The sequence below is a fragment of the Lynx rufus genome, unplaced genomic scaffold, assembly GCF_022079265.1.
Source record: "Lynx rufus isolate CCGP_SWC_20201006 ecotype Redwood Valley unplaced genomic scaffold, mLynRuf1.p SCAF_31, whole genome shotgun sequence".
In the NCBI taxonomy this organism is placed as follows: domain Eukaryota; kingdom Metazoa; phylum Chordata; class Mammalia; order Carnivora; family Felidae; genus Lynx; species Lynx rufus.
Window position 1 is genome coordinate 3,445,955 of NW_025814847.1, and position 134,387 is coordinate 3,580,341.

Sequence of the window (134,387 nt, forward strand, 5' to 3'; positions counted from 1 at the left end):
TAAAACATTTAAAAACTGGCCCAAGACTATCTGCAGAAAACTGAGGTGGGAGGTAAGAGCCTTACAGACAACAGGCCTAAATCCATCCACTTCCAGAATACACCAGGACCCTCCCTAAGGGCCACATCCTGCCTCCCAGCCCAGAGCCCCCGCATCTCGGTCACGACGCAGCCCCCCGTGTCAGGGTCCCAGGGGTGCGGCAGGCCAGGAGGCCGGGCTGCGTGTGCAGGCAGCACATCGGGTACAGAAGACAAAGCTTTGGACTCGGGATCTCAGACTTTGGGGCCTGTCGACCCAGGTGATCACCTCAGATACCCCGGCGAGTGGCCTCGGCCCAGGTCCCGCGGCCTCCGCAGTGGAGTGCCGGTGGGTTGATGCTCCTTCCTGAAGACGGCTGGAGGCACCGCCACGGGCAGCTGTAGCCCCAGTGTCCCCGTGGGATGCAGGAGCCCTGTCTGGCTCCAGCCCCAAGTAGGTCAGATTTCAGATAAGTGGGTGGTTTTCCTGTAAGTGACGAAACCCTCCGCCGTACTTAATGAGAAACAGACTCCTCAACTTACCCAACACGCAAGACCGCGAGCTCGGGGAGACCCTCCCTCCCGCCTCTTCCTTCTCACGCCCGGGTCCCCACGCCGCCACACGCTCCAAATGACCCCTTGGCCGTAACCTTCACCTTCCCATCTGTCACCAGGACTGTCAAACGCGAGCTTCTCCAACGGCCCGGCACCAGGGCCGCTCCCTTCAGGGCTCTTCTCGACGCCCTGGTATCGGGAAGCCGCTGCAGTCAAGCGCGGCCGGAGCCCCGGCACCCCCAGCACCCCGCTCCGGTAGTGGCCGCAGGACGCACGGTCCCGGGACAGGCGTGGGCCTCCCGCCCCTGCCTGAACCCTGCCCCGCAGAGGAGGAATCAGGCCACCGGTCTTGCTGCACGTGGCATCCCAGTGCAGAACCGCCAACCCAAGTCCGTGACCCTGCCGCCTCCCTCCCCCAACCACTCCTCCCTCTCTAGCAAAAAGCTAGGGGTCCAGAAGTCCCCAAGGAGACCTGCCTGGCCCCCAAGCTCCACACAAATCTTCCAAGCCGTTCATGGCCAATGGCAACTGGTTGTCAACGTGAGTCCTTTCCAGGGACATTCACCACTTCACCTCCTGCTGGACCGAAACGGATGTGAAGCGACTCTTTCACGTCACAGAAAGGACCTCCTCGACCTCCTCTAGTCTCCAGAGACACCGGAGATCAGCGATACTTTCCAGATCTGGGACCAGAGGCCCCCGCCCCATACGAAGTCGTAGGCACGCCTCCAGGGTCTTCGATGGTCACGAGCCCAGTTTAGATGGTGGGCCCAGGGGAGAAAAGCAAGGCAATCATGAGGCAGGTTGTGAGGGTCGGGACAGGGGGTGCATTACACTAGGTACAGTCAGACCGAGGAACAGGAAAATGCAGGAGAAAGATCCAGAATGGAAAAAGGAGAGCACACGAAAAAGTAGGAGAGGGGTTAGGGCGAGCAGTGTCCGTCAGACTGAATGTTTTATTTCAACAGACATCCCTGGTTTAAAATTAAAAAAAGAAAAAAAAAAAAAAAAGATGGAGGGAGGGGTTCACCATTTCATCACACCCACGAGGGAGCAAAACTCCCATCCAAGGACTCGGAGCCCCGTCTGAAGCATCGCCGCTCGAGTCTTTGCTCCAAGACAGAGAGGAGCTGAGTTCTCTAACTTCTGTTAAGAAAAATCTATCAAACGTGTTCATCCTCGCGGAGGCGAGGGCTGGGTCCCCAGGGAAGGAGGCCCTGGACTTGGAGGCAGCGGGGGTCCCGGAGGTGAGGCCGTGGCGCCGGGCTGCAGGAGGTCCCGGGGGCAGTCGGGTCCGGAGCCCTAGAACCCGTACTTGGCTTGGGTCTGCCGGCGGCTCAGCTTGTTCTCGGACCAGGCGTTCTTCAGCTCCAGCTCCCGCTCCTTGGCCTGCGGTGAGAGACAGGGGCGGGGGCGTCAGCCTGGGGTGACAGACTTCTCCCCTGGCCTCTGTGAGCTTCCGGCACCAGCCCCTTTCCCCCCTGGAACACGTACGGGAAGTAGCAAATCCCCTGCCAGACTGTTTCCTCTGACTCAGGTCGAAGGGGAGACCCCGAGAAAGCAAAGAGCTAACGGGGTTTAAGCAGAGCAAAGACTCAAGGGTCCCTGGCCCCGGGCGCCCGGCTGGCTCAGTCGGCGGACAGTGCAACTCGACCTCGGGGTCCTAAGTGTGAGCTCCACGTGCGGTGTGGACATGACTTAAAAAATCTTTACACGGGCCCCTGGGTGGCTCAGTTGCTTAAGCGTCCGACTCTTGATTTCGGCTCAGGTCATGATCTCACGCTTCATGAGTTAGAGCCCCTCGTCAGGCTCTGGGCTGACTGTGGAGCCTACCTGGGATTCTCCCTTTCCCTGCCTCTCTCCCTCCCTCTCTCGCCGCCCCTCCCCTGCTCGTGCATGCTCTCTCTCTGTCTCTCAAATAAATAAACATTCAAAAAGTAATAATAAATACATAAAATCTTTACAAAAACAGAACAGAAGCATCCTGGTCCTACACCTGCTGGAATTAAAACCGAATCTCTCCAGTGGAAACCTGACAGAGGTGAGCTGGAATTTGCATCTGAAAGGAGGACATCAGATGTCTTGGATGCCCGACCAGCCAAGCAGGAGAGGACAGTGTCAAAGATGTGGACAGGGCCACACGGGACACCAAGCGACAGCTGTGTCTCGAGATGGAGTGTCGCTGCTGTGCTGCACACGGTGGATGTGGAACCCTAGAAATTCACACCCCTTTCACGCACAAACTGAAGCTGTGAAATACAGACTGGAAGGCACCAGAATTGTGACTTTCCTCTGCTGACCTCAACGCCACACTTGGGGACCCTACGGGCACCACCTGAGAAGGGGGGCTCGCCAACCCCACCCCGCCAGAGTTAGCTGGTATCTGCCCACCTCCCCTTGGTTAAGGGGCGGAGGTGAAGAGTTAGGGTTTAGGGACACCTGGGTGCCTCAGCAGGTGAGCACTGGACTCTTGATCTCGGCTCAGGTCACGATCTCACCCTTCATGAGTTCAAGCCCCGCCCCTTCCGACTCTGCGCTGACACTGCAGAGCCTGCTTGGGATTCTCTCTGCCCCTCCCCCACTCGCGCTCTCTCTCAAAATAAACATTTAAAAAAAAAAAAAGGGTATGGGCTTAAAAGAAAACCCTACCCTCGAATCCTTTCCCTACAAATAACAAGTCAGGATAAGGACACAGGGGAGTCCCTGAAAAGGAAGTGAACCATTGACAAGAACAGCAAAAGCACATTTCCCCCTGAAATCACCAGGCAGCAATGTGTCCCCAGGGAAAGGGCCAGAACAGCACGTTCCCATCTGGGTCTCAGACAGCATTCGGCGCAGGAGGTCTCCAAAAGATGTCTGCTTAATGATTAAATAAGTGAGAGTTGCTGGGTCCTATCAGGTAAGTGACATTCTAATTCCAGAAGACATGTTTGGATTAGCTGCGATTTTTAATTATTTGTGTTGTTTCCTGCCACAGAAGTGGAGACTACACAACCAACATCCTTATCAGGTGGATGTTCTGTTAAAAGCTGGCAAACCCATTTTTTTCTTTAGATTCTTAAATCCCTAGATAGATAAACGCGCCATTTATTTCTGATAAACTTGCCATGTAATAGAACCGTAGGAGAAACCACTTTGCTGCCCTCCGCGTGCATGTCTGGGTATCTGAATCTCCACCTAGTTTACTAGCAAGCCCCTGGCACTTGAGGCTGAAGGGAAGTGGCAAGTGACAGGCGCCAGGCGCCAGGCAGGGTGGGGTGGTAGGTGATTCTGAAGGACACATCCCCCCCTAGCGGCCACATGGAGAACGGACCCGGGGAAGCTGGTGCCTGGCACCCGGGCTTCCAGCCCACGGGGCGGTGAAGGGGCCTCAGACCCGCAGTCAAGGGGTCTCCGCCGGCTGTCCCTGGGGTCTCCGGGGACCCTCTCACCTGATGGATCAGGTACGTGATCTGGTGCTTCCGCCGCTGCTGGCCCGTTGGCTGCTCCCCTTTCTTCTGCAAGGGAAGAAAACACGCTCGTTAAGCCACAGGAAGAAAAGGAGAAGTATCACACGTGCCCAGATGGTGCAAGGCTGGGGCTTAGAAACCAAGTACTTGGCCTAAAACCTGGGGGAGAAAAGTCAGCTTGGGGCTGTTTTTATGTCTGTACGCTCACAAAACGGTTTTTATTCAAACCATTATGCCAAAAACCCAGGCTGAGAAGCTCTGCCTGAAATAGCCTGCTAATATCTCTGCTGGACTGGAGATGCTTTGAGGTCAGGATTGCGTCTTCTGTTTCTTTGGTAACCCCACCCCCCCCCCACCCCACCCCACCCCCAGCAACAGGCACAGGGCTCTGCCCACAGTGGGCACTTGAAGCTGGCTGTATCACGTGTAGTGACTCTACGACAGCTTCTGTTCCGGGGCCTGGGTGACCGCCCTCCCTCTCGGAATCCTGCCCGTCTCCGCCTCAGCCCTCCCTGTCCCTGTCCCTTTCCCTTTCTCCCCGGCGGGCCAGCCACCCAGCCTGCTCCTACCTACAGCTTCCCCAGCTCTCCCATCCCCAGCCTCTAGCTGAAAGCCCGCCCCCGCCCCCCCTCCCCGGCGTGTGCCTCCCCAGAGACCCTGGAATCAGAATTTTCACCACCACCCACCTCTCCCCGGTCTTCCAGCCTCCACCCGTAACTACACCCAAGCCCTAACCAAGCTCTGAAGCAAAAGCTTTCCTGTCAAAGTCTACACTGGTCTGGGCTTTTTCATCCTACGGTTTTCCTGCCCCCCCAGTGCTGCCTCAGACCAGAAGCATCCTATCAGCCCCACCCAGCCGCCAACACTCCTCTCTGGAGGGTCCTCGGCAACCCCCCATCACTCATCGACTTTCTCCCGGCTGTGCCGTAAAGCCCTCGAGGACACGAACCGCAGGTTTCTCTTCTTTTTAAACAGTCGAGCTGTAACACCATGAGGCGGTGCAAAGAAAGTAAGGACCCAAGCGGCAGCAAACCCCCAATTCCTGGCTGCTGTGGGACACCGTTTAACGTCACCATCAAAGCCGACAAGCACGACGCACTCGCTGGCCACGGTGGACGCCACCCACGGCGGCTGTCGCACGGAACAGTGATGCTTCCGACCCGGTTAGGAGAGCACGCTCCCCCCAGTGGTTTTTCCAGGAAACACGGATGGCTCTGTGCTGATCTAACCACAGCCCTCTGCTCTGTCCTGTACGACCGCCAGCATTCGGTGAAAACAAACGGCCAGGGCTCAGATGGCCATCTGTGGCCACAGAACAGAGCGGAGAGAGTGGGAGGGAGAAGGGGAGAAGATGCCCGACCTTGGCCTTGCTGGTGCTGGGCTTGAATCCAGGGCTTCCCCACATTCCGCCCCCCGTGGCAGGCTCATAAATGTCCATGTTTGCTGTGCTCAGCTACTAGGTGGAGAGGGGTCCCTCACGCTGACTGAAGAAAACTAGCACAGGAAGGCAGGCGTGTGGTGTGGGAAGCATGGGGAATAAACACCCGAAAAGCCCCCAGCTGGCGACAATAAGTAACAGCAAAAAAGGAGAGGGGAGGGGGTGCATACTCAGAACCGAAGCCCCCAGGACTCTGCTGCTCCGTCCACACCTCAAAGATGTGCTGAGCCAGGCCCCAGCCTGGCAGGGTGGAGGCGGGAAGTGACAGAGGGAGAGGGCAGGGCAGCTGCGGGTTCTGTCCCGCCGGGGAGACAGCCACAACACATCAAAGCTCTTCCCGAGTCGCCCAGTCTCAGTGACAAGACTCCACCCCCCAGACAGAAAGCAAAGTGCCGCAAAGTTCTGGAAAGTTCTGGAAGGCGGAGGCTGCATCCGTGAGGCTCGGCGCAGGCTCCAGTCCCACGGGTGGCAGGCATCTGTGAAAGGTGCTGGGGGGTAACCATCGGGTGTGGGGTCGGGACAGGAGCAGGCCCAGGTTCTGCTCTGGGCACCCCCCACCCCCAAGTTAGCCATGCAACAGACCCTTCCCACTTACTTTGCTGAATGACTTCATGGTTTTCTCTTCTGTCAACGACTTGGTCATCCACTGCTGAGCCCCACTGAGCTGGTCGTCACCTTTGATCTCCACAAAGTTGACCTCCTCCCTCCCTCGGTTCCTCTTGCCCTGTAGCCGCTTAAACTGGAAAAGGAGACAGAGAGCAGCAGTGGGGGATCTGGGTGAGAGATCGGGGACTCACTAGAAACCCAGAATTTATGGAATCATCTTACGACCACCCCCCGCCCCCCGCGCTACCCACGGCGGCTGTCACACGGTGCAATGATGCTTCCCGACCCAGTTAGGAGAACACAATTAAGTGTCCTTAACTCCCCCCTGTGCGATACCCCCTTTCACCCCCCACCTATCAAACTTGTCCGATGCCCAATGAAAGGCTGCCGCCCAGACATTCTCCTGCCCTCAGGGAAAGGGAGGCCAAGGCGGTACCCCCAAACATGAGCGAGTACGGGGGTGGGGGATCACTGCTGGGAACATGTGCTCAAACTATGCGTAAGTTCAATGTACCGAAAAGGACCGCATACAATTTTCAGATTAAAAATTCAGAGTAGGGGCGCCTGGGTGGTTCGGTCGGTCAAGCGTCCGACTTCAGCTCAGGTCACGATCTCACAAGTTCGTGGGTTTGAGCCCCACGCCGGGCTCTGTGCTGACGGCTCGGAGCCTAGAGCCTGCTTTGGATTCTGTGTCTCCTCCCTCTGTCCCTCCCCTCTTGCACTCACCTTTCTCTCTCTCTCGCTCTCGCTCTCACTCTCAAAAATAAACAAACATTAAAGAAAAAAGAATTCAGGGTAAAAAAAAAAAAAAATCTAGGATTCTTCCTCTAAAAATTGGTTTTTACACATGCGTTCCTTCTCATTGGTTTGGCATCACAAAATCAGCAGACTCCACACCAGAGTGGACCTCAGAGGCGGAGCTGGGAGAGAGGGAGCCTGGCAAGGTTTCTAGGAGGCTGCCGCTCCCTCTTGCCCTCCTCACCAAAAGGGCAGGTCACACCAACGTCGCCCGGACTCGTGTGTGGGAGAGGGGGCTCTAATTGAAACACCCAGAGACCTGAGTGCAGGCCAGACCCAGCTCTCAGCATCACTGGTGAGGTCTCCTCCGAGGGACTCTACCTGCAGGAAAGAACTCTCGCCCCCGGCTGAGCTCTCTGCTGCCTCCCAGGCTGAGGACAAAAAGGGCCCAACTATGGACCGTGTCAAGGATACACCCGCAGGGGACACAGTGACAGCAGGAAGAAGCATGCGGAGGGATGGACACCTCTCTGTGAAGAGGCGAGAGGGGGTTATTTTTCCTAAGAGCCTGAATGCAAAAAGAGCACACCCCCACTTCCCCAGCCCCCTCCTGACAGGCTGAGGCCTCCCTACGGAGAGAACAAGATTTCCCGTCCGGAACACAGCCTGACAGGACCCGGGGTTTTCTCTCTCCTTGTGCTGAGGTGAGGGAGCCCGGCGGCAGGGGGTCCAGGCGTGTGAACACAGGAGTCATTACTGTGGCTGCTGTCCTCTCCCCAAATCCATCGTCCCCTTCACCTTTAACGTGAAGGAGCCCAACATTCTGGAATATTACCACCCAACTGGATAAAAGACTATCCCACCCCTGGGCTACCCCCGAAGCCACATGTGGTCACGTGACCAGACTCTAGTCAGCGAGACAGAAATGGAAGCGCTGGTAGGAACTCTGGGGAGATCTTGGGGAGGTCTCCCCAAAGGAGAAGAAGATACTCTTCCTCGGTCTCTCCACCTGCCGCAGAACAGCGGCCGCAATGCAGGCGACAGAGCGGCAGCCTCGGCCGCCACCACCGACCAGAGGCACAAAGGCCACAACGTAGGGACAGCAGAGGAATCATCACAAGGCGCCCGGGTCCCCAACAACTATGCAGGGCTGCCTCCGGCCTTCCTTGAGGAAGAAAAAAGTTAACTTCTCCGATGTAAGCCACTGCACTTTGGAGTTTCTGCCACAGCGAATCCTAACTGAATATAGTTAAAAAAAAGCAAAAACAAACAAAAAAACCCCACACCCAGTGCAGAGCCCAATGCAGGGCCTGAACTCTCGACCCTGAGATCAAGACCTGAGCAAAATTCCACCACAGGGGTGCCTGGGTGGCTCAGTCAGTTGGGCGTCCGGCTTTGGTTCACGTCATGATGTCGCGGTCTGTTGAGTTCGAGCCCGCGTCAGGCTCTGTGCGGACACCTCGGAGCCTGGAACCTGCTTCGGATTCTGTGTCTCCCTCTCTCTCTGCCCCTCCCCCGCTCATACTCTGTCTCTTCCTGTCTCTCAAAAATTAATAAGCGTTAAAGACCTGAGCTGAGACCAAGAGTCAGATGATCAAACAACTGAGCTATCCAGGCCCCCCTCCCCAAAAGGTTTCTTTACTTTTGGATTTGAAACCTGGCGTCCATGGGTCAAAGACGGTCACCCGTGCTTTATTAACTTACTGCTTCGTCATCGATGAAGGAGGCGTCTGGGGCAATTTCCTGGGGGGGGACCAGGGCCGGGTCCTGTGCAGGATAGTAGCCACCACTGTAATAATCCTGCAATCAAGAGAGGGAAAAAACACACCAACTGAGGGGCACAGCGGACAGGGGACAAGGTCTGGAGCAGAGCAAACCGTCACCAAGTGGCAGCGGAGGCACCCGCACCACCAGCCCCTCAAGCGGCCCAGGTAGAGGCGTGCGTCCCGAGGACCCATCCGTAACTCAGAAGACCCTCTGCAGCTTCTCCGATCGGCACCGCCCAGGTGGCTACAGCTCAGGGAAGGGGGACAAGAAACAGGCATTCTCTCCTGCTTCGGTTGCTCCCCTCTCCCTCGGTTGCTCCCCAGGGAGAATCCCAACCCTCACGCCACAGTGCCCTCAGCGCCACACCTCCTGCCCGTGAGATGGAGACACGCTCAGCTGTGAGCAGGCGAGACGTGTGAGGGCACACCGTTCCCGCTCCTTGTCTTAATTTTGGGCCTGTGGACCCAGGGACGCTGCCTGCAACGGGGAGGGAGGGTGCAGATCTCTGATATGAAATAAATCGCCACACGCCTGAAACTAACATAACATCCATCGCGTCAACTATAGTTCTTTTCTTCTTTTCTTTTTTTTTAGGGAGTGCGGGAGAGGCAAAGGGAGAGGGAGAGACGGTCTTAAGCAGGCTGCACACGCAGCACAGGGCCCGACGAAGGGCTCCATCTCACATCCGTGAGATGATGCCCCGAGCAGAAATCAAGAGACGCTCAACCGGCCTCTGAGCCACCCAGGCGCCCCTCAACTATGCTTCAATAAAAACCTAACATAAAATAAATGGCTTTCAGACTGGTACGGAATTTACAAAGCCGGGAACAAGCCAAGGTGTGTGTTCCCAGGCACTCGGCTCAGGAATCTGATGACCGCCCTGGAGCTGAGCTGTCGGAGGCTGCTGCGGTCCCGGAGGAAGAGGGGTGCAGGCAGGACGAGCCCCCAGGAGGCCAGCCAGGCGGCCCTCGGGCTGAGAAGCGGCTTCCTCCCGGCCCACGCTTTCTCCCAATTCTTCCACTTTTGCCCAAAACTCCAAAAAATGCCCCTTTAAGAACATTCATTTTATAGTGAACTAAATGGAAAGGTTTAACACTGACCGAATAAAACACGTAAGAATCCCGGGTGATCAGAGCACGATTTTCTATGAAAGCATTCACAGTAAGATACGTGGAATCGCAGGGTCCCGAGTGCACGTTACACGTTTCACGTGCACGGACTCCCTCGGTGCAGTTTATAAACGAATACAGAACGCCTGGTTGTTGTTCCTTTAAATGGCTTTGGTTGTTGTTGTGTTTTGTTTTGTTTGGCTAAACAGGTCAGAACACTGGCAAGTCCCTGAGCCCCTGGAGCCCTCTCCACCCAGGACTGTGATGCCGGGAAAGTCTTTCCTAAACCCGCTCACCTGGCCTCCCATATCCTCTGACGCCACTCACAACAGAGCTAAGCAGCTCTTCCAAATGGCACTGGGATAAAAAGTCATCCCAACTCTTTCCTGGGCATCTGCTCTGGCCCGGGCACCATGCCACGCTGATGGGCTTGTCCCAGCATCACTACGAGGCCACTGCTGTTACCCACACCCCCCCGTACAGCTGAGGAATCTGCCCAGACTCACACGGCTTGGGATTCCAAGCCCAACCCCCCCTCAGACCCCACTGTCTGTCACAGCACAAATTACGGTCCCCTGGCTCCCTGGGACAGGGGCTCCCATCCTTTCACCTTCCCGTGGCTCCTGCCTTCCCCCCTCTTCCCTTCTGTGTTCAACTCTCCAGATCCCCTTCCCCCTCAGCCCCTCCTCTCCTTCCTTCCTGCTCTCAGTGCACCCCTCCAGTTCACTCAGCCTCACAATCCACACCAGGGGGTCTTGGATCTCCCACCTTCTCCCTACACCTCTCGCCAGCTCCTACGGGGCTGGTTTCCAGAACAAACGTATCAGTTATGTACTTCTCCCTGTCAGACTTCAAGACGGGCCCTTTTTCAGAACAAAGGTGGTATGCTTTGAGGCCGGAGATATACAGGAAAATCAAGGCGCCGGAAGACATTAATTCAGCCCAAGCGAAACCACAGAGGCCGTAGGACCGGCTCAGAGCTCTCCATGACCTCCACGCTCCAACGCGCCCTGGCCCGCCCTCCGGACCACCTACCCACCTGATAATAAGCACCAGCGGCATTGGCATCGCCATATGTGGAAAACTGGTTGTAGCCGTAGTCATCCCCAGGCTTAGGCATCCAAGGGGCCCCACTTGAGCCCGCTGCCATCTTGAATTCGAGGGGGGCATTGGCTGCGTCGTCCTGGAAGGCCGGCTCCGGTTCCGTGCCTGGAGGCAGCTCTTCAGGGACGGCAGGGAGGGGGTAAGGGTATGGCTCAACTCCAGGCGGCTCAGCCTTGTCAGGGAGGGAGAAAAAGTTCTCGGGGGCTACTTCCTCATCACTGTCGTCCTCCTCCTGCGTGATCTGCTTCGTCACCTGTAGGGCAGCACTCTTGGCGGCAGCCTTGATGGCAGAGGGTGACGGAGTGGTGGTCGTGGTGCCCACGACAGAGGCGAGGGAAGAGGGCTTGGTCTTAGAAGCCTGTCTGGAGGGCTTAGCGTCAGAGGAGCCATCCGCGGGCTTCCGGGAGGAGGCGTGGGGCAGGGGCAGCCTGCCAGTCTCTTTCACAGGCAGGTTTTTAGGCTGGGGAAGCAAGGCAGACAGGCCAGCGCCCTCGCCGGATCCCTGGTGAGCACAGGTTCGGGGAAGGAGGGAAAAAACGTGCCAAGTGAGACCTGGTGATACGCGTCATCAACACCAAGAACAAGAAGCACAGATAGGCGCTCCGGCCTAAGATCTCACCGGCCCCTGCTTCCTTCTCAACTCTGCCCGCTGCCTCGCTGGGGGATCCCATCTGCCTCCTACCTCAGGCCCCCCTGTTGGCTGCTTCTCCCAGGGAAGACATCACCCCTGTTCCCCTCGGCTCCACACCAACCCAGCTCCGCTGCCCTGTGCCCCAGAACCTTCCCTGAGTCTGTGTGGCTTTTGGTGACTATGATGCTTTTAATCCCGCATCATCCCTTCCTCCCAGAAAGCCCAGGGCTCTCTCCAGCTGACCGCTCTACCTCTCTCCAGGGCTTGAAGGTTCTTCTTAACATAGGAACTCCCTGCTTCCCTGGGATTGCTACTCAAAGTCAAGAACAGGGCTCTGTCCAAAAGACCTTCACTCCTGTTGCCCAAAGTCCTTCCTCTGCCCAAGGAAAGCCCTATACGTGTGGCACATTCAGCTTATGCCAGAGTCGAGCATTTAACTTCTCAATCTGTAAGCTAAATGACTCAGCCCATCCCGAGTTCCTACTGCACGGAAAAATCTCTCCGATTCTGCTTTCTGTATGCCACGGGGCTAGCCTGGCCCAACTGGAGGGCCGAGGGAGGCGTCAGTCTGAAAAAGGAGAATGGAACGAGGCCACCATGCCCCTATCCTGGAGGACCAGTATACTTCAGCCCCTCGGCCAAGCAACGCCCAGAGCAAGTGAAGAAAGGCTGGTGAGTCAGGCAGGCAGAACAGTTCATCTGGCCAGTGGGCTCCTCCCCTGCTGTGTGTCCACAGCTCTGGAACATTCCAGCCAGGCGGACCGCAGAGACTCAAGCACGTAGGGAGCGGGCCCAGGTGCTATGTGGTTCACATGCTCAGGCTACCTTGAAGCGTCTGACTTCTCAGATGGCATCTGGGGTCACAGCCACACCCCTGTGCAGCACTGGGTCCCCACTCCGCCCGACAGCTGAGCCAGTGTCCCCCCAGCCCCTCCGCCAGCTGGGAGGCTGCTCTGTGCTCCGGAGGCCCTCTGAGCCAGTGCCCCCATGACTCAGGCTGCCCTTACCCACCCCCTCCAGGAAGCCACCCTGGGTAACGGAGAACCGGCCTCCAGCAGCCTCAGCTGCCAGTTTTGTCCGCGACTCCTCTTCCGTCACCCCCCACACACAAGTCCAGGACGTCACTCTCCCCTCCATGTGACTGTACCCGGAGAGCTCCCAGCAGTGGAGGTGACAGCAGAGTCAGGGGAAGGGGCAGCTCAGGCGTCACACGCCTGAGTCACAACATAGTCTGACAAAGGCAGGACCGCTTTTGCTTTTGTTTTCCCTGAGACATACGATCCACAAGATCAGAGAGCACGTAAGTCCCTGAGCACGGAGTGGAGCAGGAAGAAACTCCCGGGGGCCGGAATAAAGGCACCGGGACAGGAGAAAACAGGGCAAACGGCCGAGAGATCAGCTCCCGGCCGAGAGATCAGCTCCCGGCATCGTCTGGCTGAGGACTTTCGGTCTCAGGTCTGGAGCAGGAGCCAAGCTCAGCAGGGAAGGGCTGGGACTGGACGGTCAGACCCAGAGTCTGACCCCCGCCCTGCCCCACCCATCGCTGCCCGCGGGCAAGCTCCTTCAGCCCGTGGTTTCCACCAGCAGAATACGGGGGTGATGATGACACCACGACTGCGGCGCTACCTTGAGAATGAAATCAACTAAAGGCTGGTACAGCACTGAGAGCTGTGCCTGGCACGGCTGAAGTACTTACTTTCCAGGTTAAAGATGAGGCGGGAGGATAACTGCACAACACGCACGTTCCTAACATCGTTCTGCCCGCTCCGTTCACCCTTCCTAAACAATCCTTTCGGCGGAAATGCATCGCACCCACTGGTTTCCGCCTCCCTGCCACTGGCTGCCCCCAGCAGGGGTGACCCCACCAGGCCAGCACCGAGCAACGGCGAGGGGAGGGCACACGGCACGAGGGCCGGCGGCTCCGAGAACAACCAAACCACACGGAGGGAGCTGGTCCTCAGATGCTTGCATCTGCCCTACGTGTGATGTGGAAACACTTCCCGGGCGTCGTGACTCTCTTTCGGGAGGCAATACGGGAAGAGAAATGGCTTCTGCCAGGTCACAAAGCTTACCTGAAGGACAGTTTTCTTCTTGGAGGGCTCATCTTCCTCGGAATCTGACTAAGAAAAAAAGAAACGGAATAAGGCCTTCCTGCGTGAGGGCGGTGGAGGAAACACCCGCATCCAGCAAGGTCCGGACAAGGGCGGCCCACAGGTCTGTGCGGTTGCAGGGTTGCAGGGGAAGCGCCCGAGAGCTCCCTCCCTGCTCTCCAACCGCCTCAGGGCGAAGGGGTGTGTGGTGACTTCCCCAGGGCGCTTGTTCTGCCCCGGGTCCTGCAGCCCAGGCTCCTTGGCGTCGATTTCTATTCCTTTAAAGTAAAAGCATTTCCTCCCATTTAGACCTGGTGGAAAGAAAAGGCTACACCCATTTTTCTCCTAATAAATATGTCTGCTGGAAGACGGATGGATGTGGCCCACCATCTCCCCCAGTCTCAGCTGCCCTTCTGAAACCGCTCACGCAGATAACATAACCACACGGCCGGGCAACTCCGGCGGGAGTTAAGTGGGGTGTTAACTACTCTCTGTGCAGCGTTAAAGGTCAAAGCCATTGGAGAAATCCATTCCCTCTGCAAGTATGATCTACCGTCTGCCAGACAGAGTTGCTCGCGTCCAGGAAGAAGGTGAGCAAATGGGGACGGCGAGCGCTGGGGGCAACACAGGAGGCCATTTGTGTCACCCTCTGACTCACCGGGGCTGTCCCTAACACAAGCTCTCACACTGGAAGCTACCTGACCTTGTAGCTCAGTACCAGATCCTGAACATCGCCAAGGATCAAAAAGGTGCAAGCCTACTAACCCTAGGGGGCGCCTGCGGGCTCAGGCGATGGAGAGACCGACCTCGGCTCAGGTCATGATCTGGCTCAGGTCATGATCTGGCGGTTCAGGAGGTGAAGCGCCCAGGGGGGCTCTGGGCTGACAGCTGGGAGCCCGGAGCCTGCTTCGGATTCTGTGTCTCCCTCTCTCTCTGCCCCTCCCCACTCGCACTCTGTCTCTCTCTTTCTCTCCAAAGTAAATAAAAGCATTAAGAATAATTACAAATAAATACATAGGTAAGCAAGTAAGTAAGTAAGTAAATCCCGGGACGCCTGGGTGGCTCAGTCAGTTGAGTGTCTGACTCTTGATTTAGGGTCAGGTCACGATCCCGGGGTCATGGGATGCGCGACGAGTGTGGAGCCTCCTTGAGATTCTCTCCCCACCCCACCCCCCACTTGCACACTCTCTCCGTCTCTGTAAAATAAAAAATAATAACGCTAAAGCATTTTTTAAAATTAAGAATAAATAACAAGTGAATTCTCAAGCCAAGAACCTTAAAAGCTTCCATTTGTTCCCAGGGCCTGCTTTGGGCGTCTGCGCATAAAGGGGATCAGGCAGGTCTCCGACGCGTCCGTGTGCAAGACGCTGCAAGAACTCAAACGCTCTGCTGGAATCTCTCGGCCGACCCTCACGGCCCACAAGTCCCTCCCCCGGCTCATCGGCTACAAGGACCTCACAGCGACCGAGAATCTACTCTGTGCAATCCACAGTGCATATATCGACGGATGTCCCGACGGCCGCCCCAGGCTGGGTGACGGGAAGACGATGCTCATCCGCTCTGCCCACGGGCACGGGGCAGGGCCTGGAGCAGGTAGAGCCCTGTCCCCTGTTCCCCAGACCAGTCCCCCCGGTGTGCCTCAAAGATTCTGTGTGTGTGCTGTGCCACGGAAGAAGTCCCCGTCCTCAAGGAACTCACAATCCAGTAAGAGTGACAAGCGGCACGTAACAAGGCAGGACAACACAAAGGGCGTCAAGTGTGGTTCAAACACCCCCTCCACGAATCTGCTGGTCCTACGTTTGTCTCTCCTCCACGTGGGGCCTCACCTTACCGCCCAGTCCCGGCACCTGTATCAGTATGTTACAAAACCCGTAAGGGGAGTCTGTCTGGGGCGCAGGGGGACAGGGGAAGAGGTGGCAGAGGGCAGGACAGTCATCTTAGGTGGCAATCAGCTCACGACGCTCCACTCGTCCTTCCAGTAACACTTCCCGGCAGGCCCTGTCATCTCAGTTTCGAGGGGGAGGGAAGGCAGCCCCGGAGAGGTCAAGTACCAGCTGGATCACAGCGGAACCAAGGGCCGGAACCATTCAGCTCGCGCGTCTCCGCAGAGACACCGTGCCGAGTTGTCCCCTGCTGGCCTGGGCCCGAGATCCGCCCTGACCAGGCCCCTCGAGACCCCACTCGACGCAGACAGGCGCACACGGCACCAAATCAGAACTACAAGTGTGAGTCTCGGCTGTGCCATTTATTTGCGGCCCCCAAGCCTGTGGAAAATAGCACGCGCACACATCACAACGATGCGCTAAAGACCGCACGAGCGTCTAGCCATGGAAACGTACATAAATGAAAGTTCTTGGCAGAGTTCGAGGATTCTCATTCTCTCCGGCCTGCCAAGACATCAAACTCAACCAAAAAAAAAAAAAAAAAAAAAAGCAAATAAACAAAGCATTAAGCCCCAAACACCTAAACATCTTGACCCGTTCTCTCTGTTCCAAACTCCCATTGCCTCAGAGACCCCTGACCATCCCCTGGCCTCGTAACCACAGAGACAGGGCGCGTGGGGAACCACCTCACTACCGGGCACAGACAGTTTTCGTGACGTCTGGAGGCCCAATTAAACTTTAACATCTTAGGCAATTAGGTTCAAGTGCAACAATGTGCAAATAAACAGGTTTTGTCCAAGTCTCAGATGATTACGTTTATAAAACTGTACAAACATATTATTTTTTTTTAATTTTTAATGTTTATTTTTGAGACAGAGACAGAGCATGAATGGGGGAGGGTCAGAGAGAGGGAGACACAGAATCTGAAACAGGCTCCAGGCTCTGAGCTGTCAGCACAGAGCCCGACGTGGGGCTCGAACTCACGGACTGCGAGATCATGACCTGAGCCGAAGTCGGCCACCTAACCGACTGAGCCACCCAGGCGCCCCAATTATTATTTTTTTTTAACATTTAGTTTTGAAAAAGAAAGACAGAAAGACAGTGTGAATGGGAGAGGGCCAGAGAGGGAGACCCAGAATCCCAAGCACGCTTTGTGCTGACGCGGGGCTCAAACTCAAAAACCGTGAGATCATCACCTGAGCCGAGGTCAAGAGTCGGATACGCTTAACCAACTGAGCCACCCAGGCGGCCCCATAACATGTGCCACTTTAACCGCTGTGTGCACTCGGTAGTGTTAAGTGCGTTCAGTGTTGTACAACCATCACCACTATTTCTGGAACTTTCCATCATCCCAAACAGAGAGTCTGTACCTGGTAAACAATACCTCTCCTTGCCTGCTCGCTGCACTCCAGCCCCAGGGACCCTCCACTCTCCTGTCCCCTGGGCTCTGCACACTGTGGGCATTTCATGTGGCTGGGATCACACGGCACGTCCCCCGCTGTGGCTGGCTTGTTCCTCTTAGCGAAATGCCTTCCAAGGCCATCCACGCTGCACACGTGTCAGAGTTTCCTTCCTTTTTAAGGCTTAATGACACGTGTGGCATGGACATGTCGTGCTGCTGTCCACTTGTGGACACCTGGGCTGCGGGCGCCTTCCGGCCGTGGAGAAGAGCGTTGCCGCGGACATGGGCGTGCGTGTGGGAGTCCTGCTCTCGGCTCTTTTCACTGAGGAATGAAACTGCCGGATCACAGGGGCGCCGGGCCGGCTCAGTCGGGGGAGCCATGCGACTCGATCTCGGGGTCATGAGTTCAAGCCCCATGTTGGGTGCAGAGCTTACTTAAGAAAAAACTTAAAAAATAAAATTGAAAAAAAAAAGAGGGGCACCTGGGTGGCTCAGTCGGTTGAGCGGCCGACTTCAGCTCAGGTCATGATCTCGCGGTCCGTGAGTTCGAGCCCCACGTCGGGCTCTGTGCTGACAGCTCGGAGCCTGGAGCCTGTTTCCGATTCTGTGTCTCCCTCTCTCTGACCCTCCCCGTCTCATGCTCCGTCTCTCTTAATAACAAATAAATGTTTAAAAAAAAAGAAAGAAACTGCTAGACTGCGGAGTAATTCCAAGTGACTTTCTGAGGAACTGCCACACTTTTCCACAGGAGTAGATCAAACGAAGGCCATAGAGTCAGCTCCTAGAGAGCAGCAATCAGCCAGTGGTGACCTGGGCAGGGCTGTGCCATCAGACCCAGAGAGGGCGACGTTCCAGGCCACGGAGCCTCGGGCTGGACCAGGGCAGGCCCTCCTGGGTCTCAGAGGCGCAAACTGCTTGCGCCTCTGAAGGAGAAAGGAATGGACGTCTTGGCCTCACAAGAGCCTGAGCCTCCACGGCCACCACTGTCCTCTCCGCTCCAGCTGCCAAGAGTGACAAGACGCACGCACGGAGACTGCAGAGCAAAACGGAAACAGACATTTTCCATTAAGCCAGCCCAGTGGGATCTGCTCATCTATCAGAGCGGTTCTCTTATCTTCCCAGGCTCGGGCTCTGGCACACGCCCGCTCCAAAAGGCCATCTCGAGCTGCCAGGGCCAGGAGCCAGGGAGGAAAGAAGGGCCCAGGCCCCGACCCCCCAGGCTCCAAACCCGAATCACCACCACACTCCTCGCGGCTTTATCCCAATTAGCCTGACTCATCAGCCGGTTTCCGTCTTTGGTCTCCTGATCTTCTGCGGACAGGTGCCCTCCAGTTAGAGCAATGTTCCCTTTCGCCTGCCTCTCCCCTACAGCACCCTCACCGCACTGCCTCTCCCCTGCCGCATCCTCACCGCGCTGCCTCTCCCCTGCCGTACCCTCACCACGCTGCCTCTCCCCTACAGCACCCTCACCGCGTTGCCTCTCCCCTGCCGCATCCTCACCATGCTGCCTCTCCCCTGCCGTACCCTCACCACGCTGCCTCTCCCCTGCAGCACCCTCACCGCGTTGCCTCCCCGCTACAGCACCCTCACCACGCTGCCTCCCCCCTACAGCACCCTCACTGTGTTGCCTCTCCCCTGCCACATCCTCACCGCGCTGCCTCTCCCCTGCAGCACCCTCACCGCGTTGCCTCCCCGCTACAGCACCCTCACCACGCTGCCTCTCCCTACAGCACCCTCACTGCACTGCCTCTCCCCTGCCGCATCCTCACCATGCTGCCTCTCCCCTGCCACATCCTCACTGCACTGCCTCCCTCTGACACACCCTCACCGCACTGCCTCTCCCCTACAGCACCCTCACCGTGTTGCCTCTCCCCTGCCACATCCTCACCGCGCTGCCTCTCCCCTGCCGTACCCTCACCATGCTGCCTCCCCCCTACAGCACCCTCACTGTGTTGCCTCTCCCCTGCCACATCCTCACCGCGCTGCCTCTCCCCTGCAGCACCCTCACCGCGTTGCCTCCCCGCTACAGCACCCTCACCACGCTGCCTCTCCCCTACAGCACCCTCACCGCGCTGCCTCTCCCCTGCAGCACCCTCACCACGCTGCCTCTCCCCTACAGCACCCTCACCGTGTTGCCTCTCCCCTGCCACATCCTCACCGTGCTGCCTCTCCCCTGCCACATCCTCACTGTGCGGTCTCTCCCCTGCCACATCCTCACCGCGCTGCCTCTCCCCTGCAGCACCCTCACCGTGTTGCCTCCCCGCTACAGCACCCTCACCACGCTGCCTCTCCCCTACAGCACCCTCACCGCACTGCCTCTCCCCTGCCGCATCCTCACCACGCTGCCTCTCCCCTACAGCACCCTCACCGTGTTGCCTCTCCCCTGCCACATCCTCACCGCGCTGCCTCTCCCCTGCCACATCCTCACTATGCGGTCTCTCCCCTGCCGTACCCTCACCGTGCTGCCTCTCCCCTGCAGCACCCTCACCGTGTTGCCTCCCCACTACAGCACCCTCACCACGCTGCCTCTCCCTACAGCACCCTCACTGCACTGCCTCTCCCCTGCCGCATCCTCACCATGCTGCCTCTCCCCTGCCACATCCTCACTGCACTGCCTCCCTCTGCCACAGCCTCACCGCACTGCCTCTCCCCTACAGCACCCTCACCGTGTTGCCTCTCCCCTGCCACATCCTCACCGCGCTGCCTCTCCCCTGCCGTACCCTCACCATGCTGCCTCCCCCCTACAGCACCCTCACTGTGTTGCCTCTCCCCTGCCACATCCTCACCGCGCTGCCTCTCCCCTGCCACATCCTCACTGTGCGGTCTCTCCCCTGCCGTACCCTCACCGCGCTGCCTCTCCCCTGCAGCACCCTCACCGCGTTGCCTCCCCGCTACAGCACCCTCACCACACTGCCTCTCCCCTACAGCACCCTCACCACGCTGCCTCTCCTCTACAGCACCCTCACCGTGTTGCCTCTCCCCTGCCACATCCTCACCGCGCTGCCTCTCCCCTGCCACATCCTCACTGTGCGGTCTCTCCCCTGCCGTACCCTCACCGCGCTGCCTCTCCCCTGCAGCACCCTCACCGCGTTGCCTCCCCGCTACAGCACCCTCACCACACTGCCTCTCCCCTACAGCACCCTCACTGCGTTGCCTCTCCCCTGCCACATCTTGCCGCACTGCTTCTCCCCTACACCACCCTCACCACGCTGCCTCTCCCCTACAGCACCCTCAACTGCGCTGCCTCTCCCCTGCCGCATCCTCACCGTGCTGCCTCTCCCCCGCAGCACCCTCACCACGTTGCCTCCCCCCTGTAGCACCTTCATCGCATTGCCTCTCCCCTACAGCACCCTCACCACACTGCCTCTCCCCTGCCACACCCTCACCGTGCTGCTTCTCCCCTACAGCACCCTCACCGTGTTGCCTCTCCCCTGCCGTACCCTCACTGCGCTGCCTCTCCCCTACAGCACCCTCACTGAGTTGCCTCTCCCCTGCCACATCCTCACCGCGCTGCCTCTCCCCTGCCTCACTCTCACCACGCTGCCTCTCCCCTGCCACATCCTCACCACACTGCCTCTCCCCTGCCTCACCCTCACCGTGCTGCCTCTCCCCTGCCACATCCTCACTGTGCGGTCTCTCCCCTGCCGTACCCTCACCGCGCTGCCTCTCCCCTGCAGCAAGCACCCTCATCGTGTTGCCTCTCCCCACCGCACCCTCACCTGCTGCCTGTACAGCTGTGCTTGTCCATGGCTCTTCTCTCTCCCCAACAGGCACTGCTTCAGAACAAAACACCCCTGGACTCAACCCTGCCACTCCCAAACTGTGACTTGAGACAGATCACCTCTGTTCTCTAAACTCCTGTTTCCTCACCTGTAGACCAGGGCTGCAACCGCCCAGGCAGTGTCAGCCACTCAGCGGGTGTCCCAGAAGGGTCTGTGCCCCTTCCCGCTCCACCTCTACCGAGGGCTGAAACTCGGCTAAACCTGCTGCCGTCAACTCTTTACTTGGTTAACAGAAATGACCAAAATTAGTGAAGTCTGCCTCTCACACCCTCCAATTTTCCACTCTCTGGGTAAACGATCTGGAAGTATAAGTAATCCTAACCCAGATAAGCCTCAAATTTGCTTGCTCTAAAATGCATGTTATAGGACACAAAACTTTTTCTTTTATTTTTTTTTTAATTTTTTAAATGTTTATTTATTTTTGAGACTGAGAGAGAAAGAGACAGAGTGCAAGCAGGGGAGGGGCAGAGAGAGGGAGACACGGAATCCCAAGCAGGCTCCGGGCTCCGAGCTGTCAGCACTGAGCCCGTTGTGGGGCTCGAACTCATGAACCTTGAGATCACAACCCAAGACGAAGTCAGACGCGTAGACTGAGCCACCCAGGTGCCCCAAGGACAGAAAACTCTTACAGCAGACTCACTTTGCTAATTTTGACATTTTGTATCCTAATTTTAGAAGTCTGAGTCCATGAAATCAACAATCGTCCAGCCCAATGCAGTGGGGGGGGGGGGGGTTAGCTCGGGTGGAGTAAGGAGAGAAGAAGGGAAAAGGAAATGACCATCTGTTCGGTGGGTCGTTCCCAGTCCCTCCTGTAAACCGAAGGCTGACTGAATGTGACCTCGCGTGGCACCTGGACAAACTTGGGCACTGCCCCGCCCCGACTGCAGCTGACTGATGAGCCGACCCACATCAGACCGACCGTATTCTCTCTCCTGGAACACCAGGACCGGGACTAAGAACGCGGCTCCATCTGGACTGATCACTAAAGAGAAATAAACACGAGAAGGGGTGGGGGTGGGGCGGCCATCTTTCATGGGCCGCAAAGGTCAAGCAGCAGAGGAAACTGATCTGCAGCCAAAGAAGCATGAATCAAACTCGCAAAGATCTCCAACGTCTGACTGCAGGCCCTTTCCCGGGCACCTCGGGACACTCATTATTCAACCTGGCTTCAGGTGGTTTCTGATCCTTGCAACCAACTAAATCCAGCTAATAATCCCCAACCTGCTCTGTATTCCCTAAATAAATGGCACCACTACCCTCCGGCTGCCTGAGCTAAAAGGCAGGGGTCAACCTCGAATCCCGGCCCTCATCTAGGCCGTCCCATCGACCGCCCAGACGGCCCAGACGCTCTACCCCGTCCACAGGCCTGCCGCCTGCAGCTCTCCCCAGGCCCGCGCCCGGGTGCCCAGGCCACCACCCCCTGCCACGCCGTGCCTGCCGGTCTTGCTCCCCCAGGTCTTAGCCGCTGTGCAACCAGAGAATTCTTGCTCGGCCTGTTAAGGGCGCCTCACTACCCCAGGGTCACTTACGAAGGCCTTTCCGTGGTGCCCAGAGGCCACATCCCCTGGCCTCAGCACCCCCACGTCCCCGCATCCAGCTCCGGAGCTTAACTCACTCCAGGTGCCCCGGAAGCATGGTCTCTCTCGCCGCTAAGCTCCCTGCCACATCCTGCCCCTCCGCCTGACGTGCTCCTCCCCGCGGCACCCGCTTTCTCCGGCTCCCTCTACTCACGTATCTCATCTCTGTGCAGACATCTCCTCCCTCTGGCAGCCTCCCCAGCCTCTAGACCGGATTGGCACCCACTAGGTACGTTCCCACGGCACCAGCTCTACCGTGGCTCTTCTCCGACTTGACCTGAAATCTATCTCCTCGTCCGCCTCCTCCAGAAGCTCCTTGTGGGCAGAGCCTATCACGTTCACCGTACTCCGAGCTGCTGGCACAGAGAAGCAGGCTAGGATCGAACAATCGAACGAACCAACGAACAAACGAGAGTTCAGAGTTCACTGCTGCTACTTCAACTCCAAACCCTAAAGGGAAGTCACTTAAGAAAATGTTTGTTTATTTCTCCAAACGTGCCCTGTGAGCCTACTAAGTGCAAGACACACAGCTTAGAACCGGAGGAGCACGACCCTAAAGCCAGCAGCCGCCCTCAGCTGACCATCCTGTGCTCTTGGGGACCTTTCCGCAGGAACCATGCGCTCAGAGACCGCCAGCACCAGCTCAAGATGAAGGAAGGTAGGAAACTGAAGGGGGAGGAAGCTTTGGCTTCATTTGAATGATCGAGTGAGAGTCTGGAGTCTCGAGTCTCCTTCACCTTGGGGCATTCGGGAACTTTGGGAACTTCGAGAATCACACTGACAAAGGAGGGACGGGGCGGGGAGTCCTCAGGGGTTTCCCCCACCTCAGCCAGACCGAATGGAAGACTCTACAACCTTTAGCGTTAACTTGCTCTGATGCTGCCTCCCCAGACCTGCAAATGAACTCCCCGCTGTCACAGTGGAGGGAGGCAGGCTGCCTCAAAGTGCCTCCTCCCCCCCAGACATCAGAGGTAAACTAGGCGGAGAACACGGCGAAGCGGAGAAGAGAGAGTGCGGAAGAAATGAACCCGTTCTCTTCGGTCTTGTTCAGGGACTTCCCTGCGCGCGAGGCAAAACCAAGACCAAAGTTTCACTGGAGACAGAAGGCTGTTTGGGATCCTGGACTTGGAAACAACAGACTCGGGGCAAAGAAAGGGTGAGGTAACGTGGAAGAAAGTTTGGAACGAGACGTGAGGGAGATCCTGGAGCCTCCTTTTCGTGAACAGTCCACATTCATTCACGTGTATTCACTCAGGGAACATCCAGGCAGCAGTCCGCACACCCCGAGCACTGTTTCGACCGCGAGGGATACGGCACGAATCAACAGGGCCTGCCTTCGGGGGGCTTGTACGGCTGCCGGAGAAAAAGGAAGGGAAACGGTGAGGGATGAGAGGCTGCAGTTCATGCAGGTGGACCACAAAACCCTCCTGAGAAGCCAGCTTCCAAAGGAGCCGATGGGAGAACAAAAGGCCATCTGGGGTTAGAAGGCGAGGGGCCAGCAAGTGCAAGGAACGGGGGACGGCCCCCAGCCAGAGCTGGAAGCCTGCAGGGCAGGAAGAGCAAAAATAAGCCTCTCCCAGAGGGCTACCAAAGGTGAGCGCAAGACTGACCGGTTCGCTCTTCAGGAGCCAGAGAGGAAAGACCTTGGCATTAACCGTAAGCCCCTGCCCGCCCGCAGGCTCCATGTCTCCTTTATTCCCAAAGCACTCGCTCCAGAACAGGCCTTCTATTTTCTGTTCCAACGTGGCGGCTTCTTCTAGAAATAGAACCCAAGCCTCCTATCTCCCCTAGGCTTAGCGGTACCTAAACGGGGAAACTGAGGCACCGGCCTGGAAGTGACAGACCCAGCTCTTCACCTCCACTCTGTCCTTTTCCAGGTAAGATCTTACCTGCCGGACACCTGTTCCCTCCCAGAGCTCTGCGGCAGTTGAAAGGGGAAGAAGGGGAAGGACAAACCCTCCCCTTCTTCCCTAACTCCCCTCAAGAGCAGAACTCGGGATGCCTATTCTTTTCGTCCAGACCCTAATGGTTTTAGGTGCAAGGGGGAAAAGTTGGTCCCGAATGTGCAGGCAAGGGCTCAGCTCAGGAATCCTGCCTCCTGTCACTTCTTCAGGTGGCAGGTCGTAAGCCGTTCTCCGGATAAGACAAGTACCGCGCGGCCTGGGCTGAAGACGCAACAGGGGAGCAGAAGCAGGCGCGCGGGGGCCCGGGACCGCCAGTGCCGGGGGACGGGACGTGGCCCTTCCGCAGGCGGGTCCGGCCCCGCGAAACCCGCGTGGACAAACAGCGAAGTTGACAAACTCAGCTCAGTGAATCGCAGCGTGGCAGGAACGCAGCGGTCCGCGGCCAACGGAGGCACGCACAGGAGGCAGCCCCGGAACCTCCCAGGTCCCTGGTCCGGCGGGGCCCAAACCCGAGCCGAGGGGCAGTGCGGGGGCGCCCTCCCCGGATACTCACATCCCCCTTACGCAGCTCCGGCGCCGCGATCTTCACGGGCTCTGTCCGCTTCTTTGGCTTGGGAAGGCCCAGGGGGGGCCCGGCACCGCCCACGGAGGGCGGCAGGCCGAGGCCGGGGCCCCGGGGCGAGGGCAGCCCCAATCCCAGCCCCTCCCCAACTCCCGCCGCCTCGGCCGGGCTCACGCCTGGGGGTGGGGGGAAGCCCCCCAGGCCGAAGGGCAAAGGCGGAGGCGGCTGGAGCCGGGGGTCTCCGGCGGGAGGGGGCAGCAGCAGCGGCGGGGGGAAAGCTGGGGCCAGCATCTGGGGGGGCGGAGGCAGCAGGGCCGGGCCCTTGGGTGCGGGGAGAGAAGCGAACAGGCCCCCTAAAGCGGGCCCAGATGGAGGGGCCGCCGCCTCCTCCTCCTCCGGCTCCGGCTCAGCCTCATCCGGCTCACTCTCATCGCTGCTGGCGTAAGCAACCAGCGACATGGCGCCTCCCGCCTTTGGGGCGCCCTTGCCGGCAGACGAGGCCTACTTGAGACCGGGGATGTCCGGGGGCCTAGTGGGCCCCGCCACTGGGCGGGGCGGGGCACCGAAAAGCCCGCCTTCTCCGTACTCTGGGGCTAGGCCCGGCAGGAGCCCATGGCCACGGTAGATTTCCACCGAGCAAGGCTTCCCTCTTCACTTAAGCTCCCAGTCCCGGGCAACTACACACAGCTAATGGCCGCCGAGTCACTCCGCCTCCTCCTCGCCTCACCAATATAGAAACTACAACTCCCAGAGGACACTTTGGCCACAACTCCATTCTCCGCCACTGGAAGCCCAGCGCGGGGCACGGCGGGAGTTCGAGTCCGAGGAAGGATTAAGGGTCGCGCAGAGAGCCAAGAGGGAAACCCGCCTCTGACGCGAGGACTCCTGGGATGAGTAGTTTCTTCGGTCCTCTGACAATTCCTCAGGGGACCACAAGCCCCATCGGTCACCGCGGTAGGCAGCAGACAGTGGGAGAGCATTTCGGTACTTGAAGTTCCCTAGGGTAGACGCGTGGGCGCTAAGACTGCTGGGAGATGTAGTGCTCTTAGGAACCGCAAGCGACGTCGGGAACGAGAGGGAGTCCGCGAGAGTGGTGAATGGGGAAAAGAGCTTAAAGGAAAAGTGAACTCTAAATGAACTGATGCAGCCCCCGAGTGGCCTGAAGCCAGGAATTGGCCTAAAACACCCCAAAAAGAGGCGGGGCCCGAGAGACCTGTGCAAAATTGGGAGATGAGTGAGAAAGAAGTGAGACTTAGGGCCTAATAATAAACGTCTGAGAGCTGAAATGAACGTGCCCCGCGTGGGGAGGTGACTCCCTCGCCCTGACCAAGGTGCACGCCCAGGAGTGACCCTTCGCTGTCCAGCCTGGGGTCTCCCCGCGACAGCCGGCGGAGAGACAGATGCGCAGGGTCTGGCAGCAGCACCGCGTGCCTCCCGAGTGCCCTTGGGAGACCCGAGGCATCACCCGAGCGCATCCCCGTCCGCCCGGGCCTCCCGCCTGTCCACCTGCGTGTGTCCTGGGCACCCGTCCCGCTCCGTGCCCGCCGTTTGTTGTCGTGCCTTCGTGTGTGACCTTCTTATCCACCCACGTGTGTGTGTCCTCCAAAGGCTCGCGCCCGCCTGCCTGCGATTCCACACCTGTCCACCTGTGACTCTGTTTCCTTTCTTCTTTATCCATCTTTGCCTCTTCCTGTCCGCCTGTGACTGGATGTCGTCTATTGTCATCTCTGTGTGTGTCTTTCCCATGCCGATCCACTTCTGTGGGCGCCCCCTCCCCACTCTGGGAGAGCAGAAGATTCTACTGAGCTCAGCCCCTGAAAACTGTTGAAGTTTGGGGAGGAGGCCAAAAAGGAAGATGGAAAGGATGATGGGGGGCCGGGGGTGATGGCCACAAGGAAGAGCGACAGTGACAGGCCCAAGCTTGAATCTTCCATCGCTCAAGCCTACATGACCCCTCCCTGCCAGCTTACTCCATGTCTGCAATCTCTCCCCGCCTTCAGAGCCAGACCAATATGCCACTTCCACCAACCCTCCTTTCATCTGTTTGCTCCCCACTCTGCATGCACAGAACATTCTTTCTACACGCCAGTTCTTACTGGGCCTAAGATCCCTGGGGGAGCTTCTTAAAAACACAGATCTTGGAGCGCCTGGGTGGCTCAGTCCAGTTGAGCGTCCAACTTCGGTTCAGGTCATGATCTTGAGGTTGGTGAGTTCAAGCCCCGCATGGGGCTCCGTGCTGACAGCTCAGAGCCTGGAGCCTGCTTCGGATTCTGTGTCTCCCTCTCTCTCTGCCCCTCCCCCATTCACACTCTGTCTCTGTCTCTCAAAAATGAATAAATGTTAAAAAAAAAAAATTTAAACAAGCTCTATGCCCAATGTGCGGCTCAAATCACGACCTCAAGATTGGGGGTCACATGCTCTACCAACTGAGCCAGCCAGGTGCCCCTGAAGGAATATTTACAGCAAACTTCGCAGACCTGAAGGAAAAGGGTTTTCCGATTGAAAGGTCTACCAGCTGCTCAGCATAATGGATAACAAGGGCCCGGCACCATTGGGGAATTTCAGAACACCGGAGACAAAGAGAAGATCCTGCGAGCTCCCTCTGGAAGACTGCGAACTTCCTAACAGTCGCTCTGGAAACTACCTGACAGCGGAACCAGTCAGAAGGAAAAATGTTTCCAGCCTGGAATTCGACTGGGAGACCATCAATCGAGTGGGCAGGCAGAATAAAGACACTTTCAGGCCGGTGGGTTCTCAAAATAACTTCTGTTACAAACACCTTTTCTCAGGAAGTTACTAGAGGATGTTTCCATCCCAAAACTGGGGGGTGGGGGCGGATTATTCTTGAAAGAGAAACACCCATGATGTAGAAAACACACAGAAGTGGGCAGGGCCCCCAGGGTGCTGGGGGACGGAAGTGCCAGGAGGGCAGCTGGGCCCCAGGTAGGTGAAGGCCGCCTGTCAGTCTGGTTCGGGACAGATGGCTTCAGGGACCACGCCAGCAAGAATTTGAAATCGATGGTGTATCTGATGTGTCCAAATATTTTGAGAAGAGATTGAGTGGAAAAGGAGAGATTTTGTGGCTGATTTGGTGAGAACCTAGAAATACAAACAAACAAACAAAAACAAAAATAGGTGCCCCGGGGGCTCAGGTCATGATCCCACTGTTTGTGAGTTCGAGACCCACATCAGGCTATGTGCTGACAGCTCAGAGCCTGGAGCCTGCTTCAGATTCTGTGTCTCCTTCTCTCTCTGTCCCCTCCCCCGCTCACTCTCTGTCTCTCTGTCTCTCAAAAATAAACTTAAAAAAAAAAATTAAGGAACAAAAATAGTTGACAACTTAGAGAAAACAATGTTATACGTAAAAGGAAAATAATATGGCGCAGATGTAACTGACATGTGAACCTGAGTGTTCATACGACAGACATGATCACGGGACTGTACTGGGATGATGGGAACTTGGGGGACAGGAAACGTCTATGTGGCTGAGACGGAGAGAGGAAAGAGCAAGATATATTCCAGAGGGTTCTGTCAATAGATAACGCCCACAAGAGAAAAATCAAGATATAGCCATCACAGCGTGTTGCTCAGAAATATGGGAATAAATCGCCAAACGTTAGTCAAAACGGCTTGAATGTTGAACGTTGTTGTCTCGTGCTGGACCCGGCAGCACACATCCTGAATGTTGTTGTCGCTGGAGAGGGAAGAGAGGAAAGTGGGGGCTGGGACCACTGTTTTTGATTAAAACTTAGAGACCTCTGTTTCTTTTAAACCACAGGCATCTGTGACTTTAAAACAGCAGCAACAAATCTCCGCACAGAAGTGGAGACCCCCTAACCTCCGGCTCCTGATTTGCTTTCACGGTTGGTCCACACATGACCCTCTCTGGTCTCTCTTGAAAACTGTGTATGGATGTAACCAACACCCCGTCCCTCCCAGCCGATGACTCCCACTGATCTGCGCTTCCCCGCGCTCCCCTTCCCGCTCAGGGTCCCCTCCTCCCCCAACGCTAGGTATCCACTCTCCCGAAAACTTTTCCATGTATATCCAGTTTTTTTTTTCGCATCCATATGTACAACTGAAAATACACTGGTCATTTTTAGCTGTGTCTAACTTTACCAAAAGGGTATCAAGCTGTAATGACTTTTCCTTTCCCACGCAATGTCATATGCCTTAGATGTATCCACATTGAACACGTCTGTTATTTTTTGTTTTGGTACTACTTTGTACGAACACACAACTTATCTATCCATTCTGCTAGTGAGCATCTGAATTGCGCCTCGGTGTTTGCTGTTATGAGCAAGGTGACGATGGTCTTTCTCCACGTCTCCTGGTGCGCGCGCACAATGGTTTCTCTCGTGTACACCCCTGGGAGTGGAGATCATAGCGTATGTGAATGTCAGACCTTACAACGTGCCATCAGACTGATTTCCAACATGTAAGTGACTGTCCACCTCCTGCTGGGTGAGCATACGTGGCTTCTTACTGGGGTCTTGATGGGAATTTACCAATCACCACTGATAATAAAGTAACATTAGTAATGACTAATGACATTAGTAACTGGTGTCCTCTCACATGTGTTGACCATATATTTTTTTTAAGTGTATTTCTTTATTTTGACAGACAGAGAGAGGCAGAGAGGGAAGGAGAGAGGGAATCCCAAGCAGGCTCCGCCCTGTCAGCACAGAGCCCAATGCGGGGCTCGGTCCCACTCACTGTGAGTTGAGGACCTGAGCCGAGATCGAGAGTCGGATGCTTAACCGACTGAACCCCCCCCCCACCCAGGCGCCCCTGTAATTTTGTTCTTACGTGAAATTGTTATTTGTGAATTTTGCCCATTTTTCAGTTGCGTTGTTCCTCTTTACTGATTTGTACGTGTTCTTTGTATAGTCTTGACATAATCTTAGGTTGGTTTGCATGAATACTTTGAAAAAACAAAGAAACGCACCGAAAAATAAAGGAGGGAGGGTGAATTTGGAGAAAACTGGAAGCTTCCATACTGGACCACGAAGTCAGGTGCGTGAGGGTGACGACGGCACCCAGGGCCGCCCCAGCCGCCTGTCTTACTCATTTCCAGACCCGCCCTTTCCCCCCAAAACTCACCTGCTGTCGGGCACAACACCTAACAATGCCCGAGGAACTGCGTGGGGCAAAGGAATGAATGAAGCCCCAGGCCATAGGCAGCGTGGTGGCAGAAACGGCCTTTCAGTACCCGATTGCCATCTGTCCCCGTAGAAGCCACCACCGCCTCCTCCAGTAGGGCCAATCCTGCTGTCCGGTGGAGGGAGGCTCTCTCTCCCCTGAGAGGGAGGGACCAGGAGCGAGCCCGCCAGGGCTCAATCTTACCAGGGCAGGAAGGGGCCCTGACCCCTCCTTAGCAAGCACCTCCCAGGCTCCTCCCCTCCCCACGCGTCTGTCCCTGGGGTCCCAGAGGCCACACTCCAGGTGAGAGAGGGCTGCGGCGTGCGGCCACACGTGATTGGGGCCCTGACACTTCTGTGGCCCTGACCCTGGCCCCAGACCTCGTTCCTTTACGCCGCAGGGACTTAGGGGAAAGCAGACACACCGGGGGTTTGTGGCTGCACAGAACGGCGGGCGGCCCATCCAACCTGGGCACTTCTGGCGGTAAGCAGCGAGGTTACTTCCAGAACCACTTGTGGGCAAACACCACAGTGGTGAACCACCGTGCGCCCTCTTCCAGTTTGCAAATTACAGAGCAACCTGGAGATCCTTCGCCCAGAGCGGATGGCGTGCACACAGGCTTCTTCGCTACAGCATCGTTGGTTGGTGTTACCACAAGAGAGGAAGGAACCTGAACGTCCACCAACGGGGGACTGGCTAAGTCATCGCGACAGGAGGAATCGTGAACTGTCACGCAGCCGTCACAATGAATGGGACAGACCTTTGTGGCCGACGTGGAAGGGGTCCCACCGTAAACTGCTTAAGTAAAAGCGCAGAACGGTGCATATGGGATGCTGAGATCTGTGTGCAGGAATCCGCTTTGTGTTGGCTTCAAAGTTACATAGGAAACGACTGGAAGAACACATACAAAATTGGTCATATTTTCGTCTCTAAGAAGAAAACTGGGGCAGCTAGGAGATAGAGATACCGTGGAGACCGCTTTCTTCAAAGGCACCTTCTTTACCTCCTGAGTCTCGTATCGTAAACGTGTATTAATTACTTATCCAAAAAACGAAACTGAGTTTTGACAACGGCGATGCGGGCCTCATGGCGCTCTCGAGGGGCTCTGCCCGCTCCTGTCCTGGCAGATGTCACGTCTCTCCCGAGAGCTGAGGAGCTGTTGTCACCACAGTGCTCGGGAGACAAGCCTGGGAGCCTCCTTGGCCTTCCCTTATCGGGCACACGCTCAGCAGCGGCCAAGCTGCACCCTCTCCCCTGACCTGGCAGTCCCAGGCCTTTTTAGAAGCTTCTAGAAGTTCAGCTATGCTCATGTTTCTCTCCTGCCCAAACCCTTTAATGGCTCCCACCGTCAACCAATTAAATCTAAATTCTGGGGACTCGGGCCCAGGCATTAGCTGTTTTTTTGTTGTCGTTTTTTAAGCACGTTCTATGCCCAACGTGAGGCTTGAACGCACGGTCTGAGATCAGGAGTCACACACTCTACCGGCTGAGACAGCGAGGCACCCCTGCACTGGTACCTTTTTTTTAATTCTTCAAGTGACTAATGTACAGCCCAAGTGGAAAGTCACTGCCTTGGAGCAGTGCCGTCCAAGCAAATGGTCTGTGATAACAGAAAAGTTCCATGTCTGTGCTGTCTGATAGGTGGCCACGAGCCATGTGAGGCTACCAAGCGTTTGAAACGTGGTTTGAATGGCAGAGGAACTGAGTATTTAATTGTGTTTAATATTAAACAATTTAAGTTTCAAGAGTCCAACAGATTGGACAGCACAGTCCTAGAGAACGAATCCAGTGAGTTTCACTTTTTGTAGAACAGAGCCCTCTTTTATTTTTTTAAAATTTTTAAAATTGTTATTTATTTTTGAGACAGAGACGGTGCGAGTGGGGGAGGAACAGAGAGAGAGGGAGACACATTCCAAAGCAGGCTCCAGGCTCCGAGCTGTCAGCACAGAGCCCGATGTGGGGCTCGAACTCCCGAACCGCGAGACCATGACCTGAGCCGAAGTCGGACGCTCAACCAGGTGAGCCACCCAGCCTCCCCAACAGAGCCCTCTTTTTAAAAAATATTTTTTTAGGGGCACCTGGGTAGCTCAGTCGGTTGAGCATCCGACTTCGGCTCAGGTCATGATGTCGTGAGTTCAAGCCCCACTTCGGGCTCGCTGCTGTCAGCCTGCCAGCACAGAGCCCGGTTTGGGTCCTCTGACCTCCCTCCCCCGCTTGCACTCTCTCCAAAATAAATCAATATTAAAAAAAAAATTATTATGAAGGATATTATACCTATAGAAGAGTTAGAACATATGCATTTTTTAAGAAAAATATCTAATATTGTACTAGCAGCTGAGGGCTAACGCATAGCAGCCAACCATGCACCAGGCACCGTTCTAAGCATTTCCACAGAGCACACACATGAACTGATTCTAGTCAGCCCTTTCCCAGATGAGAGAGTTGAGGCACAGGAAGGCTGGGTAACCGGTGAGTGAGTGAGCGGTGGGGCTGGGACTGGAGCCCAGCCAAGCGGCCCCCACGGCGGCAGGTGCCAGCTTTTTTTTTTTTTTAATTTTTTTTCAACGTTTTTATTTATTTTTGGGACAGAGAGAGACAGAGCATGAACGGGGGAGGGGCAGAGAGAGAGGGAGACACAGAATCGGAAACAGGCTCCAGGCTCTGAGCCATCAGCCCAGAGCCTGACGCGGGGCTCGAACTCCTGGACCGTGAGATCGTGACCTGGCTGAAGTCGGACGCTCAACCGACTGCGCCACCCAGGCGCCCCAACAGGTGCCAGCTTTAACAGGCACATGCTGTTGCCTGAGCAGCCGGGGGCAGGGGAGCCCATCTTCTCAAAGTGCATAGCACTGAGAATCTAATAGAACAATAAATACCGTGATAAGACATTTATCAGGCACTTACTATGTTCCAGGCTCTGCGCAAACACTTTAAATACGTTCCTTCATTCATCTCTCATCACAACCCCTCTTTACAGACACGCAAACTGAGACTTGGCGGTTAGGTAGCTCTCCTAGAGTGGCGGTGCTGGAGAGGGTGCTGGGACCAGGTCACTTGGCCACTCAGACTCTTGGTAACATGCAGAAATGCACGTTTCCGCCTTTACGTTGGCTGGCATGTGTTGGGGGGCAGTGCAGACACGGTTTTGGAAACCACTGGTCCAGGGGTGCCTGGGGGGCTCAGTTGGGTAAGCATCCGACTCTTGATTTTGGCTCAGGTCATGATCTCAACATTGTGAGACCAGCCCAGCATGGAGCCCGCTTAAAATTCTCTCTCTCTCCCTCTGCTCTTCTCCCCGGCTGGTGTTCTTTCTCTCAAAAAAAAAACAAAAAAACAAACAAACAACCCAAAAAACAAAAACAAAAACAAAAACAGCCACCCTGGTCTGAACTAGCCATCTTCCTTCCCTTCCTCCACTTCACAGAGCATATAACTGGTGGTAGGGGGTGGGGAGGGGGTCATACAGAGCCAGCACAGGAGCGGAACCTCTAACTTAGGCGGTCAAAGGAAGGCAACTAAACTTTCCTTTGAACCAATTAAGCATCTGAGGTTTTCACAGAGGCAAATCTTTTCACTTCAGGACACCCCATAAGGTAGCTATTTGTATCACATTAAAAACAAAATTTAATGTTTATTTACTTTTGAGAGAGAGACAGAGACAGAGTGTGAGAAGGGGAGGGGCAGAGAGAGAGAGAGGGAGACCCAGAATCGCAAGCAGGCTCCAGGCTCTGAGGTGTCAGCACAGAGAGCCCGACGCGGGGCTCGAACCCATGAACTGTGAGATCATGACCTGAACCGAAATGGGACACTTAACCAATGGAGCCACCCAAGGGCCCCTATTTGTATCAGGTTGTTACAGTGGAAGGGAATTTTGTTTAGAAATTCTGTCTAAGCCATTTGCCAAAAGCGGGATTCAAACCAGTTACCCCAACAGGCAAACCCAGGTCGTTTCTACTAGACCTCACTGCCCACTCCCCTAGCACCCAGCACAGAGCATCCTGCACACCTCCCTCCCTGGGTCCCTCCCTCCCTGGGGACACTAAGTATCCCACCACTCCCCTGACCTAGCAAGGTCCAGAGACTTGGCCTCGGAACCCTAGAGCTAGCTCTGCACCCCCAGGCTTCTCTGCTGTGGGGCCCCAAGTCCCCTGACTTCTGTCCTGACCTCCCTCTCACACAAAAGTGGAACCAGGCACCAGCCTCCACAGAAGGATTCCACTGAGACATTTGTGAATCGGTTCCAAGCGGGGCTGGGCACCTAGGGGCCTGTGACCTGTGCATTTTAGCTCCTACCCCTCAAATGGTGATGCAAACTAGAAGCATCAGCACCTTGGGGGTCGTGAGAAATGCAGCCACCCCAAGCCTACCGAGTTAGAATCCTCTCTTGGAGAGGATTCCCAAAAGATTCGTTTGCACACTGAAGTCTGCAGAGCAGGAGTTAGACCTGACTCCCCGGGGAAGCCGGCTTATGCCTGGCCACCTGTGTAACTGACCCTCTGCAGCTCTGGGCTCATTGTTAGGGCCAGCTGTGAGGTGGTTGAGGATGTTATTGTAAGGAGAACTTGGATATTACATTGCAAGCAAGGCCTGGGAGCTTATGGCAACAAAGGGAACCTGGTTGCTTCCTTTCAACCTTGATCTGCACGGTGGTCTCAATGCCGGGGCCCAAGAGATCTGCTGGAGAATTCTGAAGTCTGGCAGCCACCTCCCAACAGGCTATTAAGATGCAACAAAGTGGGGAAATGGATAGAGCTCTTGGTTTTAACGAACTGGGCTACGCGACATCGTTAAACAGTTTGAAACATGCTTGTTGCCCTCAAACTCTGCACATTTATAACAACTGGCCTGGACGCTTCAAGGAAGCGTGTTGTGACACAGGGCTTTCCGAAACATCTTCGAAAACTTGTGACAAGACTCTGGGCTAACAACAGTAAGAACAAACAAAAGCATTAGCCTGACAGAATGCGGACTATCACACTAACATTTCAAACTGGAATGCTTTGCAAAGTAAACACCAACTGGAGTCTGGCTGCTTGCTCTGTTGCAACAAGTTTGGATTTGCTTTTGAAACAAATCGACAAGTCCGCGCGGAGGCTGGGGCCACGCATCGCAACAAGAGTGGCCCTCTGGGCCAGCAGCGCCTGGGACAGGGCCGGGGGGACTCCTATCCCAAGGGGGAATTATGCCGGGAGGCCGCACTGTTATAAAGGCAAAACTTGTAACACGCATTGCCGTAAGGATGTCGTGTGTAGGGACAGCGGGCTGATAGGAAGGGCGCTGTAACAGCCGCGGGCCTCCGCTAATAAGTAGCCACCCCATGCCTCAGACGGTGTCAGGGCAGAATGTTATCCCACCTCGCAGGTGAGGAAACTGACTGAGGAAAGTGCAAGGAAGGGATCCGGGTTCTCAGGAGGAAGGCACGTGGACGTGGGCCTTCTGGGCTTCTTTGCAGGGAGATCTTGCATATGCTTTGAGGTCGGATCGGGAAACTTGTGCGAAGAAAAGCACGCTTATGTTACCTATTCAAATCCAGAATATCTAGTTGCAAGATGTTAAGGATCTGGAAGTGCGGGAAGAGATCCAGGTTGTCTTATCTGAGACCACACAGGTGTCTGGATTTGAGCGAATCCCAGATCGACGGTGACAGCAGACCAAAGAAGTAATGACAGGAGTCCCGTTTGGCTTAACGGGGAGAGACCCGAGTTCAAGGGTTGGTTCTACCACTTGTGACCACAGAACCTAGGTTACGATGTCGTCTCTGGAATCCGGCAAAATCACTCTTGGGAGACCCAGATCCGAGTCATCAACTTTGGGAAGCCTTCAAAGAGTCTTCCCCAGTACCCGCCCCCCACCCCCCGCCGCCCCCCGCAAGAAGCAGTGCCCTCTGCTCCCCAAGCTTCACGGCTTGGTTTACTGATGGTCTGGGGTTTACTGGCATTGTACGGTCTCTTCCCCGCGAGAACAGGGCTCGTCTCTGCGGGCTGAGCTGGCGGCGGAGCCCAGATCGCTTTTGCCAGGAAGCAGCACCCAGAACGTGGCCGCTTTGTACCCCAAGCCCTCGGACACCTCCCGGCTTCCAAACTGGAGCCTCGCCCCTCAGCCGAGGCCGCTGCGGGGCGCACAGCCCGCCGTTCGGACCCCCGGCGATCCGCACGTCGGCGGCCGGCGCGCACTGCGGGCGCAGGGCAGGGACCCACACGGGCCCCCCGCGGCCGCGTCGGGCCCCGCGAGCCAGCGCCCCCGGGCCAGGGGAGGGGCGCCAGGCCGCTCCGTCCAGCCGGGCGCCAACTCCTCCCGGCCGGCTTGCGGGCGGGCGCCCCCCGACAGCTGCACACAAAGCCCGCTCGGCGAGCTCGGCGCTCGGCTCCTCAGGCCTGTGCCGCCGCGCGCCGCCGGGCGGCCCCGGGTTGGGCGTCGGGCCGCGGCAGGCCCGGGGCGCCGAGCGCCGCGCGCATCGAACCGGCGCGGGAGGGGGAGGGGAGCGGGGGAGGAGGGGGAGGGGGCCGGCGGGGGAGGAGGAAGAGGCCTCGCGCCGAGGAGGGAGCAATTGAATTTCAAACACAAACAACCGCACGAGCGCGCAGCACCGCGCCGCCGCATCCGCGCCCGCCCCGTCCGAGCGGCGCGGGCGCACAGCCGTGGCCGCGCCGGAGCTGGGGCCGGGGGCCGCCATCGAGGCGGGGGCCGCTCGAGGGCCGGAGCGCAGCGGCGCCGCCACCGCCGCGCGCGCAAACTTGGGCTCACGCTCGCCGGCGCGGCGCGGAGCCCGGGGCGCCCGGAGCCCCGCCATGTCGCGCTCCAACCGGCAGAAGGAGTACAAGTGCGGGGACCTGGTGTTCGCCAAGATGAAGGGCTACCCGCACTGGCCGGCCCGGGTGAGCAGCGCGGCCCGCCGCCCCGGCCCCGGGCTGGGTTGCGTAACACTCGGGAGGACGCGGGCGCCGCGCGCGGAGGGGCGCGGGCGGGGGGCGGCCGAGTCCCCGGCTCGCTGCGAGCGCCTCCTCGCCCCCCGCCGGTTACATAATGGTGGGGGCGGGGGCCCCGGCGAGCGCGGCGTCCGCGCGGCCCCCCCCCTCCCCCCGAGCGCGGCGGCGCGGGGCGCGCGGCCTGGGCTGGGGCCGTCGGGAACCCCTCCCGGGCGCCCCGGGACCCGCTTAGAGACCCCCGCTGCCCTCCCCGATCGCTGCCCCCGCTCAGACCCTGCTAGGAGCGAGAAGGTAGCGGGAGGGTCCCAGCCCGGGGAGGGATCTGCGGAGGCGGAGTTCGCTTCTGGAAAACTTTGGTTTGGGGCGGCCGCGAGAGGTCTGAAGTTGGGAGGGTCGAGGAATGTTTGGGGGCGGCGTGAGAGGGGATCTACTTGGCTCGGAAATTAGTTGCCAGAACCCTTCGCTGCTCAGCCCCACAAAAATAGCCCTCCATATGCTGCCAGCTCAAATTGGGGGCTGAGGGTGGCAGGGCCCCTGGGAGGCCGGCAGGTCCAGTCCAGGCTGCCCGTTCCTGGAGGTGGGGGGGCCCCAGCTGCTTCTCCCCTTAGATAGGAGCCTCCCGCCGCAACGGCCCAGTGTGCCATGTGGTTGACTGAGCCCGCCAACTTGAGGGCCTGCCCCCCCCCCCCAGCACCTGGCCAGGTGGGAGGGTGGGGCCCAGAAGCCCAACCTGCTGTGTTCCTCAGGTTTCCCCTAAGGACTGGGACAGCCCAAGGAGGGAAGGAGGGAGGGGAGGTTGCTGGAGGAGTTTGGGGGTGTTACAGGGGGCAGCGCCTCTGGCAACTTCCAAGTTGGTCTGGAGAGGCCTTTGCAGTTGGGTGCAGTCGTGACCCTGTGCCCTGGAGGTAGGACTCTGGGCAGTGAAATAGGGCCGAGGGCAGTGGGAGGAGGGAGCTTTCTAAGCCAGGGGGCCAAGTGCGGAACTGCTTCCAGGCTTTAGGTTACGGTTCTCCATGTGAGTCTGTGTCTTTATCTGGCCCGACCCTGCTTGGAGCCTGGGAAGTTGCCCCAGGCTGTGCCGGGACCTGTTCAGAGGGCCAGGCCAACTTTGGGGCCACTCAGAAAATCCAGGAGTCCCTTCCTCCCCCTGTACCCTCTTCGAGGAGTATGCTTAACCCCATATGCTTTGAGCTCCCTGTTCCCTGAAACTTCTAGATGTCCGGACACTGGAATGGAAACGAGGGGCTCTCTCAGCTTCCAGGGCCTTCTAAGTGCCTGGGCTGGGGGTTAGGGGGGTTGTGAGGAAGCAGCCGCAGACAGCCTTGCGTGTGTGTTGGGGTATGCGGCCTGTGAACACTTGTGTACTTTACTCTGTACCTTTGATCCGTCCGGCTTCTTGGCCCAGATGCCAAGGCCCTGTTGGGCAGGGCAAGAACTGAACCCAGGTCTCTGCTGCGGCTCCTACCTCCTGGGGGGGGGGGGGTGTGGGACAAAGTCTGGAGGCTGGGCCAGGCCCCAGGGAAGCCGTGCAGCTGGAATGTGGGTTGCAGGGAACTCCTTCTGGATCAGGAAAGAAAACAGTGAGGGGGACACAGAGGGGCCCACATTGGCCCCTATGAGGTAGACCTTCCAGGTTTCTGGTGGCCTTTAGGGTGAGGCCGCCCTTGGGACTGGGGATGCCATTTAGTCTTGTCTTCATCCTTCCTCGGCCTCCAGGACAGAAGGGCGGGACCAGGGGGCAGTGCCTTCCTGTTGAGGCCTGGACCTTTCAGATAGAGCGAGGCTTGGGGAGGGGAGGTCAGACTGGATCTCCAAGAGATAGGGAGGGTGCCACCCTCTGCCTGTGCTCCAGCTTTCGATTGTGACATCTGGGGATCGGTGCACCCAAGGCTCTTATCTCCCACATAGATCCTTCTGGCACGCCAAAAGAGCTGACAAATCTGGGTCTCCTCTCCACGTGTGGATGCGGTCTTAGCCCCTAGAGGGGCAGAGTGAAGGGGCCTGGCCTTTCCTGAGACCAAAGAGGAGTAAGGGGGCCTCGTGGATGGCCAGGTGGAGGCCGCTGAGTGGGTTTTCCTTCCTCAGCCCCTGCTTCTGGGGAGGACGGCTGACTGGGTGGGACTGGAGAGCCCAGCCAGCCGGAGGGGCCACGTGGTAGGCAAGACCTGTCCCGATTGCAGTGCCACACAACATCTTAACCTTCTCCTTCCCCTCTTCCTTCGGCTTGACTTCTTGGGGGGAATCTCCAAGCACTTAACAACTAACCTTCAAGACTCTGGGATTCCCCCCCACCCCCCCCCCCAGGTTCCTTCCTCCTCTCTCTGCTTCCTGTTTCACAATCCCAGAAAACCTGAGCAGCCACAGGGCCTCACCCAGCTTTCCTCCCTCCCCCACGTCCAGGCACCACCTTCTCTTTTCTGCCTCTTGGGCTTGCCACACTTTCCCGGCCCCAACTGTCTCCTGCCCCAGATTTTCCGGTTCCTGGGTCAGGCCGGGCTGGGCTCTGGGTGTGGTGGTCAGAACCCTGGCTGGCAGTCAGTGTGGCCTTAGCCTTCCCTGCTGTCTTCCTACGTGTGGACAGGCGGTCCCCGACTTGGCTCTGGTCCGAGACTGGGGAGAGGTGTTCAGTCTCCTCCCCCATTCCTCACCTGGGGTCCCTCATCAGGCTTCAGCGGGTGGCCATGAGCCCTGGGGGCGGGGGGGGGGGGCAGCTTTTCCTGCCCTCGGGTCTGTCTGATGGAGCCAGGCACATACAGAGGGTTGGGCCTGGAGTGGATGGGCCCCCGCCTGGGAGAATTAACCTGCCTGGATTTCTGGAATGGCTGAGAAGTAGCAGACCCCCCTCCCCCGTTGACCAGTAGAGGGGGTGCGGCAGGGTCCCTAGCACTGGTCCGGCCCCACCCTGCCCCGCTTACCCTTGACTCACTTGTTGTGAGTCACGGTGTGGATATAAAGGCACCGCCTGGGAGACATATGTCTGTATTGGGGGTACAGGCCTCCCTTGAGACCTCACGTCCTCCATACGCAGTAAAGAACTGCCCTTCACTTTGAAACGCGAGAAACGAGGTTTCCTTTGTAGCTTGAAGGATGGAAGGGACTTTTCCCCTTTTTGAGGTGAGGGGTTGAGGATTCCACTGAGTGAAAACAGCCCACTTGTCCTGGCGCTTCCCCCACAGGTACCACCGTCAAGGTGAGGCCGGGAGCAGGGTGACCCTTTTGGGGTCGAAGGCCCCTGGCTTCCCTCTGAACTCCATACCCACCCTTTATTTGGCTAGAAGTCAGCAGGGCGGGTGTATCTGGCGTGTGGTTCTATTTTTAATTCTCATCCATTCTTTTGTTTCTCCTCCGCCCCTGAGGCTGGGCAGCTGGTGGCCTCCTGGGTCCCCTGTCACACCGCTCAGCTGCCTGGGAGTTCACTTTACATGGGAAAGCCCTGTGGGGCAGCGCTTTGAGGGCTGTGCTCCTGGAGAGAGCTTCCTGTCCCCTCCTGTCTGACCCTTCCTTCACCCCACCCCCTCTCCTGAGCCTCAGTTTCTTCCCTTTCACCCTTCTTGCGCCTTGAGGCCCTGGCTCAGGTGTGAGCCCCGAGCACGAGGTTCCCTGTTGCACCCCCAGGAAGGCCCTCTCGCCCCCCACCCCTGCCCTGGGTCCTGGGGTCGAGATGGGTGGAGAAGAGGCCTAGGGGAGGGTTCGTGCTATTGTGCACGTCTCCTGGGACCTCTAAGCCCTGGAGTCTCTCTCTCTCTCTTTTTTTTTTTTTTTTTTTTTTTTGCCTCGCCCCCCTCTGAGAGGAGGGTGGGGAGCCAGCTGGTCACAAGACCCAGGTGTCCTGGCCGAAGACTGGCTCCTCCTCCTCCCGCACCCCAGGCCTGGCTTCCCGAGAAGGGCCTGGGCCCTCCAGCGCTAGCTGCGGTTTCCAGCAGGCTGGGGACCCAGGTGCCAGACTCCAGGCTCAGGGGTGGGGGTGGGGGGTGGGGTGTGTTCGTGTCCCCTCCTCCCCAATCCAGAGTAGGGGGAGGGGTGGTCACATTCCTGGTTGCTGAGTGGCCCCGGGGGCGGGGTGGGTTGTCATGGCGATGGGGATCCTGTTTGTGGGGGGGGAACTGCGTGCCTTTCCACCCCCTGCTATCACACCCCAACCTCCTGGTCATGGGGAGGGCCCAGTTGGTGCTGGGCTTTCCTGAGGGGAGGGGCTGGACTTCTGTCCCCAGAGGCCACAGGGCGAGGGGGGAGGTGCCCAGGAACCTGAAGACTCCGTGCCTGGAGCCCGGTGCCCCTCCGTTCCCTGCCCGGGGCTCCGCCCCCTCCTGGGTGTGTCTCCGCGCCTTCTCGGCACCCCGCCTCCCTGTGTCCCCAGGCCCCCAGGTCAGACACTGTGTCCCAGTCCTGGTGGTGTTAATCGATGCCTCAGGCTGTCTGTCTCTGTCCTAAATGCGCGTGGGGCCCCAGTCAACATGGCCACCTGGCCCGTGTCCGGCGGGAAGCCAGGCAGCCGAGGCGGCTGCTGCAAGTGTTGCTGGGAGTTGTAGTCCCCCCACCCCCAGCTCGCTTGGCCTGGGCTCTCCTGGCCTGATCTGGGGAGGCTGTTGGGGCCACTGCCTGTGCGTTTCCTCTGACCCCAGATCTCTGCACCTTTCCCTCCTCGTGCCCCCAGGACGTGGCAGGAGACCAACTCTGGGACCCTCACTAACTTATGTCCTTTGGGGGGGGGGAACCTCAATTTCCTCATCTGTCAAATGAGAGTGTCTGACTATATCAAGAGGCTTTCCAAAGTGTTCCCCAGAAGCTTTTGGGGTTGCTCCCTGGGGGGCGGGGTTGTTGAATAGGCAGCCCCTTGGTCTTGCGCCTCCACGGTAACCAGAGCAGCGGCCTTTATCTGTCTCGTGGATTCATTCAGCAGATCTTCCTGTGAGCCTGCTGTTTGCTGGGCACCTGCTGTCCGGTCTCGGGGCAGGTGCAGGCCAGAGAGTCCACATGGGCGTTGCTCAGATGTTGATGTGGGTGACCATGGCACCGGCCCCCTGAAGGAGAGGTGCTGAGGCTTCTGTGGGGAGCCAGCGGGGCCAGGAGGGGTGGGGGCGCCCTCCGGAGGAAGCCATGCGGGGCTGCGGTTGGAGGGCTCGCCAAGAGTTAGTGAGTGTGGGAGAGCAGAGACCGGGGTGGCCACAGCAGAGAGGGGGAGGGCAGCCAGTGGCCAAGGAGGAGAGCCAGTGCACGTGGGGCAAACCGCATTTAATCCCTGTGGCTTGAGTTCTGTGCCTCTCTCCGTTTACAGATGAGGAAACTGAGGTAGAAGGCAGTTCAGTAAGTTGCCCAAGGCCAGACAGATATCGGTGGCAGCCCTGGGAGTATGGCCTCCTCAGGAAGAGGTGTACGGGGGGCTCTGATCACGAGCGGACTTGGGAAGGTCTCAGCAGGGGCGAAGTGCTGCGCTTGGAAGGCCGCTCTGGCTGCCCTGGGGCCGGTGCGTTGTAGGCAGGCTGCAGTCCCGTGAGGGTGGAGGCCGAGAGCCCGGGGGAAGAGGTGACCACCGGCGCTGGCCGGGACGTGGGCTTGTGGGCAGGTGGAACCGTGCCGTCGGGCTTGAGGAGAGGGGGCCAACTCCAGGTTTCTGCTGGGCCTGCCACCTGGTGGGTGAACAAAGTGCCACCTCTAAAAAGGGTTCAGAAGCCACCTCGGTGACGTGTTGGGCCCCTCTCCGTCGGCTTTTACACAGATATGTCCTGGAGGCCAACCTCGGCCCCAAGTTGTGACCTTAGGACTCCGCTCACACTCAACTTTCCTCATCTTGCTCCCAGATTGACGAGATGCCCGAGGCCGCCGTGAAGTCGACAGCCAACAAGTACCAAGTCTTTTTTTTCGGGACCCATGAGACGTGAGTGAGGGGCCAGAGGTGGGGAGGGCCACGGGCAGAGCGCCGTGGGCCACAGGTGGTGTCGGCGCCCCTTCCCCGCGGCTCAGGCAGGGAGGGCTCCAGAGCACAGTCTCCCCTCTCTCCCCAGGGCATTCCTGGGTCCCAAAGACCTCTTCCCTTACGAAGAGTCCAAGGAGAAGTTTGGCAAGCCCAACAAGAGGAAAGGGTTCAGCGAGGGGCTGTGGGAGATCGAGAACAACCCTACTGTCAAGGCCTCGGGCTACCAGGTGAGCAGCCAGCGGCCCCAAAGACCCCCTGGAAAGCAGGTGTGGCCGCCGGCTCATTTGGAACCCGGGCCCACGCGGGATGCTTGGCTTTCAGGACCGAGAAACCAGGCCTTTCGGGGGGGCAGGAGCTCCTGGGGTGGGGGTGGGGGGCCCTGCAGGAGGGGCTGGGGTTGGGGGAGGCGTGTGGTATCATTGTGCTATTTAGACAGTGGCCTGGGGGGCAAGGACAGGACAGAGGCGGTAAGTGGGGACAGCCCTTTAAGGGACCCGGTGTGAGCGTAGGACTTGGCCTTAACTCTTTCCACGAAGGCTTCCAGGAGGAGGTGCTCGTGAGCCGGGCAGGATGAGGCGGGAGGGTGGGGGGCGGGGGTCGGCGGGGAAAGGGTCCCAGCTCCCTTTGGGAGAAGTTGACCCGAGGTTTTGCCTCCTGCTCCAGCCCTCCCCCCTCCTGCACAGAGCCCTGCCTGCCCGGCCAGTGGGTTTAGCCCGGGGCTAATCCGACAGAGGTGGGTCTCAAATCACTCGTGAGACTGGGCACCTGGGGGGGGGGGCGGGGGCGAGGCGGGAGAAGGAAGGAGTGAGTGGCCGAGGGCGGGTCTGGGGAGGGGCCCCCACAGGCCACGCAGGTGCCACTCAGCCTCTGCTGTCTCTGCGCGCAGTCTGCCCCCAAGAAGAGCTCTGTGGATGAGCCCGAGCCCGAGCCCGAAGCCACGGAGGGTGATGGCGACAAGAAGGGGAGTGCAGAGGGTAGCAGCGACGAGGAAGGGAAGCTGGTCATCGATGAGCCGGCCAAGGAGAAGAACGAGAAGGGGGCGCTGAAGAGGAGAGCGGGGGACCTGCTGGAGGTAACTGATGCCCGCCTGGCCAGCTGCTACTCCAGAGACCCTGCAGTCTGGGGTGGACCAGCCCGTAGTCTGGGGGTCCCTTGCCAAGAAGCTGGGGCACAGGAGACCCTTCAGCGGCAGAGGCCTGAGGAAGGGGGTTGTGGGTATGTCAAGGAAAGAGCCTCTGTGGAAGAGGGGCACGGGTGGGTGGCTGGCACCCCCACTCCTTGGCCTCAGCCCGCCTCGTCTCTGCCAACCCTACCTAGGACTCCCCAAAACGTCCCAAGGAGACAGAAGACCCCGAAGGGGAGGAGAAGGAAGTAGCCCCCTTGGAGGCTGAGAGGCCCCTCCCTGTGGAGGTGGAGAAGAACCGTACCCCCTCTGAGCCCGGCTCTGGCCGGGGGCTTCCTCAGGAGGAAGATGAGGAGTTAGAGGAGGAAGAGGCTGCCAAGGAAGATTCTGAGGCCCCAGGCATCAGAGATCGTGAGAGGTGAGGGAGCCCCCTGCTCTGAGGCAGCTGGGCTTGGGGGTTGACCAGCCACCTGTGGAGGAGGAGGGGGGTCCTGCCACGGAGGCAGGGTGGGCTCTCCCAGGACGTGGTCACTGGCTGGGGTGTGGCCAGCCCAAGGCCACACCCATAACCCTTCTCCCCTCCAACCCTCCCCCCCGCAGCCTGTAGCCACCAATGTTTCAAGAGGAGCCCCTGCCCCGTTCCTGCTGCTGTCTGGGTGCTACTGGGGAAACTGGCCATGGCCTGCAAACTGGGAACCCCACCCCGCCCCGCCCTCCTCTGCCACTTAACTCTCCCCACTCCAAGCCCAGCCCCTGGAGATTGACCTGGATGGGGCAGGCCACCTGGCCCTTGCCTCCAGATCCCCACACCCCTGTGATCTGAGTCAGGGCCATGTGTTCTGCTTCGTGGGCTGCAATGAGGCCATTGTGTCCCTCCCTGCCTGGAGCCGTTTCCCAGGGTATCTGTTGGGGCCTGGACTGGTGGTTTCCACCTCCTGACACCTTCCTGCCCCACCCCCCCCCCCACCCCAGCATTCTGGACCTCTGGATTAGCTGGCATCGGGGGTAGGACTGGAAGGGATGGAGAATAAAACGGCAGGATAGGCTTCTGGGCCTGAGAGGGGCGATCTTCAAGTAGGGGTGGGGGGTCGGCAGGAAGATGGCATCTTCGTGCGCTCCTGTCCCCTCCTCCCGTACCTGTTCTCTCAGCCCCCTAGATTCAGGGGAAGTGGGACAGCTTGTAGGGGAGGGGCTCCCTTCCATAAACCCTTGATGATGGGCAACATCCAACCTTCCTTTTGCTGACCCCAGGAGTTCTGGGAGTCACAGATGATCGTCAGAAGATTTGGGGGCTTCCAAGTTGTTGGGCCGAGGACCTGAGGTCCAGAGGGTTGGCTTCACCCAGCTAGGGTGGGAGCATTGAGGAGCGTCTGTCCCCCTCTGATCTCTGGCCAGAGATAGGATGCCCTGGGGAGACCCCTTAGCTGCCCTTTTCCCTCTCCCCACAGTGCTCAAGGCCATCCTACAGTCACATATGTCACCCAGACATAAAGGAAAAGACACATTTTTTAGGAGATGTTTTTAATAAAAGAAAATTACAAAAAAAAATTTTAAAGACCCCTATCCCTTTGTGTGCCACCCCCACCCCCGGCTCCTTCCCCTCTCTTGCCCCCACTTATGAGGTGCACTGGGAGGCTTCCCTTCTATTTGGGGTTTGATGACTTTTCTTTTTGTAGCTGGGGCTTTGGTGTTCCTTCTGGTGTCCGTTCCCATCACGTCCCTCACCTGGTCTCCTCAGCGTTGTCACCAGATCTGAAACCCACTGGGAGGACAGGGGAATAAGTGCCCTTGCCCAGCCTCTGTAGCGGCCTCTATGCCTCTCTCCCGTCTCCTGTCTCCCCCCACCCCCCACCCCCCCTTGGGCTCTGATGAAAAATTGCTGACTGTAGCTTTGGGACTTTAGCTCTGAAAACCGTAGACGATTTCAGTTCTAGGAAAATAAAACCCGTTGATTACTACATAGGATTTTGACTGATTCTTTGGGTGGGCGGCCGGGGGTGGGGGAGGGGGGGGGTTGGCCATTTCCAGGCCCCCTTCCCAGACGGAGGAAGTGGTGCCAGCCTCCTTTCTCAGGTTGAGAGACAGGAGGGCAAACACCCAGGAATGCGCTGCTCCCAGCAGCCGCCGCTGAACCACCGTCTGCCCTGCTCCCACCTGGGAAGCCTTAAAGGCCTGCACGAGAAGTGCAGTGTGCGTGCTGACCATCCGGCCGCAGCCCCTGGCCGCCACGGAGGGGGGAGGGGCCGCTGTGTTGCTGAGCTTAGGAGCTGGGGATGCCCGCCGCCCTCCGCTGGTGGGGAAGGGCCCGGAGGCTGGTAGCGTGGAACGGCCCGCTACCCCGAGTTGCGCGCAGCGGCTGGACCAGGTCATCGCAGGTGCCTCCCACAGCTGACATTTTGTGACTAGCCCATCGACCGGCAGTGGAAGGGCCCACGTGTCATTCCTTTCTGCAGAAAACCCAGGACAGTTTCTTAGTGTGCCCCGGTCCCCTGCTGCAGACGGGCGCGCGGGCAGAGGACTGGCCGCAGCCCAGCCTAGAAAGGGAAGCCCTCTGCTTTGAACAGGAAGCCACAATCCCCTAGAAAATGGAGCCCTCCTCTCTGAGAACTACGGTTCCCAGCGGCCTCCACGCAGAGCGTGCGCAAAGACGCGCCGAGCGCCGCACCTATCCTGCCCTGCCTTCAACTCCCGACGTGCTTCTTGGTGTTCCTTGCTTTCCTACCCGACCAAATTTCCTGTTTCCAGCTCGCTCCGTAGCGGTGGACTACAACTTCCGGCTTTCAGAGCGAGGTTGGTTTGAGCGTCCGCTCTGCATTCAGACTACATTTCCCAGAAAGCCGAGGGACGAGGGCGAAGGGCGCATGTGCGGACGCCGCTGGGGGGCGGGGCACGGCAGCGTGGGGCGAGGCGCGAAGCGGAGGTGAGCGTTGAGTGCTCGGTGGTGGTGGCCGCCCTGGACTCGCCCGGGATTGCTCTGCTCCGGAGGCTTGGAGCGGGTGGGTGGTGAAGACTGTTGGAACCGGGGCCCGGGCCACGCCGCGGAAGCTACTCCCCCCGGGGACAGTCCCTGCAGGGTGTGCGGGAGAGGAGGGCAGGGCCTAGGGGCTGGCTTCTGGGGGGGTCTCCTCCCGGAGCTGCAGACCTAGAGTGGCCGACGCCTGGCCTTTTGCAGCGACCCCGCTGGCGTCCTGGGGCCGAACGCTGGCCCTGCTCCTGTGCAGCTGCGAACTAGAGCAGGCCCTGTAGCCCGCAGCGCCCGGTTTCCTCGTCTGGGGAACGAATCTTGGGGTACCCGCACCTGTCAGCTTCCCTCCCAGGGCGGCGGGAAGATCAGACGCTAGTAATCCGTGAGGCTCCTCGCACTAAGGCTGTCACCTAGCTGTGCTCCTAAGTATTTGCTGAATCCGCACGGGAACATTGAGGCCAACGCTAATTGAAGATAACATAGGCACTTTCTTTTTCACATTGAGAAGTATAAAGAAGAAAACTCCGAAGGTTCAGATAAACCAGTCCCCACCCCCCCAGCCCCCCCCCCCATCCCCGCCAGGGCGCATAGTGGGAAAATGTAAACAAAGGTCGTGGGGAAGGAGCAAGATGGACAGTAACTGCTCCCCCAGATAGTGCCCTTGCTCCAGCCAAGTACTTTGGCTGTTTCCTGTTGCCTTCGCATAAGTATTTAAGCCTGTGCCACAATATGTATTTTTTAATTTGCCCAAAAGTCATAATACGATTCGCGTTATCCTGTACTTTGTTTTGTTAAAATAGTAAACGTAGTTTGAATGGCTCCAACAACCCTGTAAAGTTTTCAGGATGACGACACAAGCTTGTAAGCTAGGTTGCCTTGGATCATAGAGTAAGGTGGTGGAACAGGGACTAGAACCCACAGCTCTTTATGCCATTAGAGTGCACTTTATTTGTACTTTTTTTTTTTTTTTTGAGCGGCAGGCAAAAGGTTTTATTAGAGTATAAGATTAGAAAGTAAGAATAGTAGGAAAGCTCTCTTTACAGAGAGGGAGCATTCGAAGGTGAATCCCCCACTTTATTTGTACTTTGAAGTTAGACTCTGTTCTTGGTTCTAAAATAGAATTAAAGATGCCCTCCTTAATCCTTTTCTGTAGCGCATGATGCAGGAAAACAGCATGGCACCTGGCAGGTAGTAAGTGCTCAGTAAATTGAAGCGCTCATGGGGCGCCTGGGTGACTCAGTCCGTTGAGCATCTGACTCTTGATTTCAGCTCAGGTCACGATCTCAGAGTCCTTGGATTGAGCCCCCGCATCGGGCTCTGTGCTGAGTGTGGGGCCTGCTGGGGATTCTCTCTCCCTCGGCCCCCCTCCCCTGCTTGCTCTCTCTTAAAAAAATAAATAAAAATGGGAGCACTTAACTATTTTTGCTCTCCATTCTCTCACCACCCCAACTGATTTAGTCCATCATCCAAAATTGGGAGGCTTAGAAAATATACTTATTTGGGAAATGTAGGACTTGGTAATCCTAAAGTCTGCTTCTGGGGCCTTTTCCTTTGGAAAAGAAGCTGCCTTAGGGAGGAGGAGTGGTTATTTCCTGACTGAGTTCAGGAATTGTGAGTGGCATAGGGACATTTTAGTACTGTTTTTTTAATCTCTGCTGTTTTTCCTTGTAAATGCCTTGGCCTTGTGCCTCTTTTTTGTCCCATTTACCTGTGTTTTTCCTATCCCACTGTTCCCGCATCGACCTAGTAACTGTTTATTAAGTATCTACTATGCGCCAAGCCCTGTTTGGGTCTACTCGATTCAGGGGTGACTAGATCGCGTGGTCCCTGGCCTCTTTCTGGACTTTGAAGTCGGACGTTGTGGGCTTGAATGTCAGTTCTCTCACGTAGAAGCTTTATAACCGCAGGCAAGTCACTGAGCCTGTTTCCTCATCCGTGAAGTGAAGATAGCATCTTGTGAGGACTCCGTGAGATGAGATCCCTTGAGCAAGGGACTAAGTGTTTAAAACAATGTTCTTTGCCCACTGTTTCTTTCTGTCTCCTTCAGAGCTGACGAGGAAGGCTTCTGGATCCTCCCTGGCCAGGGGATTTCTCACGGCCTCCAGCCATGCGTCTCTCTGCCCTGCTGGCCTTGGCATCCAAGGTCACTCTGCCCCGCGACTACCGCTATGGGATGAGCCGCCCAGGCTCTCTTGCAGACAAGAGGAAGAACCCTCCGGGGACCAGGCGGCGCCGGGTGGCCGTGGAGCCCGTCTCGGATGAAGAATGGCATCTGTTCTGCGGGGACAGGGTGAGCTTTGGATGAGGTGGAGTGGTGGGGGGGCTGGGTGAGGGCCCCCCTCCCTGACCCTCCCGTCTTCCTGCAGGTGGAGGTCCTAGAAGGCAAGGATGCTGGGAAGCAAGGCAAAGTGGTCCAAGTCATCCGGCAGCGCAACTGGGTGGTCCTGGAGGGACTGAACACGGTGAGTGAAGATGGGGCGCTCCGGGGTGCTCAGGAAGCCTGTCCCCTCTGTCACCGCATTCGGAGCAGCCTAGGGAGGCAGGAGACGAGCTGCAGGGACAGTGAGACAGCTGACGTTGTTTTCCAGCTTGGGCTGAACGCCCCGAGCCGCGGTGGGCGAGCCCCCTTTCACACCCCCGGTTCTCATATCCCCCCCTCTTTTGGACAGCACTACCGTTATGTGGGCAAGACCGTGGATTCCCGGGGAACCATGATCCCCAGTGAAGCACCCCTGCTCCACCGCCAGGTCAAACTCGTGGATCCCGTGGACAGGCAAGCACGTGGGGCTCTGGTCAGAGGGCTGCCCGCCCTGCGAGTGTGCATCAGTGTCGATCCCGTTTCTACAAAAGGAATGGTGGGTTGGAGGTTCTGGAGATGGAAAGGGGCCATCCCTCTCGTGGACGTGACCCCTGTGGGTCACCCCCAGTACAGACATAGCAGCAGCAAGATGGTGACCTTCATGTTTTCAGCCGTTGACTTTTTGGGGCGGCACGTAGCCGGAAGACGTGGTTCCCAGGCTGGGTTCATCTCTTCTGTCCACTAGGAAACCCACTGACGTGGAGTGGAGATTCACGGAGGCAGGAGAGCGGGTACGTGTCTCCACAAGATCAGGAAGAATTATCCCCAAACCTGAGTTTCCCAGAGCTGATGGCATCGTCCCTGAAACCTGGACTGGTGAGGCTGGGTGAGGGGCAGGAAGACGGGGACAGGGGGTGGTGGGAGGAGAGGGAGGGAGGGGATTTCCCACCCATCTTCTTTCCTCTGGCTCAATAGATGGCCCCAAAGACACATCAGTGGAAGATGCCCTAGAAAGAACCTACGTGCCCCGTTTAAAGACACTGGAGGAGGAGGTGATGGAGGCGATGGGGATCCAGGAGACGCGGAGACACAAGAAAGTCTATTGGTACTGATCCTGGGAATCAGCTGGAGATCAGCTTCTCCCCTCCTTGTCTTGGCCTCCAAGGTCCAGGCCACCTCTCCTTCAGACACCAGGAGAGAGCCAGGAGTTCCCCCACACGCGTCTGCTAGATCGGCACCTTAACCCAGCACACCGGTTTCTGGGACTGAAGGAAGGGGCGTCTGTCCTTACGTTGTGACAGCCTGGGTGGAAGTTAGGCAGCCTCCACAGGGACAGGGCCTGCGGGTTCTGGGAGACCCGTGAGTAACGAGACGCTACCCGTCAGGGAGGCTGGCGGGAGCGGGGGTGGAAAAATAGAAATGGCAGAGAAATAAAGATTTCATTTATTTAATAAATTAAAAATAAACCTTTACATAGTATGACGTTAACATGGGGAGGGAGAGGCCAGGGTTGCAGGAAGCTAGGAGGCTGGTCCTCTGGGTGAATTCCAGATGGAGTTCATCAGCTGTCTTCAGTTTCCAGAAGGGAGAAGGCCTCACCCAGGGGACTCTTGGTGGCCACCAGAACTAGGTTCCTGGGCGACAGTTCAGGACTAAAGATGGGCAGGAGCTCAGCATAGAAGCCTGGAAGAAAGGCAGGGCTACTCAGGGAGGAATCACGAACTCAGCTGTTCCCTGCCAGGCCTGTGGGCACAGCCCCTTTCCCTGTGCGGGGGGGCCTGAGGTGTCCAAGAGACCCAATTCTCTACCAGGAATATGGGTACCCCAGACACCGACCCCACCCCCCACCCCTGGGGTTGTTCTTGCTTAAAACGCAAGATGGGATATGAGCCCGACTTAGCAGGAACGTGCGTGGACAAATCTCCCACCCCACTGGTACCCGAAGCAGCTAGTCTGAGTCCCGCCGTGGGGCTGGGGGGCTGGGGGGCTGGGGCCGGAAGGAGGAGCCTCAGAGCTCCGGCCCCCCCGCCCCCCAGCCCCCGGTCCTTGCTGTGGGCCACCCTCACCCTGCTCCTGAAGGCAGAGCAGCCGGTCCAGCAGAATCAGTGTCTCCACCAGCGGGGCCAGGAGCAGGGCCAGGCTGAAGAAGGCCACCACTCGGTTCTCCTGGGCCTGGTGGGCCCGAAGGGCAGCCAGGTTCAGTGGCAGCTGGGGATCCAGCCCCACCCGCCGCAGCCCCCGCTGCACGTATCTGTGGGGTCAGCCACAGACATGCTCAGTTTGGCTTCGGGAGCCTCCCCTCCCACCCAGACTGGACGCTCCCGATCTGATGGCAGCTTTGCTGGGTTTGCCACCCTGGTATGCATTTTCCTAAGTTTCCCTGGCCGGGAACTGTCTGTCCAGCAGCAGATTGGTCCCCAAGTTTATCACCTATACAATGATCTGACCATAGTTTTAGCACTTAAAGACCTGGACGGTCCCCTGACAAAAGAGTGACAACTCGGTTCTAAAAGAATTCTGAGAAGCTGTCCGGTCAGACTTCAAAATCAACTCCCTGGGCACATTTAGATCTTTTGTTTGTGGTTTGGTTTTTTTTGAGGGGAGGGGCAGAGGGAGATAGAACCTCAAGCAGGCTTCTGCCCCACGACAGAGATCATGATGCGCGTGAGCGGAAATCAAGAGCCGGATGCCTAAACTAACTGAGCCCCCCCGACGCCCCATAGATCTTTCGTTCACACTAACAAGTGAGGATGGGAGGGAAATCAGACCTTCAGTCCGTGATGCCCGTCCCCCCCCCCCGCCCCCCCCCCCAGCCTCACTCTTCGATCTTGAGCTCGTGGACCCTGGGGATCCCCTGCACGCCTGGCCGTCGAAGCTCGGGCCGGGCGCCCCGGATGACCGTCTCCAGTGCCGCCCGATAGCAGTGGGTGCGGAGCCCGGGGCCCGCTCTCTGTAGCCGCTCGGCGTAGTCCTCCAGGGCGTGGCAGGCCCCCTCCCGCAGCCTGTAGGGCAGCTCGGAGCCACGAAGCCCCGCCACCCACTGACTCAGTGGGTAGCCGCCAGGCTCACTCAACTTCATGTAGCAGCAGCCCACCGAGGCCAGGGCCACCACCTCGGGGCAGGAGAAGTGCCTCAGCAAGGCGACGCTCAGGTCCCCGCAGGCGTGGAGGCCCGTCAGCAGCAGGCGGGCCCCGCACGGAGGCAAGGGCTCCAGGGGAAGCAGGAGCTCCTTGCACAGGGCCGTGGGCTCTACCCACCTAACCACGTGGTGTGGGGAGTGGCGAGGGCCGGCCCGGGTCACCTGTGGAGGCAGGACGGAACAGAGGCAGGTGGGAAGTCTGCTGTCCCTGTGCCCCCTCCGGCCACAGGAAGGGAGTGTCCCCTGCGCTCCTTCCCAAAGAGGGAGAGAACCGGGGGACGGAGGAGCTGGGTGAACTCGGGCCCGTCACCATCAACTGCAGACCTCCTCGTCTGTGAGTCCCGGTTCCCCTCTGTCACGAGCCTAATGAACACCTGACCGGCCGCTCCACAGGTGGCTGGGAGAAGCACACGTCAGGGTGGAAAGCACTTTGTAACCAGAAAGTGCTTTTACGGTATGAGGAGGTTTGGGTGACGGGGGGCCCTCAAAGGGGTAGCAGAATTGGGGATCACGCCGTCAATCCCGGAAACAGAAAGGAGTCGGCCTTGGTGCCCAACGCCTGCCAAGCGGGCCTCGTCCCGCAGCCCCGGCTGCACGAAAAGCTGGCCGACCTGTGGGCTCCTCTTCTCCTCTTTCTCCAGGGCCTGCAGGAGCTCCCGGTCCAGGCGCTGGGCTCTCTCCACCAGCCTCCGATCGCCTTCGATGCTCTTCACTGTCAGCCCCAGCCCCAGGGACATGAATCGGGAGAGATGGCCCTGGAGTCACGAGAGGGAGGGTGGAGACGGTCCCGTCCAGCGGCCTCTCTGCTGTCAGCCTCCCTAGCAGTGACCTGGACGCCTGGGTCCCGGGCCCGCAGGAGGCTCAAGTCCTGCCCTGCCTAGTTCCACCACTGCCCAGCACCTGCTTCCCTGGGCCTGCAGCCTGACGACCTGCCTCCAGCTCTCTGTCCCCACGACTCAAACAACAAAACGCCCAGACCTGAAACCCAGAATGTTAAGGGTCTGACTCACCTGGCCTGAGCCTATATCCACGACCTGGGTGCAGCCCGTGAGGTCACTCAGTTTCTTCACCAACTACAAGAGGAGGGAACAAAGCTCTCCTGGCCACTGGGTGTTGGCTCCCAGGGCAAACACCCCCAACGGGGGCGGAGGCGCCGCAGAGGGCACAGGAAGAGGGCAGGGGTGCCACGAACACGAGATAGAGAAACCGAAAGGGAGGTGCTGACCCCAGGCTCAGCCTCCTCTCCTTGCTCCTCTCAGCGTGAACAAGGAGGAGAGCGCTGCTATGAAGCCCTGAGCAGACTGCGGAGGTGGAAAATAGAAAGACCTTGGTTCAGACACAGCCACCAACCTACCCGTCGAGGGGGCGGACGCACAAAATACCCAGCATCCAGGCCATGCCTGCCAAGGATGGTCCTGCGGGCCGTGCAAAGTGCCCACATCCTGGCAACCCACGGCCTTAAGGGGTCCTCCCGCCCCCCCCCCCCCCCATCTCACCTCTCCCAGCCTCCGGATCTCATGCTGCTTCTTGGGCCTGACGTGCTTCCGGAACGGGGCTGTCAGGCGGGAGCTCTGGCTGGGGTTCTCCAGGAACTCTGAGGGGGTCTGAAACCCAGGTGTCCGGGTAAAGGCCAGGGCATAGGCTGTGGACTTCAGGGCCAGCAGGGTGAGTGGCCACACCGACCTGTACCTGCGATAGGCCAGCCCGGGCCCCCGGTGAATAGCTCCATTGCATCCTGACAGTGACACCCTGGGTCCCCCGGCACGGGGCCCCTCTTGCCCATACCTGACCACTTCCCCTTCCCCAGGCATCCCCAGCAGCTGTGCGGCCAGCTGTGGCGGGTTCAGTCCATCCAGCGCTTCCTGCCACGAGCAAGGGAGTGTGCCCCACAGGTTGTCTGTAAAGAACTCCTGCGGGAGAAGGGAGAAGGGAGAAGGGGAGCGGTCAATAGGCCGCTGCCCTTCCCGCCCTTCCCCGTCCTCCACGAAGGGCCACTGGCTGCGGCCAGCAGGCGCCTCCTACTCCTCCGAGTCACCTCTCCTCTGAAGCCTGCTCCTGCCTCCCCCTTCCTCGGAGCCCAGATGGCATCCGGGACACCTCTCTTGTAGCAGCGTCCCTACTCACGGATGTGTCCGCTTTCTCTACTCAACTGTGCTTAAGGGCAAGGACGGTGTCTTCACTTCGGCATCTGCGACACCACAGTGACTGACCTGTGTGGTATTAGTACATCACCGCTTGATAATCTACCATCGTTACCCGGGCACCTGGGTGGCTCAGCCAGTTAAGCGTCTGACTCTTGATTCTGGCTCAGGTCATGGGAGCTCTGGGCTGACAGCGTGCAGCCTGCTTGGGAGCCTCTCTCTCTGTCCCTCCCCTGCTTGTGCTCTCTCTCAGAAAAACAACTTAAAAAAAAAAAAAAAAATCGGCGCCTGGGTGGCGCAGTCGGTTAAGCGTCCGACTTCAGCCAGGTCACGATCTCGCGGTCCGTGAGTTCGAGCCCCGCGTCGGGCTCTGGGCTGATGGCTCGGAGCCTGGAGCCTGTTTCCGATTCTGTGTCTCCCTCTCTCTCTGCCCCTCCCCCGTTCATGCTCTGTTTCTCTCTGTCCCAAAAATAAATAAACGTTGAAAAAAAATTAAAAAAAAAAAATCTACCACGGGGCACCTGGGTGGCTCAGCGGTTAAGCATCTGACTTCGGCTCAGATGATCTCATGGTTGGTGATTTCAAGCCCCGTGTCGGGCTCTCTGCTTCAGATCCTCTGTCCCTCTCTCTCTCTGCCCCTACCCCGCTCCTGTTTTCTCCCCTTCTCTCTCTCTCTCAAAAATAAACACATTAAAAAAGTAATCTACCATTATATGCATCACACACTTTATATGCCAGATGTTATCCCAGGGTGTTTTTATTTGTTCATTTGTTCAACACAAATTCTGGAGCTTTGGTTATGCACCAAGCTCTAGTCTAGGCTCAGAGGACACAACAATGAACCAGACAAGATTCTTGCTCTCGCAGAGTTTACATAAAAAAAATAATTTCAGGTAACGTCAAGTGCCACAGAGACGATCAAACACTCATGAAAACGGTAACACAATGGAGCTTGAGAGAGTATGGACGGAACACTGGTCTGGGGAGCTTGCGAAATGGGTGAGGAGGGTTAAAAAATACAAACTTCCAGTTGTAAAAATAAATAAATCATGGAGACGTAATGTACATCAAAGTGACCACAGCTAACGATGATGGACTGCATATTTGCAAGTTGATGAGAGCAGACCTTAGAAGTTCTCCTCACAATAAAGGTAACTTGAGAGGTGAAGGGTGTTTCACTACACTTACCATGGTGATCATTTTGCAACACAAATATCAAATCACTGTGTTATACCCCCAATACAAAGTTACATATCAATGATACCTCGATAAAAAAAAAACTCAGGTCATAGCAAACACTCATAAGATATTTTAATATACCAGGCACTGTCCCAAGCATTTTCCATGTATTAATGCATTTAATCTTCAAACAACCCTATGAGATAAGTACTATTTTTACTTGGCATTTTCCAGAGAAGGAAACTGACACACAGCTGTTAAGTAACTTGCCCAAGTCACAAAGCTAGTAAGCAGCAGAGCTGGAATCTGAAACCAACTGGACTCCAGTTCTTGCCCTTAATCACTGTTTTCTTTCGCCTTCCTGTGGAGGAAAAGCATTCCAGGCTGACCAGTAAGTGCAAAGGCCCAGAGGCCTGCCATATTTACAGAGCAGAAATCAGGCCACTATAGGTGTAGTAGAGTCAATGTGGGAGAGGATGAACGTGCTAGCCTTCAAAAGGCAGCAGGGGACAGATCATGTAGCACTTTTTCGATAATGGTAAGGAGTTAAGATTTCATCAAAGCACCTAGGAAGCAAGGCAGTGTCTCGATCAGATTTACGTGTTTTTCAAGTAAACTTGACACCAACATGAGGCTCAAACTTACTACTCCAAGGTCAAGAGTGTAGCAAACTCTACGGACTGAGCCAGCCAGGTGCCCTGATCAAACTTACATTTTTAAAAAATTTATTTTGAGAGAGATTGTATGTGCATACCTGGGTCGGGGTGGGGAGGGACAGAGAGGGACGGAGAGAGATTCCAAAGCAGGCTCAGCGCTGTCAGCACAGAGCCTGACTCGGGACCCCCTCCCACCAACTATGAGATCATGAGTTAGCCACTCAACTGACTGAGCCACCCAGGCGCCCGGGATTCCCAGTTTACGAGGATCAAGCTGCTTTATGAAGAAGTGGTTATGGAGAGTAAGTGAACACAGAGATCAGTTAGGAAGGAGTCCAGGAGAGAGATGATGGTGGCTTGGCCCAGCGTGGTAGCAATGGAGGTGGAAACAAAGGGTGAATTTAGTATCTGTTCTGGAGGTAGAGGCAACAGGACGCTTTGAAGAACTGGACTGTTGATCAATGAAAGCAAGAGTTGAATCAATAATGGCTTCTGGGCTTGGGGGGGCTGAACGATTCAGTGGATGCTGTTGCCACTTACACATCATCTCACTCATTCTTCATAACGATCCTTCAGACGGGGATCCCTATTACAGCTGAGAAACAGGTGGCAGGGAGTTCTTAACAATGCCTCCATCTAACACAGTAAAGGAGGCAGTCAAGCCGGTCTGATTCCAAAGCTGTGGCTGTCCAGTAGGCTACTAAACCAGGACTTTATGCAAAGCTCGGATCAATGAACTTGTGTGTTCCTGGGGGAGCTCAACGTAGCTGCAGCGTGGCTCTGTTGTTCACGCATTTTATTTTGGACTTGGGAAAGTTAGAGAAACCAGCGAGATACTAGAAATATTAATACGTATGTCAACTCAAAAACCGGGAGGGAGTAACCCCAGTTTCAACCCTTTTTGTACAGACCACAGACCGAAACCCATAGAAAAAAAGAGAGTAGAAGCCACCTCTCCAGGTTCTGCCCCTGCCACGGGCACCCAGCCAACCGCACAACCGGCAGCACCCCGCCCACACCCCTGTGGCCTCACGATGATGTAGGCGTCCAGGATGGGACGGTAGCGCGCCAGCACACGGGTGAGGTTCACCGCCAGCTGCCTCCTCTCCTCGAGAGAGAGGCCGCGGGCGGAGACGCCCGGCATCCCGGGGTCCAGCTGGTGGCGTCAGGAGCGAGAACGAGCCGAGCGGGGAGCCAGGGTCAGTGCCCCGCGGGGGGCCTGCGGCTGGGGCGGAAGACGGAATGCGTCCCCTGACGTCACAGGTCGCGACGTTCCCCAGCGCCAAGCGGGCGGCGTCGCGCACACGTGGGGTGGGTTGGGGCGGGGCGCCGCGCACTACGTCACAGAGGCGTGGCGCGGCGCCCAGGCCCGCCCTTCCCCGCGCACTTCCCTCCTCCCCCGGAAGTGGGGGCGGTACCTCCCCCGGGGCTCGGCCTCCCTGCCTTCGAGTTGTACCTCCACGGGGCTAGAGGGGCCGGGGAGCGCATCCCGCCCACGCCGCCCCCGCCGCCGCCGCCGCCGCCGCCGCCCAAGCGCTCGGAGTCCCTGGCCTCGCTCCCGGAGGCGGGGGCGCCGCGGGCGCGTGCGCGTCGGCCCCCGGCGCGGTCCAACCCACGCGCCTGCCGGCCCGGGCCTCGCCGGCGCGCGCCGACTTCCGCCTCCGGTTCCGGGCGCTTCCGCTCTTAGCTGGGCCGGCGAGGAGGTAGGTGTGGGCGCGGGGGGTCGCTCTCGGTGGCGGGGACCCCCGGCGTGCTCGCCGATGTAGGGGGCCCTAAGCCTCGGTTCACCCAGCGGGTGTGTGTGGTCAGAGGGCCTTTGTCGGGAGAAGGACCGGCGTGAGACGCGTGTGGTGGTCCCCCGCCTGGAGCCGCGCGGGGATGCCTGGGTAATCCAGAGGCCCTCGCGGGCGGATGGTACAGCTCCACTGTTCTGGCTTTCCAGACGCAGAGTTCGAGGTGGTTGGCCCTACAGCCCCCTCCGGGTGCGAACGAGACTGAGCTCTTGGGAGGGGAAGTGGCCTTCTCAAGACCCTGTGGCTGGTGAATTGTGGGGCCGCGCTAGAACCGAAGCTTCGTGGCGCAGACCGTGCCCCTGACATTATTTCACATTACAGATTCGTACCTGTTCTGGGCGGTCGCTCTGATGTCTTTCCAGCTTTAAGTCGTCCGGAGATGGGTCTTACTGTTTCACGGGGCCTATGGGCTCCGTTGTCAGGATTACTCTCTTCCCCAGGGTGTCCTGCAGACCTCCAGACGTTGGCCTGTGGGATTCAGCAGAAGATGAGGCCTCTGTCTTCCTGTCGTCAGTAAGCCGCTCCTCCCATCTGCTCTCCCGCCGTCCACTGTCCTCATGTCTACCTTACTCCTCAATTTGGATTTCGGTGAACCTCCCCCCAAAAAGGCGTTAGAGGGGAATGCCAAGCACCGAAAATTTGTCAAGAAGAGGAGGTTCTTGGAACGGAGAGGTTTTCTGAATAAGAAGAACCAGCACCCTAGCAAGGTGCCTAAGCTGCACCCAGAGCCTCCGAAGAAAGGGGAAGCTCCTAGGGTGGATGGCGCCTGGAAGGTCTCTCCCCTTGCAAAGAAGAAGCCCGCCGCCTCCAGCGGCGGACCAGAGCAGTCCCTGGACAGGAAAGCTGCGGTGCCTTGGCTGACCCCTGCCGCTTCACAGAAGGCTGGGTCTGCCGTGGCCAAAGTAGACTTGCTGGGGGAGTTCCAGAGTGCTCTTCCAAAGACTAGGAGCCGCCCGGCTCGCTCCCAGAAGAAGGGCCCCCAGAAGAACCCTACTCAGAAAAACGCCCCACAGAACTCCACCCAATCTCATTTGGAGAATAAATGCTCCGGAGCGTCGCAGAAGACGCCAGGGAAAATGGTGGCGATTGACTGCGAGATGGTGGGCACAGGACCCAAGGGGCACGTCAGTTCCTTGGCTCGATGTAGCATCGTCAACTACCACGGAGATGTGCTCTATGATGAGTACGTCCTCCCCCCCTGCCACATCGTGGACTACCGGACCAGATGGAGTGGCATCCGGAAGCAGCACATGGTGAATGCCACACCCTTCAAGGTCGCTCGGAGCCAGGTGAGAGGCTTGGGGTCCGATGGTAGTGGCGAGGACGGTGGGCTGAGGTCCGCGTCATTTTTTCAGCAAAGGGTGTCACTCTAGGAAGGCGCCAGAGGATGGGGAGGAGGGAAGGAGGGAGTGGATCGCCACGGGAAGAGGGCTTCCTGCTGGGGCGGAGCGGTGGGAGTCCAGAAAGCTACAGTTAGCTGGTGGAGGGAACTTGGTTGGCTGAGACTGTTCGCTCTCCGGTCGAATCCTTGTCTGGGGAACTGGGAATCCGTACAGAGAAGTAACCACTGAGGGACAGAGCCCCAGGCACGGATGGCGGGGGGGGGGGGGGTGGAATGCTCCATGTCTTCGGGGAGAGTGAGGAGGGCTTCCTGCCTAGCGTGGGAGGTGCTGGTGGTTGGTGGGAGCAGGGGTGACTCGCGTACCTGGGTCGGGTGTGCCGAAGCGACAGCTGCGACAGACGACACAGGGCTGTCGTGTCGGGTTCTCACCTCGCTCGCTGAGCAAGCCTCCTCACTGGCCGCAGGGAGCTCCACAGAGGGACAGGAAAAGGAAGGTGAACCTGAGGTGAAGGAGAGGAAGCCAGCTGGTCGTGGGAGGCCTCCAGAGGGCGCTCTTGGTCCACGTCTCTGCCACTTCAACCCCCTGCTCTTTGCTTTCTCTGGACACTCTGTGTTCCGCTGGTGTTCTTCTTGTGCCTGCAGCCAGTTGGAGGCGGTTCAGCAGAGGGGAGGGGGCTGGATCTTAGAACCCGAGAGGAGTTGAGCCTGCGCACCAGGGCACCCCTGAGCCGCGCTTGGGAGAGGCGGAAGGTGGGGAGGGTGTGGCGGGGCGCAGAGTGCCCTTAGGAGCCCGCACCTGCCTGGCTCGTGGCGCTCCCGCGGGGCTCTCGTCCTAAAGTGATCCCCCAGCGCTCAGGCCGGGCCGAGAGCCCCGTTCACAGGGTCTGCCGCTTCCAGGGCTTCCTGCCGGCCGTGTCCCAGTCAGGGCGCTTTAGTTCTTGTTCACAACCTGTTCGGAACCCATCGGGGGAACGGGCTTCAGAACTGGTGGTGTATTCTTTGGTTGTCCTCGTTGCCGGTTTGCCCTCACGCTTTAAGATCCTGCGGTGGCGAGAAGGTCTTTGTTTCTGAGATTCACGGGAATAAGGTTCCAGGGCGGCTGGTGAGTGAGTGGGGAGAGCTGAAGGCCGGGGGCTGGCGCACGCGGATTTAGTCTGCAAGAGGTTCTGAAGCTTTTGTAGCTCGTAGGGCCTTCCAGAGTCGGATGGAAACCGTAGACCCTCCCCGCCCCCCCCAAAAAAAAAAACCCCATGTACGTAACTTTGTGTACAATTTGGGGCTTCTGTCACCTTCCTGGAGCCCATCTCTGACCCCATCTGTCCAAGCCTCGTGTCTCAGGCCAGCATATGGTAGGGGTCAAAGGTCTTCACGTAGCGAGCCACAACCGACCTGGATAGTTACGTGAGCATCTCAGGCGTGAGTGTGATTTGGGACGGAGGCAAATCGGTCTGTCGCTGGGATGGAAGTTAGAAGATAAGGAGCCGTTGGGGATGTAAGTCCGGACGGGGTTACCGTCGTCGTGCGGCGGGGTCGTCTTGGGTGGTAGCTGCTTTCACCTCGGGGCGTGGAGCTGGGCCTCGGGTGGAAGAAGCCTGGTGGGAGAGGGCGTTTTAAGGATGAGCCGGGTGAGCACTTGGAGAAAAGGGCCTAGAAGGACCCATGGCCACGTTGGGCTTGTAGGATGCAGGGGCTTCGCCGCCTCCTCGCCAGCGCCGCCTCTGTTCCTGTTTCAGATCTTGAAGATCCTCGCAGGGAAGATAGTGGTGGGGCATGCCATCCACAACGACTTCAAAGCCCTTCAGTACTCCCACCCCAAGTCTCTCACCCGCGACACCTCCCACATCCCGCCCCTCAACCGGAAGGCCGAGTGCCCAGAGAACGCCACCGTGTCCCTCAAGTGTCTCACCAAGAAGCTTCTGAACCGGGACATCCAGGTAGTGTCTCCCCAGTGCAGCCAGGCCCGTGGCTTGGACGCTGGGGGCGCCCTCCGTGCGGCCTTGCTCCAGGCTCTGGCCCCAGAATTGCTCTGGTTGTAGAGAGGTGTGGGCGGGCTGCTCTGACGGGAAGAGCTTTGGACCAAGGGGCCCGGTAGACTCTCCATCTGTACGTGGGGTGACAGCTCCCGTCCCAGAGCATCACAGAGGGTGCTCGGGACAGGGAAGAGCCTTCAGGTGGGTGCAAAGCCCTAACTGAGAAGAGAGGAAGAGAGGAGAGCACGTGGTGGTGTCCAGAAGTCCGCAGAGTGGGTGCCGGGATCCCCTGCGTGGTCTACGCGTCTGCACTCAGAGGAGGGCGGCCTGCCTGGCCGGAGGAGGAGGGGCCACGCATCGCGTAGAGCGTGGTTAGGCACTGGGGAAGCTGGAAGATTCGGAAGGCCTGGCGGCCATCTGGTGCGTTGTGCTGGCCGGGCGTAGACCGACGAGCACCTGCGTCCACAGGAAGGGCTGAGCCGTTAGGGTGGGAGTGGAGCCTCTGAGATGGGGTGGGGACTAGACCCCACCGGAGTTCGGCCTTCGCAGCCCACAGACTCTGCAGAAGCACCTGCACCCCGTGGGCCGCGGAGAGCCAGTTGGGAAGGAAAGCCGTAGTCTCTCTCTGTGGCTTCACGTTCTTCTCTTCCTCCGGCGTCCAGGTTGGGAAAAGCGGGCATTCCTCCGTGGAAGACGCTCAGGCCACCATGGAGCTGTACAAGTTGGTTGAAGTCGAGTGGGAACAGCACCTGGCCCAGAATCCCCCAAAGGACTAGCGGCCGCGGAGGCGCCGGTGACGAGAGGTGGAGAGCAGCACCGTGCCCGGGAGGACCGGGCAGCAGGACTGGGCAGCGGCCCGGCTCGCTGCCCCAACCGGGAGAGACCGGCTCCACCCCAGACTTAGTATTCATTGAAATTTCACCTCCAGCGTCGTGTCGTGTCTGGTTGAGAATCCCGCGGAGGGAGGAAGCCTCCGTGTCAGGACCAGCCCTGGACTGTTTCCCTCCTAAATGGTGCTACCTGCAGGTCCCAGGTGCTTGGCTCCAGGCGGGCCTTTTGACTTCAAGGGGCGGGGCATACTGGGAACCATTTCCCAAACTGCCTTATCACTAGGGTGACCGCATGTCCGTTTTATGCCTTTGGTCCTCACGTAAATAGCAGTGCCCTCTTTCACGGTCAGAAGTGCGCTGGTTGGCTGGTCACACCGCGTGTCACAGACTCTGCCCTTGGCCTTGTCTGCATCGGAGACATAGCGCCCGTCCTTAGGGGAGCCATCCCTGGTGAGGTTCAGTTCTTAGGGGTAGGAGAGTGGGACTTGGAGATCAATTTTTCTGATTTGGGAAAGCATCGTCTCTCCTAAAGTGTTTTAGAGGATTTATTTAATTTAGATCCCACTTGGTAGGTTAAAAAAGAACTTAAAGTGTTTTCATGGTTTTTAGTCTTTTACTTCATTAAAACAAACCTTTAAGGACTCAAATTATTCCCTTGATAAATTTTTATAATGGAAAAACACTCGTGTGCTGTTTTCTTTTTCAGTTTACGCTAAAAAGCTCTGTCACCAGGTGGGGCGCCTGGCTGGCTCGAGTTGTTAGAGCGTGCAACTCTAGATCTCGGGATTGTGAGTTCAGGCCCCACGTTGGGCGTAGAGCCTATTTGAAAAAAGTCTCTGTGCAAGGTCTCACAGGGCTGTGATTCTGTGAGGGGTCCAGGATCTCTGTGGACTTGGCACTAACTGGGCCCTTTTTGGCCAGAAGTCACCAGGAAGCACCGACTAAGCCCTTGTGTGTGGCCCGTGTGCTCTGGTGCCCGGTCCCCACCCCTACCATGAATCGAGCACGCCTGCAGCGGTGCCCCAAGCCACGCAGACACCTTCACACACGGGTGTGTGACCAGTAGGGCGATTCAGGGTGGGCACGCGGGAGGGACGGAGCAGGGGCGGGAGGGTGCTGGGTGACGCCAGCCTGGTCGGTCCTGCCAGCGCTTCCTCGGTGGCACACGCCCTCCTGGGAAGGTGAGTCACGGGTCTGACCTCGTGTCTGGGATTGCTTTGTGCACAGTCTTGAGAGAGCGCGGCCTCCACACTCTTGTGTGGCTTGTGCCCCTCGAGTGGCTGCTTTGGCTTCAGGGGCAGGGCTACGGTCACGGCTGCCGGTAGAAGGGAATTTCCTGCAGCCAACCCGGACTTCAGACGTGGCCTTGCCGTCCTGTCCTGCACCGCGGGACCCGCTGGCACAGGCAGCTCTGGAGCTCAGAGCAAGTTGGTTCCTGCTGAGCCTGACACACGGAACGTCCGTGACACTGCAGAGACGTACCAGGCGCCCTCACACACACCTCTAGGTCTAAGTGGAATGATCTAGGAGGGCCGCGCCCAAAACCGGGAATACGCTGAAGGCAAGTCTTAGTTACGTTTTAATCAGTTAAGGTGGGAGACGACGAAAAATCTCAGTTGAGTTCAGTTTTGGGGGTACACGTCGGCTGGACTTGGCCTTGTGGGTGTCTGGGTAAACAGCAGCTGACCCTTGCACTTCCTCTCCACCCCACCGCACCCCCATGTCCTGAAAGGCACCTGGTCTCGGTCAGCGCTGGAAAGAGCTGTCTTATGCTCACCACGAAGAACCTGGGGACCAGAGGACCTTGTGACCGTTTTCCTCAGCGTTTTCTCTCCTCACACTTTCTGGGTAGAGCCCAGCTTGCCCCGCAAGGGTGCCTCCTTAAGTCCCCTTCCTTCTCTGCTCCTCTGTCCCCAGGGGCCTGGCTTCCTCCAAGAGGGTGGCCAGCCCCTTGCAGATTGCTGCCCGAATTCCAATCAGCAAGCGTTTTGCCTGAACTGCGGCAAAACACGAGCTCTTCCAATGCTTTCTCTTCATAGAGGAAGGACGTGTTCTGATTCAGGGACCCCTTCTGCGGGTGAGGTCAGCAAAGGGCAGCACGTGAGAAGCGGACCCTGCCAACGTCGTCTCAACGGCCTGAACCTTAGCAAAGCGGTTCTCAATAGGGGCAGGGCGGTGTGTGGGAATTTGAGGTGATCGTGCCGCCCTGTCTCCGCTGATGGCCGTAGCGAAGGCTGCAAGGAGGAGTCGTTTGATTCCTGGTTTAACAGATGATTACAGCTGACAATAGGAAAGCACAACAGGACTGTAATTATGAACTTGCCCCAAGGTACGTCAGCCCGAGTCCGTGTTGGGAGAGACCATACGCAGGTGTGAAATACGCCCGGTGTGTCTGCGAGTATGTCCTGTCTGCACTGTGTATCTTCTGTCTACACTGTTGCTCACAGAGTACTTGCATTTACTCTGCAGAGCAAGCCCTCAGCCCAGGCAGAAGAGCAAGTTACCCTGTACTGATACTGATACAAGTTACTGATAACATGTTTCAAGTTTGGTTTCACCGCATTCCGCATTGGTGGCTGTCGGTTTCCTTCTGGGGCTTAAGGACTCCAGCATTAAGATCCTGGGATTCTTTTCTACCCCTGATGGGTAACTAATGGTTGCCATCGATAATAATGACAACAGCCCCTGCTCTTTGACTGTGTCCCTGTGTCGGGCACTGTGCTAAGTCCTGGAGGCACACTGTGCCATTCTCGGGAAGGTAGGCGGTGCTGTTCTAGGACAGCACTCAAGGAAGCCTAGGTTGACAAACGATAAGAAATCGCGCCCAGGCCAAATAGCTGGGGGTTGGCGCTGGCACTCGGACCTGCCAGCTGTGCCTGAAGCCTCCGCTCTTAGCCGCTGCCCTACTCCGCTCTTAACCCGTGCGGGCGGCACCTGATGAGACTTGGAATCCTGCTCGGATATCGACGCAGCACCTGCTGTGTGCCAGGTCCTGCGGCAGACCCCAGGGAAGCGGCGTGGTCTTTGTCCCCCAGCTGCTGACAGTCTGAAAGAGAGAAACCAGTAAGTCCATTTCAGTGGCAAGCTGTCCGGGCCGTTGCGGGATTTAAAGCTGGGGAGTGATGTGGTCACATTTGTGTTTTAGGAAGACGCTGCTGGCAGCCAGATGGAAGCAGGATTGGAGAAGGGCCTCTCAGGAGAGGGGTTCTGTGGACGAGCCCGGGTGAGTGGTGGCCGAGGCCCGGGTCCGTGAGGCAGGAGGGCGCACCTGAGCGTCCCTGAGGAGGTAGAATCAACGTGGCCCAGAGAGCAGGGCGAGAGGACCAGAGGCCGTCTTGCTCTTTCTGAGCTGCGGGAAGAGACAGTGGTGCCGTCAGCCGTGAGGGTGGTGCGTGCGGCGGGCACAAGAGCGGGCTTCTGAGGAGGCCGACTTGGGTTGACTCAGAAGACACCAGACTGCAGCTCAGCGGGGGGGAAAGAGCTGGGGCCCGCAGCTTAGGGACTACAGGGCAACAGCGGGGGGCGCCTCGGATGGGGGTGAGGGCGTCACATAGAAAAGTGTATAAAGGAGAGCACGAGGTCAAGACCAGAGGCTTGGGGATGCTGTTCCTACAAGCCCCGGAGGAAGGCCTAAGGGAGGCCATCAGATGGGCCAGAGGAGGCTTTCCAGGAGGGAGGGGATGGTATCAGACACCACACAGAGGACCAGTAAGATGAGAGCCAAGGAAAGGGCCTGTTATTTGTATCAATTTGGTGCCTTTCATCTGAGCAGTGTCTGCGGTGGGGGCGGGGAGAGGTGGGGGCGGCGATCCGGAGGGATCTGGAAGGCAGGGATCTGGAGGGATCTGGAGGGATCTGGAGGGTGGTGATCTGGAGGCATCTGGAGGGCGGCGATCCGGAGGCATCTGGAGGGCGGTGATCCGGAGGCATCTGGAAGGCAGGGATCTGGAGGGATCTGGAGGGATCTGGAGGGCGGTGATCCAGAGGGATCTGGAGGGCGGCGATCCGGAGGCATCTGAAAGGCAGGGATCTGGAGGGATCTGGAGGGATCTGGAGGGCGGTGATCTGGAGGCATCTGGAGGGCGGTGATCCGGAGGCATCTGGAAGGCAGGGATCTGGAGGCATCTGGAGGGATCTGGAGGGATCCGGAGGGTGGCGATCCGGAGGCATCTGGAGGGCGGCGATCTGGAGAGCGGTCTGAAGATGCTGCCAGCAAAGCCGTGGACCACAAGTGCTGAGGAAGGTGGGCACTACAGCGGGTCCCGAAAGACTGAGGAGATGGCGTCTTGAGCTTAGCCTCGTCCAGGAACAGGGGTGACTTGTCTTCTGGGACCAAAAGAAAGAGGCAAGGGTGGGGCCGATGGGTATGTTCCCAGGCAGCACCTGGTGACCTGGATGGCTTACTAAGTCCAAGCAGAGCATGGGCCACAAACCAGGGGACAGACGTTTGGCACAGCCATGGAGACAAGAGAGTGAGCTGACGGAGTTCGCAAGAAAGGGCAGAGGTCCTGGGTGACGTCGGAACCTGAGTTTGCACTGGCGGGCTGTCCTGGCTCTTTCTGGCCTCACTCTTTGGGCAGTCCACATAGAGAAGTGGAGAATTTACATGGTCGGGGCCGGGCGGGCTGCAGACGGAGGCTGGGGTGTGCTGGAGCCCAAGGAGCTGCGGCCCCGAGAGGCTAAGCTGTGGGATGCGAGTCAGAGACCCGCTGTGGCCCGCTGCAGGCTCAGAGACCCGGTCAGGGCGGAGCCTGAGTTGGATCTTCAGTGACCCGGGCGGATGTGGCCATAAGCATATGGCATTTCTTTTTAGGTTTATTTATTTATTGAGAGATCGGGAGAGAGAGAATCCCAAGCAGGCTCCTGTCAGCGCAGAGCCCTCTGCGGGGCTCCCACTCACGAACCCGAGATCACGACCTGAGCCGAGATCGAGCGTCTGATGCTTAGCCAACCGAACCACCCAGGCGCCCGCAAGCACATGGCATTTCTAAAAGGGGGGCTGAGGCGTCACTGAGGAGCGTGAAGAATCCGGAGCTCTCCTGGCTAGGGCGGGGCCACTCTCGTTTTCAGACCTCATTTTTGTCAAAGTACTTCCTTCGTGCGCTTATCCAGGACAACTAAGTAAATGATGAAATCAACAAGGGTACTGGGTGCCTGGGTGGCTCAGTCAGTTGAGTGTCCAACTCTTGATTTCAGCTCAGGCCAAGCCCCCCGTGGGGCTCTGGGCTGACAGTGCGGAGCCTGCTTGGGATTCTCTCTCTCTCTCTAAATAAATAAAGTCAAAAAAGAACAAGACTGCTAATGAAAGGTGCAACCGATTGTTTCTCTCTGCCTTAATAGTCACTGCTTGTGGCTGAAGTCATTTGCTTACTCTTCATTCATTTGTTCAAGAGATGTTTATTGAGCACCAACTGTGTGCCAGACTCTGCTGTAGGCCAGCACAGCCCACGTGGCCTTCCCTTGCGGCCAGGGGTCACAAGTGACACGAGGAACAGTGAGGACGGAGACGGACGTATATGCACATGCGCTTTGTAGACGGGCTGTTTACAGAAGTCGTCTCTGAGGGCAGCACATATGAGCAGAGACCTGAAAACAGTGAAGGAAGCAGTCATGTAATCTGGGGAAGAACATTCCAGGGAGAGTGAGAGGTGCCAGGGCCCTGAGGCAGGAGGACACTTGGTGTGTTCAGGAGCAGAGCCAGCCAAGGGGCAAGTGGTAGGAGGTGGGGTTGGTGGGCAGGGGGGACGGAGGGAGGAAGTACGAACCTTCGGCCGCTGTAAGGACTCGGCTTATAGCTGCACGAGACGGAGCCATTGCAGGGATTTGAGCAAAGGCGGGGTTTGAACTGACTGAGGTGTAAAGGACCCCCTCCCAGCCCTGGGCGGCCGCGAGGGGACAGAATGGGGACAGAGGACCATGAAGGCTCTTGCCCTGTCGAGGCGAGAGGACGGGATCCCCGGCCGCCCTGATTTAGGACAGATGAACTTCACACACATGGGCGATCTCTGGTGCGGTTGATCCTGAACAGACGTTCATTTCATTTCATTTCAATTTATTTTTTTTAGTAACCCCTACACCCAGCATGGGGCTTGAACCCACGACCCCAAGATCAAGAGTCACACGCTCCTCTGATTGAACCAGCCACACACGCCCTGAACAACTGTTTAAATCAAGGCCGACACTTTGGCCTTTGAACTCTCATCTGAGTTCTTGTACACACCTGTCCCCCTGCCAAAGAGAGCTCAGGGAGTGCCCACACCCTCAGAGGTCAGGACCTAGTGCGAGGTCAGGGGTGAGGGTTGGCTGCGGGCTCTGGGCGGTCAGGTTGCGAGATCTTTTTCAGGCAGTGATGACATGGGTAAGTGACATCTAGTGGGTTGGCCAGCCGGGCGTCCCCCCGAGCCCTCGCTGCCCAGGCCCCTGGCTGTCCTGACCTGCGGGCTGGCTGCCTTGAATATGTACAGCCATTTCAGGACACCGCCAACTCTGGGCTTTCTTTGAAAGGGTATATAGAACGCACAGGATTTTGAGAGAGGTGGGGGGTGGGGAGAGGCAGTGGGAGGGAAGGTATTTTTAAGAATCTGGAACGGGGGCGCCTGGGTGGCTCAGTCGGTTGAGCTTCCGACTTCGGCTCAGGTCACGATCTCGCGGTCCGTGAGTTCGAGCCCCGCGTCGGGCTCTGTGCTGACGGCTCGGAGCCTGGGGCCTGCTTCGGATTCTGTGTCTCCCTCTCTCTCTGCCCCTCCCCAACTTGTGCTCTCTCTCTTTTAAATAAAAAAAGAGCAAAGCTTTGGGATCAGCTCCATTCCAGGCAGCACGTGGGACACTCGCACACAGCGCGGGGCCGACCCACCACTCCTCCCAAGGCCTGACCTGCGGCCCTGGCCCCACTGTCACAGCTCCAAGCAGCATCAGGACCCCAGTCTGTCTGGCATCCCTGGGTCAGGACAGCTTCTGCCAAGGAAGGGTCGGTCTCTTTTTTCCTTCCACCCCATGGAATCCTGTTCGGTCGCTTCTTTGGAAAGATTCCATGAGAGGGATCCAACCATAATCAAAGGAGGAAGGAGGCTGACTGCCCCTGCCCTGGGAGCCGGGGGGGGGGGGGGGGGGAGACGGAGCCCACACCCAGGACCCACAGGGAGGCAGATAATCCAGCCCAGCAGCTCCAGCCGGGCTGGGGCGAGAGCGGGGAGCTTTCCTGAAGGATGGGAGGGTGGAGCCCAGGCAGCAGCAAAGGGGCCCCCTGGAGAAAGGACTGAGTGTTCTGGCAGCTTCCTCCTAGGCTGGGACCCTCCCTCCACACACACCCTCATCTCCGAGGCAGTGGGCGCCTCCCCTCGCCTTGGCTTCAGTTCCCTGGGGCTCCTGGGGGCCTAGAGCCGGAGCTCAGAAGAGGGGATTTGGCCCACAGAGACCACAGTACCCACACGCAGCAAGAGAGGCACACCCCACGAGTGTTCTGGACCCAGGACTGGACTGGCTCCGTCTCTGGGCCAGTTACTGCCAGCTCAGCTCGGCGGGAACCCAGATCACCTGAAAACCTGAGGCTGGTCCCAGAGCTCTGGGGTTTAGGAGGTGTGAGACTGCCTAATCTCCTCTGATCCCCCAGGGAAGACGTGTCCCTGCGAATCCCCGAGTGCCAAAACTGCCCCTGGGATGTCTTCCCCAGGTTGGCGGAGGAGACGCAGGCAGGGGAGGTGGGGCTTGGTCGGGGCAGCCCCACCAGGTGAAATTCACAGGCCCTAGCCCGGTGCCCTCAGGGAATCCAGGCGGGCTGGGGGCCCCCCCGGTGCGAGATGGGGTGGTGTATGGAGTGCAGGGCAGGGGGAGGCCGGAGACTGCTCAGTCTCTCTCTCTTTGACAGCTAACATTTTCCAGACCAGAGCTGGCGCCCGCATGAGAAAGGAAATCAGAGCTGCCCACCTCACACATCTTTTTCCCATTTTGTTCATGCTGCCCGGGGAAAGCCATTAGGGCTCAGGCTGTCTGGGCCTCCCCCACCGCCCATCTCTAGCAGACTGTAAGGAGGGGCAGGGATGGGGGGGTCACTGGAAGGACAAGGCCCTAGCCTGCTAAGGGGCCAGACGCTGAACTCTTGTGTCCTTTAACTCCCTGCCCACTTAAGATGGGAATGTGGGGGCAGGGACTGGGAAGCTGGGCTTCTGGGGCCCTCCCCCACTCTGCTCGCTCCCCTGCACCTCTGTCTCCGGGAGTCTGGCCCACTGGCCCTACAGAGAGGCGAGCCTGGCCCTGGTCTGCAGCAGGAAGCATCCTGGAGTCGGGGAAGCTGGTCCTTACTATCTAGCTTCCGGGGCTCTGGCCTCCTCCCTGGAGCCAGGCAGGGGCAGGGGCACCCAGCCCGACTACTGGGTGTCACTGCCTGCAGGCGTGCTTCGTGGGGCGGGGAGAAGAGGGAAAGGGAGCACCCAGGAGCCTAGCCAAGGAGTCCTCCTCTAGTGACCTCCTTCCTGACGCTGACCCATCAGCCCCTGTTGTCCTGCCCCGGCTCCTGGGGACAGAGTCCAATGCCCTCTTTCTAGCCCCGTCCAGAACCTCAAAGCCCAGACCTCAAAACCTCACAGCCTCTTCTCTGGCACCGTAACCCCCTCCCCTCCCTCCTGCCCCTTTCCTGTCCAGTCCCAGAGTCTGCCTCTCTGGCCCAGTGCCCACCCTCTGCAGCCCAGGCCAGAGCAGGAAGAGAGCACCCACCCCGCGTGCAGCCCTGCAGATTTCCTTCTTCTTCCCGAAACTCCTGATCACCTCAACAGGGAGAGGGATTCCCGGGACCTCTGGCTCTTCTTCAGTTTCCCCGTCCTCAGAGAGCGGGAGAGGAGGCATCTGGGAGATGGGTCCCCAGAGCCAGTCCTGTGCAAGACCGCCGTCTGCCTACTGCCGCACTTGTCTCTGCTCCGGCTTCCCTTCCTGCCCTGGGCTGCCAGGGGTTAAGGGGCCGGTGCCCAGCACAGGGTGGGAGTGGCAGAGGGGTCCAGCCCCAGTCACTGGCCCATAAGAGCCAAGAGGAGTTTAACTGCGGGTCACGGTGCTGGTGCCGCCTGACTTCTCCCTCCAGTAGTGCTGCCCTGGGAGGGGGAGGGGCTCCTTCCGGAGGGGAAACGGGGCGGGGGGGGGGGGGCGGGAGGGGCACAGCTGGCCAGAGTCAGGCCCAGGCCTGTGCAGCTTCAGATGCTGGCAGTTGCCATCAACAGTGCCAGCCACGCTGGATCCCTGACTTGACGCTGGAGGTTCTCCAAGAAGCAGGAAGACCAGAGTAAGGGGAGCCCGACTTCGGTGCCTGTCGCCGACCGCAGCAGGCAAGAATGGGCAGCGGCCTAGGTGGGGAGAGAGGTGATGCCCTATGCCAGACCAGCAGGAAGCACCAGTCTGGAACAAAGGCAGAGGGACAGAGAAGCAAAGATCCCGGGGTCAGGGAGCGAGAACAGTGTGACCGGAGGCCAGCTGAGCCAGGGGCCTCTCTCGGGGGACAAGATTCGGTCTGGACACGTCCTCAGCCAGGGCATCCCCACCTCCTCCCTCTTGCCTGCCCCGCTCGGGGCCCGGCCCAGCCCTGGGGAGAGCGTTGGCAGCTGGGAACCAGGCACCAGAGCCAAAAACAACAGAGGAGCCGCCTGGGCGCCGGGGCGCAGACCCTCGCCGCTCTGACTGACTTCTGACTCGGGCAGCCCCCGCCCCCCCTCACCCCGTCTGACCCTGCCGGGCCGCACCTGCCCTGGAGGTCACTGTCATCCCCTCTGAGTCCAGCTGCCCCTTTCTTCAGGTCACTCGGGATTCTCTGCCGCCCTTTCCCTGGTTTGCAGGGAGGTGAGTCGCCTGCTTTCCAGGTCTCTGGCCCTGTCCCCCAGACGGCACCTCGGCTCACTGGAAGCTCTTTTCCAGTCTAACCTCCGTGCGTCCTGCTACAACAGCAATCTGATGTGGGGAGAGTCGGAGCCAGGCCTTACCAAAGCCTTGCAAAGGGCTGGGTCCCTGAACCCAGGGAGACAGACAAGAATGGAACATTCCCCTCGGTCCTGAGGGGTCAGACCAGACCAGGGGGCAGGAGGCTTGAGTTCACACTGCCCCATGTGGAATGCTGACGGCCTGGGGACCCAGGGGACACCACTGTCCTTCCCCGGCCACTCCTGGCTCTTTTATCCTACTCTCAGACACCCCCCCCCCCCCCGCCCTGCCCTGCTGCCCCTACACCGAGTGGCAGAGACCCAGTGTCTAGCCTCACCTGGGTTTAATTTCTACAGGACTCCCAGCCAACAAACTCTCTGACCCAGCAGATGTAATAACACTGCTCAGGGTGAGGCTCATATACAAGTGCTGAGTTTGGCCAGAGAATCTTCTCCGGTCCCAGTAGGTCGGGGAGGGGAAGGGGTTCATGACTGGGCGGGAGGGGGGTGGGATTCGTGACTCTCCCACTCTTTCCAACCCCAGCTGGGCTGCTGGTCCCTCCAGCCCCATCCTCACCGAAGCGATGGAGGGGGGGAGGGGCAGCTCCTCTTCCCAAGCCCCCAGACCCGTTCCCCCCCCCCCGTAGGGCACACATCTACATCCACTCGTGCTCACGCCCCTCCACCCAGCCAGGAGCGCGCCAGCCTCCATTCCTTCCGCTGCAAAACCAGCCACTTTCCTCTCAGCCACCGAGCAACGGGAACAAAGCCCCAGAACGTTCCTTTCCTAACTGTTAGCGCAGTTTCCTCCCCACCCCACCCCCATTCTGCCTCCGCCGTTCTAGCTTTTCTCATCAACTTTGCGCCCCCTCCCTGAGTCTCCAAATTCCTGGGGGAGCCCCCAACAGGGGTAGGACCAAGGCTCCTAGAAAGCTAGAAAGGGAGATTGGGTTGCGCACTCCCCCTCCTACCCCCCCCCTACCCCCCGGGGCAGATCTGCATCAGGTTTGGTCATAATGAAAAGGCCAGCAACACTAGGGAAATTCCTTCTCCTTATTGATCCTGGAGGGAAATTAAAGCCAGTTGTTTGTGACTGAGTGACTGACGGTGGGGTGGGGGTTAAGCTCCTCCCCGCTGCCCGGTTCCAAGCCTAGCCCCTGGGCTCCCCATCCCCCACTGGTAGCCCCCCCTTTCCCAACCCCCAGTCCTCTTGTCCCATTCACAGTGCCCCCTAAGCCCCTTCCCCTGCATCTTCCCCGGAGCCCCCTCCACTTGCCCGTCCGCCAGCACGCTGCCCGTGGGCTCACAGGGCTGCTGGGGGCTGGGACCGCCGGCCTAGCTTCTCAGACCCCACACCCACCCCCTCAGCCAGGGTTGGGGTGCCGGGGGCCGGAGCTCAGGCTCAGAGCTGCCAAACCACAAACACTCACATCTGGAAAAAATTCCCTTCCCAGCCCGACTTCCCTTTGTCTTACTTCTGTCTCTTTGGAACTTCTGGCTGCCTGGCCAAGGGGTGGGGGGGTTGGGGTGAGGAAGTGAAGGGAGGTGTATGGGCCCAGGCCTCCCTGCGCCCACCCCAGAGAGCCCCCTTCCAAGCTCGCCAGGATCCTCAGTCAGACCACATCCCTCCTCTGTGCTCCTGTCGGTCCAGCCTCCTGCTGACCATCTTTTGGGTGACGTTTTAACATCCTTAGTCACCAGGCCCGTGGGGGAGCCGGCCTGCACCGGCCCTTCTCACGTACAGCAGAAAAGATGCCCACGGAGCCGGGGACTGGACTCTGGCAGGGGCCTCAGAGGGCTGGTGTGGAGAGGAGGTGGTCGTGGCGACCCGGGTCAAGACCAAGACTTGGGCGTGGGAGCCGGCGGGGGGGGGGGGGGGGGGGAGGTGCATGGGTTCCTGCCCTGTTCCCTCCCCCAGGCCTCTCCTCATCCCTTTGGCCAGGAGCCTGATTTTACTGTCAGAACCGAGTCCCCCTCCCTTTACCTACAGCAGCGCCAGTGGGTGGGGGGAGGAGCACAGCCGGGCGTCCAACCCCAGGCCCCAGGCATCCCCCCCACCCCTCCCCTCCACCACCTCTGCTTTTGTCTGTCCTTCCTCCAAGAGCTCCGACCTGCTGCCCTCTTACTGCAGAAGCCCAGGCCACCCCCCACCCCCAGAGAAGCCCTCCCACACAAGCCCGGGACCCCTAAAGCCCGGCTGAAGCACGCAGCTCCCTCCCTTAAGCAGGGCAGTCCCGCCGCCATCCATCCCTTCAGTTCAGAGGCACCCCGGCTGCTGCACTGTCTGCACACAGGCATTTTTCAGGGATTCCCCTCTTCACAGCACGGAGGGAGCCCCAGCACTTGTCCAGGCTTCCGTGAAGCTCCCCAGCCCCTCTCCTGGGCTCTGTTCCGCCGGCCTCCTCCCCAGCCAAGGCCCCCAACCCTCTTGGCCGGTCCAAGGCTCTAAGAAGAAGGGTTCCGAGTCCCAGTGAGCCTGTCCTCTGCCCCTCCCACGGACACGCTGGCAGGGAGGGGCCAGCGCTGGGACCAGATGTGGGGCTTCTCCTCGCGAGGGGCCTGGAGCGGGGCCTGGGTGCGGCGCGCGGCGGGCAGCGGGGCCACGTGCGCGCTTTCGCCAAGGGAAGCGGGCCGCAGTCCTGGGCGCCCGCCGGGCCCGTCCGCCTCCGCGGCTCTACCGTTGGCGGCCTCGGGGCTCCCGGCCGGACCTCCATTTGGGTCAGGCCCCCCCAGCCCGCCCCGCAGGGGTCTCCGCGGGGAGCCGGCCCGGCCCCCTCCTTTGATGTTCCGCTCCGAAGCTGCTGGCGGGGGGGGGGGGGGGGGGGCGCGGCCTCTCCTTCCGCCCTTTGGACTGCGCACGACTGTGACACCTGAGACCCCGCTCCACCCCCTTCCCGGGGCACCCAGTCGCCCTCCAACCTGGGTGGCAGCGTGGCGCGCCGGGGCTCCGCGCCTCGGTCCCCGCCTCCCCTCCCCGCCGCCGGCTGCGATCCCCTGGGGGTCCGGGGAGCCGGGAGACGGAGAAACCGCCTTAATAAAGAGCTCGTGTCAAGTGATTGGCTGTGACCTCTGCCCTCCCCAGACTCGCGCCCGCGGCTCCTGCTTAACCCTTCGATGCCCGCCCAACCCCTGAAGAGGTGGGAGTCTCCCCCGCGCCAGCTTCCAGGGTCCCCAGAGGCCCCCGGCACTGCCGCAGCCCTAAACTCTGGGGAGACCGGCCTGGAGGGGGGGGGGCGGGGGGCGCCCCTCCCAGCGCCCTGCACCCGCGCCCCTCCCCGCCCCCTGCAGCCGCTCCAGCAGGGGGCGCCGTTGCCTCATTCGGGTGCCCGGCCCCGCAGCCCCTGGCCTCCCCCGCAGGTCTCTGAGCTCGGGGCGGCCGCCCCGGACCCGATTGGGCCCCCGTGGAGCCGAGCCCCGCCGCCTCGTCTTCCGCAGCTCCGGCTCGGAGCGGGGTTCGCCCTCTGGTAGTGCCGCCGCGGGTGCCGGGCGCCAAGGGGCCGAGCGCACCGAGTCAGGTGGGGACCGAGCGAGACGTGACCCTGGGGCTCGCGCTGCAGGACGTGAGACCTGGGTGCCTGGCGCCCCCTCCTCCCGGCTGAGAGCCCAAGCCGAGCTCTCGGCCCTTGTCGCCTCCCCAGACACCCCTGGCGCGGGAACCAGCTGTCTCGGGCCGGCGAGCCCTGCACCCGCCCCCGGGCCAGATCCAGAGGCCGGGGAGCCGGGGCTCAGGGCCCCCCAGGTGGGGTGGGGGGCGGGGCGGCAGGCGGAGCCATCTCTCTCTCTCTCTCTCTCTCTCTCTCTCTCTCTCTCTCTCTCTCGGGCAGGGGCGGGCCCGGCGCAGGGTATAAAAGCTGCCCGCCGCGGGAGCCCAAGCCAGCTCCGGGGTTGTCCTGGGACGTGTCCTGGCTCCGGCGACGGCGACATCTCTCTTGACGAAAAGACTCGGCGTCCAGTGCTCCGACCAAAGCATCATGCCCAACTTCTCCGGCAGCTGGAAGATCATCCGATCGGAAAACTTCGAGGATTTGCTCAAAGTGCTGGGTAAGGAGATTTTCGGGCGCCCGGGGCCTCGAGGTGGGCACGGGAAAGAAAGGAGGGCGGCGATCCGGGCGGGGGAGGTTGGGCGTCAGCGTCCCCGAGCAAGGGGGCCCAGCGCCTGGGTCGGGGGGCTCGGGGCCGGGACCTAAAGGTCCTGAGCGAGCAGCCTGTGGATCGAGTAGAAAGCACGAGGTCGGTGTCCCCGGGGGTGGGGCAGGGGAGCCCCTCCGAGACCTTGCCGCCTCTTCGCCCCTGGCCCCCCGCGGCGGCCAGTAGCCCAGTCCCCACACGGCCTCCCGGTTCAGCGCGTCCCACTCTGCGCCCCCGCCCTCCATCCGTGAGACTAATGCTTTCCTAGGCGGGCAGCTCCAGAGGCCCAAGTCTCTGCATAATTATCACTTTCTTAGATTTCAACAAATGGCTTCGTGTGAAACCCCAGCCCCCCATTCCCGAAAAACTGCGGGCTCTCTTCTCCCTCCCTCCCCTGAGACCCCCCCCCCAGCAGCCCTGCGGGGTGTGTGGGTTAAAGGTGGGGGGAGTGGAGGCTAGTCTCAGTGCGTTTCCCAACTCCTGGGTGCCCTGAGGTGTGTGGGGAGCTTCCCCAGCCCAGGCTGCTGGGAGGGGGCTCTGGGAAGGGGAACATTTGGGAAGCCGCCACCTGGGAGCCCTGCGGCCTACGGGCAAGCATGCCATCCATTTCTAGACTGAACACAGTGACCCCGGTTGGGCAGGGGGAGTGGGGGGGCACTTGTGTGTGGGTGAGTCTGGACCTCCGAAGAGTCTGGAACGCTGTTTCCATCACGCCTGGCCATTAGCTCTTGCCCCCTAACCCCAGCACTCCTTCGAGGCATGTCTCCTTTCTTCCCCACTCTGCCCTTGCTGAAACTAAAAACCAAAATGAAGACTCTCCCTTCAGAAAGCCTAGATGCGTTCCCTCCCCTTGTCTGGATTCTGGCCCCTGTCCCCAGTGGATGAGGCCCGAGGTGGCCGGGCACACACCCACAGGCCCAGCTGGAGACTAAGAGCCCAAGCCCAACCCTGTGGTCTGTCTGTCTGTGGTCTGTTTGTCCTCCCTGCAGGGTCTCTCAGAGCCACGTGCCCTCCTCAGGCCCTGCTGGGGGCAGATTGAAAACAGACCCGTTAGACAAACAGCCCTGGCTGGAGCGGGGTCTCCTGCGAGCCCGGCCTCGCCCAGCCTTGCCTCTGCAGGAACCTCGGCCCCTCCCTGCCCCCTCTGCCCCAGTCAAGGATCCCTTTCCTGGTGAGGCATGCCCAGGTGGTGTTGGGGGATACGTGTCCCATCCACTATGGTAGGCGGGCTGCGTGAGCAGATTCTGTTCCTGTAACGGGGAAGATGGTTGTCAGACGGTGAGCTGGACTTTCAGGGGGCAACACGGTGGAGACAGGGTGGGATGGGCCTCCTCTACCAAGGTGACCGGGCCCGGGGACCTCGGTCATTTCTCCCAACAGCCGAGAAGGGAGCTCCTGGGACCCCTGGGGGAGTCCATCCACTCTCCCTGTCCCTTTCTGGAACAGAGCAGGTCTGCTTTGGTGCCGAGGGAAAAGAGGATTTGTTTCTGTAGGAACCCAGGTCTGCAGGGGGGCCAGGGAGCCCGGGTTCCCTGCTTGCCCCCCCCCGCCCCGATCCCCACCCCTTGCTTCCCTGAAGGTCTCTGCTCCAGGTCAGGGTGGGGGCGCCCAGCAGGGGAAGCGGGGTGATGCTCAGACACGCCCCTGCCAGGTAGGCCTCCCTGCCTGCTTTTCTTCCTGGGACAGATGCTGTCTCCTGGCTTCGCCATCCTTCTCAGAGACTGGGGAGCAAAGAGAAGGGGTCCAGTGTGGGGAAGGATGTGGGGGGCAGGCACAGGGACTCTGGGTCCACAGAGGCTGAACGAGAAGACCTGACCACTGAGGTCAGGACGATCCTAGAGTAAGGAACATATGGGGGGGAGGGGGGGCAGTGTCCCTTTCCGTCCCACGAGGGGAGAGGAGCCAGGAGGGCAGGTGAGCTCTGGCTTTTCCTTCGACTTCCTTTTCTCAGTAAAAATAATAAGAGCTCCTGTTTCCTGAAAGCTGGAAGGTGTACCCAGTGCTGCGTGCGCTAAGTCCTGCACACGTCACCCGTGCTGTGGGCTCCACTTTCTGCTTGAGGAACCCGAGGCCCAGAAAGGTTCCGTCACCTGCCCAGAGTCACCTGGCCTGCCAGAGAGGCCGAGCCACGTGGATGTCAGGGCCGAGTGGATCTCACTGCAGAATCCCTGGCTTCCCCAGGCCATTTGTAAGAGGGGACCAGCCGCCCCCCTCCTCGTCACCCACTGATAGTGCCCGCTCCTCACTTTGGGGAGGGACAGAGATTGGGCACATGAAGGCCAACCCAGCGCCAGACAGGGGAGGTGGGTCCGGCAGGAAGGAAAGTGGCCCCTACTTCCTGGATGGGAGTGGCGGGGCCTGGCTGGGGATCCCGGGTCTGGCCTGCCCTTGGGCAGGGGTGAAGACGGGTCTGGTCTGCCCTTGGGCAGGGGTGAAGACGGTGACTCTGCGGAGTCCACCCCAGCGGAGGGTGTCGAGCAGGGCGGACCGAGGGCGGCAAGTGAGGCGAACTGGGCCGAAGTGAGGGCGCCTGCACCTCCCTGCAGGGGTGAACGTGATGCTGAGGAAGATCGCCGTGGCGGCGGCATCCAAGCCGGCGGTGGAGATCAAGCAAGAGGGAGACGCTTTCTACATCAAAACCTCCACCACAGTGCGCACCACGGAGATCAACTTCAAGATCGGAGAGGAGTTCGAGGAGCAGACGGTGGACGGGAGACCCTGCAAGGTGAGTCCCTCGGGGTCATGGCCTCCACTGCCCTGCCTCACCACGTGCCGTTTTCCGGAGTATTCTGGGATCCTTCCAGGGGAGCAAATCCCTCTCGCGGCACCCACCCTGCTGCGGGCCCAGCCCACCTGGCCTCTCTCCTGCAGAGCCTGGTGAAATGGGAGAGTGAGAACAAAATGGTCTGCGAGCAGAGGCTTTTGAAGGGAGAGGGTCCCAAGACCTCGTGGACCAGGGAGCTGACCAACGACGGGGAGCTGGTCCTGGTAAGCTGCTCCCAGCTGAGCACAAGCCCGGTGCCACCTTCGGGCTTTTCTGGGACGCTGCAGGGCGCTGGAGGTTCAAGACCGACCATAGCTGGCCTCCCCACCTCCTGATGGCGCTGCTGGGGAAGGACTAAGCTGTCCCTGTCCCACAGGCTGCTGCCCTGTGGCCGTGCAATGGTGTCCCGTGTGGAGCAAGCCATGTGGGCTGAGGCGGCAGGGTGGCATCTGGGCAATCCGTCCTCACAGCTTGGGGAGGAGTACGTGGGACACAGCCCCGGGGGGTCTATGCCGTCCTCCCTCCCGTGACACCAGGGCATTTTGGGGGCCAGCCCCTGCCTGTCCATTCTGAATCTAGAAGCAGGACCAGGGGCCTTCCAGGTTAACGATGACTTCTGACTTCCGTCCTTTTAGACCATGACGGCGGATGATATCGTGTGCACCAGGGTCTATGTCCGAGAGTGAGCGGCCGACGGTCCAAGGGCTTCCAGAGCCGCCCCCCAGCCCCTGCTCCCTGCCCCACTGCCCTTCCCCCTTCCTTCTAGGCTAGCTCTCCCCTCACCCCGCTCACTCCCGGGGATGCTGGGACGCCTCCAGCGGGGCTCTGCTTTTTGGGGCCTCCCCTTCCTCCGCTCCCCCAACAAAGAGGGATGGATGGTAAGAACCCTGATCACCCGGTCCAGAATCACTCCCCTTCCCCAGCCAGCAGTCCCAGCCCCAAACCAGCCCAGAGCACAGCCCCTCTCTCTGTGAGGGGACCTGAGGGCCCCAGTGGGAAAGACGGCCCTCTGGTTTCCACTCTTTGTCCCGGTAGCCTACACAGTGTAGAATATTTATTGGTTAATTTTATTAAAATGTTTTGAAAAATACAACCCGTCTCTGGCTCCTTGGGAAGGGGACAGATGAGTCGCCTGAGTTCCACTTTGCCTCTGAAATGCAGTGTGGGAGGCAGGTGTTCAAGCAGCAGGATGAGAGGAGGGATGGGCCTTCCCCTCGTCCCTCCCTCCCTCCGCCCACCGCCCCCTCCACCCCTCCCCTCTTCCAGCCTCCTCCTCCAGTCCTCTCAGCAGGGGCACTCCCACACCCACCCCACCCCCCGCCCCCGCAGGAGCTGACTCCCACTTTTCCATGATGGTGACACAGCTTCCTCCTCCAACTGTTCCTCCTCTCCTCCAGCTCCAATCTGGGCCACCCCAGGCCTGGCCTTGGCCTCCCACATGGTTCCAGATGAGCTCACCGATGCCCACAGGCCGACCTCGCTCCTGCCCGGGGCTCCCCCTGATGGGACTCCACTATCTCAGCCCTGAGACCTGCACACCCCCCCTGCCGGCCCCCACGCCCCTTCCCACACCTCCACTCTCGGGTCCAGGCTCTACCGCGTCCTCCTAAGTTCCATGGTGACCTCTCAAGTGCCCGCCCCCCCTCCCGCAGGCCAAGGCCCCCCACCAGACCGGCTCAGGGCTCAGCTGTTTAGGCAACAGCACCTTCAACCTGGCCTGCCCCGCTCTTCACCGTCAGGGCGTCGTGGGGTCTGCTCTGTCACTGGCTGCTTATGCTTACGTGACCTCAAGCGAGTTGCTTTGTTTCTTTGAGCCTTAGATCTATAATCCAATGACTTACGTGCGGGGAAGTTTCAGTGGGGTCCAGCCAAATCCAGGCAAGGTCACCAGCCTCTTCCCCCGCTGCCCCCATCCTGTCCTCTCCGTTTCCTTTGTGCTCTGGCCACGCTCAATCCTGTCACGTAGAAGTTTCCCCTCCATCATGGAAAATGGTCTTCAGATGCCCCGTGCTTACATGGTCACAGCTTGGGGTCCCCCAAAAGAAGGACTCTCTCCCAGGGTCCGTATCTTCATCCCAGAAAGGGTTCGATTCTGCCGGATCGCATGACTGTCCCTCGGCCCACTGGCTATTGGCAGGGCAAGGGGCCTGGACCTCGTGCCCTGCCATGGCCACGGGACAGGTGGGCCGGTGTGACAAGCCCCCCAGAGCCCCTGGGATGGGAAGGAGCGCTTTCCTATGAGGAGGGTTGCAGATTTCTAATCTATAACATAGCAATTATGTACAACGTCCACCTCACAAAGGCATGTACATAGCACCTAGCAATAGTAAGCCCTCAGGAAACGAGGGTCCCACCTCTCTGACCCACCCTCCAAAATGCTGCCGGGGGCGAGAGAGGGGGCTCTTCAATAAATGAGCTGTATCATATCAGTGCCTTGTTCAAAAATCCATAAAACAAAATAAAACTCCCATCAGCTGCAGCCCCTCTTTTTGTCCAGAATACAGTCCAGACTGGCATCAGAGGCCATTTAAGACGTGGCCCCTACCCCCTCCTGCGTGTGCTCCCCCCCTGCACCTGCACCGCAGGCGCCCTCTGGCCCACGGGCGTCCAGCGCTTCTCCAGAGCTTGGCTTCTCGGTGGCAGCGGCCCCTCCCCCAGCAGTGCTGACAGCCAGCGGTCACGCTTCACAGCCTGTGTGTGGCAGGTGAGCCTCCACTCCCTGAAAGACTGGGGTGCCCTGGGGCCAGGGCCTCCAGCTCCTGCCCCACGAGAGGCCACGTGCTGCAGCTGAGAGCAGAAGGTCAGGGCCGCGGAGTGGGGACACGATGTCCAGAGTCCTGGGGCAGCCCAGGCCCCTGAGTGGGGAGTGGGGGCAGTGGTGGGCCCTTTTTCGTGTCCACATCCGCCTACTGTTTCCTGAGAGCCTCCCGGGAGCCGGGCACCCTGCTGGGTGCTGGGAACTTGGAAATGAATCCAATGGACAAGATGGCTGCCCTCGTGGGGCCTGCGGGAGGGAACAGACCTGTAGCGGGGAACCAGAAGATTAAAGACATAAACGCACCGGTCAACTCATAAGCACAGACCACGTAACCGTGTAGGTGCTTGAAGGAAAGGGGGGCAGAGGGGGAGAGCACCACAGGAGGCCTCATTTACCCTGGGGGCGGGCAGAGGTGCTGGGGGCGCAGGTGCTCTGGAGGACGGAGAACGCAGTGGGGTGAAGCAGACGGGAGGGTACTCTAGGCAGGGAGAATCGCAGGGGAAGGCCCTGGGGACAGTCTGGGGCTGCCCTGGGCCTGGGGACTGGAGTGCAGGCCAGCTGGGGGCCTTCGGGGGCCGGGACGGGCAGAACCTGAGGGGCCCGAGGCCACAGTAAATATTTCTTCTTTGATTCCAAGAGCAGTGATGAGCCACTGATGAGCCACCTAAGGGGGTGGCATCCCTCTGGCTGCCACGCAAAGACGGAGCAGAGACAAGCGGGGGTTGAGGTGGGGGGGGCAGGAGGCTGGGGAGACGCTGGGGCAGAGGGTAGAGACCCCGTGATGCACGAGTCAGGGGACCAGGGGTTAGAAAAGGCAGAGTGCCCAGAACGGCTCTCTGGCTTCGGTCCTGGGGGCTGGTGGTTCTGTTTTCAGAAATGGAGAGGTGAACCTAGGCTTTCTGGATGCCAGTTGCTTTGTTTTAATCCAGAAGCACCGTAACTCCTCAACCCGAGGCCCGGCTTCATCTCCTTTCTGCTTCCCCTCCGCAGGCCTTTGTGGCTGGAGCATAGGTTCTTGCTTTGCTGCCCAGTTTGTCTCTTTCTGGAATCAAGCTGCTGAGAAGAGCAGACACTAGAGGCATGTTTCTGTTTCCCAAGACGCCAGAAGGCAGGGACTGGGTCTCCACCCTCAGACTGGGGGCTCTCAGAGGACAGGGTTTGGGTCTCTCCCCTCAGACTAGGGACTCCTTGAGGGAAGGGACCGAACCTCCCCCATCAGACTGGGAGCTCTCAGAGGACAGGGTTTGGGTCTCTCCCCTCAGACTAGGGACTCCTTGAGGGCAACACTGGACCTCCCCCATCAGACTGGGGGCTCTCAGAGGACAGGGATGGGGTCCCTTCCCTCAGACTAGGGGCTCCCGGAGGGCAGGGACTAGGTCTTCCCCCTCAGACTAGGGGCTCCTTGAAGGAAGGGAATGGGCCTCTCCCACCAGACTGGGAACTCCTGGAGGGCAGAGACTGGGTCTCCCCCATCAGACTGGGGGCTCCCAGAGGACAATGGCTGTGTGTCCCCCCTGAGACTGGGCTCCCAGAGGGTGAGGCCCGTCCCCTGGCTCTGTTTCCCCAGCACTTCCCCGCCCTCCAGCCTGAGGTGACAGGGAAGTTACAGTCCTGGACCAGGAGATGGGATCAGGGAGGGGCCGCCTCACCCATCTGGCCCAGCCCGTGAGAAAGTCCCTCCAGCTTCCCTCCCACCCTGAAGGCCCTCTTCCTCCTCTTCCTCCCGTTACCTGGGCCTTCATTACTCAGCAGTGCCTCTGGAAGAAAATGCACAGGGGCCCCCATCCCCTGCCTGCACGCCGCCGTGGGCAGAACCTTCTCTGCCGTCCAGGCTTCTCAGAGTTCAAGCACGGAGGGGGCAGCACGGGGACCTGGGCCACCGAAACTCCTCTGGTCCTGTGACCGGAGGGCTAGTGATGGAGCGAGGAGGGCCAGAGAAGGTAGGAGGGCAGAGACCAGGGAGGGGGCACATGTGACTGATTCTCCCCCGGGGTTGGCCGGGTGCGGGGGGGAGACCTGCACCAACATCTTAGGGGAACTGAGGTGCGCACACACACTCATGCACGCACGCACACCCGCACGCTGTGCGAGAGACAGGAGCGCGTTGCTGGGACAGGCCTAGAAGAGATTCGGGGCACAGCCAGACCCAAGACGGGGAAGCCTACAGCCTGCGGGGCCCCCCAGAGCCCAAAGCCACCTCCATGCCTGCGTGTGACAAGAAGGAACCCACAGGGGAGGGCGGCCAGAAGTGGGGCTGGAGACTGGGGACCCTGAGGGAGGTGAGGAGAGGGGGCGGCTGGGAGGAGCCTGGAGAAGGAGGGAATCCAGGAGGAGAGCTGAGCTCCAGGGGGGAGGAGAGGGTATTGAGGGCCCCAGGGGCGGGAGTCAGGAGAGAGGCCCGCCGGTCAGGCCCTCTGACCCCAGGTCCCGACACAGGGCCGCCTAAGGACGGCCACAGGCACAAGATGGATGGCACTGGGGCGGCCAGGCCCTTTGTGGCGGGGGGATGAAAGGGAGCAGGCTCTGAAGAGCGTCCCCCTCCCCGGGTCCCCCATGGCTGTTGGCTCCCCTGCCCCTCCCCCAGTGACCTCGGGAGCCTTGGAGTGTTGTGGAGGGGGGTAGGAGATGGGGGGGGGAGCTGAGTCCAACCAGGTATTTCCCCTGGCTGGGCCAGCCCTACCTAGGAAAGATGGGGGGCAGGTAGAAGGACTGTGGGGGTCTGGGGGGCCCTTTGGTCTGTAGAGAAAGCGAACTAAGATGCAGACTGTGTGCCAGCACCAGCAGGGCCCCGGCAGAGCTGGGGGAGGCCGTTCCGGGGCCGGCCAGGGGTCCCCGGGGCAGGCCCTCCCGTGCGTCTCCTGCAGGCCTGCTGCCCTCCTGACCTCTCGGCTTCTTCCTGTCCCCGGCCCGCCCCCCAGGCGCTGCCAGTCGAGAAACCAGTTCTGTTCCCGTCCTGGATAAGGATCTCTGGGCTGGGCTCTTCCCAGGCAACGGCAGGAACCTGGCAGCCTGCAGCACCCCTGCCACCAGCCAGGGCCGCCGGGGTCTCCCCACGTCGGTGGGGGGGGGGGGTGGCCTGCCCCTTCCTCACCAGTCCTGCCCTGGCCTCCTTCCCCTCGAGGAAGACCTCCCGGCAGCCCTGTAAGGGGCAGGGGGCCTCCCTTACCTTCTCCCTTGGGTGCCCCAGAGGCCGGTCCCTCTCCCCCTGCCCCCTCGGCGCCCCCCAGGCTCCCCACGGGGCCCTGACAATTGCTCCCTACGGCGGGGTCAGCCCCTCGCCCCAGTCGCGGCACGGAAGGGGGCAGGGTGACACGGGCTTGACCCCACTTAACCCCAGCCCATGGTCTCCTCCCGAACCATCATTCCCACGACATTCTGGTCCCTTTCTCGTCCCTCGGAGCTTTCCCCCCACCCCCCAACTCTGCCAACTGGAAGGGTTTTAAAAGGTCATCTCCTGCATTCTTCTGCCTCCTCGTCAAATGTCTGCCTGACCTCTGCCCCTGCCCGGCGCCCCAGAAACCTCAGACCGACCGCTCCCAGCTCCTTCGCCAGCACTGCGCTGGCTTGGCCAGCCTCTCCCAAATGCCTGCGGGGATTCAACCGCTTGCAGGCGCCGTGGGAGATCGGAAGGCAGAGAGGAGGACAGCTCTGCCAGCCACCGGGGAGACCTGGGGCATCTGGAGGAGGCTTGACTCAGGTCCCAGCCCCCACCCCCACCCCTGGAGGTGAGCAGGTGTGACAAGCCAGGCTGGGATTCAAGCTGGTGACTCAAGCCCCAGCAGCCGACAGCTGCACGGTCCGCGGCCGCAGCCAGCCCTCCCTTCCGCCGCCCCGAGGTGGAATCTTAGAAGCTGGGAATTCTAGAACCAGGGAACAGAGTCCCAGAAGGAAGGGCCCTCGGGGATCATGCCTCTCCTTTGTTTGAGAGGAAACTGGGGACCAGAAAGGGGTGTGGCCTGCTTGGGGGGTCGCTAGGACGTCAGGGAAATCACTGGGCACACAAAAGGGGGCTGCTTGGCTTTAGCACAAAGCAGGTGTCAGCTGGGCCCCTCCGCACCCTCTCGCTCTCTGGGTGGACTGGGTTCTTCCGTGTGCGGAGAACTCTGCTCCCTGTGCTCTTATTTTCCATCCCTCACCCTGAGTGGAGCAAGCCTGTGCCCTCACTGGGCCTCCCTCTCCTCCTGGGCCGCAGATTATGAGGCCAGGACAGGTGCGGGGGGCCGTTCAGCCTCAGGTGAGGGATTATAAACTAAGGTTTCAGCAGGAGCCTGAAGGCAAGGGTATCCAGCCCAGAGGTATTCAGCCCAGAGCCGCCCGGGGAGGGGGGAGCCACCTTCCCCTGGCCCAGCGTGCTGCGGGAGGGACACCCAGCCCCCCACCCATCTCAGCCCACCCAGGCACGTGTCTGAGCATAAGGAGATGGGGGGGTGGTGACCGCCCCCCTGCGTGGCACACGGCCACAGGTGTTGTCGCTGTTTCCGAGGCCCTACAAAGGGAGGATCCAGGCCAGGCCAGGCCTCGGATGGGCAGCATTTACTGACAACCATTTTCAGAGCGTGAGCTCGGTGCAGACGCCGCGGGGGGCAGAGCCAGTGCATTCCCTGGCACCTGCCATCAACCTCAGGGCCACTGAGGAAATATCCCCTGACCCCCGACCAGGTGCCAAGCACGTCATCCCACGGCCCCCCGTCAGCTCCGGAGCCAGGCTGGGACCTGGGAGCCCGCCGCGTGGAGGAGGGCCCCCTCCCCACCGTAGCCTCCCCACCCTCAGGCTGCTGGGGCTCAGCTCCAGCCTCCCCTCCCAGCCGCGCAGAGGCTAGACCTTTCAGACAAGCTTTCCTGTAATTGTCCTGTCATCACGGCTCCGACGCAGAAACCAGCCAAGGGACTGTGGAAATGCAGAGGCAGAAAGGTGAGGTCACCCTTCCAGCAGCCTGTCTCGGGGCAAGAACGCAGGCCCGAGCCAGCGGAGTCTGGCGCTTACTGGAGAAGGAGACGGCCGCCCTCCCACAACCCTCTCTGGCTCACCCCTTCCCTTCGCACCCAGCCCTCCCGGGAAGTCCTTCCCAAAGGCTAACTTAAGTGCCACCTGCTGCGGCTTTAGCGCCTCATCCGACGGAACCCAGAGGACAGGCTCCATTCTCAGGCGGCTTCAGGGACCGGCCAGAGGAGCGTGTGGGCGCACCCGGGGCGGGGACACCGCCGTCACCTCACCTTTCTTCGCTCTCTCTCCACCCCACTCTCCCAGCCCTCCCCTCGCCTTAGCCCCCCACTCCAGCTCCTGGCTGGGAGCCAGCATTGTTCCCGCTAGGCTCCCTGCTCCCCTCCTCCTTCCCTCCCTGGGCACCCGCCTGCCCGGTCCCTTCCAGGGGGTGGGGGGGGGGAGCAGGACTTCCTCCCAGGCTCTGCTTCCTCATCACGTTGCGTCCACCGACAGAGAAGGCTGGGGAGCTTGGGTTACTCAGGGCCCCCGGTTATTTTTAATGCCACCAGCTCACAAGATAAATATACCTCCCCACCCCCCAGCTGCCCAGAGTCCCTCCTTCCCCCACCATTCACCCAGTCTCCTCACACGGGGACTCACAGCTAACGCCTTCTCCTCACATGCCCTCCTGGTGGGTCTCCCTCGGCCCTGGACTCCCAGTGGGAGGTGTCCTAGAGACACGGCATCCGGCAAAGGGCTCCCAGGGGAGCCTCCCCCTGCAGCGGGAGGCAGGGGGAGGCTGGCGCAGGCCTCCCCGAGCCCCGGGGAGGAGGTGCTGGACGGGGGTCGCTCCTGCAGCTTGGTGGGCCTCCTCTCTGACCCCACTCCACTCCTGTTTGGTCCCACAACGCAAGCAAGTTCTTTCTGGAATTAACGTCTGGGCCTCTTGCTTTGGGTCAGGGAACGCTGGTTCAGGGCAGGCACTGCAGCTCCGGGGAGGGCCGAAGAGCAGGCCTGGGATCAGGACGGATTGTTGCTCGTTCCTAGATTGTTGGGGTGTCTGTCTCCGCCCAGGCCCTGGGACAGATCCCAGGCGGCCCAGCCTGCAGAAGGCAGCCGTCTGTGCACCGGCGCCGGGCACGCGCTCTCTCGGCGGCACCTGCTACGGCACAGAAGCAAGGCTTCGGACCTCGCGTCTGTCCGGCCTGGTACCCGGCCCCACAGTTTCCACCTCGCAGGCCTAACTGGGTCCTGGGTCCACACGGGAGAAGTCTGGGCCCTTGTAACCAAGAGCCTTCAGATGCTTAAGATACCCTGTCCTCTGCCTGTATTTCCAAAGACTTCACGCACTCCAGCCGTAAGGAATGATAGCACACACAAGGGCACACCCGTCCACCCCCCAGCATCTCCCTCCTTCTCCCCAGAGGGCACCGCCGGCCTCATCGTTAGCTTTATCGTTAGTTTGCCTTTCAAAAATACTTTCACAATAGGGGCGCCTGGGTGGCTCAGCGGGTTTAGTGTCCAACTCTTTATTTATTAAAATTTTTTTTCTTTTTTTTAAGTGTTTATTTATTTTTGAGAGTGTGAGAGAGAGACAGAGTGTGAGCAGGGAAGGGGCAGAGAGAGAGGGAGACACAGAATCCAAAGCAGGCTCCGGGCTCCGAGCTGTCAGCACAGAGTTAGACATGGGACTCAACGCACGAACCCTGACATCACGACCTGAGCCAAAGTCGGACCCTCAGCTGACTAAGCCCCCCAGGTGCCCCATCAGCTCAGGTCTTGATCTCAGGGTGGTGAGATCGAGGCCCACATTTTACTCCATGAGCACAATGTCCAAAGGACACACTGTTAGGCAGGGTTTGAACACTTACGCTCTGCCCCTCACTTTCCCTTCTCAGCATGAAGCTCGCGAGGGTCATCCGTGCGATGTGATCCCACAGTCGTATCAAATGAACACACGTCACGGCGGGAAAAGATTAATGACCTGACGGACCAAGACTACGTGTCGCAAACCGGACCTGTTTGTGCGCCGCTGGAGGGGAGTAAACCGCTAGGCACATTTGGGAAGAACGGTGTGGGGGGCGTCTGGGCGGCTCGGTCGATTGAGCGTCTGACTTTTGATTTCGGCCCAGGTCATGATCTCACAGTTCGTGAGATCAAGCCCCACATCAGGCTCTGTGCTGACAGTAATGAGCCTGCTTGGGATTCTCTCTCTCTCTCTCTCTCTCTCTGCCCCTCCCCTGCTCACCCTCTCTGTCTCTCAAAATACATAAACATAAAACAATAAAAATAAAAAACAGCGTGGCCTTATTTGTCCAGTGGAGCTGAAAACGGTGCGCTCCCTGGAACCAGCGACCCTTCCCAGAGGGTGCCTGAGAGCGAGGCGTGCACCTGTTCTCCAGGAGGCCTGGGTGAGGGCGCCCAGAGGCGGCAGGTGGCAAGGGCCCAGATGCACCACCTTCTCCATTCACGTACCCACTTCACAGACGCACACTGAGCTCCCGTTAAGGGCCAGGCGCTGGGAATCTGGACAGGACGGACAGAGGTACAGAGGTGAGCGGTCTGGGATCAGGTCGGGTATGTATTACTGTCCCCACCTTAGAAGCTGAGACTCAGAGAGGTCAGGTGTCTCTCCAGGACCCAAACTCAGGTCTGCCTCCAGGGCCGGTGCTCTCCACAGCCTTGCCCCACTATTTCCAGGGGCCTGCTCATCGGACAGGCATGCTATGGTGTCGGTGCCCTCCTTCAGTGCTCTGCTCCGGCCCAAACTCAGTCCTGGGGTGCGGTCAGTGAGTCAGCAAACACCTGCCGGGAGCTCCGTGTGGGCAGGACAGCCAGTCCCAGCCCGCCCCCAGCCCCCAGCCTGCACCCCCAGCCCGCCCCCAGCCCCTGCTCCAGTCCAGTCCAGCTCTTCTCTGTCTGCTTCTCCCCAAGCTGGGGGCGCCGGTGGTGGTGGTGGGAGAGGAAGACTCAACTTTAACCAAGGGACAGGGGCTTGAGTCCCAAGTCGGTCACCCCCTGGCTCCGTGGGGCCCATGGTGGCCCTGGAGGAAGATGAGGGGATGAGACCTCCCTATGAGGTCCCCTCTGACTCATCCTCCCACCACCACCGCCCCCCACCGCCCCCACCAGCTTTGTTCCGGGAGAGAGGGTGGTTGTGCAGGCTGAGGATGGGCTCTGCGCTCAGGTTCTGACTGTGTGCTCTTGGATAGGTCACTTGACCTCTCGGAGTGGTTTCCTCCAGCAAAAACCACGGACGATGACGACAGGATCGCCTGCTCTAGGGTTTAGAGATCGGTCCCCGGGGACGCCGCGCTTCTTGAGGCAGCAGCGGCCCCTGGTGGCCGCGCCGCAGGGCACAGGTCTGCGCGGAGCCCGGAGCCCGCCGGGGGGCGCCCTGCCTCTTTGCAAGCTGCTCTTCTAACGCGGGCGGCCAGAGACCGAAGGGAACAGCTGGACCCCCACGTCCTCTCCCCCAACGGCCTCGTCCACGCCCACGGGCCCCCTTATCCGCCCCGCTGGTGCATCATCCTTCTAAATGGCAGGCCCGCCCTGCATGTCTCCCTAGGCCACAGCACCACACCCCCTATCCCCACCTGTCACTCTCCCTGGAACTGACATTCCAAGAATTCCCACGTCTCTTCTGTCCTCTGCACTCCCGGCCTCCCCACTCATCACACCCCACCTTGGTGGTGGCCACAGCCTCCTGACCCACCATTCTCTCCCACCGCACCCCACCCCACCTCCACCCTCCACAGTGATCTTCCTAAAACGAAGGTCTGACCAGATTACCCTTCGACTGGCTTGAAACCCTCTTGCTGCCTTGAGGGCAAAGGCCCCAGATTAAAAAAAAATTTTTTTTGATGTTTATTTATGTTTTGAGAGGGAGAGACAGAGCATGAATGGGGGAAGTCAGAGAGAGAGGGAGACACAGACTCTGAAGCAGGCTCCAGGCTCTGAGCCATCAGCCCAGAGCCCAATGCGGGACTAGAACCCACGAACCGTGAGATCATGACCTGAGCCGAAGTTGGATGCTTAATCGACTGAGCCACCCGGGCGCCCCAACAAAGGCCCAGATTTAACTACACTGCCTCGTGCTTTGCCCGTCTGTCTACCGATCACGCTCTGTGGCCCCCACGTGTGTCCTCCAATAGGTCCACAGGATCTGGCGGGGGGGCCTCCATACTCGTCCTTGGTGATTCCTTTGCAATATTTATTTAGCGCATATGGTGCACCTGGCATTCAATATTGCCTCATAAGTATTATCTTAATAAATAAATGGGAAAACCGAGACCCAGAGAGGTACACTGACTCGTCCAAGTCGTCTAAAGGGACAGGGCTCTTTGTACAGTGACTTTTCCACCCCCTCTGCTGTCCCTCAGCCGCCTCGCCAGGATGGAGGCTGGGAAGGCCGTGTGCCCTGCTGCGGAGGAAGCAGCCAGGCCGGCCCCACCGTCCTCTGGTTGGGTAAGGAGCGGGGACAGGGAGAGAAAAGGAGGGGCTGACTTCGGGATAGATGTCCCAGCCTCTGCATCATGAGGCGAAGAAGGTGGGAGGTAAGAAAAATGAGGTCATCTGAGATCTCCGTGACCACCTCCATAACATTCTGGCCTACCTCCCTCTCCTGTCCCTTAAGAGCATTCTAGCAGACCCCGTCTGAGCTTCTCTCTCCTCTGTAGGAGGGGGGAAACAGGGGTCAGCCTCCCTCAGGCGGGGACCTCCTGGCACACAAAACCTGCCCTGCCCCTCCCTGTGGCCCCCTCTGTTCCCTGCCATCCCTCTCCAGAGTCTGTGTCCCTTACTCAGTGAGGCCCAGAGGGCAGATGAGCAAGCCCCCTGCCCAGGAGACCCCCACCCCTGAGGAGCTGTCCCCTTGGGGGCCCACACCCACTCACCTTGGGGGACATCACTCTTCTCCTCTGAGCAGAGGACGGAGAGGCCGCGGGCCGCCCTCCAGGGCTGGCTGCACCCCCAGGGCACCTGCACACAGGCTCCTCCAGCTCCATCTGCCTCCATGCATGTAGACAAGGCACAGAGTCCTCCCGGGTGGCTCTGGGGGACCTCTTCAGGGTGTGTGCGGTGCTCAGAGGCTGAGAGGCTGTCGCTTTTAGTTCTGGAGCTCAGCTGGGACATGGGTAGATTCAGAAAGTCTTCATCAAACATGACTCCAACTTTTCTTGCCGTTCAGTCTTCTTTCTCTGGGATCAATTCCAACCTATCAAGGTCCCTCTTAAAATACAGTATCCAGAGGGGCGAGTTTGCGAGTTCGAGCCCCGCGTCAGGCTTTCTGCTGTCACCATGGAGCCCGCTTGGATCCTCTGTACCCCCCTCTCTCTGCACCCCCCCCCCGCTTGCACTCTCTCTCTCCCCAAAATAAATAAATATTTAAAAATAAAATAAAATACAGTATCTAGAACTATACTCCGGGTGTGGAGGGCAATGAGGATGTCAGCACCTCTCATGTGGACACCTCGCATCCATTAACCACTTGCCTGTGTGGACACCCGCTTTACAGTGTTGGTTCACGACAAGCCGTGGTCTGCTAAGACCCTCGGGCTGTCTTCACTGCACACTCTACTCCTTATTGTTCCTTTTTTTTTTAAATTGTGTTTTATTATTTTATATTTGAGAGCGCATGCACTCGAGCAGGGGGAGGGGCAGAGAGTCAGAGACAGAACCCGAAGCAGGCTCCAGGCTTCAAGCTGTTAGCACAGAGCCCGACCAGGGGCTCGAGAGGGGCTCGAACTCACAGACCTGTGAGATCATGCCCTGAGCTGAAGTCGGAGGCTTAAGCAACCGAGCCACCCAGGTGCCTCTCACCCCCCCCAACCCCCTCATCTCCTCACCGCCCCCTCCCGCTTACTGTTCCTTTCTTATGCTGTTGACTTAGAAATCAAAAAACAGGGGCACCTGGGTGGCTCAGTCCGTTGGGCATCCAACTTCGGCCAGGCCACGATCTCATGGTTCGAGAGTTCGAGCCCCACGTCGGGCTCTGTGCTGACAGCTCGGAGCCTGGAGCCTGCTTTGGATTCTGCGTCTCCCTCTCTCTCCGCCCCTTCCCCACTCACACTCTGTCTGCCTCTCTCTCTCAAAAAAATAAAAAAATAAAATAAACATTTTAAAAATTAAAAAAAAAGAAATAAAAAACCAGAATTTTACATTTATCCCTATTAAATGTCACCTAGTTCATTTTTTTTCTCTGTCTTGTCAACATCTTTCAGTTCTTGCATAACCTGTAGATTCAACAAATGCAGCCTCCATGCTTTCATCCTGGTCTTTAACAAAAACGTGTGACAGTCAAGACCAAGGACAGAGCTCTGAGCGGCGGCCCATGGAGCCTTCCCCACTTTTCTGACATCTCTGGGGATGGCCACTGAACTGTGTGTCTGTGCACTGTGGTACCACGTGGCCCACGTGTCCTGGGCCCGGGCATAGAGCGAGTGCAGCCGAAGGCCTCCCAAAAATCCGGGTAATCCAACGCAACCCCAGGGGGAGGAGAGGAGGCCACGTGGCTCTGCTTGTGCCCATTAAGCACCTGCTGGCCTCCACGAAGGGCCTTCTTTTCCCCAATTTGTCATTGCTTCAGGGATCGGTTATCTGTTTAGATTCTGCTGAGCATTGCTGTAGCTCTGCTAGGCTGTGCTTGCCCCCACCTTCTCCTGCCTTAGGAGAATCAGTACCACACTCTTCGCCAGCATTCTAGAGCATCGCTGCTCCCCACGACCCCCAAACTCACCAAGAGTGTTCATGGGAGAGTTTGCTCCAGTGTAATGGCGTTCATGGTGATGGCCCTCCCAGACCTCCCCACACGTGGTCTTGTTTGAGCTTCAGAACAAACTTAGGGGAATGGATACATAGTAACCTCCTTTACCAACCAGGTAAACTGAGGGTCGCTTAGAGAAGTTATGTGGCTTGCCCAAGGTCCTTTAGCCAGAAAGTAACAAAAGTCAGACCCGGCGCTCTCTGCATGACACAGTGTCAAATGTCTCCCACCTGGGTGAGAGTGCCAGGGCCTGTCCACCCCACTGCCACCCACCCCATCCCTCCAGGGGGGTCATCAAGGACCCCAGGGGATCATGAGTAGGCGGCATCTCTCCCCGCAGCCAGGATCTGAAAGGGGACAGACCGGAAGTTAGCTCTGCTGGACACAGCTCTTGGGAGCCGCCATCCCAAGCCAGACAGCGGGCTTTGTGAGGTCATGTGAGAATGGAGAAGCCTCAGCCTCGGTCTGCGCTGACTCAGTTCCTCTGTTCCCCACCCCTCCGGGGCCAATTCCAAAGCGCAGTCGGCCTGGGGACAGGGGTGGGGTATTGGTGGCACGGCCTTCTGGTCACTGACCCTGTTCCTCCGCCCACCCAGAAGCCCTCTCCATTCTCTGTGCTCCCCCAGCTCTCTGGCTCCTCCAGGGCTGGGGCGGGGTGCTGACACATAGCAGGTACTCGGTTCATACTTCGTAGCCTAAGTTGGATTTCCGTGAGCAGAAGATCCCCAAGTCTCCCCTGTTGACCCTGCCTCCCCTTTACATACTGCACATCTTACTTGCCCCTCACTACCCAGCCCCAGGACCCCCCCTCCTCCAGAAGGCCCGCCCAAGTGCTCCCACCCCAGTGAGCTCTCCGCTTCCAGAACTGCAGAACCCTCAAGGGAACGTTTTGAGGATGCAGAGACTGTCAGTAACATGTTGGAACGGGATCTGGCACATTACAAAGGCTGAGTGAAATACAAAGGCTGCTTGTGAAAAAGAGCGGCCCCTTCCGGGCCTGATCTGTTCGCCACCAGGGGGCACCGTCTGCCCAAAAACCCCCTGACACTGGGGGGGGGGCGGAGCAGGATGGGGCGCCCCGTCTGGAGCACGGGGATGGGGGGGGGCTCCGCCCCCCCCCCTGAAAAGTGGATCTGCGAACCTCAGGTCACCCGGAAGAGCGGTAGGAAGGCCGGAGGTGAGTCACGGGGCGCGCACCTTTCTCCGGACCTCTCGGTTTCCCGGGGTGTGAGCACGTGCCGTGCAGTGTCCCTCTGTCGTCTGTCTGCGTTTCAGCAGGGCGAGCACTTGCTACCTGAAGGGCAGGGACACGTCCGGCAGCCCCGTGAGACTCCCACCACTGCCCCCATCGTATGGATGAAGAAACCGAGCCTCCGAGGAGCGCAAGAAGCGGTGCCCCTCCTGAGACGCGCCCCGCCGCCGCCCCGGGCCCCGGGCCCCCCTTCCACCGGCCCCGTTGTGCGCACAGTCCGCTTTTATGGGGCTATGACCCTTCCTCGCGGCCTCCTCCCTCAGAAGGCCACTGCGTGGCGTCTCTCCCCGCGACTCCAGCACGGCGGGGCGGGGCGCGGGGACGCGGGCCGCCCCGCTTCCCGAACTCCAGGGGTTAAGGCCCGGGTCCCGCCCCCTTTCCCGCCAGCCCGGCGGGAGTATGAATAGCCCCGTTCCCTCCGCGGACGTCCAGTCGCCGGGCTGCTCCTCGCCCCGCCCCGTCATTGTCCCCGCCGGACTCCCTTTCCCGTCCGTCCCCCGTCCGTCCTCGGAGCTCTGAGAGTCGCTGGCTTCCCCCGCCGCCCCGCGTCTCTCCACCGTCGGCGGGCCAGCCTTGCGAGCAAGATGGAGGGCTGCCTGGGGGAGGAATCTTTCCAGATGTGGGAGCTCAACCGGCGCCTGGAGGCCTACGTGGCGCGGGTCAAGGCGCTGGAGGAGCAGAACGAGCTGCTCGGCGCGGAGCTCGGGGGCCTCCGGGCGCAGACCGGGGACGCCTCGTGGAGGGCCCGCGCCGACGACGAGCTGGCGGCCCTGCGGGCGCTCGTCGACCGGCGCTGGCGCGAGAAGCACGCGGCCGAGGTGGCGCGCGACAACCTGGCGGAGGAGGCGGAGGGCGTGGCGGCCCGGTGCCAGCAGCAGCGGCGGGCGCGGGAGCGGGCGGCGGCCGAGGCGGCCCGCAGCCGGCGCGAGGCCGAGGCCGAGAAGGGCGCCCGGGCGCGGCTGAGCTCGCGGGCGGCGGAGCTGGAGCGGGAGCTGGAGGCCGTGTGCGCGGCGCACGAGCAGGAGCGCGCCGCCCTGAGCGCCCGGCCCCGCGCCCCCCGCCGCCCCGCCGCGCCCCGCGGGCCCCCCGCGCCGGCCCCCGAGCTGCACGAGCTGGCGCGCCGGCTGGGCGAGGCGTGGCGCGGGGCGGTGCGCGGCTACCAGGAGCGCGTGGCGCTCATGGAGGCGTCGCTGGGCCAGGCCCGCGAGCGCCTGGGCCGCGCCGTGCAGGGCGCCCGCGAGGGCCGCCTGGAGCTGCGGCAGCTGCGGGCGGAGCGCGGCGGCCTCCGGGAGCGCCGGGCCGCGCTGGAGCACAGGTTGGAGGGCCGCTGGCAGGAGCGGCTGCGGGCCACCGAGCAGTTCCAGGTGACCGCGGGGTGCGGGCGAGCGGGGCGGGCCCCGGGGGGCCGGCGGGGGGGCCGGGGGGGGTGGCCCGGGGACGGCAGCGGGGAGCGGCGGCGGAGGTGCTGCCGATGCGGGGGCCGCTTCTCAGGGAGGCCGACCAGGTGCCGGAGGCCCTTGACTTTCCCAACTTTGTCTAGAGGACGGCGGGAACGGCGGGGGTTCGGGGCCCTGTCACAGCGCGCCCCACCCCCCCCCTCGCCTCCCGGGAGGGCAGCGGGGCGCAGGAAGCTCGCGGTGGCCTCCTCCTCACTGTCCGGACGGTTCCCGGGCCTCTCCCTCGGAAGATGCGCACGACACCGCCCCCCGCCCCCCGCCCGCGCCCCCGCCCCCGCAGCGCGGAGTCGGCGGGTCTGGCCACTGCCCTCCTCCCTCCGACACGGGGGGCGGGTGGCTCAGGGGCCCTGGGTGTGCGGCCACCAGCCCTTCTCCCGTGTCTAGGCTTCTCAGCTCCCCTCGCACATTCCAGAGGCCTGGGACAGCTGCTCCCCCTCGCACGGTGCGATGGGACCAGCAGCTGAGAAAACAGCCTCCTGCCTGGGCCAGACAGAGGTCCCCCCCTCCCCCGCCCCGTCTCTCTGAGAAGAAAGATTCCAGAACTTGTGGGAAGCGGAGGGGGGGGGGGCTGGTGTGAGGACCAGGAGACCTTGATTGGGACCGGCGGTTGGCCTCCAGCCCTGCGGGGCCCCAGGCCTCTTGATGAATGGTTTTTCCTTCTGCTTCCGCTTCCTCTCCCCCCCCCTCCCCTCTGTAACCCATCTCCTCTCCTCCTTCCCCTCCCCTTCACCGCGGGAGAGGGGCCAGAGGGGCCACCGTCCTCCTCCTCTTGGGCGGAATCCGCTCTCCAGAGAAGTCAGGCAGGGGGCTGCAGGTTGGACGGCAACCGCCCCTTCACTGGCTGCCTCTGGCTTGTCCTGCAGCTGGCTGTGGAGGCCCTGGAGCAGGAGAAGGAGAGCCTGCAGAGCCAGATTGCCCAGGTTCTCGAAGGTCGGCAGCAGCTGGCACACCTCAAGATGTCCCTCAGCCTGGAGGTGGCCACATACAGGTATGGGTGGACCCGCCCACCCAGGCGCGTGCGCGCACGCGCGCGCGCACGCGCGCGCGCACACACACGCGCCTGAGGCAGAGACCCCCCCCCCCCCACCAAGGGGCTCAGGGCCATGGGTGCTGGTAACTGTGCTACCACTAGATTCTGATTCTAGACTGATCCCTGCCATACCAGGCTGTGTCCCCCCTGAGCCTACCTGCTCCCCCGTGGTCCAGACCATAGAAGCATCCGGTGCCAGGAAACCCCTCGAGGAGAGGTGATGTTGCCGAGGGGGACGGCCTCAGGAGAGACAGCTGGACATGTGTGGGACCCTCCCCCAAGGGGGTGAAAAGCGCAGTCTCTGTGTGTGTGCTCATGCGGAGGGGGTGATGTCCCCGGGCAGCCCCAGAAAGGAGGAATTGCAGGTGTGGGGGGCGGGGGGGCGCTGACTCGCCACCTGACCTGGGCCTCTGTCTCCCTGTCTGGAGACGGGACGTGGGCCGGGTGACATCCAAGGCCCCTTCCACACTGACTCCCCCTCAAGCCCCAGGGCCCCGGCCCTGCCTAGCCCTTCTGCTGATCACATTTCCTGTTGGCTCCAGAAAGGCTGAGACCTAGGAAGGGCTGGTCCTGGCTCTGTGGCCTTGGGCAAAGCCACAGTCTCTTCTGGGAAACTGGTCTGCTGGGCCGAGGACCCAGTGATGAGCCCGAGGAAGGGGCTTTGCCACGGAGTGGGGGGGGGGGGCAGGGCTAGACACGCTATGAGGACAATGCCCCCAGAATTCACAGGCCAACAAAATCAGGGGGCCTGGGACAGGTTCAGGAGGGCAGGGGAGGCAGGGCCCAGAGAGGGGAGGCCAGTGAGGGTCTTGGGACAGGGAAGAGAGTGTTGTATGGCCACGGAGCCCAGAGAGCAGGACAGAGGTGTGACCATGGCAGTCACTCATCAGACTCAGAGCCCTTGAAGAAGAGGAGAGAGAGAGTAGATGTTCAGCATAGCTTCCCCCTCCCCTATCAGCCCCCTCCTCCTCATTCCCCATGGGGCACTGAGGCAGGGTCATGGACACAAAGACCTCCGTTGCCCTGAAAGGCTTGGGATCCAGAGTGCTTAGAGATCCCAGGATGAGGGCCTTGACCCCCAATCAAACCACTGAGGGGAAGGTCTGGGCAGGCTTAGCCACTGGTTTTTGAAGCATGAAAAGGATTTAGAGAGCGCAGAATTCATTTGCTTTTGTCTGTGAGCAGCTTTGGGGGCCCTGGGGGAGAAGGAGGGAGCCTATATCCCATGGGAACGGCCTGAGAATTCCCATTTCCCCCAGGAAGCCCCCTACTCAGACCCTCCAGAAGGCACTGCGGACAAAGGCAGCAATTAGCATGAGAATCGGCCCCACAGGGAGGATGAGATCACTGGCCTGGGTGTGTGTGTGTGTGTGTGTGTGTGTGTGCGCGCGCTGTGGGAATCTGCTTGTGTCTGTGAGTCTAGCCCTGTGTCCCAAATAAGCGTGTGGTGCCGTGTGAACCAAGTGTGTGATATCTGCGGGTCTGTGTCCGTGTGCTTTCACGTGTACAGCCAAGTATAGCCCCGCGTGTGGCTTTTGTGTGACAGCGGTGACAATGGAGAGGAAGCCTGCGGGGCCAGGGACCACAAGCTTAGCTGAGTTCTCCTCCGGGGCTGGCTTGCCTGCAGGCCTTTGGGCAGAGGAGGACTGACTGACTTTTCCTCCCTCATCCCCAGGACCCTCCTAGAGGCTGAGAACTCCCGGCTGCAGACCCCCGGCAGTGGTTCCAAGGCTTCCCTCAGCTTCCAGGGTAAGAGGAGGGGGGCCAGATTCCCCCAGACTCTCCCCTTCTTTGCTCTTTATACCCCGGACCATTCCTCTCCTGGGAGGCAGGTCTAGGTCTTGACTCCTTGGCCTCATCAGCCGGGTGTGTACTCTCAGCTCCACTAGCCAGTGGAAGGTGGGGGCAGGGCTCACGGCACTCTTGCTGGAAGTGGGGGCCCCTGCCAGTACCTACTGACCCTGTTTCTTGCCCTCTGCCTTTCCAGACCCTAAGCTGGAGCTGCATTTCTCTGGGACGCCAGAGGGCCGGCATCTGGGACCTTTGCTCTCTGCCCTGAGCCCTACTCCCCTCTCCTCGCCCTTGCCTGATACCCTGGAGACACCTGTGCCAGGCTTTCTGAAGAGCCAGGAATTCCTCCAGGCCCGTACCCCAACCTTGGCCAGCACCCCCATCCCGCCCACACTTCTGGCTCCCTGCGCTGTTACAGATGCAGAGATCAAGACCCAGGATGCCCCCCTCTCCCTGCTCCAGCCGCAGCTTGGGAGGCAGTGGGCTCCAGAGGCCGTATGGGCTGAAGCCAAGGAGGCCATCCCTACCAGCGTCCTGCCAGGACCAGAGGAACCCGGGGGTGAGCAACGAGAGGCCAGTACAGGCCAGTCCCCTGAGGATCATACCTCCTCAGCCCCACCCCTCAACCCTGACCGCCCTAGTTTAGAGGCCAAAGGTGGAGAACCCGATGGGTCTGGAATGTCCAGCAGATTCCAGGAGGAAGGTGAAGGGCAAATTGGGGGGCTGGCAGAGAAAGAAACAGCCACAGAGGTCAAAATGGTGAACGGTCTGCAGCAGGAAACATGGCAAGAAGATGGGAGTCTGAACATGAAGAAAATCCAGGACTCCCAGGGTCCTTTGGAAAAAGAAACTCTGAAGTCTCTGGAAGAGGAAATTCAAGGGCCACTGATGTCTCTGGAAGAACAGACCCATGAGACACTGAGATCTCTAGAGAAAGAGAATCCAGAATCTCTGCGGTCTTCAGAAGAAGAGAGTTTAGACACATCAAAAGGTCTAGAAAAGGAGAACCAAGAACTAATGATGTCTTTAGAAGAAAAGAATGCAGATGTAGTGAGACCTCAAGCAAAAGAGACTCTAGAACTACTTAAGCCTGTAGGAAATGAGGTCTCACAGACATTGCAATCTCTAGAAAAGGAGAATCAAGAACTAATGAGGTCTCTTGAAGGTACTCTAGAGACGTTTTTATATCCAGAGAAGGAAAGTCAAGAATTAGTGAGGTCTCGAGAAGAGAACTTTGAGTCAATGAGAGATCTAGAAAAGGAGAACCAAGAGCCACTGAGAACTCTAGAAGATGGGAATCGAGAGAACTTGAGACTACAAGAAAGAGAGAACCAGGAGTTTCTGAACTCTCCAGAAGATGAGAAGCACAAGACCTTGAGAACTCTAGAAAAAGAGAACCAGGAACCACTGAGGTCTCTGGAAGAAGAAGACCAGGACACAGGGAGACCTCTAGAAAAAGAGAACCAAGAGCCAGTGAAGTCTCTAGAAGATGAGAACCAGGAGACAATGAGACCACTAGAAACAGAGAACCAGAGGTCCTTGAGGTCTTTAGAAGAAGAGGACCAGGAGACAATGAAGCCTCTAGAAAAAGAGAACCAAGAGCCAGTGTGGCCTCTAGAAGAAGACCAGGCAACATTGAGACTTCTAGAAAAAGAGAACCAGAAGCCAGTGGGATCTCTAGATAAGAACCAGGAGACACTGAGACCTCTAGAAAAAGAGAACCAGAGGTCCTTGAGGTCTTTAGAAGAAGAGGACCAGGAGACAATGAAGCCTCTAGAAACAGAGAACCAGAGGTCCTTGAGGTCTTTAGAAGAAGAGGACCAGGAGACAATGAAGCCTCTAGAAACAGAGAACCAGAGGTCCTTGAGGTCTTTAGAAGAAGAGGACCAGGAGACAATGAAGCCTCTAGAAACAGAGAACCAGAGGTCCTTGAGGTCTTTAGAAGAAGAGGACCAGGAGACAATGAAGCCTCTAGAAAAAGAGAACCAAGAGCCAGTGTGGTCTCTAGAAGAAGACCAGGCAACATTGAGACTTCTAGAAAAAGAGAACCAGAAGCCAGTGGGGTCTCTAGAAGATGAGAACCAGGAGACATTGAGACCACTAGAAAAAGAGAACCAGAGGTCCTTGAGGTCTTTAGAAGAAGAGGACCAAGAGACATTGAAGCCTCTAGAAAAAGAGAACCAGAGGTCTCTAGAAGACGACGACGACCAGGAGACAATGAGACCACCAGAAAAAGAGAACCAGAGGTCCTTGAGGTCTTTAGAAGAAGAGGACCAAGAGACATTGAAGCCTCTAGAAAAAGAGAACCAGAGGTCTCTAGAAGACGACGACGACCAGGAGACAATGAGACCACCAGAAAAAGAGAACCAGAGGTCCTTGAGGTCTTTAGAAGAAGAGGACCAAGAGACATTGAAGCCTCTAGAAAAAGAGAACCAGAGGTCTCTAGAAGAAGACGACGACCAGGAGACAATGAGGCCTCTAGAAAAAGAGAGCCAGGAGCCAGTGGAGTCTTCAGAAGAAGACCAGGCAACACCGAGACTTCTAGAAAAGGTGAAACTAGAACCACTAAAATCTCTTGGAAAAGACCAGGAGATATTTCGACCTCTTGAAAAAGAGAATCAACAGTTATTAAGATTCCTAGAAGAAGAGAGTGCAGAGGTGATGAGATCTCCGGAAACAGAGAATTTAGAATCGCTCCAGTCAGCAAGAGAAGACTTGGGAATATTGCAGTCTCTAGGAACTCAAGGGCCCCTGTGGTCTCCAGGAGAAGTGAATCAGGAGACAATGAAACCTCTAGAAAGGGGAAGTCAAGAACCACTGGAGTCGGTAGAAGAGAACCGGGAGACATTGAGGCTCCTAGAACAGGAGAACCAGGAGTCCCGGAGATCTCCAGGAGAGTGGGGCCTGGAAAATTCGAGACCTCCAGAAGGGAGAGGTCAGGAAAGTCAAAGGTGCCTGATGGAGGAAGAGACCCCGGGGCAGACGAGGAATCAGGAGTCCCCGGGGTCTTTGAAAGAGGAAAGGCAGGAGTCCCCGCTGTTTGCCCGACGCCAGGGGAGGGAAGAGAGAGTGGCGGACCAGGAACTGGATCAGGAAACGCCCCCCGGCGGGGCCGCAGGGGGCAAGGAGGCCGAGGCAGAGCTGGACGTGAGGGAGTGGGGTGGCCTCCCCGGGAAGTCCGCGGGGCACGGAGAGCTGCAGCTGGCGGCCACAAGGGAGGTCTGGAGCGCAGGGGAGGGGCGCCCAGGGGGCCCTGAGCCCGAGGAGCAGAGGGTCCCGGTTGAGGGAGCCAGGGGGGAGGGAGGCCCCGAGGGCTTCCAGGACCCCGAAGGGCAGCCAGAGCACGCGGGGGGCCCGGGCCTCCGAGCTCCCCAGGGAATGTCGGAGGGGAGAGACCCGGTGTTGGAAGGTGGAGAGGAGGCCCCAAGGGGCGGCCAGGTCTCAGAGGTCGCCTCGACGGCTGTGGGTGAGGCTGCCTCGGGCAGCCAGCAGGGACCAGAGCCGGAGGTGGTGGTGCCACCCGTGGGTGAGGAAGGTTTGGAGGCAGAGAAGAGGCAGGGCTTGGAAGAACCCCGAAAGGAGCCCGACGAGGCAGCTGCTCTGAAACCAGAGCTTTCCAGCCCAGCAGGGAGGAGCACAGACCTCCCGGAGCCTCCCAGGGGCTGGGAGGAGTCGGAGCCCGAGGCCCCCTGGGGGGCAGAGGGGGCGTTCCCTGCCGAGACCCTGTGCCGCGCTGTCGGCGGCGGAAGTGGCACCCCTCAGCCCGGGCCCCAGGGGCCCGAGGACGCAAGGGAAGAGGCAGTGTTGGAGCCCGCGTCGCCCACCCCAATCCCTGGAGACGCCCCTGGGCCCCAGCCCCTGGCCGCGGGGAGCCAGGAGGCTGGCTGGGGGCTGGAGGGCCGAGCGGAGGCTCTGGGAGGGGTGGAGGGGGAGCCGGAGGAGCTGGGTTCTGAGGGGAGCCCCGAGGATCTCCAGGAGGAGGGGGAGGAGAAGCGAGAGGACAGCGAGGCTGATGAGCTCGGGGAGACTCTTCCTGACTCCACTCCCCTGGGCCTCTATCTCAGGTCCCCCGCCTCCCCCAGGTGGGACCTGCTTGGGGAGCAGAGGCCCCCCCCTCAAGGGGCGACCAGAAAGGAAGGCTGGGATCCTTCTGTGCTGGCCTCTGAAGAGTGTGGGGCCCAGCCAGGGGAAGAGGAGGAGGGGGAGGAGGGGGAGGAGGGGGAGGAGGGGAGGAGGGAGGAGGAATGCGGTCAGGACTCTGACTTGTCGGAGGAATTTGAGGATCTGGAGGCTGAGGGTTCTCTCCTTCCTGGGGTCCCCGGGGAGGCCGTGGAGCCTCCAGGCCAGAGGCCTCAGATGTTGCTGGAGCCTGCAGCCTGGGGAGGGGATGGGGAGTCTGATGGGTTTGCAGATGAGGAAGAGAGTGGGGAGGAGGGCGAGGAAGACAAAGAGGAAGAAGAGGGGAGGGAGCCAGGGGCTGGCCTGTGGGGCCCAGGGCCCTCTGTCAGCACCCTCCGCGCTCTGAGCGGCCCTCAGAGAGGGACCCTCCCGGGCTCTGAGACCGTGGATGTCCGCGTTCCCTGGGACGACAGCTCGCGAGGCATAGCAGCCGATGCCGGTGAGGAGTCCCAGGACAGCACCGAGCCCTCGGGCTCAGAGGAAGAGTCTGACCCTGCTCCCTTGGAGAGGGAGGACCCAGTCCCTGGCCCTCTGGAGAGCCACTGTGGGATGGGAGACACGGGCCTGGGGGCAGGGGACACCCTTGGGGTCAATGGCCGGGTCCCCAGCTTGAAGGAGGAGTTAGAGCATGTGAATGGGGGGGTGGTAAATGGGCTGGAGCAGTCAGAGGGAGGAGGGCAGGGAGAACCAGGGGGCCCCCAGGGGGACCAAAGGAGCCCCTTGGAGGACGAGGAGGAGGGGGGTGCCCTGAAGACTCCTTGGGCAGGACCTTCTCTTCACCTGGGCCCAGGCCAGTTCCTGAAGTTCGGTCAGAGGGAAGGAGACGTGGAGTCTTGGTCCTCGGGCGAGGACTAGAGCGAGACCCCTCTCCCCTCACTGAGGACTTGGTGGGGTGGGGGTGGGGGCCCCGAGCCCCCTCCCTGCTCAGAGGCAGCACCCTTAAGTTATGATCTCTTGACCTGTGGTTTCTGTCCCGGAGGCCTGACTGGCCAGGGCGGAACAAGGGGTGGCACAGGGAGACGCTCCAACAACAGAGGCCCCCAGACCCTGCGAAGGGGCCACCCGGCCGGCACTGGCCCTCGAGGCTTAAGCCAGCTGAACCGCTGTAGGACTAGGCCCTTTCCTGACGCCCCCTTTCTCCCCCTCCTGCCAGTGGGGGAGGGCTCCTCCCAGGAGAGGGGGCTGTGGCACCCTTCACCGTGATGTGCCCCCTCATCGCACCTTCTTGGGGTGTCTGGCCACCCGTGAGGGCGTGTTCCCGTGTCCTGACCCCCCCTGTGTTCCTGCCCCCTCGTGTCTGGCTCATCCCTGCCTGAATAAAGTCATGCTTCCACCTACCAAGTCTGGACGCCTCCTTCCCTAATTTGGGGGGTCCGCAGGGCGGGCAGAGGAGGCCCGAGTGACCGGGGGAGGAAGCAGGGAGTGCTAGTGCCGGGCCCGGCCACCCTCTGAGGACAGGAGGAGCTGGACGACCTCGTGGGACCAGGGGACGGCGGGGCGGCAGTCCGGGTGACCCCAGGGCTGGCAGAAGCCAGGCCCATCATCATCTCTACCCACAGCGCTGATGACAGGGGATTAGGCCCAGGGCCGCCCCACCTTGTGCACCCCCCACCCCCACCCCGGCCCCTCGGTGCCGCCAGTATAATGAGCCCCTTGCGTCCAAACCCAAACAGTTGTCTGGCCTGTGATGTCTCCTCCGAGTGGCCGGGTCAGAGCAGGATGGGGGAACAGGAGGCCCGCTCTGCCTCAGTCTGGCTGCGTGGCCTCTGGCCAGTGTTTGACCTCTCTGAGCCTCAGATTCAGCCACACGGTGAGGGGCGCTGGGCTGGGGGGCAGGAGGAGGCTGGGGGGAGCGGCAGCCGCGGTTTAGATCTTCCCCGGGACTTGCCTCTTGAAGAGCGATGCTGATGTGAGGGAGGGGTAGGCCAGCAGGTGCGAAGGACCCAGGGGGCTATGCTGTCAGCTGGGGTTTGGCCTGGGGTCCCCCCCACCCCCAGCCATGGCTTCTCCCTGCCCCCATCTCTCTTCCCAGGAGTCCTCTGGGTCTCTGTGTGGGGCAGAGGGAGACGAGGGGTTCCTGGATGAGATGGGGCCCTGGAGCCTGGATGCCCAGATAGAGAGCAGGCCCGGCCCAGGCCGTCCCTCTAAGTGTCCCCGGTGGGACGGGGTGGGGCTGCCCAACAAGGGTTCCACATTTGGAGGCAAGCCCAGGTCCCGGAGCGGGGTCTTCCCCTCCCCAGGTCCAAGGCCAAGGGCAGGGGGACAATGAGAGGGGAAGTCCCAGCCCCGCTGGCCCCCACTCAGGACCTCTGGCCAAGGAGGGGTGGACAGGAGGCGCCCTGATAGAATCGTACTGTCTGCTTCTCTGCACACGCCTTTCTCCTTCTCCGCTTGGGAGTCTCTGTCTCGGGGCCCCAGGCCCCCATGTCACACACACCCCTGCCCGTGGGTTCAGGATCTTGGGTGTCCCCACCCTTCTGGCCAAGCCCCCTCTCTCTTTCCTGTACCCACTGCCGACAAGGCCTTGTCTGACCCTGCCGGGCATCCAGGCCAGTAAGGCCGACTCCCTGCCCCTCCGAAGGGGACAGAGGAGCCCTGTGCTTGATTTCCCCAGGCCCTCGGGCACCACCGCCTGGGCGAGGGGCCAAGGACAGAGGCCACGCCAAACAGTCCTTCCCTGTCCCCGGTGCCCATCCTGCCCGCTGACGCTGGGATCCCTGGTCCCCAACAGAGCTACCCACACGGTCCTAAATGGGGGTGGGAGTGGGGAAGGATGCGAGTTAGAAGCGAGGACCTTCCTAAAGGGGGTACGGGGGTACGTAGCGGGAGGCGTGTTCTCTTTGGAAATGGCACTTGTGTCTATGCAGCAGACAAACGAGGGTTAGACAGTAGGAGGGACACTCCTGGTGGGGATAACAGCTGTGAGTGTCACTTCTCGATAAATATCTGCTGAGCATCTACGTGCTGTGCCCCACGCAGATCCTGGGAACCCAGGGTTCCTCTCTCCCTTCTAATTGCACGAGGGCTTCTGAGTGGAAGTCGTGTTTGAAAACAGACGGTTAGGAGGCTGTGGGAGCACAGAGCAGGGGACCTCACCCGATCTGGGCTGAGGGAGTACGGGGACAGGTGGAGGGGGAAGCCTGCCCCAAGAACCTGAAGCTGGCCAGTGGGGGGAGGACGTGGAGGAGGAGGAGGAGGAGGAGGAGGAGGAGGATGGAAAGGATCTTCGAGGGAACAGCATGTGCAAAATCCTGGGGCAAGATGACAGGGTCTGGGCCTGAGGAGCAGAAGGAAGGTGTGTGTGGCTGGAGGTGGAGAATGAGGGGGAAGAAGGCTCACAGTGAGACTAAAGAGTCTGAGTCACTGGGCCCAGGCCTCACCAGGCGGCCAGAAGGTACACGCTTCTTCCTGGGGGAACGAGGAGACTCTGAAGGGCTTGGGGTCATCAGGTTGGGCATGACCAGGTTTACATTTTCAAGTGCTGCTGATGGGTGGATAGGAGGGTGCAGGAGTGCTCCAGGGAGACTGCTGCAGTGGTCTGGGAGGGGCACCGGTGGCGGTGGGCACGAGGAGGGTGTACAAAGGGAAGCAGGTGACCTGATGTGGGGGATGGGGCTGATGTGGCCGCAGAGGCTCCCAGGGTTTTGGCTTGGGCAGCAGGAGAGGGCCGTCCCATCTTCTGAGCTGGAGCTTCCGGCAGGAAGTTGCGACCTCCAGCAGAGAGGGCCAGGGTGGAGACAAGAGCTAGAGGGTGGTTGGCCTAGAGGTCACCTGGAGAGAGCCCGGGACGGAGTCCCCAGGTACCTCCCCGCAGAGAGGACATACTTGTGCAGGGCCTGCAGGAGAGGCCAGGCAGTAGGAGGACCCCGTCATCTCAGCTCCAGGAAAGCACCACTTTGGGCAACACAGTGCCTCTGGGGGCCCTTGAGATGGAGGGATGGATGGATGGACGGAGGGACGGACAGATGGATGGATGAGGGAAGGAACAGGCTAAGGGCTGTGATGGAGTCAGGCCTCGGAAGCACTTCGGAGGGTGGAGTCCCCAGAGAAGGGAATGGTCAGGCAGCACCCCCCCCCCCCGCCACCCCCCCTCCCAACACGAGGACAAGTGGGAGGTTATTCTGGGGCCTCCACTGAGTAAATATAGCCTCTGAACTGGGTGGGGGTGGGGTGGGGGGCCGGAGGTGGCTTCCTCGGTTTGTTTGGGGCACTTCCTTATAAGGCTGTGCCGGCTGAGGCGCCAGAGGGTGAGGTCAGGGGCTGAGCTCTCCATTCGGCCAGGCTGACGCTGTCCCTGTCGCTGCCACGGGCCCCACTGCCCGCCACCCGCCGGGGTCTCAGAGGAAATCAAAGGCCTGGGCTCTGGGCTCCGGCCCAGGGAGCTCAGACGGGGCCTCTCAAAGGGCCCCGCGGCCTTCCTGCCTGCTGTGCGAGCCCAGTGCAGGGGTGCGGAGGGTGGCCGTCCAGGGTCCCCTGAGAAGGCGGTCCTGGGTTTCCCCTCAGTGCAGCCCTTGCTGTGGCTCCCAGAGTCTCACCCGTATTCCTCCCGCTGCAGGCTGCCCCTCTTCCTCAGGCCTCTTACAATCAAACGCTCAGATTCGCTCACTGCTCCCAAAGGCCCTGGCCCTGAAGCCCCCCTCAGTCCCCCTCTCAGCCCCTCTTCGGGGACCAGCTGCTGCCACTTGACCCTGTGGTGTCTCAGCTGCCGTCTGCTCTGCTGTCCTTGGCAGCCAGGGAAGGAGGAATGTGGTTTAATTTCAGCTGGAATGTGCCCGCTGGGCTGCCCGCCGGCGGGGGAGGGGACGGGGACCGGGCCCACCCAAGCCCGAGAAACCCAAGAGGATTCTGGACTGGGGGACAGGCTCCTGGGTCCCCACCGGGCCCACCCCCGCCCTGCAAGGGAGGCTCCGGTCCAGGACGCATCCTACGGCAGGCTGAGTGTTTTTCGAAGCTGGGGCAGGAGATGCTCTTTGTGAACGCGGCGAGTGCTGACACGCGGGACCCAGGTGCCACCCCTGAGTCCGCAGGTGTTCGGGAAGACAAAGAGGGAGCCTCAGGGGGCCGATGCCGCTGGCTCAGGGACGGAAGAGGGACCGAAGTGAGGGCCTGAGGCCAGGGCCCATGGAGTCTGCGGTGGGAAGCAGGGGGAAACACGGAACTGTTTCCTCTGTCTGCACGGGGGCCCTTTCCCTCCCCTCCCCAACCTAGCACCCCACACCCCGATCAGATCAGACTCGTGTCTTCTCCCACATTCCAGGAGCAGCCTGTTTTGGCTCCTTCTCCCCCACGCCTTCCCAGGCCCCATTATTCCAGGGTCCCCTCCGGTAACCTAACAACAGGGATAGAGCCCAGACCCCAGGGACCCAGGTCCTGGAACCCTCTTGTCCCCTGCAGTCTTCTCTCCCAGTGTCACAAGCTCCCCTCCTCCAGCCCCATTCACCCTGCCCACCCCCATGACTCAGCTGTGGCTCCAGAAATAAACGGAGGCAGATGCCAGGGGGCCACCGTCGAGGAACCACCTCCCAGCAGCTGTGGGCTCAGCTGCTGACAAGCCAGTGCCCCAGGGTCCGGGGAAAGGTGGCCGGAGGGCTTCGGGGGGGGGGGAGGAGGTGCCCCACCAGCTCTGGCCCTCGGTCAGCCTCCCTCACCACTCACAAGCCCACCCTTCCCCCTGCTCTCCCTTCTTCTGTCCTATCCTCTACCTGCCCTTCCCCCTTCTCCCCGGCCCCTCCACAACTCCTGAATCCCTTGGTTTCTCCTGGGATCCTTCCTTTTCTAGTCACCCCACATGTCACAGAGAACGTCAGCTCACCTTGATGGGGAAACTGAGGCACGGAGAAATGTCCCCTGCCAAAGCTACTAAGAGTCCCTAGATGCCTCTTGGGGGCCATAAACACGGGTCAAGGGGCTGTGGGATGCTCCCCTTAAATGTCCCAGTCCCAAGGGGTCAGCAGCCCTCCCTCAGCTAACAAGCTATCCAAAGACTAAGGAAAGAAAACATCAGGAAATAAACACACAGGTCGCAAGATCCACCCACTCAGACCATTAAATAGAGTCCAGAGTCCTTCGGTGGGCGAGTTGCCTCACATTCTTCCTCCTTCTCCCTCTTTCTCGGTTTTCCTCCCTTTCCAGCCCCTTCCTCCTGCTCTGCCCTGAATCTTTTGGATCTTCCTTCCTGGGAGGAAGCGGGCTGCTTTGCAGCAGGTGGGGCAGGAAGCTACTAGATCTCAGGAAGGAGTAATGAAGGAACCTGGGTCCTCACTTCAGGCAGGGATCTGACCGCAGCCCCCAGGGGGCGCCTCCCACCCCCAGGGGTCTGACAGGCTGAGCATTTTTGGAAGTCTTTGCAGGGGCCGGGACAATGGGGCCCTTTCTCTCCCTGTGCAGGAGACAGGCCTACAGACAGGGCCTCGGGGCTGGGACAAAGGCCCCAGTGAGGTCAGGGCACTGTGTAGGAGTTGGGGGTGGGGAGGTGGGGACCGGGGGAGGAATGGGGAGGTGGGGTGAGGGTCAGAGCAGTCTGGGGGGTTGCTGGGGACCACGGTCATTGGAGGGCCTCTGGAAGGGCCACCTCAGCGGCCTTCAGGCCCCTCTGCGACCAATGGCCAAGCACCTAAGGCTGGACCTCCCTTCTCTACTCGTATCCATACGCTCTGACCTCATCCCAAGAGAACAGGAGACCCTGAGGCGGACCCCACATTAGACATGCGGGAAAGAGGCCCAGTTGAGCCACACATCCAGGGATTTGACAGGGTGGGCACGTGGTCTGTGCTGTGCCCTGGAAGGTGTCCCCTGCTCCGGGCTCTTCCCAGATGAGGTGCCAAAACCCCCTCCCCAGCCATCTCTCTCTCTCTCTCTCTCTCTCTCTCACACACACACACACACACACACACACACACGGGTCAGCACTGGATTCTATTCAGGGTGCTGAGTCATCCCTGGACCGGCTCCCCCTTCTCCAGGAAGCCCAACAAAGCAGGACAAGGCTTCCGTTTCCGGCCGCCTTGCCGAAGCAGCCAGCAGGTGTCCGGGAGGGGGAAAGGATTCGAGTTCCAGCTCTGTGTCAACCTCTGGAACTGCCCTCCTGCACAGGTCGGACGGTGGCCCCCAGCCTGTCGCCGTGGGGGAGATCCAGTGAGGAAATGTTAGCCTCAGGGCTGGGAAACCCAAGCCCCCTCCGGCTCGCCCCCAGGAACCCTCTGGGAAAGCCAGCTGGCCATCCGTCACCGTGAGGATGTTTCCCAGAGAGCCCCCCTTAGGAGCCCAAGGACAGATGCTGCCCCCCCTTCAGCCTCCTTTTTCCTCTTCAGGCCCTACCTTCAAAGACCCAGCTTGTCTCCCTCAACTCACAAATCCACCTAACGCCTGACATCCGAACAGCGCACGGACTAGGCAATCACAGGCAATCCAAGTACAGAATAAAAGGGGGGTCTCTCTGGCCTCAGGATCATTTTCCTCCCTGTGGCTCGCGGAGAAACAGCCCCATTCGCGAGCCTAGGGAGGCTGGGTTGTGTGGGGAGGGCAGGGGGAGGGCAGAGGGAGGGGCAGGTGAGCCCTGCGGGAGGAGAGGGGTCGTGGTGGTCGGTGGGTCTGGGAGGTCGTGCTGGATTCCCAGACACAGCTGGTCTGGGGGGTCTCCGTGCACGGTGGGCAGCATGGCGCGTTGAAGCCCCCAGCTCCTCCCAACAAGCACCTGTCCTGCGGGCCTCGCTATCTCTGGGTCTTTCTATGCGGCTCTCAGCCTCTGTGATTTGCCCCCCGTCTCTGACTTTTATCAGGTTTTCCCGACTTGCAGGGAAGGACGAATCGCCCATGTGGGCGAAGGCGGTTAAGAGCCGGCACCAGCAGAAGTGTGAACACCTGGCAGCGTGTGCATGTGCGCGACTGCGCCAGGGCGAGGGCCGGGACCCGTGGCAGGAGTTACCCCGTCCGGAAGGCACACGACCACGAGGCCCAGTAAGGCACAATCCTGTACACGCACACTCGCGGCCGCTCATTCTCTCCGGTTCTGAGTGACCTCACCATCTCAACCTCCGATGACTCACAGCCCCCGGGGCCAGCGCGGCACGGCCGGAAGTCACCCTCCGCCCGGCAGCCCGCTACCCGCTTCCCCGCCCGACGGCTCCGAACCAGAGGTCGCGGCGCCCCCTGGCGGTCCCCCGGGACTCTTGCGACTCCCGGCGCCGGGCCCGGCGCACGCACGCGCACACGGCACCCTCAGGCCGACGTGCCTGAGTCCACAGCGCCCTCTGCCGGACACGGCCTGGGAGACCTACCAGGTCACTCCTTGAGCCCAAGGCCACCGCAGGGCTGGGGACCGACCCCTCCTCTGCTTCTCCCTTCCCGCCTCTCTTCTTCCTCTGCTGGAAGCAAGCCCTCCTGCAGTCTAACCCCCAAACCTGCACTCCCTCGAGTGAACCCCCCCGCCCCGTGGGAGCCTCAGAACTGGGACACCAAGGCAGCCGGGTCTCTGCTTTCTCCATGGCCCTCGGTCTCTCTCCCTCCCCAGACTGAGCTCGTCTAGGTCGGCTGGACCCGCACTCTGAGCACTCCAGCTCCTTCCGGACACGCTCCCACTCCCCCGATCCCCGTGAGCTCCCAGCTATTCTGTGCCAGGCACTGTTCTATCCACTGGCATCTTGGGGACCGCTCTGACCTCCAGAAGTTAATCAACACAGAAGGGCTGTTTATCCTGGGAGGCCCAGCCCCACCCCACTTTCCTTTTTCTCTCTCTCACACAGAAACATCAACCTTGCTTGTGCTGAAATGCAGCTTTATTTCCTGCTGGTTTGGCAGGCACCCCATCCTGCAAGCCCAGTCCCCTGGGAAGCCCGACGGTGGGCAACGTGCCCCCCCCAGGGGATGGCAAGGAGAGGGGCAGCTGAGGCACTTAGGGGCCTTCCCCGAGGCCCTGAGGGGAGAACCTGAGCCAAGGCAGGGGGGAGAGGGTCTAGTCTAGGCTGGAGCCGCCCAGGTGCTTCCCACAAACCCCTTGAGGCACTGCCGCCTGGAGGGCAGCTGCACCCTCCCAAGTGGTCAACCGGTGATGGGGAGAGGGCAGTGCCGGGTAAGGCCTCGCTCCCTAGGGGCCTGGAGAGGGACTGGAAGGAGGGGCCAAAAGTTCCTTCCAGCGTCCCAGTAGCCTCCCCTGATGTCCTGGGGCCTTCGCCAGGTGCAGAGCTCGAGCCTGGGAAAGACACACACACTCACGCTCTCCCCTGGGCTCCTCCTCCTCGTCTCTTCTCAGAGCCTGCGCCCTGGGTGTTACTGCTCCCCGAGCCCCGGTTAAAGCACTGGTCTTGGCTCGGCCACTGTTCTCAGACATCGGCACTGAAAGGGACCCCAGGGCATCCAGCCCAGCTCCTCCTCTTTGCCTCACAGACGGGCAGTGATTACTCCAAGGTCACACAGCCAGTGACCGGCAGAGCTAGGACTAGAGCCCAGAGCTACTGTTGGCTAGTGCCCCCCACCTGCATTCCCCTGGCACTCACAGGCCTGCGGGGCACACAGGAGATCTGGGGGGGCTCCCAGCGGCCATTCTCCTGGCAGCGGATCAGTGGCTGGTTGCGCTGGGTCAGCCCCTCGCGGCACCGGTAACGAAGCACGGTGTCGACTTCATAGCGCCGTCGTGGGCGGCCAAACACTTGAGCCAGGGGCAGCTCTGGCGGAGGCCCACAGGACACTGCAGGGGGGACACAGTCAAGATCTGGGAGCCCGGGTCTGCGGGTGACAGCTCCCAGAGTCGGCAGGAGGAGGAGGAGGGGGTGGGCCACAGGGTGATTCAAAAAAGAGCAGAGATTCCTGGTGGACCACCTCGTTTGTTAGACGTCCCCTTGCCCATGGCCTGGGACACGTTTCTGACTCCTCTGTAGCTTTGCCCCCTCCTTTTAATTTTGAGTTTATTTATGTATTTATTTAGAGAGTGCAGGGGAGGGGCAGAAAGAGAGGGAGAGAGAGAATCCCAAGCAGGTTCCCCACTGTCAGCTTGGAGCCCCCTGCGGGGCTGGAACTCACCAACCCTGAGATCTTGACCTGAGCGGAAATTAAGAGTCAGTGGCCTGTCCAACGACTGAGCCACCCAGGCGCCCCGGCCCCTCCTTCTATACACCCAGCAGTGACGGATCCCCCTGGCGCCCCCTCCTCCCCCTTGCCCGGCCTCACCCAGACCCATCTTGCAGGTGTAGGACAGGTGGTAGTTGCAGGGCACATCACTCCATTGTCCCTGATCGTGCCACACCATGACCACGCAGTTCTCCCCGGACAGGAAGTAGCTGTCAGGCTGCCCAGGGTTCCAGTTCTCATAGAGCTGGGGGGACGGGGTGGGGGAGGCGGTGAGGGCTCCCGCACCGCAGCGGGGGGAGGCGGGGAGGGATGGACCTAGAGGGCCTGAGCAGAAGGCGGGGGGGGGGGGGGGGAGCACTAGGAGAGAGGAGACAGGGGGATGGGGGGTAGGGGTCCAGGAGGAGAAAGGACAGGTCGCGGGCTTTGGCGGGGAGGGGGAATGAGAGCCAGACTGGAAGAGAGAGAAGCGCACGGAAGGGAGGCGGGGCCCGGGGAGAAGAGCGGAGAAAGGGCCAGAAAAAGGAGGGGGAGGGATGGGGTCACTGGAGGTGGAGGGCAGAAGTGCTTGGAAGAAGCGACCGAGCCAGCTAGAGGGGCGGCCGGAGCCTCTCACCAGAGGGACGCCATCTGACCACAGGAAGTCGCCTTCGATGGTCCGGTCGTTGAGCCCGATCCACTGGTACTCGCGGTATCGACCTGCGGAGGAAGCGCGGGCGGACGAAGGTGCGCAGTGAGCCCCGCTGCCAGCAGGTGGCGCCGCGCCCCGTTACCGGCGGCCCGCGCGCGCGAGTCCTTCCCGCCAGACCCACCCCGCGCTTCCCCGCTTTCCCATCGGCCCATCTGCCCGCGGACGGGTAGAAGGCAGGGGAGGGCGGAGGGGTTGGGGAGAAGAGAAGTGTCACCAGGGCCAGGAAGGGGACTCTGGGGAAAGAGCAGAAGCTTTCATTGAGGTCAGAGTCGGGACCCGCAGAAGGAGGGGGGGGGGTGCAGTCTGGCCGATGCAGGTGTACTCCCCGCGCCAACCCCAGCCCTCTCGGCCTGAAGCCCCCCTACCCACGTGTGGAGGGAGCGAGGACAGAAAAGGGAATGAATGAATGGATGGATGGATGAAGTAAACCACGTGATGGGTACCTGAGTTAATGAGTAAGGGAGTTAATTAATTAACACACTCACGCATGATTCATGATGAGTTAATGGGTGAGTGCGAGAGAGCAGGTGACGAGGGTCCCCTCCAGCCCCGTCCCCAGCCCACTATTGATGAAGTTCTGCTCCTCAGGCGTGCTGATGCTGGCCAGGTGCGCGCCGTACATCCGGCACTGGGTCTCGGCCTCCTCCCAGCTCTTCCGGGTAGAGAAGTGCTTGTAGCAGGCGCCCTGGAAGGCGTCCCAGCCCGGACTGCAGAAGCGGAGGCCTGGGGCGCAGAAGGGTGGGCAACTGAGGCCAGAAGGGCCAGGTCCCCTGGAGGGGACTTGGGGGGGGCGGGACTAAGGTGCCAAGGAGACAGGAGGGCATGAGGGGAAAGGGGGAGCCAGGAGGGGCCCTGTGCAGGGGGCCTTGATGGCTTCCTCCTCTGGGCCACAGGGACTGCCAGGGTGAGGGCTGCGGCCCCAGCCTGGGTCCCCCGAGTCCTCCATCCCAGAGAAGGGCCGCGCCCTCCTCTCTTCCCAGGAGAGAACTGGCGGGCACCGAGCACCCCTCCCCCAGGGGCCGCTCCAGAAAGGCATTTCTGGTCCACTTGACAGATGAGGAAATTGGTAGGGCTCGGAGAGGTTGTGTGATTTGCCTAAAATGGAGATTCAGGACAAGGCCCGTGCCCTCCCTCCCGGCTCCAGAGCGAGCACATTGTGGCAGGGGCCAGGCTCCAGATCCGCCCCCACCCCTGCTCACCACACTCACCAACATCACACAGGTCCCCCCCATAGCCAGGCAAACACAGGCAGCGGACCCCCTCCTCCTCCTCCAAGCATGTCCCACCATTGTGGCAGGGGCTGGGGACACAGTCACCTGAGAGGGGAGAGAAGTGAGGTGGGCGGAGCAGGGGAGCACAATTCTGCAGCCTGAGCCCCCCAGGAGAGGGTTCGGCCCGTCCACGGCCCCAACCCCCTTGTCCTGAGAGCTATCGCAGCACCTTGAAGTCAGCCCAGCCCTCAGTTCCGGTTTCTCTCCCACCCTGACCCCCCTCACCACCTGCCACTTCGGGGTCGACTCAGCCCCGTGCTGGCCATTGCGGTGCCCCCTGGCGTGGGCCCAGTCTAACAGCGGCTGGGCGAAAGTGGCCAGAAAGGCCCTCAGGACCCGACCCCACTGAAGGGAAAGATGCTGGGCTGTCAGTCGTGAGACCCGGGCTCTTATCTGGCTCCTGGCTCTGCCGAGTGACATTGGACAGGTCACTCTACCTCTCTGGGCCTGGAGCTTGGTTCCCCACCGCCTTGTCTTTGTGCCGGGTCCCTGCACAGTTTTGTGTGGTTTCGGTGGGGGCCGGATGAAGCGGGAGGAGAGGAGAATCGCCACAGCAACAGTGAGGGGTGGCCTGCCCTTGACTGCTTCTGGGACCCGATATTGGGGTGGGGGTGGGGGGCTAGCTCTCCCTCTTACTCTCTGGGTAGAGTCAACAATCCCAGAAGCTGATAGTGAAGAACCAATCCCCTCCCCAGGCCCCCTCTGCTGCCAGTCAGCCTACCCCCCTCCCCAATCCATCTCTCTCCCTTCTTCTGGCACTGTCTCCTCCAGGCAGTCCTCTTAGACTGACACGCTGCCCTGAAGGCCTGCAATCTGTTGTCTGGCTGGGTCTCCTGCCTTCTCCTCAGGACTCTCTCCCTCTGGGTCCCGGGGTGGGAGGCGGCTGCCCTGGACCAGGCGTGGGTGCTGGACGGGGCAGATTCCACTCCTTCCGGTCCAGGAAGAGGAAGATGGCCCCACAGACTGACAGTGCAGGGCTGGGCTCTCAGCTTGGGAGGTAAAACCACCCCTGGGCGGGACTCTTCAGACCACGCCATACCCCCAGCAGCCAAGGGCGAGGCCCACTGTGCTTCCCTCCGCCTGGTGGGGGTGAGAGCAGAGGTAGGGGGAGGAGACGCTGGAGTCGATTCCAAGAATTTTGCTGGGATGACCTCGCTGTTTGGGGTGAAATGAATCAGCTGTTCCAGCACCACCACCCTGTCACCTCCCCTCCTGCCAACAGTTTCTTCCAGGCTGGTAGCACCAGCTCCCGGGGCAAAGGGGGAGGGGAGGTGTTTTATTTAGCACCAGGCCCCGCGGAGGGCAGGAGTCCTGCAGCCCCTTCTGTTCCTCACCTCTTGCCTGCACCTCTGCGTTCAGCCAGCCCGCCCTGGGGAACAGAGACTTCTGCACTCGGTCCCTGGTTGTCCACCCCAGGCCAGAGGTCCCTCCCCTGAACCAGGACCGACAGCGTGGGGGCAAAGGAACTCCTCTTGAAGGAACTTTCTACTCTTCCTTCCTCCCCCTTCTTGGGGCCAACTGCTACACACAACCACAGAGTTCTTCACTCCTGCTGTAACAGCAGGGCCAGAGGACATCCCTCACCCACCAGCTGGGGTAACTAAGGTCCTGCAGAGACTTCCACTGATGTTTCTCTTCCCACCAGACCCCCTCCTAACCCACACGGCACTGAACTCCAAGGCCAGCTGGGCAGGGAGCCAATAGTTGAAATGGAGGAGCCTGGGTGTGATGCAGGGGCCCCTAGCCAGCCCTGGACCATGGGGGAAGGGCTGTCGGTCCTGGGACTGGGAGGATCCCAGCCGTCTCCAGGGATCCCCACTGGGAAGCTCAGCCTTCCCTGAATGGGTAGGGCGGCTCTCGGACCCCAGAATCTAACTCCCCACTCCTCCCCCCACCTCTACGTTCCTTCTTCCTCGCCTCCTGATTTGTGTCTTCGCCAGCATTAGGGACTTGGAGATCCTTTGGTTCAGGGAGGGTGAGACCATTCTTTCTAAGGGTAAGGTGGGCTTTAGCGCAGGGGTTAGTGAAGAAGGGGGGGGCTGTGGGCAGGGGGAGGCTTGTTAGATGCCGTCTCCCTGCTGAGTTGTGCTGACGGGGGGCTGGGGTGCCTGGATGCCAGTCTGGGCCTCTGTGCTGAGATGGACTTTCTCTATCACGAGTCTGTATGTGTGGCTCTAGATGGCAGCCATCGAGACGGGCCAGAAATGAATACAAGCACGTGTGTGTGTGTGTGTGTGTGTGTGTGCGTGCATGCGCACATGTGCGCACGCACGCACACACCCCCACACCCCCCCCCACACACATTCAGGCTGGTGGGGGTTTCTCCCCATCAGGAGTGAGGGACAACCCCTCGCAGTCCCATAGACCGATGCACAGCGACTTCAGCTTTGGACTCTCAGCAGCCGGGAAGAAAGGCCGAGGAGAGCTAAGGGGAGCACGAGGGAACAGGGAGCGATGTTAGACAGGAGGGCAGGAAAGGGCGCTGGCTGAGGATGAAAAGGAGGAGGCAGAGAGGCATGGAGAGCAAGGGACACGGGCGAGCGAGGGAGAGACATAGCACAAAGGGAAGCATCAGAGAGCTGCCTCCAACACAAATCCAGGGAATGAAAAGGGCAGACAGCTGGGGTGCAGACAGAGGGTGCCAGAGTTTTGGTTATAAAGTGGTTTAATAGAGATTTATTTCCAAGGCTTGTTTTCCATGAAACAGTCGAAAAATACTTCACAGAAGTAGTCGCTTAAGGCTCTGTGGGGGTAAGGGCTCTCCTAGACCCCAGCAGCTGACCCCAGGCCTTCCTGACATCAGTGGGGTGTCTGAAGGGGAGGGGAGGGGGCAGTAGGGGAGGAGCCTGAGCCCCGAAGAGTAGAATAGGGACCCAGGAGCCCCTATCACAAGAGGAAGGAGGGTGCTCTGTGGGGCCAGTAAGTCACCAGTGGAAAGCCAAGGGCAGGAAGGAGTCCCAGGTGGTCAGTGGTGGGGCTGGAGTCACGGGGTAGGGCCATGGCACTGGGGGTCGTGAGGTGAGAAATCAGAGAGCTGGTGTCCAAGGTTGGAAACCCACAGGCAGAGGTGTACAGGAGAATGAAGACGAAGGACAGGAGAGGCCGGGGCAATGGCGGTTAAAGGATCATGGGTCATGTGACCCAGAGCTTCAGGGGGAGAAAGGGGAGGAGGAGGAAGAGGGAGGTTGAGCCTTGGGCGAAGTTACCTGATGAGGGGGCCACGGCCACTCCACCTTGGCTGGCGCTGTCAGTGGGCAGCACTGGCTGAACCCGCACTGAGGTCCCTGCTGGGACAGTTCTTCCAGAATTCTCTTCAGAGGGGGCCTCCAGTTCCCTGGCACCCTCAGGGGCCCGTGTGGCTGGAAACAGGGCAGGGGTATCCTCAGAGCTCCCTGTCTCCTCACTCTCTCCTCGAGGGACCCCAGACAGCTCAGGACCCCCGGCCTCCTCCCCCACCTCTCTCTCCCCAACCGGAGTGGGAGGTGGTGGGGAGGCCAGTTTCCCATTCGTGGGAGTGGGCAGAGTCTCAGTGGGTGGTCCAAGGACCCTTGGAGGCCTGGGAGCCTCTGGCTCTCCATCGGGAGGTGGTGAGGCACCAGGCTGTAGGACTGGCCTCGCTGGTGGTGGGGAGGCATGCAAGAGTGACTCCTCTGGGGTTGGCTCAGTGGGGAGAGAGGCCTCTGGGTCTGGGCTGCTGAGCTCGCTGGGCCAGGCCCACAGGGCCTCCTCCTCTTCCTCCTCTTCCTCTTCTTCCTCCAAAGCCTTGCCTTCCTCTTCTGAGGACCCCAGGGGAGGGATGATGGATTGGCTTTCGAATTCTAGACAAAGCATAGGTGGTTCAGCACCAGGGACAGCACCGGCCGAACGGAAGACCGAAAAGGAGGGGAAGAAAGGCGGGGCTGGGGAGGGGGAATGGGAAGGGAGGCCCGCAGTGGGTGGGGGTGGGGGAGGCCAGGAGGAGGCTGCCTCTGCTGCCACCAGAAGACCTTCAACTTGAGCTGAACTGTCATTAGCCCGGCACAAAAACATCGTCACCGTGTCTCCCTCTCCTTGTCTTAAAATTCTCTAGTCTATTTTGGGTAGGCAAGGAGGAGGAGGGAACAAAGGAGGGAGCACCCTGCTTCCCAGACCCAGAGAGTTTGGAGTAGAATGTGCCGGAAAGGCAAGGGGTGGGAGCGTACTGGAGAGATGCCCTGCATCACCGAGATGCTGAGAAGGGTCAGGGCCGTCAGGGGGCCGTAAGCCCAGGACAGGCGGCTTCACCCCCGCTTCTCTTACTAAGGGACTCCAGTTACCGAGGAGGGTCCTAGGGGCCTCCGCCGGGTCTTCTGGAGGGGACCTTGCACCTCCCCCATCCTCCACAATGGGGACGGAGTAGATGGCTCCCCGGGACTCGCTCTCCACAGCTTCCCGCGGCAGCTGGAGCTCCTCTAGGGTCTCTGTCACTGTGACAATGGCCTCCAGCCCGTCAGAGGCTGGGTCAGAGGCCTCAGGCGCGGTGGAGGGCTGGCCAGAGTCTGTGAAGAGGAACGTGTCAGTGGGAGGTTAAACAGGTGGCTTTGCACCCAGTCACAGCCTGAACTCGAGGGCTCTGGGTTAGACTCAGAGACCACGCAATTCTCCCAGTTCTCACTCATCTTTCCCGTGGAGGACCCAAGAAGACCCAGGAAGCACTGCAGGACTTTATCACTTGTTCCTCAGGCATTAATCAAGTGCCCACTCTGTGTCATGCCAAGCATTCTTCTGGGCACTGAGGATACAGTAGAGAAAAAAGCACCAAGCCTCCTGCCCCAAGGGAGTTTATAACTTAGCTACGTAATAAACAAACACACATATAACGTTACCATATAAAGAACACTTGGGTAGAATAAGGAAACAGAACGGTGGGAAGTACTACTTTAGATACAGTGGTCAGGAAAGGCTCAGGGGAGAGAGATTCCCTTGAGAAAGGACACGGAGGCAGAAGGAAGGACAGGTGGCCTCAGGACCTTGGGACACCTTGGGAGCAAGGTGTGAGGGCTCCCAGGGCTCCTGAGACTTTTGAAATGGAAGGGGCCAGGGGGCATCGCCCAGGAGAGCTGATGGCTGGAGTGCAGGAAGGACATTCAACAGTCACCACCCGAGGGTCTCAGCATCGGGGCAAGAGGGCAAAGGAAGTGGTCGCCCCATCCTTCCAAAAGCTGCTCCCTTCCAACAACAGGAGCTTTCGAATGGATTACCTCGTCTTTGGAGAAGAGAGCCAAGATCAGAAAACCAATGAAGCGGCCGCGGAACTGGGCTAAGAAAAGCCCCGAGGGCTGTCTGTGCTGAGCCAGACGTGCAAGCACAGCACGTCCTGCCCCTCCCCTCCCCGCGTCACCTGCTCCAGTGAGCCTCGCTCATGCCAGACAAGCAAACCTGTGTCCTTGCCTGCCTCTGTCCTCCACCTGTTCCCAACCTCTCCATCCAGCCCCTCTTTCTGTGGCTTCCTGGAACAGTGCTTGGCGCGTGATCAGTGTATAGACATGTTCATAATTACTATAATCATCATCATCCGCCTTTCGGTTGGCCTTTCCACAGGGACCTGCCTTCCTCTAGACTCCACTTCCCCACCGCTCCCTAGCCCCAGGCTGAAGATACTTGGAGATCTGTCCAATAGAAGTAATGCTTTTCTCTTAGTCTCTCTTCGTGCTGGGAGCAAGGCGTGTTGTCCTCCCTCAGACTGGGGGCTCCCAGGGCAGAAGCAGGCCTTCTCCCTTCAGAGTAGGAGCTCCCCAAAGGGAGAGGCTGTGTATTCTCCCTTCATTTTTGCCTCCGGCCCTTGTCGCAGTCCTGCGGGCTCACACTTCAGGCCAGGACCCACGCACCCCATGGCACTGCCTCCCTGATTGTCAGTCACTGGGGGTGCCTCTGGGGGTCCCAGGCACTGCCTTCCCTTCAGCCCCCAATATAAGATGTGATCAGGAAGCCATCTCTGCCCCCCAACTGTCCTTGAGGACCTGCTCCCTGTGGGGGGGAATTGTGTCTGTCCATCAATACTCAGTGGTTAAAGATCTGACACCCTCAAGCTGAAGGTTCTGGAATTCCCCCCCCACCCCCACCCCGTGAGGGCTCTTGAGGGCATCAGGTTAACTGGAACAGACCATTCGTTGGATTCAGAGAATGTCCATCATCTCTCTCCACTCATGCGCTGACCAGAAAAGGAAACCTATCTGGCCGCGCGGTAGGGAAGAGGCAGCTTTGACCCTGGAGAGACAGGCGCTCCCCGGGGCCACACAACCCAAGCCAGAGGGCACAACCAGAGTGAGGACCCTCGGTGCCCAGCCTCCTCCAGGCGAGCGGCAAAGACCTGAGCAAACCCGGACAGAGCTGGGTGGGACCAGGGGGCTCAAGGCTGTCTGACCCACAGAGAGAGGGTGGGCGCGGCGTCTGCAGGGGGGCTGGCTCACCTCGGAAGCAGTAGACGTTGAAGCGGCTGTACTTGTTGGGGAAGCCGGTCTGGTTGGGGAAGAGGAAGAGAGTCTTGACGCCAGGCAGGCCCCCACCGCAGCGCTGGCTGGGCGTGACGATGGGGTAGCGCACGCTGCCATCGGCCAGCCAGCCGGGGCTGCAGCGGTCCAGGCCGCCATCCCAGGCTGCATACAGCTGGCCCGTGGTAGCGATCTCTGCACCCCGCTCGCGGCAGTATGCCCGTGCCTCCTCCAGCGTCAGCTTGTCTGGAGGGGCGCCCAGGAACAGCTCTCCTGGTAGGGAAGAGGGGGCCGGGTCACCAGGAAGTTGGGAGCCCCTTTGACCCTGGGCTCCTGCAGAGACCCTAGGCGGGCTTCTCTGGGCCTCAGTCTCCTCATCTGTGACATGGAGTCAAACGTCCGATTTCAAGGTCAACGTTCGGGTAGAGCGTCAGGAGAGATGTTATTACTCAGAGGAGCCCGACTCGACGTCCTCATTCCGCAAAGAAGGTAAGCGAGGCCCAGAGGTGCTAAGAGGCAGAGACGTACACAGCGGGTGGCTGCAGAGTCAAACCCAAACTCAGTCTCGTCCCACCCGGCGGAGGCCTCGGCCATGGACTTGCGTCCATGACTGTGTTTGGCGGGAGGGACACCGGTTGTTTCCTTGGAAACAACCCCCCTGGATGCCCGAGTGAACACACGAGGGACGACGGGTCCAGCACAGGCCCCTGAAGGACCTACAGGCAGCACCGGAGAACGGGCTCAGGCCTGGGAACGCCTCACCCCCAATCACCATTTAGGTCTTCAGCGTAGCAGTAGACATCATAGAGGTCATCTGGGTCCACCACACCATAGTTCCGGACCCCAGGGAAGCCATCCATGTCTCCATAACAGGCCTCCCGTGGGGTCTGGATGGGATACCTGGGAGCGAGTACAGACGCCTTCACCAGGGAGCCATCCAGGGATGGCCCCCCCCTCCCCCCCCCCCCCCCGCCGAACCACACTGCCCTCAAGGTAGCCAGCTGTCTTCCCAGTTCTGCAGGGACACCCCCCAGGGCGGGGTCCTCACCCGCCTCCTTCCCAGGAGGCAGGGAGCGCCGTGTGGCTGGCCCGAGGCAGTGGGCAGCCCCCCAGAGAGGCCGGGCCACCCGCCACCCCAGACACAACTAGAAACCCCCGGTCCGCAGCCCCAGCCCACCTCACGGTCTGGTCGGACAGCCAGCCAGCATCGCACTGCTCATAGCCCCCGAGGTAGGCGGCGTAGAGCTGCTCCGGGGTGGCGATGCGGGCTCCGATGCGGGCACAGGCCTCCTGGGCCCGGGCGAAGGAGAAAGCGTAGCGGGCAGAGCCCTCCCGGTAGAGAAAGACGACCCCTGAGGGGCAGACAGGAGCCGTGAGGCGTGGTCACCCCCACACTGGCCTCCCCTCGCCCTCCTTGCCACTCCCCTGGACACAAGGGGGGAAGTCCACATCGTGCTCACTCTACAGCACGAGGGGCTTAAGTTAGACTGGGCAGGATTTCCTCCACCTGAAGACAGAAAGGAGGTGACAGAGGCCTGTGTCTATGCACTCCTTCCAGCTCAGTCTGTGCCTTCCACGTGTGTTTGCTTCCCCCTCAGACTGTGGGCTGGGGGGGGGGGGGTGCGGTCCTGCCCTCCCCTCCCCCCAGGAACCTCCCTCCGTCCTGTCCCTCACCTTTGACCTTGACCTCCACGGCGTCGCTGCTGTCGTCTATGCCGTGCTGGACCTCGCAGCGGTAGATGCCAGAGTCGTTGGGCCGCAGCTCGCTCAGCGCCAGGGAGACGTCGGTGAGTGACGCCGGGTAGGCGGGCAGCGCCACGCGGAACCGGTAGGCCTCGCTCACCTTGACGCGCAGCCCCCGCGCCACCAGCACCTCGGCCTCCCGGCCCCCGGACAGGAAGGTCCACTTGACCCGCGGGGAGCCCAGCACGGCCCGGCGGCCCGGCGGCGGCCGCAGGTAGTGAACGTGGCACGGGATGGTGAGGGCGCCGCCCAGCACGCCCTGCAGCGGCGCGTCGCCCGAGATGCGCACGCGGAAGGCCCGGTCCTCTGCGGGTGGGCGGGCGGGGCCGGCTGGGACTCAGCGCCTGGGTCCGAAGGGTCCCCCCGCCCAGGTTTCCATGCGCCCCCCCCACCCCCAGAGTCCTGCATCGCCACCCCCCGCACCCTCTCCAGATCTGTCCCCGAAGTCTCCGGGTCGGCTCCGCCCCCAGAGTGGCCAGCGCCACCCCTCGATTCCCAGGCTGCACCCCAGGCTTTCTAACCTCACCCCCTGGGTCCTCCAGTCCTCAGAGTTTCCCTCAGAGTCACCTGCAGGATTTCTCCCCCTGTCCTGCCTGCCAGCTCTATTCATCCCTCCCGCACCCTAGAGACGGGCAGCCTGGCACCCCTGCCCCTCCCCAGCCCTACCCCCAAGTTCCCCCTCCCCTACCCAGAGCCCACAGCTCATCCCTTCCTTACCTCCAAGTGTCCCAGGCCAGACCTTTCCCCACAGTGCCCCCCCCAATCCTATCTCCTCCCTGGGTCCCCCAAGGCTGGAACGGTTTGGTGGGACGAAAAGCGAGGCCATTCCCTTCCATAGGGGAGACGGAGGAGACAGAGACAGTGACCCTGAGTGGGGTCGCTTACCTGAGCTGTCCCCTTCCAGGGCATCAGCTGAGGCCGTGGGGCCCGGGGCCAGGGCCAGGGCTATCAGCAGGGGCAGGAACAGTGGGGCCATGCTCAGGCTGCTGGAGGGACTTGAGCAGGAGAGATGGGGTTAGACTTCAAGAAGGACTTCCCCCGGCACCCGAGCACGCATATCCTGGCCCAAGAAGCCCAGCGTCCCCACCTCACTGTTAACACCCTCGTTTCCGATCCTGTCTCCCCACCAGGGATTCCTCCTCGGAACCAAGACCTGGGCGCTAGTCAACTTGCTGCAAGTTCCTTAAGCTCTCAGGGCCTTTGTTTTCTTCCTTGTAAAAGAACAGCATCATAACCACCTCGCAGGGTGTAAGGAGGCTATGTGCTTTCCACCCTAGGACCCCTGTACAGATGCACAGCGGCAGGCATACAGCAGGAGCTCACTAAATGCTCCCAGCAGGAGTGGTGGGTGCTGTTATACTTAACAATTCCCTCTGCTTTTCCCAGTGCCAGACTCCTTCCTCGAACCCAGAGCCTCCTCCTGCCCCAGCACCCCTCCAACATTCCCTTCCTCCCTGAGTACCACACCCCCCTGGCCTCTTCCAGGAGGGCCTCCTAGACTGACCCTGGGCATTGCACAACTTCTCTCTAGCCCAACCCCTCCCTGACCTCTCCCTACCCCACCGTTACTTATAAGGAAACTCTTCTCTTTACTCCTAGCACCCTCCACCCCCTCCTTGGCTGCCTTCTCCCTTCTTCTTCCCAGCCTTCCTTTCTGCCTGGCACGGGCTTTCCCACCGGATCTCCTGGCTCAGAAACCAGCTGGGACAAAGCCCCTGTCTCTGCCAGTCTGGCTTCCATCCAGCCTCTCCCTTCCCCCCGCCCAGTCCCAGGCTGGGGGGTGGGCTAAGGGAGGGTGAGAATAAATGGGAGGGGCCATCTCCCTCTTGCTCTCTTGGCTATCAGACACTGTGAGAACCCGGAATATTCCTCCGAAGATCTCAAAGCACTTACACTCTCATAATGGAGGGATGGGGGGGGGGTGACATTGAGAAATGGAACCCAGAGAGGCAGAGAGGGACAGGGCTGACCCCGAGTCCCCAGCCAGGCCAAGTCAGGTACCAGCCCAATGAGCCTCCAGGAGTGAAGGCTGCAGGGCTAGTGTCCAACGTCACCCTTAAGGGCCGGGCTACACTTAGGAGAGCTTGAAGACCCCGCCATGGGGTAGGTCGACCTGCAGCAGGAGGGATGCAGGTTAGACTCCAGGCAAGACTTCCTACCGATCAGGCTCGTTCCCACTCCAGGCCCATTGTTCAGCCTTCATCTTCTGTGCCCTCTCAGGCTCTGCCCTCACGCACGTCTCCCCCTTCCTGAGCCTGAGCTGCTGGGAAATGTCTCCCCCAGATCCCTCCAGGGAATCTCAAACCCCCCCGCCGCCACTGTAACCTCCATTTCTGCCACTACGGTGGGCTTCATTTCCTCACAGTCAGACTTGGGGAAGGAGTGACAGGAGCCAGATGTCCAGGGTCTCTCTCGATGGGGCCAGATCAGAGGACGCGGAGACCAGCTCTGGGCGCGGGAGCACTTGGGAGGACTGCTTTCTGGGGATGACGGCGGACCGTTTGGCGTGAGTAGCCAGTGCCTGCCGGGTGCTGGGCAGACGGTTCGCCATCCATCTGAGTGGGCCAGGCCCCGGGCCAGGCCCCTTTCTGGCGCCTTCCCTCCCCTCTCTCTGGGCTGGAGCCGGAACTGCTCACAGACCGGGTCCCAGCTCTCTGACAGGTGGCCCAGAAACCCATATATCTGGAGCCACTCTGGGACCGGCATCCCGGACCCCCCTCTCACCTCTGTTTTGAAGGTGAGGGGACAGAGGGAGAAGGTCTGAGACCGATAAAGACCTGGCCACCCCGGACTATGGAGGTGAGCCCACCCCCACCTCCGGGAACGGGGGTCACTGACCAGAGAGGCCTGGATTCTGTGGTTGTCACAATTGGCGACCTCTGCACTGTCCCCACCCCACTGCCAATCCCCCGCAAGCTTGGGCTTCAGCCCCATCCTGTGCAGCTAGGAGTCCTGAGAAAACTTAGCTATCCCCTCTTCGGGCGCCAGCCTCTGCACCCCCTCTGCTGTCCTCTGTTTCTGTTCCCGAGAGCTCAGCCGTCTTCCTGTCCCTTCCCCTCGTGCCACACCATCCCTCTCTCCAGCTCATTCTTTCCTGCTCCAGCTCTGCGATTTCGGCCCTTGCCTTGAGTTTCCCAAGACCAGCCTGTGTGTGTGTGTGTGTGTGTGTGTGTGTGTGTGTGTGTGTGCACGGGTACACACGCCCGACACCCACCACCTCCGTGCTGAGTGGTGAGGGGGTGCTGACCCCCCTGCCCCCCGCTGGCAGTCCAAGGTCGCCCCCTAGGAAATAGGTTCCAGTTCTCAGCGGGGTCAGCAGGAGGGAAGCTCCGAACTGTCCCCTTAGCCACGGTGTGAGCAGCAACCCAAGTGCACAACGGCGGCCGGGCGTTCGCAGGCCCCGCGGGACCAGCTAGAGAAGTCACATAAACAGCGAGTGACACTGTTAGGAACATCACTGCCCAGCCACCGCAGCTGCTCCTAGTTCAGAATCTGAAAGGTGGACGGTGCTAAGTCAGCCACGAAAACACAGGCGCTGGTAATGCTCCGGGGCGTGTGGGGGGCAGTGGGGGGGGGGGTCCGTGGGTAACAGTGTCCCTTGACCTCACTGCCGTTATCTGGAATAGAAGTCACGCAGATACTAACAGCACTAACAAAACTGATGGCAAATCTCTTGGTCCCACTGGAAGCACGTGGGCAGAGCTATTCCAAGAGGAGAGGGATGTGAAAGGACGGGGGGGGGGGGTGTCCCCCAGCCCAAGGCAGTGCTAGAAAGGAAAGCAGGAGTGGTAAACAGAATTCCGTCCACCTGAGCCAGGCCTCTTAAAAAGGCTTCCGGTGCACAGCCTTAACTTTGAGAAAAATGCTGTTACACCGATGAGGAACCCCAGGTTCAGGGAGGTCAACTAACTTGTCCAAGGTCACACAGCAAGTAAGTGGCAGAGTTGGGACTCCAGCTCGGACGGGCGCCCGGACCCCCAGCTACGGCTCTGGGGAGGGGGGTCCCCAGAAGGAGGGCCGCGTCCCGGCTCCTCCCGCCGCCCGCCCGCCCCGGACAAGGTCGGAAATCTGGGCGGGGGCGCTGGCAGCGGGGCGCGCAGTAGGGAGGCGGCGGGGACCCGGGGAGGGGGGGCGTTCCCATCAGACTCGGGTGGCCGCGGGCCGCAGGGCTGGGACTGGCAGCGGGCGCTCGGGGGCTGGCCCGCAGCGGACCTCGGTGGGGGGTGGGGGCCGGGGGGGGGGCGGCGGAGTCAGTGGGCCGGGGGCGCCGGAGCCTCGGGAGGCAAGGGCGGCGGGGCTGGGGGCGCGGACCCGCCGCCTCCCCTCCAGGGTCCGGGCGGCCCGGCTGCGCTCGCGCTCACCTACCGGCAGGCGGCCGAGGGCCGGGGCTAGGGTGCGGCACCGCCAAGTTTGCCGCCTCCTCCGGGCTCTCCTCCGGGCTCTCCTCTGGGTCCACGCTCGGTCCTGCGGCTGCAGCCGACTGCGGCGGGGACTGCGCGGGCGCGAGGAGAGGCCGGGCCCGCAGGGCGCTCGGGAGAGGGCGCCGGGCCGCCGGGCGCCGCACAAAACCCCCTTTCTTCCCCCCGCCCCCGTCCCGCCCCTCCCCTCCCCTCCCCTCCCCGGGGCCGCCCCCGCCCCCTGGCCGGGGACGCGGGGGGCTCGGGCAGGTCACGCGACCCGCTGCTTCCTCTGCGTCCGTTCCCGGCGGCGGCAGCGAGAGCAAGGACGTGCGAAGTAGGACATGGTTCTGGGGAGGAGAGGCCGGGGACTTGGGGGGGGGGGAGGGCAGAGGGGCGGGGAGGGAGGGCTCGCGGAGCTGGAGCAGGATGTTGCAGCGGGAGGGATGGGCGTTAGACTGCCGGCGGGACTTCCCGCGGGCAAGGGGCGAGGAGGAGGGACTCAGACCTGCACAGTAAGGGAAAGGATGACGGGAGCGTAAAAGGGGGAGGGGCGCTCATTCGGAGGCAGGAAGAGGTGCAAACGACCACGACCAAGGCCACCTCCCTGTCGGAAGCTCTGATTGGGTCCCGTCTACGGGGTGCTCCCACCGCCTGCGCGGAGGAGGGGCTGACTTTGCAGCTGGAGGGACGGAGGTTAGACAGCAGACTCGTGGGTGAAGCCGGGCAAGTCAGGGGCTCTCTAGACGGGCTGTGGGGGAGCGACAGCACGGTGCGTGGACATACAGGTCATGCCAACCAACGTGCGAACCCCCGGCGTTGCCGGGAGCCCACAGGGCCCCCTGAGCGGGGCTGTGGCTGATGAATGTGCAGCCTGGTGCCAGGGGGTGGGCCTCGAGTGCTGCCCAGCCGTGGGGGACTCCTCGGAATACCAATGATGCCCCCTCCCCGTCTCCAGGGCCTCCTCTTTCCTCTGCTTTCCCAGGCTCTCTCTGCTCCTCCCTCTCTCTTCCCCCCTCCCTCCCGGGACTAGAAGCAGAGCCCCTGGCACGGACCGTGGGCAGGACAGCCAGATGCCTGGATTCCTTCTCCTGGACACCAGTGGTGGCACCAGGGATAGCTTGTTGGGGGGGGGAGGGGTTGATCCCCATCATCTCCAGCAGCACCCCCAAAATATCCCCAGTAACGTGGGGTGCCTGCAATGCGAATCAGCCTCAGGACAGGTGTCTGTCCTTCCATTTAGACTGCACCCAAGTCCCTCCTTGCTGTGCTGGAATCTGGACTGCCCTCTGCTGATGCCCCAGCTGCCCCTGTCACCACTGCCTGGATTCTACGCCCAGTGCCGTAGACTTGGTTCCAAAGGGCTTTCGAGAAGCTCACAAAAAACTGCTCCCTGAATCCTTGAGGATCTAAAGGTAGAATTCGGGCCCCTCCCTGGACGCCCATCTCCTGTAGAGACAGGACAGGAACACCTGGGGGTGGTGGGTGGGAGGGTCCTTTAGTAAGAGAAATGACCCAGGCAGGGATGTGAGTCTGGAGAGGACAGAATAGGTGCCTGACAGAGTCTGGGGAGGGAGAGACCTCCGTTTATTCATTTCATTAAATAAATATTAACTGAATGCCCACTATGGACCATGGACCATTTTAGGACCGAGTCCTCCGGTGGAGAGGGGGGGTCTGGCCTTGGGGCAGATCCGGGCAGCGCCAGGCAGCCCTAGGCTCCCTCTGCCCCCCTCAGGCCTTGCAAGCCCGAGCCGAAGGCTATCCCGCCTCCCCCAGGGCAGCCTCAGCACGGGGGCATGCGTCCAGCCTGTCCCCACAAGTGCCTGCTCAGCTTGACATGGGGCTTGAGTCCAGCCAGGCGGGGCCAGGCAACCAAGGGGCTGAAATTCAATCTCAGTGGTGGTTTGCGCGTAACTACAGCTCTTTGCCGCGGGGAAACCTGGCTGTGATGGAGAAAGAGAGAAAGTGACCTTTCTTGCCATCTCCCCTCATGACTAGAAGTGTGGACACACGTTTTGGTGTCTCCTGGGGGAGTCCAGCCTTGACCGAGGCCAGCAGCCTCTGGGTCTGGACCAGGGCTGGTAGCAGACAGTCTGTTCCAAGAGGCAGACCCCTGGTGGGAAACCAGACGCGGTGCGAGAACAGGCAGCCGCTGCCGAGCGGACTGACGAGGGCCAGGCCTCCGCAGGCGTGGGCACCGAGGTCAGACCCCGGCTGGCCATTTGCGGCGGCCAGACCTCGGGACGGGCTTCGTTCCTCAAACCGTTTCCTGTTCTGAACGGGCCGCATAGTATCTATGGCACTGGGTAAAGACTACCGGCCCTGGCCATGGGCGAGCTCAGCAAAATCTAGTTCCTTTCCTTTGCTAGCCACACACGTGCATGCACACACACACACACACACACACACACACACACGCCGTAATCTGCACCGATCTACTGGCCAGGAGGTCGGCAGGCCACTCCCCTGTGGATGGGACGGAGGGCTCATCGTTGTTTGAGAAAGGAGTCCTTCCTGAGGATTGCCCAGGGGAGTAAATGAAGGCCTCCCCACATTTCCAGCTCTGAAGATCCACGCTGAAGTCTAACCAGCACCTGCCGATCAGGGGCTTTCTTTACTATCTTTACTAGCATCTTGTCCCTGGCCACACGATCCCCCCCCCCCGACTTCTGTCCCTTTCTGAGAAGAGGCAAGAACCAAGACCCCCTCGAGGTCTCCGAAAGGGACCCTCAGGGACTGGCTGAGAGCAGGAGGGTCGACAGAGGCAGGAGGAATTAAAGTGAGATTTCAGGGAGAACTTCCTGCCCCAGTAACAGAAGGAGAAGGTGTCAGAAGTCCTCGTACCTTCTGGACAAGGAAACACACCCAGAGGTGAAGCGACTGCCTCGGGTCACACAGCATGCGATTGGCTGACCATGGCCAAATGCAAGTCTTCTGACGGACGCCCAGGCCAGGGTTCTCGCCCGGGCTCCAGCTGTCTCTCAGGGGACAGAAATGGTGCAGGCAGAGAGAGAGAAAGAGAGAGGGAGGGAGAGCGAGGGCAGCCCAGCTGGCCGGCCTCCCAGCCTCCTGGGCCCTGGGGACTTTTCCAATCTCTCTGGATGAGAACAATCCATCTCCTGCCTCTCCCCCTCCCCCTCCCCTGACATCCCCTCCCCTCCCCTCCCCCCCTCCAGGCCAATGCTGAGGCCGTGACCCAAGTTGAAGAAACAGAGTTCCCCCCCAGTATTAGCCCCCAGCCTTCCTCAGTGGACTCCCTGCCACGGTGGCCCCTGCAGCCCCTTGGGCACCTGGCCCCACTTTCCCAGGCTTGGAGGTGGGGCCCGGGCAGCTCAGTTCCTCCCCAGGCCCTGCAAGTCTTAGAGGCACCTGGGCCCTCTGCCGTGGGGACGCGGGACAGGGGCTGTGCACACGCACTCCGGACGCTGGCACAGCTGTGCTGGGAGAATGGGGGCTTTGATAACTTCTGAAAGGGGCCAGGAAGCACGGGACCCCAGCCCAGACGGGGGAGCGGCCAGCAGTGTTCTGATGGTTCCTGCAGCTGAGGGCCGGGGGGCGGGGTGCCAGGGCAGGTGGGGTGGCGAGGGGACAGCAGTGGGACCTACAGGCTGAACAGCATCTGGGGAGAGCCCTTGAGCAGGAGCGGACAGATCTCCGCCCGGAGGGGAGCAAAGTCCTGTGTTCAGAGGGGACCACCAGACTGTTCCCCAAAGAGCAGCGGAAGGGACTGGAGAGTTGGACCCTGAGACCATCCAGAGCTCCTTCTAGAGAAAGGGGTCCCGTAGGCAGAGTCCTCGCAACCCCCCTCCCTGCTCCTGGGAGGGAGCTGGCGAGAGATTGTTCACTTTTCTGTGGTGCTGGGGCAACGCTCGTGTCTGTGGGCCTCAGTTTCTTCACCTGTAAAATGGTAACAGCATCCTGTTTATGGTTTTGACATTGGTGCCACATAAACAATTTATACAATCGAAACATAAAAGCAGGGCACCTGGGTGGCGCAGTCAGTTAAGCATCTGACTCGTGATTTTGGCTCATGTCATGATCTCACGGTGTGTTGGGATCGAGCCCCGATCCGGGCTCTGTGCTGACAGCATGGAACCTGCTTGGGATTCTCTCTCCCTCTCTCTCTGTGTGCCCTCCCCCTGCCCCACCATCTGTCAAAATAAATAAACTTTAAAAACACATAAAATTAAATTTGAAATAATTAAATTAATTTTGGATTAAATTAAAAGGAACACAGGGATGCAATCCCTATAAATCTGAAACAAAGTGGGGGCGCCTGGGTGGCTCAGTCGGTTAAGCGTCCGACTTCAGCTCGGGTCACGATCTCGCGGTCCGTGAGTTCGAGCCCCGCGTCGGTCTCTGGGCTGATGGCTCCGAGCCTGGAGCCTGCTTCTGATTCTGTGTCTCCCTCTCTCTCTGCCCCTCCCCTGTTCATGCTCTGTCTCTCTCTGTCTCAAAAATAAATAAAACGTTAAAAAAATTAAAAAAAAATCACCATTAAAAAAAATAAAATAAAAACATAAAATTAAATTTGAAATAATTTAATTAATTTTGGATTAAATTAAAAGGAACACAGGGATGCAATCCCTATAAATCTGAAACAAAGTGGGGGTGCCTGGGTGGCTCAGGCGGTTAAGCAACCGACTCTTGTCGGACCCAAGCTGGTTTGACTCAGGTTATGATCTCATGGTTCATGGGATCCAGTCCTCTGCTGACAGCGTGGAGCTGGCTTCGGGTTCTCTCTCCTTCTTTCTGCCCCTCCCTGCCCCAAAACAAATAAATAAACTTAAAAAATAAATAAAACAAAGTGAAACAAGTGTGCATAATTGTGCATCAAAGATGACATTGGAGGCAAAGCCACGTGGGGGAATTTTCTTTCAAGTGACTATAAAACGCACCATTTTGACTATTCATCCCTCAGGACAAAAAGAACCACGAAGAAATCATAATGTTGGCATTGTTGTTTCAAAATGCATTATTTCTCTTAAGAAAGCAAATAAGTGATGATGGTAACGGTGTTCGGAACGAGGAGTTTCAGTGCGAGAAAAGGAAAGTCAAGCAAGACTGCCAATGTTTTCTGTGAATTGGAAACAACAGCACGAACTCGCGATTTGTACCGACAGCTCCCGTCTGCTGAAAAGGCTGAGCAACAGTGACCACCCAGTAACACTGCGTGGCCCCGGGGGCCAGATTGTGGTCTCTAAAGAGTACTCTCCACTCACAGGAACCAGGCCTCCTGGACGCATTCCAGTCAGGGACAGGATAGCTTGTCGTACTTGAGAATAAAGGAAGTTTTGAGACTCAGGCCAGGCTCACGTCAAAGGGACCCATGAGCCAATTTGTGAAGATTCCTGTTAGCCACGATGAAATGTCAGCTTTAAAATGAATATCGACTGCAAGGGATTGACGCACATCAGATATATAAAACCCAAGAGTTCATAATGATACCAAAAGATAAAATCCCTGGGGTGCCTGGGGGGCTCAGCCGATTGAACGTCCGACTTCGGCTCAGGTCATGATCCCACGGTTCATGGGTTCAAGGCCCGCGTCGGGAGCTGACAGCTCGGAGCCTGGAGCCTGCTTTGGATTCTGTGTCTCCCTCTCTCTCTGCCCCTCCCCTGCTCATACTCTGTCTCTCTCTCTCTCTCAAAAATGAATAAACATTTTTTAAAAAATCCATGGGCACCTGGGTGGCCTCGGTCGGTTGAGCGTCCAACTGTTGATTTTGGCTCAAGTCATGATCCCAGGGTCATGGGATTGAGCCCCACATCGGGCTCTGTGCTGAGCATGAAGCCTGCTTGGGATTCTCTCTCTCTCTCTCTCTGCCCCTCCCCTGCTTGTGTGCACCCTCTCTCACTCTAAAATAAAAAATTAAAAATGAAATAAACAAATTAAGGTCCCTGGTCACCCTTGGGCATTGATGGGGCAGCAACTCACAGTTGTGAGAATTAATTGGGTCTAGTGGGTCCTGTCAGTGTCCACCTGTGTCCCCTTAGTGGCCACCCTGACAAGACAAAGGCTGCTGATTGCCCGAGGACTTTTTCTGAGCGTGCGGGTACGTTTGGTCCAAGTCATACGTGCGTGGGAGTTGGTGCCCTGGAAACAGGCCTCAGCCAGTGACAGAGGGAGAGTTGGTAGACTAGAACCCTGGTCCCCCTCAGGTGGGGACACCGTGAGGCAAGTCCCCCCGTCCCCCCTCACTCCCAGCAGCTTTGGGCTCCAGCTGTCCACAGTCATCACCTGCTCCTGTTTTTTGGGTCATTTACTCAATTTATGGGATTCCTTCCCTTCCCTGTCTCACTGTCCTATTAGATCTGGGAATTCAGGGCGCCCAGGTGGCTCAGTCAGTGAAGCGTCCAACCTCGGGTCAGGTCACGATCTCACAGTTCATTGGTTCAAGTTCCACGTCCGGCTCTGTGCTGACAGCTCGGAGCCTGGAACCTGCTTCAGATCCTGTGTGTCCCTTGCCCGCTCGCACTTTGTCTCTTTTGCTCTCTCTCTCTCAAAAAGCAAATACACATGAAAAAAAAAAAAGATCTGGGAATTCAGAGCCACCAAGTCGTGAGCACGTGTGGGTGAACGTTTGTGCTGGGGCGTGAGTGCGTTCAGAGAGCACAAGCAAGCCCGCCTCCCACGTGCCCGGTCTGTGTCGTACCCGTGACTCTCTCTCAGCTCGCCCAGAGCGTCGCGGGGCATCTCTGTGACCAGGCTTCAGAGGAAGAAGAAGTCCAGGCCTGCTTCGTGGATGGGTCGCTTTGATGCCCTGATGGGAGCTGATGGGGAGGAGGCTCCGCACACT

The 134,387-nt window shown here is 59.8% G+C and overlaps 8 protein-coding genes and 2 long non-coding RNA genes across 14 annotated transcripts; 6 read left to right on the forward strand and 4 right to left on the reverse strand.

Annotated features, from left to right (window-relative positions):
• Positions 1–1,473: 1,473 nt before the first annotated feature.
• On the reverse strand, positions 1,474–25,394 carry PRCC (proline rich mitotic checkpoint control factor). Its single transcript, XM_047092809.1, has 7 exons — positions 24,606–25,394; positions 13,487–13,534; positions 10,719–11,285; positions 8,508–8,603; positions 6,055–6,198; positions 4,004–4,069; positions 1,474–1,961 (listed from the first exon to the last, which is right to left on the reverse strand). Exons 1-7 carry the CDS (start codon positions 25,071–25,073, stop codon positions 1,875–1,877), a joined length of 1,476 nt encoding a protein of 491 aa, XP_046948765.1. The 5' UTR covers positions 25,074–25,394; the 3' UTR covers positions 1,474–1,874.
• Positions 25,395–26,926: 1,532 nt separating this feature from the next.
• Positions 26,927–29,170, forward strand: LOC124521737 (uncharacterized). The gene is made up of 2 exons (XR_006964592.1): positions 26,927–27,360; positions 28,393–29,170. It is a non-coding gene; the product is annotated as an uncharacterized LOC124521737 (long non-coding RNA).
• On the reverse strand, positions 27,362–29,919 carry LOC124521736 (uncharacterized). Its single transcript, XR_006964591.1, has 2 exons — positions 29,718–29,919; positions 27,362–27,713 (listed from the first exon to the last, which is right to left on the reverse strand). It is a non-coding gene; the product is annotated as an uncharacterized LOC124521736 (long non-coding RNA).
• A 6,557-nt stretch (positions 29,920–36,476) lies between these two features.
• Positions 36,477–45,677, forward strand: HDGF (heparin binding growth factor). The gene is made up of 6 exons (XM_047092892.1): positions 36,477–36,631; positions 42,481–42,557; positions 42,685–42,823; positions 43,483–43,668; positions 43,914–44,137; positions 44,320–45,677. The coding sequence occupies exons 1-6, from the start codon at positions 36,545–36,547 to the stop codon at positions 44,324–44,326; spliced, it is 720 nt and encodes a 239-aa protein (XP_046948848.1). The 5' UTR covers positions 36,477–36,544; the 3' UTR covers positions 44,327–45,677.
• A 948-nt stretch (positions 45,678–46,625) lies between these two features.
• Positions 46,626–50,314, forward strand: MRPL24 (mitochondrial ribosomal protein L24). 3 transcript variants are annotated; one of them, XM_047092776.1, is made up of 5 exons: positions 48,695–48,974; positions 49,051–49,146; positions 49,354–49,457; positions 49,729–49,859; positions 49,959–50,314. In XM_047092776.1, the coding sequence occupies exons 1-5, from the start codon at positions 48,792–48,794 to the stop codon at positions 50,093–50,095; spliced, it is 651 nt and encodes a 216-aa protein (XP_046948732.1). In that variant the 5' UTR covers positions 48,695–48,791; the 3' UTR covers positions 50,096–50,314. The 3 variants fall into 3 exon arrangements, with proteins under 3 accessions (XP_046948731.1, XP_046948729.1, XP_046948732.1); XM_047092775.1 differs by lacking the exon at positions 49,959–50,314 and adding an exon at positions 46,626–46,715 and having other exon boundaries at positions 48,732–48,974; positions 49,354–49,819; XM_047092773.1 differs by lacking the exon at positions 49,959–50,314 and having other exon boundaries at positions 48,687–48,974; positions 49,354–49,819.
• A 100-nt stretch (positions 50,315–50,414) lies between these two features.
• Positions 50,415–57,355, reverse strand: METTL25B (methyltransferase like 25B). 3 transcript variants are annotated; one of them, XM_047092770.1, is made up of 8 exons: positions 57,132–57,353; positions 53,908–54,032; positions 53,619–53,811; positions 53,133–53,195; positions 52,734–52,877; positions 51,803–52,284; positions 51,050–51,234; positions 50,415–50,666 (listed from the first exon to the last, which is right to left on the reverse strand). In XM_047092770.1, exons 1-8 carry the CDS (start codon positions 57,240–57,242, stop codon positions 50,545–50,547), a joined length of 1,425 nt encoding a protein of 474 aa, XP_046948726.1. In that variant the 5' UTR covers positions 57,243–57,353; the 3' UTR covers positions 50,415–50,544. The 3 variants fall into 3 exon arrangements, with proteins under 3 accessions (XP_046948726.1, XP_046948725.1, XP_046948727.1); XM_047092769.1 differs by having other exon boundaries at positions 53,619–54,032; positions 57,132–57,355; XM_047092771.1 differs by having other exon boundaries at positions 53,619–54,032; positions 56,639–57,225.
• Positions 57,356–57,711: 356 nt separating this feature from the next.
• Positions 57,712–62,713, forward strand: ISG20L2 (interferon stimulated exonuclease gene 20 like 2). Its single transcript, XM_047092772.1, has 4 exons — positions 57,712–57,801; positions 58,332–59,180; positions 60,967–61,167; positions 61,866–62,713. The coding sequence occupies exons 2-4, from the start codon at positions 58,449–58,451 to the stop codon at positions 61,977–61,979; spliced, it is 1,047 nt and encodes a 348-aa protein (XP_046948728.1). The 5' UTR covers positions 57,712–57,801; positions 58,332–58,448; the 3' UTR covers positions 61,980–62,713.
• Positions 62,714–75,771: 13,058 nt separating this feature from the next.
• CRABP2 (cellular retinoic acid binding protein 2) lies at positions 75,772–79,855 on the forward strand. The gene is made up of 4 exons (XM_047093000.1): positions 75,772–75,970; positions 78,604–78,782; positions 78,929–79,045; positions 79,457–79,855. The coding sequence occupies exons 1-4, from the start codon at positions 75,901–75,903 to the stop codon at positions 79,505–79,507; spliced, it is 417 nt and encodes a 138-aa protein (XP_046948956.1). The 5' UTR covers positions 75,772–75,900; the 3' UTR covers positions 79,508–79,855.
• A 15,247-nt stretch (positions 79,856–95,102) lies between these two features.
• On the forward strand, positions 95,103–103,830 carry NES (nestin). Its single transcript, XM_047092638.1, has 6 exons — positions 95,103–95,882; positions 96,839–96,963; positions 98,681–98,754; positions 98,993–100,111; positions 100,178–100,401; positions 101,296–103,830. The coding sequence occupies exons 1-6, from the start codon at positions 95,103–95,105 to the stop codon at positions 103,828–103,830; spliced, it is 4,857 nt and encodes a 1,618-aa protein (XP_046948594.1).
• An 8,227-nt stretch (positions 103,831–112,057) lies between these two features.
• Positions 112,058–125,089, reverse strand: BCAN (brevican). Its single transcript, XM_047092981.1, has 14 exons — positions 125,082–125,089; positions 124,074–124,183; positions 123,120–123,494; positions 122,623–122,797; positions 122,218–122,345; positions 121,425–121,718; positions 119,292–119,513; positions 118,203–118,814; positions 114,934–115,041; positions 114,290–114,448; positions 113,651–113,733; positions 113,137–113,281; positions 112,467–112,657; positions 112,058–112,162 (listed from the first exon to the last, which is right to left on the reverse strand). The coding sequence occupies exons 1-14, from the start codon at positions 125,087–125,089 to the stop codon at positions 112,058–112,060; spliced, it is 2,715 nt and encodes a 904-aa protein (XP_046948937.1).
• Positions 125,090–134,387: the final 9,298 nt, after the last annotated feature.

Coding starts and splice junctions, on each gene's coding strand:
- CRABP2 (XM_047093000.1), top strand. CDS start 75,901: ATGCCCAACTTCTCCGGCAGCTGGAAGATCATCCGATCGGAAAACTTC. Junction 75,971..78,603: donor GGATTTGCTCAAAGTGCTGG/GTAAGGAGATTT, acceptor ACCTCCCTGCAG/GGGTGAACGTGATGCTGAGG. Junction 79,046..79,456: donor ACGACGGGGAGCTGGTCCTG/GTAAGCTGCTCC, acceptor CCGTCCTTTTAG/ACCATGACGGCGGATGATAT.
- ISG20L2 (XM_047092772.1), top strand. CDS start 58,449: ATGTCTACCTTACTCCTCAATTTGGATTTCGGTGAACCTCCCCCCAAA. Junction 59,181..60,966: donor TCAAGGTCGCTCGGAGCCAG/GTGAGAGGCTTG, acceptor TTCCTGTTTCAG/ATCTTGAAGATCCTCGCAGG. Junction 61,168..61,865: donor TTCTGAACCGGGACATCCAG/GTAGTGTCTCCC, acceptor TCCGGCGTCCAG/GTTGGGAAAAGCGGGCATTC.
- METTL25B (XM_047092769.1), bottom strand. CDS start 57,242: ATGCCGGGCGTCTCCGCCCGCGGCCTCTCTCTCGAGGAGAGGAGGCAG. Junction 52,285..52,733: donor AGGAGAAGAGGAGCCCACAG/GTCGGCCAGCTT, acceptor CTGCCTCCACAG/GTGACCCGGGCCGGCCCTCG. Junction 51,235..51,802: donor CACGAGCTCAAGATCGAAGA/GTGAGGCTGGGG, acceptor CTGACCCCACAG/ATACGTGCAGCGGGGGCTGC.
- MRPL24 (XM_047092775.1), top strand. CDS start 48,792: ATGCGTCTCTCTGCCCTGCTGGCCTTGGCATCCAAGGTCACTCTGCCC. Junction 48,975..49,050: donor ATCTGTTCTGCGGGGACAGG/GTGAGCTTTGGA, acceptor GTCTTCCTGCAG/GTGGAGGTCCTAGAAGGCAA. Junction 49,147..49,353: donor TCCTGGAGGGACTGAACACG/GTGAGTGAAGAT, acceptor TCTTTTGGACAG/CACTACCGTTATGTGGGCAA.
- NES (XM_047092638.1), top strand. CDS start 95,103: ATGGAGGGCTGCCTGGGGGAGGAATCTTTCCAGATGTGGGAGCTCAAC. Junction 95,883..96,838: donor GGGCCACCGAGCAGTTCCAG/GTGACCGCGGGG, acceptor CTTGTCCTGCAG/CTGGCTGTGGAGGCCCTGGA. Junction 100,112..100,177: donor GAATCGAGAGAACTTGAGAC/TACAAGAAAGAG, acceptor AGACCTTGAGAA/CTCTAGAAAAAGAGAACCAG.
- HDGF (XM_047092892.1), top strand. CDS start 36,545: ATGTCGCGCTCCAACCGGCAGAAGGAGTACAAGTGCGGGGACCTGGTG. Junction 36,632..42,480: donor ACCCGCACTGGCCGGCCCGG/GTGAGCAGCGCG, acceptor TCTTGCTCCCAG/ATTGACGAGATGCCCGAGGC. Junction 43,669..43,913: donor GAGCGGGGGACCTGCTGGAG/GTAACTGATGCC, acceptor AACCCTACCTAG/GACTCCCCAAAACGTCCCAA.
- PRCC (XM_047092809.1), bottom strand. CDS start 25,073: ATGTCGCTGGTTGCTTACGCCAGCAGCGATGAGAGTGAGCCGGATGAG. Junction 6,199..8,507: donor CCTTCATCGATGACGAAGCA/GTAAGTTAATAA, acceptor CTCCTTTTCCAG/TTTAAGCGGCTACAGGGCAA. Junction 1,962..4,003: donor TCACGTACCTGATCCATCAG/GTGAGAGGGTCC, acceptor CTCTCACCGCAG/GCCAAGGAGCGGGAGCTGGA.
- BCAN (XM_047092981.1), bottom strand. Junction 123,495..124,073: donor CCTGGAAGGGGACAGCTCAG/GTAAGCGACCCC, acceptor GCCCACCCGCAG/AGGACCGGGCCTTCCGCGTG. Junction 112,163..112,466: donor CCTGTGTGCCCCGCAGGCCT/GTGAGTGCCAGG, acceptor TGTCTTTCCCAG/GCTCGAGCTCTGCACCTGGC.